A 144,179-nucleotide genomic window follows, 5' to 3' on the forward strand; every position below is an offset into this window, starting at 1 on the left:
CACTCACAAACCAATTTTATTATGGTCTGAAATGCAAAGGGAAATCTTGGCCTTGTGACAGTCAGCCAGGATTTTGCCAACAGATTGTTAGGCTATGGGTTCACTGGTTTTTCCTGCCACCAACTCTCTTATATCAAGATGCAGTGAAACTAAAGCTGAAGGGATACTGAGCCAGATTTTCATGTGGCATATGACCAGATGTGTATTTCATGGACTCTTTCAACTCCTTTTTGACAACTACTCTAACATCGAGACACCTTGCAAAGAAATTAACTGTGTGTGCTCATACAATCTGTTTACATGCTTCTTAGTTTCCCCCTCCTCAAAAGCCTGGTCAATCAGTATGGAGTATGGTCAAAAGCCTGACTTCAGCAAAGTGCCCTCTGTCAGGACAAATCACCAAATTAAGTCACATCACTAATAAGTCATAAGATTTTTAAAAATATTTAATTTAAAAGTAGTATTTTTTCTGAAGAACATCAGATGCCTTTAATTCTTTAATTCTTTTGTGATGCTACATTGAAGACTCCTACACAGTGTAGAAGTTTACTTCTAATACACGTAGAAGAAATTGTGTGAGATAGAAATATTTGCATACATACAGTTTTGCAGATATGGCCTGGTACTCACCTTTGGTAGGAACTTCTGTCACTCAATTCATTAGCTAAATTAACAAATGCATCAATAGTAGGCTTTGTGTATTATGTTGGTATTTTTTTCATTTTCTCTATTTTCTGTGCATATTCCTGAAGACTTTAAGTATGTCCAACACCTATTTAAATTAATAATGGGAGCTGGCATGGAGGCAAGAGAGAATTTATTTTTAAAATAAAGAACAGCGTCAAAGACCTGGTTTTTGGGGTTTTTTTGGGGGGGGTTTTTTGGGGTGGTTTGATTTGGTTTTTTTCACAACTTTCAAGTATATAGTAAAGTCACCTGGAAATCTTTTTCAGATTTTCATGTTTCATTATAGGAATACTAGTGATAGAAATAGATTTTCTCATTGATTTTCCCTTGTTCTATCCATTTACAAAATGCATGATAAAAATGCACTTATCTCATAAGACCAAGAAGATACCAACTTAAATTAATTCTAAGATATTTGAGTGAAAGGCACTTTGAAAGTAAAAGATAGTTTTGCATTAGAAACATATCACTTGAACTGCGTAACCAAACTAAAACAAATATGCCAGTCTATTTATCTGTCTTTAAATTTTGCCTTGTCTAAAGGCAAGGACTTGTCTTCTGAAAATTCATCTTTCATTAAAATGTTAGTAAGTTTCTCTTCTTGTAAGGGAAATAACGGAAGTCCACATTACCCCTAAAATTACATGTTAGTGTGAAAAACAATTTCCTCCAGCACCACCGAGTCTCATGGTGGTGACTGTACACGTACTAATGCACATTTCTAACTGTAGTCCTCCTAATGAGCCTGCTTCTTCTTCTGTTCAGCAATCAGCCTCCAGAGTGGCTTAAGCAATTCCTGAAAAAGCTCTTTGCCATGCAACCAGATAAAAGGAGTGAACCACATACAGATATTTCTCATTACAATGAAAAGCATTCCCATAAGGTCTTTGCTTATCTAATGGATGGGGTATGGAAGGAGAGGAAAAATAAAGGCAAAGTTATTCCTCAAATGTAGTGATGTGATTCACATGCTTCTTGGTAATTGTTACAATGGATAAATAATGCAACCCTTCAAATTGTTGACAATTTGGATGGCTGATTTTATCAGCCACCAGCTACAGGTTCTCTCATCACAATTCTCATCTATTTACTTTCTGAGTGATAATTTCTTTTTGATTTTATAGTCTGATGATTTTTAAACTACATTTTGTGTTTTCAGATTTAGTGGGGTTCTTTTCTCAACTCAGTTCAAGATGGGTGGCTTTAGAGGACTGGCACAGAGCAGCAGCTGGAAGGACCAAACTGGAAGCTAGCATGCTTCCTACTCAGGCATTCCCAAGTGACATAGGTACAACCTTCTGTAAGGGAATCACTGGCATTTTTCCCCCCTACATTTCCTTGAATACTACGTTTGCAGGAGTGGATGTTCACAACATAAGCAGTTGTGACATCACAGAACACAGAGAAATCAAATACCTTTGCTAGGAGGAGTGAGAGGAAAGGTGGCATATCCCTGACACCCATAAGGACATGAAGCGGGGTGAAGTTCTCACTGCATTTTAACTGGACTTGGTGTGAAAGGAGCGGAAACTAAATGATGTTGCATCTGTATCATTAAGCCGAGTGAGTATATTACAGAAACATCAGAAAATGCTATTGCATCATTAGCTATTGTCACAAAGATGCCACAATGCAATGGTTTTGTAGCTCTGTGTTGTTCTGTTCGATGACACAATGTGTTTCCTACCGCTAAAGGTTGAGTGTCTCTGTGTTTACAGTAGGAATTTACTAATAAAAAAAAATTTACAAATTTTATTCTGACCCTGCTTTCCAGATGGTACCTAAGTATGTCCAGGCCCCAAGGCAGAAGAAAAAATTTGAAACTGCTTACACAGGATCACAAAATGAAAGACAGAAAGAAATAAGACAGCTCCTGTCATTTCAGTTGGGAGACTCACATCCTTTTCTGCCACAGGTGTGCCTATAATTTAAGTGAGCAGTTCACCTGCACTGGAGATGATAAATCAAAGTCACATGAATTACCAAGAAATATATAAAGCAAATAGCCTAAGTCATCTCATCTTGGCAGAAAGCCAAGACCAAACATTTACAATTTACTAATATTCTCTTTCCAGAGTCCAGAATGAAGTCATAGTTCTACCCAGATCCAGACTGAACAACAAGGTTTATATATATATATATATTTATTTATTTATTTATTTATTATAATATTATTAATAAAATAAAACACTTGAGTACCTATGGAACCAGTAGATTCTCAGCAAGTTAGATCTAAAAAAAAGTCCATACACATGAACTGAAATAAAAAATGTTAGCCATTTTCTTAGAGGATATAATAAGAAAAACATAGCAAATGGATTATATTCTGATGATATGTGCATTGGCTGATTAAAATCTGAGGGCATTTGCCTAGCAGCTAATGAGAAACTAATTGTTCTTTGTTTATCATATGTTACATAAATAACATCGACCTAAAAACACAGATTGTGAGAGCACAAAATCTGTTGGAACAGTGAAGACAGATATGCAAATGGGAGATGCATTTTTTTAGAACAATTTTGGCTTTGATAATCAGGCATTGTAATGACTCAAGAGGTGAAACCTTATATCCATGCTTTGCTCAGGTTCAGCTACATGTAAACTGGTATGAAACCCAGAAGAGGTGAGCAAGAACAACCTCTGACAAGAAGAACAAAAAAGCTCTCAGTCAGAAATTTAGGTAATCCATAATGATAAACATGCTGCTATATTATTATTGTATTTATTCTCAAACAAATTTATCAATACATCAGTAGACAAACAAAAGAGAAATCTTTACCATCTATTATAATATTCTGCATTAATTACAGGGGTTTTTTTCATTCCCTATATTTTTGAGGGACAGAAATCTTGTTAGTGTAAAGGTTTCCTTTTTCAAAGTCGCAACCATACTGGTCTCCAAAAATTCCAGACAATACTGAGGAAATTCACTAGTTTTCCAACTGTTTTCAGTAACTTAAAACTGGGCAAACATAGAAGCAGGATAGAAAGGCACAGAAGAATCTAAGAACAAACTAAAGAAAAGTTACATTTGATTCAACACCCACTACAGGGTACAGAGAAGTCTCCTTGGACTTCACTATCTAACAGGGCACAACATCAATGAAGCAGAGTGCTTGTAAAAGCTGCAGAGAGATTAGGGACATTATGAAATAGGCAGAGGAGGACATGGATTTCAAAAATTTTCAAAAAGTACTTGGCCTTGCTAGTACTACAGGACTCTTGCTTAGATGGTCGTTTGGAGCAAACATATCCAGTATACACTTTCTAAGAAAAAATAAGGAGGATGGTATTGTTTAAAATAACTTCCTTTTTTTTAATGCTTTTATAATTTGTCCCATCATGAACTCTCCTCTTCTTTCCCACATCCCTATACAAACACTTAATACTGAACACAACAACTCTTGACCACCAAATGCTTAGGGACTCCGTGGAGGCCTTTGTTCCTCCTAACATTTAATGGCAAGATGTCATCCCCTGGCATTTTGCCTCAAGAGTTAGCCTTTGTGCAAGAGCAGACCATCATTTCCATGAGGGCTATAGATGAAATGAGCCTTCCCCCAAACACAAACCTCTACCTCTCTGTCCACAGGTATGGACTACTGTAGAGACCAGTGCAATGACTTATTTGGAAAACATTAAACTTGAGTCTCATCTCTCAGGTTCTCTGGAAAAACTGGGGTCCAAAACCTGAGTTCTGGTTGTCATGCAGCTTGTGCATTGTCTTTATGCATGAGAATAATTCTATTTTTAAGTACCCATTGTGTATATATAATGTTTAGAAATAAAATGTTTGGCTTTTTTTGTATGCTGCTCTCCAGCTCAGACATAGAGAAAAGCAAATAATGAAGGCAGACTGTAACTTCTTATTCTTCCATAGATTCAAGGATATCAGCAAGGTTAATAACAATGTATTTGTGGTGCCTATCATAGGTGGGGAAGCAACAGAGAGAAGATGAGCTAGGGTAAATAAGGGACTTTCAAGAATTTCAACTCCTTTTGATTTGATTTATCTAAACTCACGCCATGAAGCAAAGGAATTAAATGCATCCTTGTGCCAGGACAGGGATTGATGACTACAGAGAAGCTCAGATCTTCAGCTGGACGGTCCAGGAGCCTGAGGGGAAGCTGTTGAGCAAAGGAGGAGGAGGCAGTAGCATGAGTTCATGATGTGCAGGGAAGACAGATGAGAGGGCAATATTTTCCAGCCAAAGGTGCCTGCAGCCACGGGCTCCATGGCTCCATGTCATCCAAGCTAACACACTGGAACAGAGGAGTCATGCCAGTCTCTGGGAAGGAAAGGACAGTGTGTGGGAAGTGAGGGAGTCAGAGAAGGGTGTTTAGCAGACACGACAGTTTATGTGTGGATGTGCATGTTGACTGTCAATACTCCACAGTGGCAAAAGAAAGTGAGAAACCTCTCTTGCCAAACATGCTCAAGCAGCATCTTCCTGGAGACACATCTTGGACTCCACTCACTGAGCTCTTGCTGTTACACCTCCCCACCTGCAGCCATAGGGACTGGCGCAGGGAGCAGTTTCGGGCAAAGGCCAGGAGGGTGCCAGGAGGATGGCTCAGCTTGCCAAGGACAGGGGACGCGGCAGGACGGCGGCTGGCTGCACGCAGGGCGGGTGGGGTCTGCCAGGTGCGGGCTCCCGGCAGCATCATCTCCGGGGCTCGACCGCCGCCCCCACACCCCCCCCTCCACCCCTTACTCCGCATGCCAGACGTCTTTTTTTTTTTTTGAGGCGGGTATTTCCCACAGTCGGATGGGAGCGTGGGTCCCTCCCCTCTACCCACGCCTCTCCTCCCACCTCCCTTGCTGTTCTGCATGGTCTGGAGGGCGGGGGGGGGGGGGGGGGGGGGGGGGGGCGAGCATTTGGTCCGAGCTGCCTGGCTCGCCCTCCTTTTCTGCGCTGATTTCTAGGTGTACTGCGCAGCGCAGGCAGTTCCCCCCATCCCCTTTGTGACCCTGGCACAAATGTTTTGAAAACGCATAAATACGCGCGTGTGTTTGTGTGTCTGTATGTGTCTGTGGGGTTTTTCTTAAGCCCATGACAAAGCACTATGAGGTCAGAATGGTAAGTGTTTTGGTTTTGGTTTTTTTTGGCTTTTTTTTTTTTTTAATATTGCAATTTTTTCTGGAATCGGGGGTAAAAAAAAAATTAAAAAAAAAATTTAAAAAAAAGGAGGCAGCAGCAAGCACTGCCGGCGGGGACGGGCGGAGGAGAAAATCCTGGCACGTAACATGAGACCCGTGTCTAGCCGAGGTGCGGGCGCGGTGCCGGCGGGACAGGGCTGCGAGCCGCGGGCGGGCGGCGGCGGCGGGCGCGGGACCCCCGCGGCTGGGGCGGGGCGGGGCGGGGCGGTCGGGAGCCGCCTGCAGGCGACCTTGGCTCCGGCCCCCTGCCCTTCGCCGAACGATGCTGCCGGACGGGTGCCAGAAAACTGCACCCGTGCACGCCGAGACGGGGGTTTGCACGGCAGAGAACCCCACCTCCCTCCTGGGCAGCACTCACAAAAGAAGCCGGGCAGTGCAGTGTGAGGGCTGGTTTTTTATTTATTCATTCATTCATTTATTTATTTAATCTATCAAATTGATCTAATTTTCATAAGGGATGGGTGGTTAGAGCTGCTCGAGCCATCTAAAGAAATAGTAAGTTTCCTCGCTTCATGATTACCGTAGGTAACTTCGCTCATTGCGACATTTAGCAGTAGGAGAGAATTTACGTTGCCTGGTAAACAGTAATAGTTAACTTGCACCGACCTCATTCTGTGGATATCAGAATAATAGAAAATGGGAAGTAGCAGTAAGTATTACTTAACTTCACTATTACTTAAAGCAATACAGATAATTTTCAGCAGTTGTAAATCTAATCACTATTCTGATGACACTTTTAGGCTATTGACTGTTGAAAGGACCAGAATTTAACCTGTAGCCTACAGTCAGGTACAATAAAGAGGAAAAGAAAGGGGGAAAAAATGAAGTCTGCCCTGGCTGAGATGACTTCAAGCTATAAAATTCCTAGCTGTAGCTAGAGTCTGGATTGTCTTATCCTATGATCATTTTATATTTGTTAAACAAGGTTTTCCTTTTTTTTTTTTTTTTTAATGTTTTCTATCCCACGGCAGTAATGTTTACATTCATATTTTCCACAAATACAGCTAGATGAACATTCATGTATTGCAGGATTAGTTTCAGTGTCTTCTATTCAAAAATACTGTTATTCCTCTGAAAAAGTCAGTAATCTGTGAAATATATGAGTATATTCGATTTAATATTCATTAGGAACAGTAACTTCTGCACAGTTTTATCCTGCACTGCCTGCAGTTAACTGAACACTTCTAAAAGACTGCAGGTGGTAAACTGTACACATATTTCTGTAGCCAGAAACCTGTATTTCTTTTCTTCCTATCACAAAGGCTGTTTCTCCAAGGAAACTTGATCTCCCCCACATATATTAATATTTTCCTTTTATAGCAACAACGCAGAATTTAAGTGCTATAAGTATTTATAATTTTTATGTCTTCACTAATGTCTCACCTTTTATTTTCATCATATTTTAAGCACTAAGCAGTAGAAAAGTGGTGAGCATGGACAGGAAAAGATGTTGAATTTGCCAGGAAACTCAACTAACCAGAAGGGAACTCACTATTCTTGCACATACTCTCCATAAATGTCGTTAAGTTCATGGGTAGGGAGTAGATAGATTCACCTGTGCCCATGGTTAGTCTGGTTTTGTATCACCTCACACGGATGCGCTCAGACATGGCAGCAGCAGGCACCCTTTGGTGCCCTCTGCCCAGAGCCCACCCATTCTGCCGCTCTGTAGAGGCATAAGCAGAACCTTCATTTACTCTCACCTACATGTGGTTATGGAGATATTACAGGTTATCCATTAGTGACCCTGGATGTTAAAAGAAACATGAAAAAAAGGTCCCAAACCACCACCACCAAACAAAACAAACAAAAAATCATAACAAAAAATGCAAGAAATCTAAGAAAGCCGTAGATCAAATTTAACCAAAACTGCTGATAAAAGACTGGCAACCAAGAAAACTGGAAGACTTGTGGATGCAATATTTGACAGATTTGTCTTGCTTGACAGTGGCTAAGAATTTGTTTGTCTAAGTAGGTGATTGTAGAGGAAAAGCTTTATGTTCCTTGATTAGAAACACCTAAGGAAAAAAGTCTGCAAAAGTTTGCTTGTGCAAACACATTGCGTATGCTATTTCTGAAGAATATGTGGATGGGTGTTCAGATGAAAGTACCACTGAAAATTAGAGCAGTGACTGTGAGCAAAATGTACACTGAGACTTCCTCTGTGAAATGACAAGGGGTGGGGTAGGAAGCCCATGTACACACTTTAGAGCAAACAAGTAGGAAATGAGTTTAAATTCTTCTGATATCACACTTCCTAACTTCAAAGTCCATCCTTAGTGTGAAAAATGAGAGTTAAAATTGAAGGGCAACAGCAAAAATACCAGAACTACATCAAATAGGAAAGATTTTCTTGAAAATTTATGGTAAAGGTGATTTTCTGGAGCTTCCTGGTCACCCTCATCTGCTTTGTCACGACTTTCTAAATAGTTCTTTGGGATTATTTCCTTCCCAAACCACCTAAAATCTCTGAAAGTCCCTGTCAGTTGCTAGATGCCAAGTACCAAAACTGCACAGAAGACATTGGTATTTATTCTGTTAGAAGAAATAATTACAGCAACAGTTTCACATTTGAAACACTTAACAAAACAAGCTAGCAAGAACCTCCTGGTTTACTACCTTAATATAATTAGAAAATAAAAATAAGATCAGTTCAAATTCTCTTCTTTCTGCCAAAGTATTTGTATGACTTCATGAAGTCTTCATCTGTACTACTTTGAAAGTTTCTGTTTTGCAGATTATATATAATCAAATCATGAGTTCATATAGAACTACTTGCTAGTTCAATCACTAATTTTCAGTAATGACTCTCCTCCTCAGAAGAGAGTTTGAAATTTTGGGAATCAAAATTCTAAATGGTATTGCTTTGCCTATTTTTACATAAGAGATTGGAAGTAATGGAAAAATAAGATTGCAGTTATTGCAGGATTTCCATCTTCAAATAGTGCAGGCATCTATTAGTCAGAGGTGTGAAAATCATTTTAAGATTTAAGATCTTAGCTTCAGTCATGAAGTCAGTGCAGCACCATACATATTTTAAGCTTAGTTAATTGCGTGCTTAAGTCTACCACCTTCTAAGGTATCACATGCAGGGAAATATAAAAAATAAAAAAAATAAATCACATACCTTTGTTTAGGCGGTATCTGGGTCTTTTTGGACAAATATTACTGGAGCCAGTTAATTTTCCTAACCTAAATATTTGGTGATTCATGTAAGGAAAGCTGTTGACCCAAATCCTGAAAATAATTCTGCATGCCTGTAAAGAAAAAAAAACCAAAGCCACCCCAACTTTAGACATGCTCTTAGAGAAATGCATATATCTTTGATTCTCTCTAAAAGCACTGTAGGTATCATGAATGTGCTTCTGTTCTATATTTATTACAGGGTGTTGATGGATACACTTGCAGAGATACATGCCTCATATTTACTACCGAGACCTAAACATTTTTAGTTTTGCCTAGTCCTTGAAATTAAAACCTTTAAGCATCATGGAAGTGCAAAAAACATTGTAATATATACTTAAGAAAATCTGCTTTAAGTCACCAAGTCTTTTAAAGCCTCAATGCTTAAAACTCTTGCTTTTTTAGGTATTGGTGACATTACGATCAGTACTTCAAATTTCAAGCATTCAGAAACCTCTGGCAAGAGAAGAAAATGTACTGTGAAGGAAAATCTGTAATGAAATGAAACCATTTAGGTGGTGGAAAGTGGGGTTCATGAGAGCTCTGGTTTTTTTGGAAGTTCGCTTCACAATTTGTGTTACTTGCCCTGGGTGTTGTTTGGTGCCGTGGTGAGAAAAATGTTAGCCTAGTCTAGCTCAGCAGAAGTAGAGCTGCATGGATTAGAAATGGCAGGTATAACAATTAGGGTTAATGTGACCAGGGTGTTACTCTCCTGAGTAGTAGTAGTTTTTATGGCTAGACAAGTTGTTTCTGTGAAATGCAGAAGGTATTGGCCAGTCTGTTGGGAGTGTTGTGATGCTGTGCTTGTCTTGGGGCTATATAGAGAAGAATCCCTTCCCCTGTTCACCTGATGCTTGTGTTTAGTCTGAGAATTAAGGCTGACTTCTCTTCTAGAAATGAAATCCTCGCATTGAGCTACTGTATCTATGGCCAGAGAAGTGCAAAATTGCCATATTTCTGATATTGCTTATTTTTTAAAGTATGAGATCTAAATACTTAATGTCATTAGCAGTATCAAGAGGTATGGTCACATATGGCCTCAGCATAAGGACAGATCTACAAATATTACAATTTTAACACTTTTATTCCCCCAAGAGCACAATTTAATGTGTATAAAGTGTTTGCTGCTTCAGTGGCTACTTTTTCTACAATGTGTTGTAGCTGCTGAGGTCAACATGGTCTAAAGGAAAGCTGGTTATTCCCTCTAGGCATGATTTCACACTTTCTTGTTCCTGTAGCCCTACTGACCATTCAGACAATCTGCAGAAGTGATGATGTATAAACAGAGTGGCAGAAGTGGGCATTGAGACCCGGGGAGCACAGGATGTTATTTTTAGACAATATTTACCAGTGAATCAAGATTTTGGTTTTGAGCTGTATGAAGATCTTAATGCTTGTTAAGTTCACCTTGTCTTTCTAGTTATGAAGTGCTCATTAAAGCAGGCTGGGATACTATATCCAGATGATGTAAATTGTTTTAATATAAGTGTTGAAATATGACATTAAAATATTTTAATATTTTAATAAATATATTACAAATTTTGATTTCTTTAAAAGTGAGTGACCACTGGACTTCACATTAAACTGCATATGCTGTGATGAGTTTTTACATCCCATGGCACACTGTTTTTCAAAAGATGCAGCATATGAACCAGATGGCTTGGGAAGACTGTCAAAAAAACCTGCTGGGCCATTTCTGGTATTACCTTAAAGCAAAAGAGAGGATGAGTAAGTGTGCTGTAATTTTTGGCTTTAACACAGCGTTCAGGAAGCTGAGCTTCTGAAGGCATGCTTACTCAACCACAGTAACACATATAAAAACAGATACCTATTTGAGGGCAATAGAACAATAAAATTATTTGAAATTGTGGGGATGAAAGGAAGAATGGAAAATTGCAGTGGGAAAAGGGAGAAGGGCAGACATTTTTTTCGAGGTGCTTATTGCAGGACTGAGCAACGCAGAAAAACAAATTTAATCAGGACTTTCACAAGACACCTTTAAATGTTTTTGTGTACAATATAGTGGAAGCTAAGTCCTGCAACCTCGAATTTAATTTTTTTTTTTTTAATTACAATTTCAGAGGTCTCCTTGTGAAAATAACAGTTGTGCCTCCAAGACCTGCTTGGTTATGATTTCGAAATCTCTAAGCATATTGAATTTTCTAACCAAGGGCAAACAATGTATTTTGTACTAGAGGCATGAAAATCAGACCCTCCTGTATAAATCCGAGTCCACAAGACAGTGTCTTTTTAGGAGCTATTTCATGTACTGGTAATATTATAAATAGTAAGCAATCAAAATTCCTTATATTCTTGTCCACAATAAATTTTTAGAAGTAGTTGGGATTTGGGGTTTTTTTGGATTTTGATTTGGTTATGTTTTTTTTTTTTAATCTCATTCCTGCAGCTGCATACTGTTTTACTTAACCTTGACTGAGAAGAACTAGATCTAGCATTTCAAGTCAAAATTACTAAAAGTAATAAATATTCAGTAGTATTAGAAAAGCAATTCTGTCTTTGAGTTTACAGTTTACTGAAATTAAGATTTATTTCCAGAAGCTAATATTACTAGGTAACAGTTCAAAATGTGGACATTGTAGCATAAGGAGAATAATTTTCGTTACTGATTGCTGAATTTCTGTTAACTATAAAAATGACCATCTGAAATGATCATTGAAAGCTTCACAGAGTAATTTTTTGCAACTTATTTTTCTCATTGGTTGTTACTTTCTTTTAAGTATTATCATTACTCAGTTGTCTGATAAAGCTGAAATGTTTAAGTAGCTGTCTCAGCTATATTTTTATTTTTTGGCTCTGGAAAGTTATTGCACATGACTTTGCAATACAGTTATATCAGAGCTTTGGGAGATTAATACCACTAAAATGATGTTATAATGCTTAAGTTTATCTGTTATTTTGACAATCCACCTTTAGCCTATTTTTACTTAGTCTCTTTCTTGGCAATGGGTTTTCATTTTCATGTTTTAGGAAAATCCTATAAATGTTGTTATGTTACTACTTCAAAAAGGGAAAGAAAGGAAGAAACATGTGAAATACTCTTGTATTCATTTTGCTTGTGATTTTGAATAGCTTTCAAATTAGAATGATTTTCCCAGATTTTTATAGGCTTGCCCAATCCAGCTGTATATTTTATATGCTAATTTAAGTTCTATTTTTGTTCCCCTTGGGATTTTGAGTGATTGTAATTGTTGCTCTTCAAAAGCCAAACAGATGATGATTGCTGCTTCAGGAATATACCAAAAGAAACCAGCTTTCATTAAACCTGCTCATCCACTTCATAATTATCTCCATTTTTTCTCACTAAGAAGCAGAAAAATGGCAACTACAGTTCATTGAAGCCAGTTCAGTTATTTAAACATCACTTTACTGAGATAACACGAGGTGTTAAAGCAGAGAGGCTTTTCAAACACTAAGATGTAGCCCATACTCTAATAGGGCTGCCAACTGGAGGACCAGACCCTTCATGTCAGCTTGCAATATAGTGCTAGAGGCCACAGACAGCAGAAGTTGCTGTGATCTCTGCTGTGGCTGGGACAATTTCTGGAGGACAAAACATAGGTTTACAAGTGATTTTGCAAGGTATTTTCTGGTCTGTCTGCTCTGCAAGAAATGAGAAGTAAGAGTAAGCAGAAACATGGGAGAGGAAGAAAGGATGTTGGAACAGGCACTGACACAGACAGTAAAGAAGATAATAAATAGGCAAATGACACAAGCTTTGATCATAGGTTCCTTCTTCATGTTGGTCAGCCCTAGTGGCATTTGGAATGAGCTGGGCTAGACCAGAAGGTTTCTCTAGAATTTGTTTCAACAATAAATTTTAGTTTAATTCCAGTTTAAGAACATTCATGGAGAAGTTTTGCGGTGAAGATTAATGCTGCAGAGAAATGAGTCCCCATGAATTGCAGCTAGATGCTGCAATATCTGTCAGTTCATGAGCACTGGCATAAAGAGGGATGAAAAGACTCAGAGGTTTCTCAAGATCTAGAAATACGTAGAAAGTTCTTTAGTTCACATAATTGGTTAAAAACCTCACACATACATATTTTTGCAGGTATCTTTTGATGTTTTCCTTCTCTTACAAATGTAAGTAGTCTTGCGGGACTTTTTTCTACCTGCTCTCTGAAGTTTGATTCCTGCAGTTTACCGGAAGAAGTCTGACCATATGTGTTGCCATTTGTCCTCTGCTGCTTTCTTTATGCAGGCTATCAGGAGCACTGTCTCTATAAATCACAGTTTACCACTCAAGGGGGCCGATATAAAAACAGTTCCCTCATCAGTTTCTTCTTCAAAGACAGAGTGCAGCAGCTGTCTTAAAACATGGATCTTCCACCAAAGAAAGCAAGAATCTGGTCTCCCACAGGTCACATTAATGCAAAGGAGATGACCAGGAAAAAGGTAGGAATTCACAAAGGGATGAATTTGGATTTTTATTTCTTAAAATACCTATGTGAGAGCAGAGGTTAAACTCGGCCAACCATCAGAAAGTCCTTTCCATCAATTATGGAAGCAAAACTTCTGCCATGGCTTTCTAGCTTATCCAGAATATTACTGAGTTGTGGCTGTAGCAGTGTAAGCTGAGAGAAAAATTGCATGGCCTACAGACTTGAGGGGGGAAAAAAAAGGCCTTTCAAATAGAGCAGAGCTGAAACATCCACTGATTGCAGTTGTGTTGGTACAGCATGGGGAGTCACACAGTCCCTCTTTTAAACTCACAATGCCTTGTCAGCATCAGCAGCATAATCCACATCTCCTTGAGACCAAAAGGTGGAGGGTGCAATCCCAGAGCACAAGCAGCAGACTGCCAGGAACATGGCTTTCCGTTTCGATTCCCTAACAGCTATATTCAGTATGGCCAGTAGTTTTGGGACACTTTTGCCTCCAGCTAAAGCTTCCCATGTAATCTAGGAGCCGCAACAGCAAGGTCTGCTCTAGAATGATAACCATGCCCCTGTCACGTGCCGACCTGGATTGGGTTTTATAAACCATCATATTCAAACTATGGCTGAGCAATAGCAGAGCTGCATTTCCTTTTGAAAACTGCTTGCAAATGAAAACATTATTTGCTTCCTTCAAAGGTTTGATACTGCATCTACATTTGTCTGCATTTCCATCGTTTAGGGACAAGTTTTGTCCAAAGTGACCTGTGTTTTCCTCCGTTCCTCACGCTCTGTGGCAGGAAGACTCCAGAGGCTGCAGCAGTGCACTTCCTTACACAGCTGATCAGGAAAATGAAATGGTTTGCCAAAAGAGGAACAATGACACTGAGATCAGTGCTATCCATAAGGCAAATAAAGAATAGGTGACTGATCTTAAAAGCAGCTAATGTAAGAGTTTATCCAAGCTATCACCTATTTCTCATTCGTTATCAAGAAATGTTTCATCATGTCACCACTGCCTAAAAGTCAGAGCTCAGCCCAGAACAACAACACGGGTCAGGAAATCTTGAGCTGTGAATCCTGTCTCTATGTTTTAACTTTTTTTGCTTTGCTCTCCATCCTCTCTTGCTTAATATTAATTTATATTAAATCAAACTAAAAGTATATTTAGGACTTAGTTTTTCCATTGCTGGTAATTCAAATTTGTATTTGCAAAATGTCATGCACTTAGTGAGGAAAAGAGCAGGAGGCTGTAGATTGTAGAGAATGTTGTATTAGTTCTTTTTCTAATGGTTTATTAAACAAAACACTTCATGCAGATTCTAAATTTACTACCTTTGCTAAGGTAGCTTAATTGCATATCTACTTCCTGAACTATCCAAGATGTGTTTCTGCGCTAGTGAATTTGCAGTGTAACAGTGTGCATTCTGCCATATCACTCTCGGATCAAACACCAAACCCTTTGCAGACCTTTGCATTTTCCCAATGGCAAATGGTACTTCAGAGTCCTCTTTGCAAACTGGCCACACTACATTCTTCTAAGTAGCAAAGTGCTCTTAGACTCTGCAGGTGAAGAAGTATTCAGGCATCTTCTCTTAATACTTGCTTATGTTTCCTTCTTGTTACGTTATCATTCAGAGTAAGCATCTTGAGCCAAATTAACATGGAAGGTATTGAAAGTCTGTGCAAAATAAGCATTGAAAGAAAACTGTTTGAAAGTAGAATATTTCATAATTAATTCAAAAATACAATTTTGTATGTTAGGAGTACTTCGATAGAATGGAAAACAGCCGTAATTTGTATTTGGCTTTCTTTTGATCGGTTTTCAGGTTTTTGCTTTCTTAATGGTAGATACTTGATCTTATCCCCACACTGGTGTGATTTCCTTGTTCAATTTAGAACCAAAATTTACAGAATTACAAAACATTCTTACAGAACCAGTAAATGCTAATAAATTAGCTGTGATGTTATAAAGAAATTGTTGAAGATGATGCCTCAGTACTTAATGGCTATGAATATAAATTCACTGAATATGTTGAGAAGGAAGGTTTATTTTAAAATTATGGTATCTTTATTCGCAAGTCTTTTTTGCAGAGTTCTACGAATTGAAAAAAACCAAACCAACAGAAAATGAAAGTCTGCTATAAATAATAACAATGAAACCAAAGAAAGAAAGAAAGAAGAAAGGCTTAACTAAAAATTCTTGGCATAATAGGAGTTAAACAATGTAAGACTAGAAAGAATTCTTCTTTCCTCTGTAACCTAAAGGCAGCATAGTAAGAATAAAAGAGATGTTCCACGGTATATAATGTCAGAATAATTAATGAAAATATCCATTGCTACTCAAACAATTTAAAAACATCTTTATTACATTTTACATTAAGGCAGTTGGCTTATGATTACTAAAGCGCTTCCTAAAGCAACAATAATATTTATTTCTTATATGAAACTGCAAAATTAAGAAGGTGGTGCATTTGATGTACATTGCCACTCCATTTGAGAACAGCTCTTAACATACAGTACAAAAATTAAATCAGGCAAAGTGATACATGTATAAGATATACTTCTATTGTTAAGCAGTAAAAGTTCTTTGCTGTTAAATAGATGAGAATTGTTCTACACATTTGACTTCACATGCTATAAATATTTCCATTCATCTCAGTAAGATTACCATAACAAGGAGAGCAAACTATGTGTTGAAGTTTCCACAGCGTTACGGCTCTACATCACTACTCCTAAGTCGTACCCAAATGGAAATGAAAAAAGCCATTTTCCACAACGGCAGCAAAACTTAAAAGGTGAGAAAGAACACATTTTGTCCACTCATCTGGTCTGTAGAAACATTTTCTGGAGTTGTAACTTTGTTTCTAAAGAAAAATAAAAAAGCACAAAAATTCTGTAGTTAACTTTTCTTTCTGTCCAAAAGCATTTTGACTAATCAAGACAATACTGGGGTATGGCTGAATCAGCACTTTACAATCAGAGCTGGGAGAAGCAACATTTAAATGAAGACTAAACCCAGCTCTGTCATTTTAATAACCTTTTTTCTCTTTGTGTCAATCTTATCAAAAACGAGGAAAGACATAGTCTTGTGGATTGAAGAGAGATGTTAGAGGTGATGTCTCCAAACAGCAGATCCTGATCAATTATTCTTAATGTGCTGTGGAGATGCAAGAAGAGCATCCCTCCTGATGGAGTTCTAAGGGAAAATAAGTTCTAAGGGAGTTAAGTTCTAAGGGAAAATACTGGTTTTGGAGAGTGAAAAGGATCTGTTCTGAATTCATTTGGTACTTCCCCACCTCCTGTCCCAAGCTGAACTGGGGTAGTGGTTCTCTCTTTTTTAATTTTCTTTGTGTGTCCTTACATATCCAGAGTCTCTGTTTCTTCCTTTCTTGTGTATTAAAAAGGCAGTTTTTCCCAATTCAAATAACTGCAGCCTAAAATACTTTCTTCACCTCTCTTCTTTTCTTATTTTTTAATACCTCAGTTTTCTCTCAGTAGAGATGAAATTGCATGACCTCACACTACTGTTGCTTGTTTTCTACCCACACCTTCCAGGCACTGGGTGATGCAGCATTGCCACAACTTAGCACCAATTTATGGCAAACTAGGCAGTGATGCTGTAGAATAGGCTCTAATAAGAAACTTTTTTTTTTGCTGAAGTCTTTACTAGCCTTTTTGTCCCATGTTGCGGAAGTGGGCAGTACTTTAGTAAACCATCAAAGTATGCAATTAAATATTGGTTTTCTTAAGATATGTACACACTATGTATTTTAACATTTACTATATAGAAACTATGGAGATTCTACACAGGTACAAGCTGTAAATAGTTGATCCCTATATCTCAGTATTCCATGGAAAATGTAATTATTCCAAGCAGAAAAGACTGCAGAATGACTGACTGAACATCGCATTACACAGTATATTTGCATGGCCCACAATGCTAATTTGCGTAGTTACTGAAAAGAACTTATGTAGTTAAGTGGGCTTTTTGGACCTCAAACACCCAGTCAAACTAGAAAAAATACAAAAAAATATTACTCTATTTGAGCATGCTAAAGAAACAGGCAGGATCTCAATACATAAAAGAAAGACTGGGAGAACTAATAAGATCTATTTGCAGGCAAATGAATACCACATATCGACTGTCATAAAGTGAAAAGATGGCTGTATGTTTCACAATTAAGTTATTTTATTCTGGCTCTGAATGCTCATTGACAGTTACAGGGATGCTTTATAAGGATTAAGGAGGAACTGTAGCAAAAAATATTAAATAATTGGAGTGTAACTTGATATTTACCTTTTGTCATAATATAGCAGCTAGGAGCACTGATTATGTGGTAGGTAGAATAAATACATCTGGTATAAATCTTGTCAGTTTCAAGATTTGCCATGCAGGGGAAAAGAGGAAAAAGGCAGTGGATGGAAAGGCTAAGTAAGCCTTTTTACAGGATTTTTAATAATTGTGGCTTAATTGCATTATTGCATTTGTTGCTTACATCCTCTTTCATGCATATTAGAAATGTTGATCTCATATCTTTGGGAAGAGCAGTATGTTTCCAGAATCAAAAAGCAATATCCAGTCATCCTGTATTGCTAATTTTCCTTTTTCTCCCTGTCACCACATTAACAAAAGAAAACAAAAAAAACCAACAAAAAAAAGGAATGAAAAAAAAAAAAGCAAGAACAGAAAAAGGAAAACCAGAAAAAAATTAAGTTCCATGTGGTTAAAGGTAAGTTGAAGGAGGCAGGCAAGTCTTATGTTTGCAAAGCAAATTTGAGTAGCAAAAGAGATACTTTACAGCTTCTTCACCCATGACATGACTATTTTCAGTTTTATGTTAAATATCACATGATATAATCAGCTTTAAGTCTCACAATGTATCTTCCATTCCCTGTAAAGGATGAAGAAAATAACATGGACATGATTGGGAAAATATCGTGGAAATCACAGTATCATGAAAATACTGTTCAAAACCAGTTCCCATCATTAGGAACAATTTGTAAACTATGAAAATTTAATCCTGGTCCTTAATCCCACGTGTTTCAGTATTTTGCTATTTGAAGGTAAAAAAGCAGATTCTTCATTGTAGTTTCACATTCTACAGATTACAGGTGAGTCTTTAGCATGGTTGATCATGTCTGATAATGATGTCTAAAGTGTAGAAACTTTTGCATCTTGTGGAGGAGGAATTTGGTGGGCGTGTGCATTTGCGTGTCTGATGCAGGTTTTTTGTTGTCCACAGTTATCATTAGTAAGTTAATATTTCACCATCTTAAGTTCCCAAATGGGAATTATGAAAGGATGCATGATTTTTCAGAATTCAGATTGTCTGTAGCTAGCTTAATTCTGAATTTCCATGTCTCATGTGGACCAAATAGAAGCAAGCTGAAAATCAACAGCCAAATGCTGAAAGGCACTTTGAAGTTAGAGGTCTGGAAGATCAAAACCAAAACCAAACCAACAATCAGTCTTTGAATTCATCTGGAAAAAATGCTAGAATGCAAATAGCTTTGCTCATCAGACTTGTATTTGCTTGGTTTCAGTGCTTACTGACAAAAGCAGAGAACTTGTCTAGTACTTTGCAGGTTTTTTAGCCTATCAGGTACTATTTCTGTCTTGGTGTGGTTTTTTGGTTGTTGGGGGTTTTTTTTGGTTGGTTGGTTGGTTGGCTTTGTCTTGGTGTTTTATGCGATTTTTTTTCTCAGACATTCAACTGATTTTAAAAGACAGAAAGGGAAAAAAACATGTAGAACTGTAGTCATTTTGGTGGTGGGAAATTATATATGATTGATACAAAAATCTTAATCTCTGAGGGAAAATAAACTTTATATCTAACTTTGAAACTCAGCAACTTGCTTGAGTAATGTGATCCAGTACTTAACTACTCTTAAATAATGTTTTTTTCCAATTGCTGAACTAGATTTCATGTGTTGTGAATTAAGCCATGTTCTTTTTTTTTTTTTTATTTACACATGAATACTTGATAATAATCTGCCAGTAGTGATTGGCATCTAAAAGCGTGTGCCTGTATTTGTTGTTCAAGTTTCTGTTTCTAAACAGTTTCTCTCTTAAATTATATTCAAGTTTTCTAAAATATTCACTTTTAAACACCATTTTACGGGCTTTCTCCAGTTTTTCTTAAAATAAGGGAAGACTGGATGCAGTGTTCTATTTTCAGATCATCAGTGTCAAATAAGAAATGTATGCATGTATGTCTTTTTAAATCACACTCTTGTTTGTACACCTCAGAGTGAAATCTCTCTTTCTTGCCAAATACAATGACCAAATACAAAGAAGAACTTTCAGGAGAGTGAAAGTCCACAACATCATAAGAATCATTTCCTGTAATTTTATCACAAGCTTTGTTCCACTAAGTCATATGACAGTGCAGTATGTTACTATTAGTTTGAATAACCTTTTAGGTATTTGCAGCTACATGATCATTTATGATTTGGATTTGCTGATGACTCATCTCCAGCAGAATCAAAGTAGTACAGAGCTATGCATAGTACTTCTGATGCAAAAACTGAGTTGTATAAGCAGAAGAAACAAAAGCTCCAGCATTTAAAGACAAGAAAACTAGGTCAGCACCAGTGAAAGACCATTATGTCATCCACAAGTGAGTAATTTTGGCATAAAAAAGAATAAAAAGTAGTTATTTAGATACTTTTAAGCTTGATAGTTCAAAGAAAGATCTTGATGATGATGAAGCAAGTAAGATGAGGGAAGTGCTTTTTGGAAGTGAGATTTTTCATATCTAGTAATTGCAAGAAATAATTGGCAAATTCTAATTCTACGTGTTTTGAATATTAAGCCACTTTTTTATAAACAAATTGTAACGTAACATATAAAGGTAAAAGAAAAGTGTGAAGTACTATGTAAGGTTATGTGGCAAGCATGGAGTACACATGAAAAAAGAGGTAACTGCCTTTAACATAATGCTATGAAAAAAGCATTTTCACTATCCCATCTCAAGACTATGTAGACAGTTGTCCACTCCCCATATTTGAGCAGTCATAGCAGATGTGTGTTAAAAAAAAGATGAACTTTATTTGGAGAAGGAGGAAGATAAACTAGTTTCATACACCTTCTGAAATCCTGCCCTTATATGTTAGTGCAGAACTCAATGTATACCTCTACTGAATCATAATTTCCAGCTGGAGTCATATTATCTTAATTGAATAAAACAAAAAACTCAAGTTGATACTTCAAATTATGTGGAATGTATTTAAGTACTTGCTCTACAAAGTCAAAAAAATTCCGTCTCTTACCTATGTGGTCTGATTATCTGAAAATGATCTAATTACATACTATACAAACACTTTGGAATTTACAAGGACTTTTTCAGTAAAATAATGGTAGCAACAGGTACTATATTGCTTCGCTGTGCTGTCAGCAGGAAATATGCTGGCATACTAAAAAAGCTATCTTTGAGTAATACGTGCTTTCCACCTCAACAAATGAAAACAGACACAGGCTGAAGAAAAAAAATAAAATCCATCATGTAAGTCAATATTCCTGCAGCTTTAATACCATGAGAGGATATGCTCATTACAGTTACTTTATAACCATACATCTTTTTCTTGGAGAAACATATGGTTATGGTGGAAGTCCAGTCTAACTGAATTGACAGTATTTGGGATGATTCACTGGAGAACTTAAAAGGGACTTGTTATTTTTGGATAAAAAGCAGCATTAAAAATATTGATTGCATTCTTGCGTTTCATTGTCTCTTTTACACAAGGTTATTTCTCCTCACATCTACACAGTGTTTTGCTGGCAAGGGTATCAATCACTTCAGAGTGTGTTTACGTATTCCCCACAAGTTAGAAGGGGCAAGGGCAAATTGTTATAGTTGAGTGCTCTGGCTTCTGAATTTTATCAGAACGACCTGCCTACTTGTGAACTCTGAAATGCAGCTGAAAAACTTAAGTGTTTTTCTGATTCAGGGACAGCCACTTGGCAGCAATTCGTGTGTGCTAAAACTGCACAATAGACCTAAGTTGCTGAACAAGTTTGACCTTATCCACATCTGCCTTACGCTCTCTCACATCACACTCTGGTTTTGCTCTCTGCCACATCATTAGAAAAGCCCCGAGATCTCAGGGACAAGCAAAAAGGTGTATCTGGCAAAGTGCATTTGCCAAAGGTGCTTCCCTTCTCCCCTGATTCTGCCTTTCCTCTTGGCTCTGACAAAGCTTGCTGTCTTAAAATATGAAATAAATTACTCATCTTCTGGGTCCTTGTTACTTCTTTCTTGCTAGCTCCTGGTGTCAGGTATGTTTAAGTGACAGGCTAAGGCCAAATATATGTGGGTTAGATTATCACAGGATAGAACTAGTCTCGCCTCTCTGCCCTCCATTTAACAAGTCTGAGCAGTAAGTCTGTAGGTTTCTGTTCAGGTTCAAGTTTCTTTTGGCTTAAGTACCTTGTCTTCTGTTAAGAAATAGTTAATCTTGTCTTAATTTATTATTTGAAGAAGACGGAAAGATAGCCTTAGTGGCCAAAATTAGATAACTTAATGGCTTACAAGCCTATACAGTTACTCTGGCTCTTCAAGAAGCAATCGCAAGGAATTAAGTGCATGTGGCAAACCCTTCTTTAGAAAATAATGCTCTGTGACCTTAGGTTATATGCTCCAATTATATTCCTTTTAATTGCATTTTCTACAAAGCTTTCTTCAAAAAAACACAGATCAAAGGTAAGCTGAACTCAGTCTAAATACTAAATACTAAATACTAAATACTAAATACTAAAGTAAGTATTTCTGCTGGAAAAAGGTGGAGCTGTAGTATTTGAATCTGATGCCATTAATCAAACTAAAAACACAGTTTGAAACAGGATTTTTTTTCTCCTACGAAATATATTAATGCGTGTACCATGGCTCATACTTTTTCAGGTAAATAATTCCAAAGGTCATTACAGATCCTTTTCATAGCAGCAATCAATTTTTGTTTAGCTGTGCTCACAAACACATGCTTGTATTATCTGCAACAGAATTGAGCTTGTGTGCTTTAATGTGAGCTTGACTGTTGTTTATTAAAAATCACAGTGCAGTTCCTTCTCCTGCAGAGGAAATGGAGAATTGAAAATAAGCCACTGCAGTTTCAAAGTGAAAGTGTTTTGTCCTTTGTAAAGAGCTTGACAGCCAAATGGATGGTTTGTTCCAGGATTCAAAGATCTGTCACAACAGCAAAACAGACAAGGAACCTGTACCCCAGTTCAGGTACTGCTGGGACAGCGATTTGGAATGGGGATGTTAAGGCGTTTTTATTAAAGCAGCATCTAGTAAGAGAAACCTATTTCTCTTTCCTGAAAATATCCTAATGACAGTTTACTTCACTGGATTATCAGCAACATGCTGGCTGCTATGCCACCTGAATTTCAATTTCTTAATTTACAGCACAGATAGAATAGAGCTCTATCTCTGCTGCTCTCTATACTGGGCTGGTCTTATCAAGCGTGAAGTTTGGCGCATTGCAAAGCTATTCAAGTCATTATCTGTTGAGGACCTCTTGAGCCATCTCTATCTCTGCAGTGTGCTGATAAGACAGCTGTTTCTGTAGCTGCAGTGTCTCTCTGGGCCTCGGTCTTCTTTCCGTGCAAACTACAGCTTTGTTACTGTGCCCTGATGCTGTCACTTTCTCTGTTGTGCAATAATTTGATCCAAACACAAAAGAGGTTGATGGCAGCAACTGACTGGCAGGTGACACAGTCTTATATTACAATTAATGTGTGTTTCACACCACTGGAAATACAAATCCTCAATAAAAGTAGTTACTTCAGCTGTGATGCAGCAGCAATCTGTCTTTTCCTGGTTGCAGTAGGAAAAAAGCAAAGATATAATAGTTTATATAAATAGATGACTTCTTTCAGGTATTAAATTTTTCCAGATGAAGGTTCCACGGTCGTCTGTAGAAAATCTGAGCAGTTGTGGCTGTGGTTACCTTGTGTGGAGATATGTTTTTAGTCTCAATTGAAAAAAAAAGTGAAACACCCCCCTTTCCTTTCCCCACCCAAATGCTAACCTATTTTTGAAAATAGTTTTTATTAATATTCAGACATTGCTGTGTAATAGAATAGAAAATGATACAGTAGTCTCAGGTGAAGTGTTCATACTACTCTAGTTTTGTTCAATGTCTGTATCTTATGACAGAGAGAGGCTCAGAGAAGAAGTAAATAAAACAATCCCACACCCATACTGAAGGCCATGCAGGTATGTTTTGTCCCGGGAAGTGTGTGTCTCAAGACCTGTTCTGAAGCCCTCATACCTGTTACCGTTTGTTTGTGAAAGTAATGGGAACAAATGTAAGTTAGCACTGGGAAAAGAACACGTAGAGTCCCGGGGGTGCAGTAACACGCACGCACAACACACACACGCATCCCTATGACGGCATCCGAACGCCGCGAGTCAAGAACCTTCAAGACATTCCCCTTACCCGGGAGCGGCCCTTCCGCAGCCGCGGCGGGGCCGCGCCGCTGTCCGTGGTGCTGAGGCGGAGACCGCGCGGCTCGCTCCCGGGCCAGCCCCTCCCGTGGGCTGCAGGCGCTCTTCGCTTGCTTGATTTCTTAATTTTTTCCCTTTCACTACCAAAAAAAAAAAAAAAAAAAAAAAAAAAAAAAAATCCCCTCTGTGCTAATTTTCCTTCCAGCGCGTTGCAATTGCTGCTTTTGCTGCAATTGCTGCTTTTACAGGCATTCGCAGGTGATCACTCAGACCCGGCCAGAGGATGCAAGAGAGTTCAGCACGCCCGAACAACCAGTGCCCTTCCCTCCTGCTACAGCTTTCCATATCCAACGCTTATTTAATAACCCATACACGTTTTAGCTAAAGGCTATGTCCAGACAGCCAGCTACCGCTAATCACAAAGACTTATTTTCAGACTTACTACCTAAGCAAAGAACTTCACAGGAAAGCATCTTTTCCAGGGAGAACGGAGAATTTAGCTTTCCTTCTTCTGCCGTTGCTGGAATCAAGGGCCTCTGAATACACATCAGAGATGAGAAGGGCCGATGACAAGGCAATTTGCTAAAACAGCTATTTTCTACCTAATTTCACTTTAGCACTGTGTATTGACAAACATGATAGATGTGAGTACATTATTGGTAGAGATATTAAGCCTCGAAAGCAATGCATAAAGTTTGGATTTTGTCTCTAAAAGCTGGTCACTAATTATAGCTGGAAGATTGTTCCTTTTAGTTGGGGAGTGGTGGAGGGAAGATGGAATCAGGAGTCCTGAATATCAGACCTGGGAAGCTGCTGAGAGCAGAGTCCTTTAATTTCCTAAAAGTTCAGAAAGACATGCTTCTGGTTTCTAACAGCATACATTTTGGCATCCACTTTAAACAGAATTCCTTTACTTATAAAAACAGCTATGTACTTACACTGTTTTAAAATTGGGGGGGGGGGGGGGGAGAAGGGCCTGACATATTTGGGGATGTTGAGTGAATGCATCAAACTGCTTAACAAATCATCTAAATAACTTTTTTTGTTTTCTTCCTTTTTCCCTTTTCATACATTGATGATGTTCTTCTAAGGAACACTTTTTTGCTTAAACACATGAAGCAAGAAAGTAATGAGCAACTACATCTGGTAATTCTGAAGACAGCAACATAGTGCACAGTTTTTATAAATGCTTTCTACTTGGTAGAACAAATAATTTTTTTTTTTTCAGAGATATATAGATATATATTTATATGACTTGTTGATAAATGCTCCTATAGCATAAAGAACTTGAGCAGATTGATTTTGGTATCATTAGGAGACTTTCAGAAGCAGTTTTTCTCTATCAAAGGGTAAATTTTGCCATAATTAAACAAGTGTGAGCCTCAGACATAAGCTGAAAAACAGTGTAGACCTTTTTGAATACTTAGACTGCTAAGAGCACAATTTACACATGCATCCACAAACTGTGTGAATAGACATGACTTCATGTAGGACTTCTGTATAAACAGCTTTGAGAAAGTAGCCATCCCCCGCCCTCGTTCTTTACTCAGTCCTTAAAGCCAGTAGTTTGGTACTTGTTCCACCAGGGAGTTATTCACCTTTTCGGAATGCTGCTGATTTAAAACATTGATACATTGTTAATGACCAGATTGTGTGTTCTAGAAAAACATCAGATCCATTAAGCATAGAACTAATTATGTAAAATGTAAAATCAGTCCTTGTATAACTCTCAGTTGTTGTCACAGTGGTAGGATAGGGAGATCATACGTAGCAGATGATACACGATTCATTGTATTAATCATTTATAAACACGCAGGGACACTCTCATTGAAACACTATGTCTCTATTCGAAATCACATATCTCTATTTTTGTGCCTTGCTACTCGCAAATGCCAGAATATTCTAAATAAGCATTTGCTTTCTGCAGGGTGTAAGTGCTTTGCTATTGGAAATACATGACACACACTTGTGTGAGAAAAGACAGAAGAAAAGCCACATCTAGGAAGCACTTCTGATTCTGAAAAGAAGTGATCAAGTGCAGTGAAGGTCAAACAGTATACATAGTAAAAGGCGTGCTTCGGAATACCATGCAGAATTGTTTCTTCTGTACACCACTTTTTTTTTCCAAACATTTCTTTGCTCTGAAAGACAGGAATTGACTGCATCATGAATAAAACTTCGTTCCTTCCTTCCTTCCCTTCCTATCCCTCCATCTCAGAATGTTTGTTAGAAGTACCACTCATTAATATATCCACTTCCAGAAGGGCAAATAGCAAGAGCAGACCGTGCCCGGTAATAACAAACTTGGCACAGCTGCGGCCAGAACTGGGAGGAGCGGGGGTATAAAATAAAAAGGGAAAAAAAAAAAAAGTAGAAGAGGAAAACCAAAAACCCCAAACAAAACGGAACAGACGGTAATACAAAAAGAAAAAAAAAAGGCAGATTTCTCGGCAGCACTTCTGGCGAAGCAATGGTGGCACAGTGAGGCGGCCGCCCCGGGCGTGCCGTGATGCACCGCCCCGCTCCCACGTGGCTGGCCGAGCAGGCAGCAGCGGCCGCGCCCCCGCGCAGCTGCCCGCGCCACCGGAGCACCGCCCGCCCGCCCGGCACCTCGCGGGACGCGCTGGGAGCGGCGCTCAGCGGCCGCAATGCCGTGCCGGGGCCGTGCCGGGGCCGTGCCGGGGCCGTGCCGGGGCCGTGCCGCCGCCGCCCGCCCCCAGGCCCGCCCGCGCGCGCGGAGGCGGCCCCGCACGGCGCAACGCACGCTGAAGCGCGCCGCCATGGACCCTGCCGGAGTGGCGGCCCGCGCGGCCAATGGGCGGCCGCCGCCTCGCCGGGGGCGGGGCGAGTGGGCGGTGGCCGGGCCAATGTGGGCGCGCGGCGCCGCCAGCAGCGTGCGTTGCGCCGGGGTGCGGGGACGCTGCCGCGCGTGGCGCCGGGGTAGGCGTGGGGCGGCTGCTGCGCAGGGGGGGGCGGGCGCGGACGGACGGACGCGGGACGGGACGCGGCCGCCCCTGGACGGACACACGCCCCCCGCCGCGCCCCCGCGGCCGCGCCGCCGGGCGCGGCACGCAGACGCACGCACCCCGGCGCGGCGGCGGGCAGGAGCCGGGCGGCGGGGCTGCTATAAATCTTCGGAGCGGTCCGCCTCCCTGTGAGGCACGGCGCGGCACCGCACCGCACGGCGTCCTTCCCCCTCCCCACCCCCCCGCACACACCGCGATGCTGCAGTTGGCTCGGGTGGCGAGCCGCTAGGAAGTGACCAGCAGGGAGGAAGGGAGAGGGAGAGAGAGAGCGTCTTTAAAATCGCCCTTCCATCCCTCTTTTCTTTGTTCCTTCATTTCTCCCTCCCCTCTTTTTGTTCCACTGGGTTGTGAAAGGAGGATCGTCCTGTCACTCTTTCCCTTTTGAGTTCTCCCGTTTTCATTTTTTAATTTTCCATTTTTTTTTATTTTTCATTTTTCCCCCATAGTGTCGGACTGGTGGGGGTGGGGGAGGGAAAGGAATTTTTTGGTTTTGTTTTGGTTTGTTTTTTATTTGTTTCCTTTTAGAACTGTCAGCAATTTAGCTCTTGTCTGTTGTCTTGATCGATCTATCCGTCTGCCTCTTATTCCTTTTCGGGAGAGCTGCACCGTTACTTTTTTTTTTTTTTTTTTTTTTTTTTTTTTTTTTTTTTTTTTTTTTTTTTGGTAAGCCGAGGAGAGGAAGGTAAGTTATGGCTTGATTCTTTCCATTATTGTACGCGTGCGATAGGGTCCACGCGACCCATTCCAGAGGTGCATGCCTTGTATAATTACGCTGATCACCTGTGTTTGCTCCGTATTGACACGGTTCGTGCCGACGGCATTAAGTGAGGCAGTTCGTGGGTATGGCAGCGTGCCCGCGGAGCTGAGTTGCTGAAAGTGTTTGCAGCGTGGGGAGGGCAGCCGCTGAAACTGAGGGACCGCACCGCGCCCACGCAGGACGGCGTGCGCATTCTTACCTGGGCTGGCCCGGCTGCAAAGTTCCCAGCGCGACCGCGCCCGTCCAGCTCCGGATACGTCTCCTTGCGGGTAGTATCCGAGGGGGCGGACACGCACCACGCGGGTGAAGGGAGACTAGGTATCACTTTGAAGAGATAAAACCGCATTTCCAGATTAGCCGGGATTAGGCTCTCCGCGCCTAACTGCATTAGCCGCACGGCGTTTTGTGGCTTCCTGCGGGGCTGGGAGGCGGCTGCGTGCCACGGCGCACAAAGACGCGGTCGGCCGTATTGTCAGCGGGTGCGGAGGGCGGGCAGCGCGGTGAGGAGAGCCGCTGAGCTTTCCCGGAGAGAAGTCTATTACCGTAGAGCGGGGCGGGGGGGGGGGGAGGGGGGCGGACCCATGTCTTTTCGTGGGGATTAATAACCCGCCGCGGGAGGGGACGCATCCCTTTGTTCGGGGCGTCGGGGCACTGCGCGGCAGTGCATGGGCAGCGTGGGCGGGGCGGCCCCGATCTCTGTCCGTGGTCCTACCAGGGTGGCGGGGGACGCGGACAGCAGTCACCGGTGTACGCGGGCAAAGTTTGCGTCCGGCAGCTGCGGCAGGGATCCCGGCGGAGCTCCGGGCAAAGGGACGGACGGGGCGTCCCGTCCTGGGGCGCGTCTCCCGTCCTCTCGCCCTCCGTCCCCGCGGCGGTGGGAGGGTCTGGGCAGTAGGAGGAGGCGGCGATGGTAAACGCTGGTGCTGCAGCGTGTGCTACCGGCGAAGACCGGCCGCGAGCACTGCCATTGTTGTTTAATTTATGCTGCTGCTAGCACGTTACACCGTACCCACTATTTCGCGTACGAAAATAACTAATGTGCGATCTATATGAGCGAGGCAAATGAATAGTTGAACCTCAAGTCGTTTCCAAGGACCGGCGGTGAGACGGTGTATTTTGACTAGTCATTGGAGCGCTGAGAGGGTGGGGGACACACTAAACCATGCGCTCCCGAGGGGACGGGACCCCCTCCCCCCAGTGACACCGCTTTGGGCACTCTATGGAGCGCTACCCGCGCGCAACGAGGCGCCCGAAGGAGCGCAGTATCGGAGTGCAGCAGCCGAACATTGCGGGGAGTGAAGAGGGGTCCCCTCGCTGTCGGATGCCGCTGGGAAACGGGACGGCGCTGTCGGAGCGGCTAATGCGCGTCGCAGATCGCGGAGCGCTCGCTTCCGCTGCGCCCCTTCGGGCGGGCGGCTTTGGGGCTCGTCCGCCCCGCCGAGCTGTTTCCGGAGAGGAGGCAGCGTGGAGCCTCCGGGGCTTGATATTTTACAGGGCAAGACGCCCAGTCGCGGAGCCTTAGGGCGACGAGCAAACACTGTGGGTGCCCTTCCTCTGACCCCACCGGGGACGGGGAAGGCAAACTCCCGCCCCATCCTGCTCAGCAGACCCCGCTGCGTCGCTCTCCCTGCCGGCCGAAGGTGCTCGGCGGTAGTCGCGGAGTGGGGCGCGCCCGGCCTTGGCTCCGCCAAGTGCCCGCATTGCCCCGGGGGCGCGGCCCCGCGGGCGCGGGGCTTCTTGAGTGGCCGCTGGCAGCGTCACTCAGGCGGTGGCTACGGGGGCGGGCTGTGGGGGCCTTTATCTGCCCGTCACCGACCTACTTCCTTCTGTTGGCGGCTGGGCGACTGCAGGACGGTGGGGTGGCGGGAGCACCAAAGCCATAAGGTGAGGTGGCTGCGGGGCGCTGCGCCGCTCCTTCGGGCAGCGGACACCTTTCCCGCACCCGCTCCCAGCGTCGGGTGCCATCAGCGATAACCACGCTCGCGAAGCTCGCCGCTCCTGTAGGACAGCGAGCAGATGGACCGCGGGTCTTAGGCTGCTGAAAGAATGGCGGGTCCAGAGGCTGAGAACGGAGCCAGGGCTTATTGGGAGCCATGTGGTCTTGGCAGAGGCGCGCCGGGACGCCGGATTCGCCCCGGAGCAGGAGTGGAGGAGAACTGGACCCGAAGCGGGAGTGTAGCCCGCGCGGGGAGCACGGTGGGAAGGAGGGGCGGCTTGGGCGAGGGGCAGGCTGGGCTAGGGGCCGCCGGCGTATGGCCACGGAACCCCCCGAGATAGGGGTAGATCAGGGAGTGTGCGGAGGCCTTCCCCATCCCCTGCTGCTATAGGTGACCGGTGGCGTTCCGCCCGTACCGGCTTGTTGCGGTCTGGGTTCCAAACTCCAAGATAATGGTGGTGTTAGATCAAGAGGGGCTTCTTGACAGTCGCTGATAGTGGGTTTTTTTTCTGCGAACGGTTCATCCCCTTCTCTCTGATACTACATGGTTTTTGCTTTAACCTTTCAGCTTTTCTGACTGTTTCCTTTGCCCCGCTCCCCCGTTTTTAGTGTGGTACTAATCGGACGGTTAAACACCTGTCCTCCGAACAAAACACTGTTCAATAAACCCTTTGTCGAGTCAGCAGCATCCCTCTGAATGACTTTCACCCCACCTATATCTCTAGCGTGGCCCTACCATTCGAGTGTCGCTCCCATTCTCCCTGCAAGCTGCACCTTCCTTTCCCTCATGTTCGCGTCTCACTTTGCTCTAACCGGAGCCCTTATGTCGCCTTCCGAGCGCGCCCTCCGGCCCGGCGGAGCCGTGGGGCAGCGGGCGGGCGCGGCTGGAACGCGCGGGGGCTGTGGCTGGCAGGCGGGGAGGCCGCAGGGCTGCCCAGCGCACCTGTGCGGCTGCGGGGCGCGGAGGGAGCCGAGCCGCGCCCGCGGGTGGGGCCGGCGGGGCTGCGTGGCCGGCGACAGCGCTCCCTCCGATGGAGAAGGCGCGGCGGCCCCGCTGGAACCCCCGGTCCCGTCTGGTCCCGGCCTTCCGGCCCCCCACGCCTCGGGGCAGGCGGTGCGAGTGAGCTGTGCCGGCCGGGGAGGGGAGCGGAGGGTGGGGTATGGGGGTGAAAGGGTGCGTGACTCAAATGCTTTTATTTTATTTCGGGGGTTACGTCGCGCTGAGAAGCCAAGCGTCCGACCTGGGTCAGGCTGAGGGATCGTCGCCCCGTCATCACTGCTTTTTGCACGGAGCATTACCGGGGTTCGCTGTATTGCCTGCCTTTTCAGATTGCCCTGCCCAGGAAAAAAAGTACCCTTCTTGCCTTGAGTGCTTAGAGAGCGAGTTGATTTTGCTTCAACTGAGTAGTGCTGATGGTGAGAACTCTTGAAGCAGCCAGGCAGCTCGGTGACCCCCATTAACGCCCGTTTAAATACAGGTGTAACTTGTTAGAATGGGAAAACTGATGGTTATTAAAAAAAAAAAAAAATCCAGAAACTACCCAAAACGCGCAAGAAAATTTGTATTTATTAAACAGTCTTTGATTGTAGTTTATTTAACTGAAGTCTCTAAGACTAAAAGGTGTTGCCATATTTTTGAAGTTTTGAAGACAGCCTTGGTTGATAAGGTTTAGTAGCTACATAGGACTTCAGTGTCTTGCGTTCTTACAAGTGATACTGGATAAAGTGGTAACACCTGATGAATTGAGTATTTCAGGATGTGTGTATTTTCTTGAAAATTAATACGGTCCTGATTTTTTTGTGCTGAAAAACTCCATGCCATTTGACTTGGCTTTGATGGCCAATTTTAAATTAAACGGAGGGAGGCCAGAAGGTGTTCCAGTGAGTGGGGACATTTGGTTGAGGAAACACCACGGCATTAGTTAGAGCGTCAGTTTTCCTTTTTTAGTTTCATGAATTCTGAATCCTGAAATTGCATTCAGTTTTTTTCATGTCTTTTCTCTGACCCTTCAGAAATGCTGTATAAGGGTGATAGCTTTATAGCTTCATTTATAGCAATTATGCATAAATAATTTTGTTTGCAAATATAAAATTGGTGATTCTACATACTGTATGTAAAACAGAATAGTGCTTAGTTGGGAGAAACTTCGATATTTGAAGTTTTTGCCATGATACATTATTAAGGATTTATAACTACGGACACATACTAATGCCCTTGAAACTGCTAAGGAATTTTATCAGATGTATTAAAATCTGACCAAGCACATCTTTAATGCCCCTTTTAGATGTCTTCTGAATGTACCCACATGGATATTTCTGCTTCAGCAATAGATGTCTTTATTTTATGTGGTTTTATTTTGCTGAAGTGGTTGATCTTTTCCATATGCAGTGGAGATTTTTAATTGCTTTAGTCTTTGTGATGGATATGTCTTAAGTATATTTGCATAAATCTCTTCCTGTTTCTAGGTTAATCATCCTAGTATAATATTTTGCAAGTAAATTTATTATAACTTTACCATATTAATGTGAACATTGATTTTTATTATTTTTCCTGGATTCCTTTTAAATGCTGGTTTTTAAATGGGAGGGAAAGATGTACTTACTGCCTTTTCAAAAATTGTGAACTGGCGTGATTGAGCTAGGTGATCTAGGTAAAAAAAAAAAAAAGACAATATAAAAAAGCTTGCGGAGTATGTGCCAAGTTTCTAGATGACAATATTTAAACTACAGTGAAGGCCCAGGCTGAATTCTATTAAAGTCTTGTAATACTAAGCTAGAATTTTTGAGAGATAAAGCTAAGCTTCCTTTATTTGGAGACTAGGTAGGAAATAGATGACATATGATCTAGTGTTCTAAAAGCCCAAGGAATAGTTCAGCTTTCCTGTGCTTCTTAAAATAAGTCAATGCCTCTGCAGACGTAGACTTTGCAGTTAAAAATAGTGCAAGGATGCAAGCACAAGCTCCTTTCTAGTAACAGTGATGCAGAAATGCTGCTTTTGTAGATAAAACTTTGTCATAAGACATGATGGCTTTTGATTTTATTTGTGGCCAGTGATGTTCTTCATAGCAATAAAGCTGATAGTGAGCTAATGGGTAAACTCAATTTGTGATGAATATACATTTCAATATTGCTTTAATGCCATCTTCACTTCTGCCGAAATGCTTTCCTAGTAGATGCTAGTATCTGCAGAAGGCAGTGAGTGTTCCCAGCTGTTGCTAACATTTGAAAAGTGTGAGAGAATGTTGCCTTAGTACACAGACATTTCTTTTTCTGACAGCCCCCAAATCAATTGAAAAATCACAGCACTACGCAGCAGGATAGCTGATGGTGTTTTGGGTTTTGGCATCTGTAGTTCCATTTCCGAAGGCAGCTGCTATGTGTTTTTTTGATTTTGCCTATGTAAAATCTACCTAATTTGACGTACTCAGAAGGATTAGTTCTGGAGAAGCTGGCATAAGACAATTTGTAAGTTTTAGCTACCACAGCTGGTGGGTGAGATCAAGATGTTTTGTTGCCTAATCCATGTTGAAATTCTGAAAGTTACCCTGAGTCTCTGGTGGCTGAATAATGCAAGTAGGCTTCTTGATTCATTCCCACTGAAACTCAGAGAAACTGCCAATACTGAGCAAGCTGCTTTTGCTCAATAAGAATTGCTGTTTATTTGTAGGGTCTCCTTGCATCTAATACTTACAGAACAACTAAGTGCAGTGCTAAATTTGACAGAATCTGTGATAAGAGACCTAAGTGCTAGTTGTTGGTCTTTACTGTATTTGGAAGAGCACGTGTTTCACATAGACTTTCTGGTGTACAGCTCTGCAGTAAAGTACATCTTGGAAAGATGAGCTCATTGAAACACTTGGCTTTAGTAGTCAGTGTTTTTATATGGAGTGCAGGTTTTCTGCTTTAAAACCAAGCGAAAGAGAAATAGCTCACGGCAGAAATCTTAAGTATGCTTTCTCAGAAACTTATTTTAAAATGCCATGTTAAGTTTTTGAAGTAGCTCACAGTCTAAATCTGACTTGGCTGGCAAAATATGTGAAGTTTTAAGAGCAGTAATTACATAATGTGGAAAACTGTAATGGGAAGGTCTTACTTTCATACATGTGAAAATTGTGAATTGGCAGCAAGGTGGAGTTTTCCATATGGAGATTAAACTAGTGTCACACAGTTTTCTATTCCGTCTGAGCCACTGTTCCTCACAGTACTCCTGTACTTAAGCAATAGGGGTTTTAATTTGTTTTGGTAGTCATAGTAAGCCCAGATGTAACGAGGGATCAAAGTTGGGATGAGAGTTTGGTGTTTAAATGTGCTGGCAGTGAGCATTCCCTCCGAGGATCAGAATGAGAATAATCTTAGGCAGTCTTGGACTTCACGAAAAGCACTGGTGATACCGATTCTTCATTCCCTCACGCAGTTGTGATATTGCTGATGGCTCAAATAGTCCAGCTGCTGATCAGAAACTGCAGAGATTCTTAGACTAGATGAGGCTGTAAAATGTTGCAAGAATGACTAGTTTGATTTGCTGCATTTAGCAAAAAACCAGGTATATCCAGTATACCCACTGTAGCTGCCCAAATGATGCAGAAGCTAGAAAAATACTGAGGTGGTAGAGCACTTAGGATCGTGTTATGGACTTAAGACACTTTAGTTACTTCTTCAGCTGAGTGTGGAGTAGAGGTAGAAGGAAAGCATTATACTTTGGAAAGTAACTGAATTGCTGTAACATACTGTAAAGTGTGCATATGCAGTCTTGTGAATACTTACTACCTAAGTACTGGCAAAAGAGGGAACACTTTAACATTCAAATATGTTGTAAGACAGTCTACACAGAGGTAGGAAAGAGTACTCAGGGTGTCCTGGAGTATTCACTGTGATGTGTTGACCTTTTTGTAGGTCTGTGCTAGCTGCATTTGCTGTCAGACTCCTCAGGATGAGTTTGTTTAGCTAAGTCCTTACTTAGATTTAGCTGAATAAGCTTTATGTATTCTTATGGCATGAAACTGCCATTGCATGATTGCTGGAATACTGATGTTCTTCTGTGCTTTAAGTCTTGATGTCAGAAAGGAAGTTAGTAGGATTTGTTTTGCAGAATGGATGAACAGAATTTTTCTTGGAAATTCAAATAAGTATTTATAGGCAAATGCCTTAGTCACTTTTTGCAAGGGTAGAGAGAGGAGGTTGAGCCATGGAAAGGGAAAGGTAATATAAGTTAAGTTTCTCTACCAGTAGTGTGCCTGCTGATTGTATTTTCCATGTTACTACATGCTGTTATTACATACTTTGTCAGAAGTAGAACTAAGTGCTAAAAGGGGTGGCTGGAGTAATCTTTCCTGTATTTTCCTTTTTTCAGTTGTCTGTTGTTTATTATTGGTACTGATGAAAATTTATGCAGTATTACTTGGAGGGAGGTAGAGGAGGAGGCAGGTCAGAAGATAGTTTGGATACTCTGTGCCATTTCCACCAGGCTGAATTGGTATGACGAGGTAGAGATTTCAGTGGGTTTTGCAGATACTCAGACTAGTACCTACATGTCATGGGGCATAAACATTTGAAATGGGCTGCTTGGGCTGGCTTTGTGTCTTTCTAAATGAGTAGTAGGTACATTCCTAGCAGAAACATTCATGGCCCCTGAGTCTCTTAGGGAAAAATGTGCTTTTAAGTCCTGGGCTTAGATCTGTCTCTCCATATATTGGGATTTGGAAAGTCAGACTTGGCATGCAAGAGGTTGTTTCTGTGTAGTGTTGTAGAAAGCTTACTGTTAAAATACCTTAATGTAAATAAAATCGGCTAAAAATGTCATGGTAGTGTCTATTATTAATAATGTAGCTATAAAGTGCCTTCAAGAAATTGTTCACTGCTTTAGACTTGGTGTGGTGGGTATCAAAAATTACTGATTAAATATCTAAACACCAGAAAAAGGGCAAGGGTTTGTCTGCCTGCTATTCAAACTTGGCCTTGTAACCTCGCCACTTCTAGTTTTGTAACTGTTTGTGGCATGTGATTTTTGGTTTCAGTACCAAAGTGGATAGTTTCTTCAAATCTTACTCGTGATTAACTTACTTTCTGGATGCATTCTTGAAGTTATGGTCTTATCCCTTACATGCTGCAGGAACAGCTATGCCTGGACTTGAGCACCATCTTTGCAGAAAGGTGCTCTGAATAGCGAGATAGTTTCTGATAGCTCATGGAACCAGTGGGGCGCAAATGTACTTGTTTGCCTACAGAAGTTGGTAAGGCTCCTTGCAGCATTGCTTCAGGTGACCCTGTGAGAAGTGTGTGCAAGGTGGTGAGGAGGAGGAGAAGGTGGTCCCTTAGATCTCTGGTCTGGTAAGGAGTGTTTCTGACAAGGAAGATGGAAGATGGAAGAAGGAAGTATTGTGGCCATCTGTCTTGTCAGAGGAAAAGATTGTTAATGGGGTATTTGGATTTCTGAAGTTGCTTTGGGCATATGCATACATAGCCATTGCACTGAAATGGGCAGTATATTGCAGGAATGGTAGCATACACACCTTGTTTGTTTCCATTTTGTTTTTGTAGTGGAGTCTTTGTTTCAGTGCCATCCATTTTGTTTGTCCTCTTGGAATACTGGAAAATTAATTCTGTGACCTCTGTGTTTATTTATCCATTAGCATTAAATTTCGTGTGCATCCCAGTTTAAACGCAGAGCAAGATCTTGGGATTTATTTAAATTTTCTGTATCTGCTGTTCATCTCCAGTCTTGATCCAGCAAGCATAACTAGAGGTGAACATTTACTGGTTGCACAGCACAGTTGATTTAAGAAGGGCTTTTAAATATTTTAAATTTAAATCTTAAAATTCTAGTACCTGCTGTAATTGTAATTAAGTGTATTATTTTTACCTCTAGTAACACGTGTAGAAATCCCATCAGACATCCTGGCGTGGTTCATTTCTACCCAAATAAGCATTCAAAGCTGCTTTCTGCTTCCAAAAGAGGGACAACTAAAGTCATAACTCTAAAACACCATATGCTGCTTGTAACAGACTATGCATGTACTGCATGCATGCAGCAGAGAAGAAATTAGTGTATTAATGAGTTTGACTTTTTAATTTTTGTGCTTGTACCTTGAGCTACAAGCCCAAATTGAGGTCCTGACCTAAAACTGCTATTGCTAATCTGGCCAGAAGACCCATTCTGAAGGGAACTGGAAAACTGCTGACAAAGTGAACTGCATAAAGTGAAGAAGACTGTAGAAGCTGCTTTTGCATTGAGATAGCTAAACTGTGAAACTTGGCATAGCAATAGCACTTGCCTTGGATTACATCCATGGTTGAGATGTTGGTAGGCAGGATGAGAATTACAGCCTCATTAACCAACTGAGTAGCTGAATTTTTTCTGTAACAGTTGAGCAAACTGAAAGAAAATTAAATGGAGTAATGCTTGTCTTTTGCTAAAGGCTATTTTTATAAGAAGCGTGGTTCTTGTAGTGAAATTCCTCTGAACCAGTGCAGCTGAACGATATAAAACTAGCCGTTGTGGTGGAGACCAGTGATTTTTTTGTGGACATACCTCTGGTGATCAAGAATCTCTTCTCTGCTGATACTACAACTGGGCTGTAGGCTTTCTTTTTTTGAGTGGAAGGTTTCATGTGCAACTAAGATGGTTGAGATGGTGACTGTTTCTTTCCACATTGAGTGGTATAACACAGATGACCCATTCAAAGTTTTGAGCAGCCTAATCTAGTGGAAGATATCCCTGCTGATGGCACAGGTGTTGGAACTAGGTGATTTGAAGATTGGTCTGGGTTGGAATCAATCTGTGAATCCAGAAGGATTTTCTGTGCAAGTTTGGTAGCATTAGGAGAAGTGTAGAAGAGCTGTTGCAAAAGGAGTAGATACTGCAGACTTTTGCTGTGGCAAAAATACAACCTGTTTTTCTTTTGTGGGTACAGATTTTTTGATCTTTACAAATGCTGTGTGTTCTGTAACCAAGTGGAGTAAGGATTACTTGTTTTGAAACATTTTTAGGTGTTCTGAAATGAGAAATGTCAGTGTTCCTGAAGAAATACTAAGTCAAATTGCCTGTCTTTGGAGTTAATTGCACAGAATGATTGAATGCATCAGGTTTCCTGCTTGAAGCAATGCATGAGAACAGAAAATGAGTTGATAGTTTTTGTTGGAGCAGTTTTTTTTTTTTTTACTTAAATTAACTGTGTAGTATCAGATTTAGCTTACAGTTCTGCATATCAATCTTGAGTAATCTTTGTGTGTACTGAGAGAGTGTCCAAGATCAGGGACCTAATTTTTGTGGCTGCTGGTACTACTTGCTGAATTATTCAAATACTGAATTTGATAATATTGAAATTAATCACCATCTGATTGTACCTGTCCTCCTGTTTTATAATTTGGGCTGACTTGCCCTTTTAAAATTTGATTTATGTATCTTTTCATGACTTGCTTGACTGAGATGGCTGTGTTGTTTTTATCTCCATACATCTCAAAAAATTGGATGGTCAGGCTATTAAGAAGAGCTGTAGATATGTGGTTATTCATATGCTTAGTCCAAATTAGGATAACTGTGAGTAAACTGCTGTCAAATGCAGTACGTGTATGCAGGATTTCACATTGACCTGCCCCAAAAGGATATGAAATGGAGCACTCAGGAACAGCATGATACTGCCTGAGCAGCTTTGAACACTTGAATGTGAGTGGTAAATGTTTGCTATGTGTGATGTGTATGGACTGAAGAGCTAGTTAGTCCCCCTTAGAAAAATATGGGAATTGTACAACAGGATTAATAAATGGAAATAAGAGGCTCAGTTTTGTGAAAAATGAAAAGTTTTGTGGATGTACCACAGAGACGAAGATATCTTTCGTATCTGAATGAAATATGAATAGTTTGAGTGGTGCTTGTTACCCAAATTTATGAATTTGTAAAGCTAATCAGCCTCCTGAGATGTCTGTTTAAGGTATGCTTGACTCCATGTAACTTTTAATGCTGTTTGAAAACTCAGCAGGCTTGGCAGTGATGCCAGCAGGACTAGGGGCAGAAGGCCCTGAGCCCTGGTGGGCAGTGAGCTGAGCTGGGCCATAGAGACGGGAGATGAGGGAAAGCTTTTCCTTCCACAAGAACTGCTGGGCAGTGGGCCTGGTGTCCACAGACAGGGATGGTGCTGTCTCCCTCGTTGTAGGCTTTTCAGCCCATAAAGCCCTGAGCAGTCACACCACATGGCTGATCTTGCTGTGAGTGGGGGGTGAGACTGGAGATGACCTGAAATTCCTACTGACCCAAATGACACATCTGTCTGCCACTTTTGCCAGCAAAAGAAAATGCATTTACTGGACAGAGAGCTGAGGCATGGCAGAGTTTGAGTCTTACCAAAAAAAAAAAAAGAAACAAGCTCATCTGCGGTCGAACCAGAAACACTAGTACATTATGAAACTACTGGCTGTTCTTACGAGTGCGTTTCAAGGTGAAATAGTCATTTGCACATTTTTAACAGTTGTAATACTGCTTTGACGCTCTCCCAGTCCTTCAGTCTGTAGGTATTTGCGATAGTAATTGGACAAATAATATTGTTACATAGTATATGGGCTGCTGCCCTTATGAGTCTACTTTACTCTTAGTGCATATCATCAATCAGCACTTTCTCCACAAACTTTTTCATGAATGGTAGTAGACCCAAATGTTTACTTAGTTTTTAGGGGCTGTATGACACTGTTCTTTTGAGAGAAAGCAATTTAGTTGTCTTTTCCTCTGTGTAAGTTGGCTTATTAAAAGAATAAACAGTGATCTGTCTGAACTTGTTTTCCTGGTTGGGATCAGCCTAGAGGCACACATATTTCGATTTTAAGTAGTCTTAAGAGCCCTCTGGGAGCTAAAAGTATGTACCTTTGCATGAACCACTTGAGAGCAGTGGCTGTCAGAAGGCTTCTCTGAAAATCCTTAAGGGCAGTTCTGGGCCAAACGACAGTCCTTTAACAACTGGAATGAGTAGTGTGATGGTGTTAGTGATAGCCTCTCTGTATAAGAGGTGTGCTGTAACAAGCAAGCTACTGGCCAACAGTGGCTCAGTGTGTGTAAAGTAGATGTTTGGAGCTGCTGCTTGTATATCAGTTTAAAGGTGAAGTTTGCTGCCTTTTTTTTTGAGAATACTGGTTCAGATGGCAAAGGATGTTTTGGGTACGCCTCTAGGAGAACATGTCTGAGCTTTCACCTCGTTTAGGCTTTTCAGAGACAGGTTATATGATGTCCTGTGGATCAGGGTGTCTTGGTATGGGTAATACCTGTCTTTGCTTATTAGAACAGCTTTTGGTAGAGTAGGAGAAGAAATGCGGCTTAAAAGGAGATGAAAAATGGGAAGATGTGGCTAATGAGTCAGGAGATGGAAAATGGCTGTAAAGATCTAAGTAAGCCTTCTCATGCAGCAGTATCAATCTGATTTATTTTGTGGTGTATTAGACTTTAATATCCCTGTTTATCCACATGTAACTTCCGCTGCATTTCTAGCTTCCTGGTTTCTGGAAGCAGCTGTGGCATTTATATATTTAAATGATAACTTAAAGAGGGGAGGAGAAGGACTAGGTACGTATATGTACTTTTATGCAAGGGGGACTTCTGTATAGCAACTAAAAACTGTAATACCTTTGTCTAAGACTATTTTTGATGATAATGCTTTTGTCACGTACTTCTTTGTCCAGTTATGGGCTGGTAATGTGTGAAAGACTTGTGTCTTTGTCAATTAACAATGTGCAACCAACTGATCACAACTTGTTTGTATCAACAGTACCTTGCTTGCTGTCCATTTTTCTGTGTTATATTATACTGGGTGATCTCAGGAGGATTAGGGTGCAGAGATATGGTGAGGAACTCTGGACCAGAAAAAGAAGTGAGGGGAGGAGGGATTGCAGATAGTTAAGGTATTACTTCTGGCTCACAGATTTTAATAACAGCTTGCTGCCCTTGTTCTGTGTTTACTTCACTTTTCTTCAAAATTATTTAACTTGAAATATTATATGGACAATTCTCTTAGGTAGGAAGGAATAGAATATGTGTTTAAGCAGCTTATGCCAGTGTCTTCTGTGGGATAAATAGTAGTGGTCATGAAAACCAGGTAACTATCTGGAGGGTTATAGAGGATTGGAAAACATGACTGCACATGAGGTTGTTTTTCAGCTTCACCTTGATACTGATGTGTTCTTCCCTGCCTGCTGTCCTTGGAGTGAAGGCATGTGAGTGGCCTCTAAAGGCACTGAACAATAAGAATCATAGAATGATTTGGGTTGGAAGGGACCTTTAAAGGCCACATTGTCGAACTCCCCTACGAAGAGCAGGAGCATCTTCAGTTTGCTCTGAGTCCCATCTAATCTGACTTTGAATGTTTGCAGGAATGGGGTATCTGTCACCTCTCCAGGCAGCCTGTTAACAGTGTTCTATCCATCCCTAGATGTCAGTCACACCATACAGCTTGGTGTTGTCAATCCTGAACTGCACTTCTCATGGCTTCTACCTCACAACCATTTTTTTCCAAGTAGCAGTTGGTACTGTCTGTGCAGATTAAACCCATAATGGTTGTTGTCTTCTGTAGTCACGCTACATCTTAAAATGTATGTTAAGACGAACAAGAAATTTTTCTCCTTCAGTCAGAGGAATTAAGTGGATCTAAAACAGCTCATGTGGGACTGCTAGTAACTAGCCATTGTAGTGTTATCCCAGAGGATTGTAATCAGTGGGACAGGGTCCAGTTGGAGGCCTGTTCCTAGTGGTGTCTCCCAAGGTTCAGTACTGGGCCCAGTCTTGTTTAACTTATCCATCAGTGACTTGGATGAAGGGGCAGAGGCCTCCTCAGCAGTGTCACTGACAATGTAAAGCTGGGATGACTGGCCAATACCCCAGGGTACTGTGCAGCCCTTCAGAAGGACCTTGACAGGCTGGAGAGATGGGCAGGGAGGAACCTTCTGAAATTCAGCAAAGGCAGATGCAGGGTCCTGCACCTGGGGAGGAGCAAGCCCAGGCACCAGCACAGGCTGGGAATGACCTGCTGGAAAGCAGCTCAGTGGAGGAGCTGCGGGTGCTGGTGGACAACAAGCTCTCCATGAGCCAGCAGTGCCTTGGTGACCAAGGCCAATGACATCCTGGGGTGCCTTAGGAAGAGCATTGCCAGCAGGTTGAGGGAGGTGATCCTGCACCTCTACTCAGCCCTGGTAATGCTGCATTTGGAGTGCTGTGTCCAGTTCTGGGTACCTCAGCACAAGACAGACATGGAGCTCCTGGAGCTGGTCCAGCAGAGGGTGACAAAGATGATTGAGGGACTGGAGCATCCCTTTTATGAGGAAGGGCTGAGGGAGCTGCACCTGTTCAGCCTCAAGAAGAGCACTGGGAGGGGACCTCATCCATGTCTATGAGTACCTGCAGGGAGGGTGCCAAGAGATTGGAGCCAGGTGGTGGTGCCAAGCAATAGGACAAGAGGCAGTGGGCAGGCATTGATGCACAGCAAGTTCCCCCTGAATAAGAACTTCTTTACTGTGCAGGTGACTGCCCACTGGAACAGGCTGCCCAGGGAAGTTGTGGAGTTTCCCTCACAGATACTCTGAAGAACTGTCAAGATGCAATCCTGTTCAACAGTGCTCTAGGTTGAAGCTAGAGCAGGGAAGTTGGATGAGGTGATTCGCTGTGGTCCTTTCCAATCTCACCCACTCTGTGATTAACGTCACTTAATGTTTTGGCCTAAAAGAATTAGTGGGATAGTCTTGTTTTCTCTGCCTTTCTGATTCCCTGATTCTGATTTTCTCAGGAGAAGCTTATTGCTCAGGATTTAATCCTGAGAGTAATTTTGATGTGCTGGAGTGAGGTGGACCAAAGAGATGGTGGTGGGGCTAGCAAACATCCAGCTATGCAGATAAAGTGTGGGAGTGATGATATGAAGAAGCTTACTCTATCTATCCAAGCTGCTGAATCCAGCCATGAACAAGTACAAAAGAAACTTGAGAAGCTTCAATAGAGACTGATATTGTAGTGACGGATAAAATCTCCTGTTGTGCAGTACTCACATGAAACTCTTGCATGTCCTTAGTTAATGTGTATTATGTGACTAAGAGTTGAGATTATTCTGCCATAGAGGCTTCTCTCTTAATATTTAGGAGAGATCTTCAATCTCATCCTTTCCAAGTACCATCAGGAAGGAATTATATAAAAGGAATGCTCCATCACCCTCTTCTAGAGAAGCCCATATGAATTTTTAAACATCTTTTTAGTCCAGTGAGTTGTAATAGCTTTACAGCTTAGTTAAAAATAGCCTCTCCTCAAGGTCCGCTTCTGTAGCAAACCGGGATAATGCCATCAATGTATTAAAGAGAGTGGCACTTTAAATGCTCTTGATGGCAAGCAGCTGGCAATCTCTGTGGCTCTTTCTCTAAAAGCACACTTCATGACAGTTATCTGCAGTATACTTTCCTGGAACTGCTTTGCTGTTTTTTGATTAGGAAAAGCTTATGATTTACTGTACTGTATAGGTGTAGCCAGAGCACAGCCTTCTGCTGTCTAGTCAATCTTTTCCTGCCTTTTTAAAAAATTTTATTATGAAACATGGTTAAGCTAAGAGTATTTACCCTTGAATGTTGCAGTACTGCTGCTGTGTAACAGTAAAATATCATTGGAAATGATGCAAAAACACACAGACCTGTGTTTGTTTCCTTCCCTTCTTTCTCCATGTCACACATACTTGGGTACAAAATGAACTGTGTTAACATGGGTTGTAGGTGACCCTGGGATTTTGCATATTGCCCACTCTCATTTGTGAGAAGCAGGTAGCAGGTGTTCTCTGAAGTTGTTGAACTTACATGTCATACTGTCCAATTTGGAGATGGGAGTGGGACTTGTGAGGACTTCAGGTAGCTGTGTTTGCTGTGGGGCCTCCTACCGATGAAAAAGCTATTGATCCTGTAGTTGTATACTCCTCAGTTCAGTAGCAATAAGCTACTGTTGTTCATGTTAAGATACCAGTTGTCTTCATTTTTTCATATCTATCTTCTGCTGAATTAATGCAAGATAAATCAAGAAGTGGAATATGCAGCTGTGGTGGTGTTCTCTCATGGACCTGCTCTGCTGTGTGGAGCTCCCAGAAGCAGAGGTGGCCTCTTGTGAATAGTTGTGGCTGGTTCTGCTATGTGTTCTTTCTCTTCCTCCAACATTTGCCAAGCCACCAAGACGCTGGTAGGGCTATGAAAGCCAGAGCACTGGTTATGTTGCAGGACTTTTTCTATTCTGTTGTTAATGCCTCCTTGTGCGTAATGTGTGTGACATTGCAAAACCATATTCTATGTGAAAAACGAGTGCATTGAATTACCAGCAGAATTAAGCATAGTGTTTGATTCATTCAGCTTGAATTATTTGCTTCTTGGTATGGGTCTGTTAAATAGACATATCTGTGTTTTGGGGTAGGTATTTGCTGAAAGTCAGGTTGTAGGTATTAAGCTAGAAGTAATCAGAAGATGTCTGACTCGAGTGGTATTACTGGGCTGTTTTCCAGTATTTGTGCCCTTCAGCATTTTGCAGCAATGTTTTAAAATTTCTCATTGTGATGTCCATCAGTATGGAGGGTGGTGGATTGAAGCAATACCACAGTCAACGGGCAAATAAAGTCAGAGGGGCTTGGTAGCTGCAGCACTGGAGAGGTGGTTGTGACAGAAGAACACGGGTCTGCTTAGTCTAACAGGTGCTCCAAGCAAGAAAGGATTAAGCAGATGGGCATGGTGATGGTAGATTACTTCAGTATAATACAGCTGTAAAACAGTGCTTTCAGGAGATGTTGGTAGAAACTCTGATGAGGAATTACATAGGCAAGATCTGATGTGTGCAGGGGAAAAATCCTAGAAAGCCAGAACAGTGATGATGAACTTTCACAATGGATCATGCAACAGTTGCTGTTTGAGGCAATTTCCTTCTGCTTCAGTTCATTCCCATGTGTGCTTTTGCCCTTCTTTTTATAGCTTGCATACAGCTGTTCCTTAGCATTGAAGAATTCAGTTCTGAAGCCACTGTAAAGGCATGTCACATCTTGTCTGTCTCTGGTTGATAAAGAAGCTGTCACAAACAGCCTTGAGGATGTAGACTGCAGTAGAAATGTCAGAACAGAACTCAGGAGGTATACCAATTTGATATTCGAGGAGATGCATCTTTATTAAAAATTCTGAAGCTTAAAGCTTTATTTTCCAAACTCTTTTGCTAAGTCTGGTAATTCATTGTTTGCATCGACTTCCTAAGAAGATGAATGTGGTGTTGTCAGGACTCTTTTGAAAGAAATGTTGTCTTGATACAGATCTTGCATTTACTTACCTCTTTATGCTGGTAACAGTGGCAAATTGTAAGCTTGGGGGAAAAGTGGGACTTTTTAGGAAAAAAATGGGCTATTCTCCTGAGCATAAGTGTGATGCTTATTTAACAGAACACTGGTTTTGTCCATGATCTAGAATGTATTTTCTCTGATAAACTGGAGAATGGAACTGCATGTTAAGTGGAAAACTGTGCAAAGAGTTGTAATATAATGAGTTCTTAAAGAGCAGTATTGAGCTGATTTTTAGAAGTTGAATGCTGGTTTGCCAGGTAATTTTTCTGGAGTCCTGTGTTTATTAATTCTTTCTCTGTTTATGCTGGTTAATGGTATAACACAAGTATGTCATTTGTTTTACTGTTGGTGCTTTCTCTGAGGGTCATTTTAAAGGTTTCAATACATCCACAGGATGTATGGGTGATATGTCATCTTCTTATCTCAACGTTCATGTGGATTATATCTCGGTGCTAGTTGGAAGATTGACTGAAAATAAAAACCACTAAACCAAAAACATACTAAAAGCACCTTGGTCTGAGAAATAAGGTCTTGGGTGTTTCTTGAGGCTCTCTTCTGCTTTTGCTCATTGCCTTATCTTGCCTGTTAAACAGTGTTGCTGTTGATAAAATTGTGGAAGGTAAAAGTAGATGTGTAGGTGTACCATAATGTATTCTAGTAACTGCAAATGCTCTTGAATGTTAATGAAATATAATATAAGTGAACACTATTTGTCATTACAGGTGGAATAATAGGATGACATGGAAACCTCTCAGTAGACCTGTAGTTGCAGGAAAACAGAAGGACACAGATGTGATGTATTCTTGTGTTCGGTGCTGTTTTCATTGGTTGGAGTTGATGCTAGTGGTTAATAGCCCTCTACTGCATACTTTAGCTTTTTTAATATATTAAAAACTGTCGAACATACTTAAGTTATATTAATGACTGAAATTACTTAGCTTGGTAGGCACCTCAGGAAATACTCTAGTTCAATCCTTAGTTTAAAGCAGGGTCAACCTGGAGCAGGCTGCCCCAGTCAATGTCCAGTTGGGTTTTGGATGTCTCCTGCTCTGCCCAGAGAGTCTGTTTTCTCTGTGGGTGTTGTTCTGTGCTTGTCAGTGTTTGCTGTGGGAATAAGTCCTCGTATGTTTAAACATATGTTGTCCTGACACTGGATACCTCTCAAAAGAGTGTCTCAACCTTCTTTGCTCCCCTCCATCTGGTGTTTATACTGGTCTTACCAGTAAAGATCAAGGCTAAAGATAGATAAACTCAGCTTCTCCCATGTCTGTTGTCACCAGATTCTCTGCCCCATTCAGCAGAAGGCCCACATTTTTTGTAGTCTTTCTTCTGCCTTTCTTTTTCTAGACAGCTTTCTTAAGCTGACATAAGTCTCTAGCAATGCTGATAAGTTGTATTAACTTCAGGAGTTTTAAAGTACAGATTGTGTAACCAGCCAGCTTGCTAGCAGTTTAAAAAAAATGTACAGAATGATTTTTCCTCACTCTATGTTAAGATACAGGTGCTTGATTTTTAAAGAGTTTATGTGACTGGCTGGTTTTAGGTCTGTTTTTCACGCTCTTAACAGCAAGAGCTGTGAGTAAAGAGCTATGAAATAAATTCCTGTGATGTACTGAAAAGTTAACATGCTTTTCATCATCTAAGAGCAGTTAATATACTTGTGTTTAAAGATGCAACTTGGGCAGTAGTTTAAAATTGTGTTACACCATGAGTATTTACCCTTTTTTGTTTCTTCTGAAGGATGTTAGGCTATAGTTGGAGACTTAATGTGATATAGAGTGCATGGTTAGGTATTCTTTTTTAAATCAGTGTTTTACTTTCCATATTCTGAGTTGTGTGACAAGGATGCAATACTTACTAGAGATCTGGTTTTGGAAAAGCTTTGAATGTGCAGTACTATCTAAGTTCTTGTTTCAAGGACTTGCCTAAAAAAGTGTCCTGTAGGAGGTCTACATGAAGTTCTTTTTCACCTTGTCATAAAGCAAATAACCGTCAAATATGTCTAGAGTTTGATTTTAATCTCAAATCTTTAGTAGAAAAACCTTGCACTACCTAAACAGTTGTTTAGATAGAGGAAAAAAAATAACTTGTGTGTTTCAGAGGAGGAGTAAAGTGTGTTATTTGTCATCGGCAGCATCCTCTAATAAAATGGTGAAGACTGAAGACAATTGATGGCTAGGTAAATTTGTACTAGGCTTGTTGTCTTTGATACAATAGAAGCTATTGCTAATCTCAGGGTACACTTTAGCCACAGCTGTCTCCTCATCATTTTTGCGGCCTTTGACTGAAAATGTTTTGGGGGTAAGAGGTCTTCTATCTGCATAAGTTTGTTAGAGGAGTTCATTTCCACTGTGTTCAGGCTTTACTGCTAACATAATCCTCAGAGTTCTAACCTGCATGCAAGACTGTTTGAATTGTAGTGGAGCCTGAAATTATACTAGATGATTCTTATTTAGAAAGATGGCTGTTTCCTTTCGTAAGTTTTTGTTTTAGTTAAGAACTTGATGGCAGGAACCTTGATTTTTAATATTCCTTGAAAATTTTGTCTGCATGCTAGCATTTACCTTTTCTGCTTGTAGCATTTGCTCTTTTTACTTGTGTTTGACATTGAGGATGCTGCGTTATGGCTTTCTGTCTGTGAACGGATGTACCAGTAAAAATTACAGATAATACTAAAGGCACAAGTAATTTTCTTGCTACAGAAATAGCTAGGTATCTTTTCTGAGCCAGTGCTCTAGTATCACTCCTCTATTTTTGACAAACTCAAGCATTTTATCATCTTAAATTAAATGAATTCTAAATAAAGGATAAAAATACTACTGATGAGACTAGAAATAAACTTCCACAAGGCTTTGAGCTCAGCAACAAGGTTTTATAGTACTTGTCAAAGTCACCCCTGTTAAAATCATAGAATGGTTTTAGTTGGGAGGTACCTTAAAGATCATGTTGGTCTAAGCCCCCTGCTATGGGCGGGGACACTTTCCACTATACCAGGTTGCTAAGAGCTTCATCTAGGCTGGCCTTCAACACTTCCAGGGATGGGGCATTCACAACTCTGGGCAACCTGTTCCAGTGCCTCACCACCCTCACAGTAACTGTCTTCTTCCTAATACTATTCTAAACCTACTCCCTTTCAGTTTTAAGCCATTTCACCTTGTCTTGTCACTATTTGCCCTTGTTAAAAGTCCCTCTCCATCTTTCTGATAGGCTCCCTCTAGGTACTGGAAAGCTGCAATTAGGTCACCCCGAAGCCTTCTCTTCCAGACTGAGCAGTCCCAGTTCTCTTAGTCTGTCTTTGTAGGAGAGGTCCTTCATCTCTCTGACAAACCATGTGGCCGTCCTCTGGACTCACTCCAGCAGGTCCATGTCCTTCCTGTGCTGGGACCCCAGAGCTGGATGCAGTGTTCCAGATGGGGTCTCACCAGAGAAGAGCAGAGGGGCAGAATCCCCTCCCTCCCCTGCTGCCCACGCTGCTTTGGATGCAGCCCAGGACACATTTGGCTTTCTGGGCTGTGGGTGAGTGCTCATGGCTGGGTCATGTCCAGCCTCTCACCCACCAAGCACTCCCAAATCCTTCTTACAGGGCTGCTCTCCATCTGTTCATCCCCAGCGTGTGTTGATACCTGGGCTTGCTGTGACCCAGGCGCAGCACTTTGTACTTGTTCTTGTACCTTATACCTTGGTCTTGTTAAGCCTCATGAGATTCCCATTTTCCGATCTTGTCCAGGTCCCCCTGGATGGCATCCCACTCTATTTTGATAATTCTAGCTGTTGAGAAGTGAGTGAAAGAAAATGGTACAGCATACCAAAGACATGGTGGTTAAGAAGTATCTTTGTATCTCTGGGACGACTTCAAAGAAAATACCATAGATTCTGGGCTGTTACTGTGTGATAGTGTGCTGATTTTTGTCTGGGATAGAGTTAATTTTCTTCAGAGTGGCTGGTATGGGGCTGTGTTTTGGATTTATGCTGAACGTAGGGTTGATAATACCAAGATGAGATGTTTTTGTTATTGCCGAGCAGGGCTTACCCAGAGCCAAGGCCTTTTCTGTTCGTACTGCCACTCTGGTCAGGAGGTTGGAGGTGCCTGGGAGCCTGGGGGGAGACACCACCAGGACAGTTGACCCAAACTGACCAAAGGGATATTCCAGACCATATGACATTCTGCTCAGTACATACAGCTGGGTGAAGAATGTTTGCAGTTACAGCTTTTGTCTTCTCAAGTAACCATTATATGGGATGGTGCTCTGCTCTCCTGGAGATGGCTGGCTTAGCTTTTGCGACGCAGATGGGAACTCCTGTGCTTTAACAGGTTTTGATTGAAACAGGTTTTTTTTAAGTACAAAAACCAGTGAATGTCTGGTATCTATTTCTGTAGTAGAAGGTGGTGATGAAAAGGTAGGAGACAGGTTGAACCTGTGTTAGGATAGTTTTTCAGAGTATGGCTACTAGACTTACAGCTTCAGGAAAAACAGGTCCAGTGAGCACATCCAAGCTTTCATGACTTTCTCTGAAGTCTTAAGCTCAGAGGAGAACTGGCCATCTGTTTTAGGCTGTTTATAACTGTCAGTGCTTAAATAACTTCATTGTGTGCCAAAATTTTGAGTCCTGTGTACCAGTTGAGCTGAGCAGATGCAAAGAATAGAAAACAGAATCAAAAGCACTGTGGCAATCTGTACAAAAATGAAGTGTTATGAGCTAAAGAAAAGTTACTATTTTGCGCCTCATGCCCATTAACACTTCCGATAAGCTTGAATCATTCATTATGTGAGATTTCCTGGTTGTGAGACAGTGTTACCCCTGTATGACAGATTGTGCTGAGGAGGAAGGTAAGGGTTTAACTCAGTGAGGCAATGGATTGAAAGAAATTCAATATAAACAAACTTGAATGCCAGTGGAATACTTGATGTGTGAAACAGACTCTAAAAACTGATCTAATAAAGGGACTGGATAGGGTGGTATTTTGGGAAAAGTGATGTTGATGTAGCATGTTAACATAGCCTGGCATGGGGTTTTTTTGTGGGTTTTTTTTTTTTTTTGGTTAAGTTTCTTTTCAGACATGAGGCAGTAGGTTGCACAGTGTGCTGGGTATCTGGTGTGTCAAAACCTGGTGTTGAATGCATACAATTACTGTGAAGAAGCAGATAATATTAGAACAAATTATTTTCAAAGCTGGAATGAATATAGGTCTGGACTTGCTTATTTTTGAACTCCAGTTCTTTCTGTATGAAAGCAGCTGTTCTTAAAGGTGATTTTTTTTTTTCTTCACAGAAAATAAAAAGAGGAGCTTTTAAAGTCTCTTAACGTGATAATTTGTTTGCTTAGAATTGGATGAGATTGTTGGTATGATATATGAAAGATTAAAGGAAACCTACTTGAAGAAACAGCTTGTCTGTTGCAGCATTTCTTGTGCCAGAGGTTTATTGGAGCATTGTCAGGAAGCAAATGGTTTGCCATAGATTTGAGACATAAAACTGATGATGCTGGTAATTACCATTAACTTTTGCTGCCTGTAGATGGCTACTTTTTACTACTGTCAAATTTGAGATTTCTCATATTTGTGAAAACACTGTACAGTTGGACTTCTGAAACTTCAGGTGTAAAAAGAGTTGCCGTTTTGTTTACAGTTGCAGGTGGGATGTCAGGGATTACTGCTATGAAAAGACAAAGAGAACTGCAAGGCTGCTGAGTGTCTCACGTGAGAGTGCCCTGGTTAGGCAACCCATAGTTATGGGGGGAAGGGGGAGTTGTTTTCCTGTTTTGTATCTTTTGGAGCATGTGTACTGCTCATAACAAGTAAGGGTGTCCTTACCAAGCTCTGGCCCTTAGCACAGTGCCGTAGGCACAATGGAGATCTTGTGTGGCAGAGTGAAAGAAGGGCTTTTACAGCACTCAGGATGAGGAGAAATGAGGTTGTTGGATGAATGTGTTAGTAAAGCCAAACATAACATCTTGGGTGTCTTGGATGTTGCATTGCTAACAGCTGAAATCAGGTGTGTCTGTATTCTGCCCATCTTTCAGGGAACGGTCCCTTGCAAGTAGGTCATGAGGACTGCTGTTTAGTTATTCTGGAATTTGTCAAACCTCTGAAATGGGTGATAGTCTATCTATCCTGCCAAGGGGGGTGGTTCAGATGTTTTTCACCCATAATAGAAAGTTAGAAAATTACTTCTCACTTAAACCTAGCAACAGTCTCTTTGTGAGTTATTAACTCTTCAAGTTGAGCAAAATACTCTGATGGTGAAGTAGTTGGGGAGTGATAGTGGAGGGGTGAGTATGTAGCATTGCATTCTTAAAATGATGTAAATTTTAGTAGAGTGCTAAGGTAGCAGCCAGTGGTATCTTACTGAATCTCAGACAGTTAGTTTTGGAAGAGACCTCTGGAGATCATCCAGTCCCAACCCCCTGCCAAGGCAGGGTCACTAGAGCAGGTTACACAGGAACGCATGCAGATGGGTTTGGAATGTCTCCAGACAGGGGGACTCCACGACTTTCCTGAGCAGCTTGTTCCAATGCTCTGCCGCCCTCAGTGAAAAGAAGTTCTTCCTCATGTTGAGGTGGAACTTCCTGTGTTTTAATTTATGGCCATTGTTCCTCATTCTGTCTGTGGGTACCACTGAAAAGAGTCTGGCACCATCCTCTTGATGCCTGCCTTTGAGATATTTCTGTGCATTAATGAGGTCCCCTTTCAGTTGTCTCCTCTCCAGACTGAACAGGCCCAGCTCCTGCAGTCTCTCCTCATGAGAGAGATGCTCCAGACCCCAAGTCATCTTTGTGGCCTCTGCTGGACCTGTCCAGTAGCTCCTTGTCTGGGTTCTACTGAGGAAACCAGAATGGGACCCAGCACTCCAGATGTGGCTTCTGCTAGGGCTGAGCAGATGGGAAGGATCACCTCCCACCTTACATGGATAGGATTTCATACCCACTGACATACTTTCAGATATTCTTGCTCAAATTCTTGAGGTAGATTTCTGTGTTGAGTTTTTAGGAATGAAACAAAGAGGTGGTGGAGTATCCTCAGAAGCTGCCTGGGCATGGTCCTGCGCTGCTGGCTCTAGTTAGCCCTGTTTGAGCAGGGCGGTTGGACCCAGTGGTCTCCAGAGGTGACTTGCGACCCTGAATGATCATGTGAGTCTGTGGTTTACATGGTCAGGTACTGTAAGAATAGTGTATGTGATGCTTTATTGAGCTGAATTTCAACTTCAAAAAACTTTGGGAAACAGCACATGTAATTGCTGGGGCAGCAATGTAATTTGAAACATGGCAGGGTCTGGAAAATCAGGCTTGCAAGTGAAAAGTTTGTTGTCTGTGTTCTGTATGTAGATTCTTAAATCATCTCTAATAATTCAAATTCCTCTAGCAACAACAACAACAAAACCCAATAAAAACCCCACCCCACAAACTTTTTGAATTCTGCTTTTTTTGCAGGTGAGCATAATAAACAATAGGATTGAGTACTAATGTTCCTTACAAGGACATTAGTCTTTTTCTCATTTAGTGAGAATACAAAGTTGATGTGCTAAGTTTAGAAAGTCCTCCAAAACTAACTAGTTAGGGCTAGAGGAAAAGTATGGTGTGTAGTCAGGGTTTTCAGAGAAGATAAGTGGTCAAATCGAGGTGATTTGACTGACCACTCAGTAGCACTGACAATGCTGGGATGTCTACTGTATGTCTAGAAGGCGTTTCCTCAAAGCTGTTGAGACACATCCAATTACAGCAGTCTGTAAGGGTTGATAACTGATAGCTTTTTTGAAAAATGTAAATAAAGCTTTCAAATATGGAAGTCACGGTTGTGTGTAATAGAGGGCTCCCAGCATCTTTGAGCTCACCTGATGAAGATTTTGCTGATTTCTTCTTGTTACCTCTTAGGTTGTGTTGATGTGGTTTCACATTTTGTCAATTTTAGCTTGGGATATCCTCTGCTTGATGATTTCCATAAATATTTATAATAAAATGCTTAGTTGTTGAGGCTTCAGTTCCTTTACTTTTAAGCTTTCAGGAGCATCTGTTTTTTGCTAGAAAAACTTGAGTAATATTCTTTCTGGTTTGTAGTCTTGTGCAGCATCAGTGTTTGGGGGACAGAGCTTCACAGGCTGAAGGAGTTTGTTTCATGGAGGTGGTAGTAGAAGTGTTTTCCTCTGTAATGGACTCCCAAGATCCCATGATTATGTGCTGTTCAGTCATTGAATCACAGACACTTGGCTGAAAACCAGAAGGAACAAGCGGTCCCAGAAGCAGGTTGCTCCCTGAGGTGAACAGTATCTACTAGGTCAGTTTACACTGGTGCAGTTTATTCTGGATCAGGTAATCCAGTTGTGATAGGCTTGCAAAACAATTGATGCCACTTTTCTCCACTTGATTTTCAAGTGCACTCTCTCTGCCAGCTGAATTACTTCTTCCCCTTACTGCTTTATTAGTTCTCTTGAAAGATTCCTGATGCTTCTTTTCTGTGTGCTGTCTCAATACATGCAGAAATTCACCTTAGGAGTCATACCTCTTCTTAGTGCCTCAGAGAAGAGCCTTGCTAATAATGTTACTCTGTATAGCTAATCCACTTACTGTAGTGGATTCTGTAGAGAAATACAACGATCTGTATTTTGCATATGCAAAATAGAGTGTAAGAGACTGGTGTGACACTTGTGAGACTGTACTACTTACTGTTTTTTGAAATACTGGAAACAAGAATAGTTATTGTAGATTTTTTTTTTCTCCTCTGCCATTTTATATTAGTTTTTGACTTACTATTCAAAGACTGTTTCTCACCTGACACTTCTGTGGGTTTTGGGAACCTCTGGGAGGTGGTGTGGGGAGAAATCCTTGGTACCTGTGTTGTAAATCAGCTATGAGGAAGGGCTTCACTGAGCAGTTGTCTCTCTTTTGAAATTCTCGATGAATTAAGTGGTTTTGGTACTGTGTGAAAAGGTACTGTGTGAAAAATTAAAGGGGGAGAGAAATATAAGAGAAATTCTGGCAGAAACATTCTTTCTAATTTTAGCCTCTAGTACTTGAGCATACTAAGATGTTTCCAAAATCCCTGTTACCATCTCTTTGTCTGGAAGACTATTAAAAGGCGCTGCCGCTGTGTTATAGAACTTGGTGTGTGGTTAATTTATGCCTTTTCCTTAAGGTTTATCCACCTTCCTTCTGAAGGGTTTACTTAAGAATGTTGACTTAATTGTACGTTTTCTTTGATAAGTGAAGTAGAAAGCTCAACACTCTCTGTACTGTTGCACAAACAAAAAAAAAGTAATTTATTGTTTAACTTCCTGAAACAAAATGCTTTTTCTCTGTCATTGTTTCCCCAGTGGATTTGTGCATCTTTACATGTGTTCTATATACTTCTGTGAAACAGGAGCGCAGCTGTTGAGTAAATTGGTCAAGTTTATTGTTTTCAGTGTGTCACTTTTCTGTTACCAGAATTGGAAGGGAGACCTGTAATCTTACTGATTTTTTTTTTTTTTTTTCTTAGACAGGGCTTTTTGAAGTACCTGGTATGAATCCATCTTTGTCAAAGCTGAAAACATTGAGTAGCTTCTGACCCTTCTCCTGCACTGCATCTGTCACTTCCCTCTTTCCTTTTTCACATAAGAGGAAGAAGGTGAAGCAAATGCATTGAATTTAATCTTTAATACTTCAGTTTACTCACTATGCCTTTTGATTTATTCATTTTTCATACTGTTCTGTTTGAGACTGGAAAACTTGCACATGGAAAAGTACACATGAAACTTTGGAGAAGGATATGGATGAAGTTCCTGATGGAATCCTGGTGTTAAAATATGAACTTAAACATACCAATATATCAGACAATATTTTAGAGAACTAAACTTGAGTTTAGTAATCTGTCACTGAGACTTCCTGTGCACTGTACACATTTGCTCATTTTAAATAAAACTTTGACATAGTTCTATGTGGGAATCCCTAAATTATTTTTGTGTATGTAGACGTAATTCACAGGTCTGTTTTTAACTGATACTTAGCCAAGTTTCATCAAGACCTTTTTAGATCACCCATAGTCACTAGTTGTAAAGATGAGCTTGAAAATCTTGCTGGCAGCTCAGGGTGTTCTCCTGTCCTCCATGTGGCAGGTTGCAAACTCCGATGTCAAAGCTTGTGTATGAGTTATCGTTACAAGAACTCTGTAACTCTTGTTCAGTGTTTAAATGAGGTGAGTATGTCACGGATCAGTGAATGCAGATATTCTCTGCCAGCAGCCAACTGTTTGAACATGGCTGGTAGCATACCCTGCCTGATATCCTCTTGATAATACATGTAAGAGCTTACAAAGGTGGGGGGAGGTGGTGTTGTCTGTTGGTTTTGCATGCTTAGCCACAGTACAGAGATCATTTGGTAGCTGGTGCTGAGCACAGCCAACTGAACAATGCTGGAAACTTGGGGGTTGTTCAGCCACTGAGCTCTGTCACTTACTGCAGTAATAAGCTTTTCTTTGCGGTTTGTTAGATGCAGCTGCAGTGAGTTAGAACCAGGTTAAGTAAACTCAGCTGATCTGCTTTGAATGCTCTAGGTATGTTTGTCAAAAGTTACAGGCTTGCTTTCTTTTCAGGCCCTTACTGGAAAGAATGGGTAGTTACGGAAGCTAAACAAACTTTGAAGGGGACACGGTTTTTGCGTTTGACCTATGCTAGTTCTAAAAATTATCCCAAATTGCTTTTTTCTTTATGCAAGAGATAAAAATCAGCTGAGAAACTGGTAGTTTGTAGACAGACGTGATTTCTCTAACCTCTGATACTTAACAGTCTAAAAAGAGTTGCCATATGGGATGTCTTTATTGTGAGGACAGCCTCTGCTAGTTGAGAACCTTTCTGTGTTTAAGCACTTTCTGTGCCTAAACATTTTTAGCTATTTCTTATCTAAGTGAAGTTGTCATATGGCTTTAAATGAGAGCTGCTGTCATTGTCCAAAGATGTTGAAGAAAAGGGAGTTGTTTTCTCTGAATTTAATGGGGATGGTTACAGCAGCATTCTGTGCTGTTCTCTCTGCTAGGTGTTTTAGATCTCTGTTAAGAATGAGCTGAATAAATAAATTGATGTTACACCAGTGAAAAATGCAGCAAATTAAGACTAACCCCAGGCTGTATTTGTTTCAAGCCTTTCTGTTACAGTTGTTCAACCTTTTAACAACCTACTGAGATTTTGTAGGTTCAGTGGAGGTTATTGGGAGATGTGCCTGCCAAACCCTACTTCAGTAGTTCTTCATTCTCCTGTAGAGAGTTTAGACATAGCTGAGAGAAGTAACAGAATATTTGATACTTGCTTATGTTGAGTCCATTTTTCAGTAAGCTGTTGTATACAAATAGAATAATTCTCACAGAGCAGTTGTGTTTCCTTTCAAGATGTGCAGTAAAGAAAGCAAAAGCTAAACTTGTACATGCTTCTGTCCTCATGACTTTTTCAGCCTTTCCATGCACTGACTTCTTAGAAGTCTTTTCAACGCCAGAGCTTTGGTATGGTTAAATGAACTTTGGCAGTCACAAGATTTAAACTGGTGTTCTTTTAATATTTTTTCCTACAAATTCTTAGAATCATTAAGGTTGGAAAAGACCTCCAAGGTTATTGAGTCCAGTCTTTGACCAGGACATGACCATGTCACCTAAATTGTAGTACTCAGTGCCATGTCCAGTCACTTCTTGAGCACTTGCAGCAATCGTGAACTCTACCACCTCCCTGGGCAGCCCATTCCAATGTATAACAACCTTTTCAGTGAAGAAATTGCTCCCGATGTCCAACCTGAACCTTCTTCTGGCCCAGCTTGAGGCCATTTTCTCTTCTTGCTGGTTGCTTGGTAGAAGAGACTGACCCCCACCTGGCTATGGTCTCTTTCCAGGTAGTTGTAGAGAGTGGTAAGGTCGCCCCTGAGCCTCCTTTTCTCCAGACTAAACCAGAGCTCCTTCAGCCGCTCCTCATAGAACTTAGTCTCCAGACCCTTCACCAGTTCCTTTGCCCTTCTCTGGACTTGCTCCAGCATCTCCGTGTTCCTCGTGAAGTGAGGGGCCCAGAAGTGGACACAGTATTCAAGGATCTGTACCATGTCTGATACAGCCCAGCATGCCATTGGCCTTCATGGCTACCTGGGCACATGCTGGGTCATGTTCAGCTGAATGCCAACCAGCAGCCCCAGGTCCTTTTCTGCTGTGCCACTTTCCAGGCAGTCTTCCTCAGCCTGTGGCACTGTGTGGGGTTGTTGTGACCGAGGCAGGACCTGGCACCTGGCTTTGCTGCACCGCATGCCACTGGCCTTGGCCCGTGGATCCAGCCTGTCCATGTCCCTCTGCAAAGCATTACTGTCATCCAGCAGATCAACACTCCCACCCACGTGGTGTCGTTTGAGAACTTAACTGAGGGTGCACTTGGTCCACTCATCCAGATCATGAATAAAGATATTAACCAGGGCTGGGCCCAACACTGAGCTGTGGGGAACCCCAGTGGTGACTATTGTCAACTGGATGTGGCACCATTCACTACCACTCTCTGGGCCCAGCCATCCAGGCAGTTCTTAACCTAGTGCACCTGTCCAAGCTATATATATATATGTCCAAGCTGCAGCTTCTTCAGGAGAAATTGAAATAATTTACTGCAGATGCAGTTGCAGTTAGCCTTAGGCAACTAGTCCTGATGAGCTGTCTTCATAGAGTAAAAGAGCTATAGTTCACCAAAGTCTGAGCACTTGGACATCTTTCATCTGAGAAAGAGTTTTGCAGAACTGACTTGCAAGTAACATGTGACTGCATTTTGTACAGTATTTTTGCAGTGAGAAAAGCTTAAATTCCTTTTTTTTTTTTTTAATTGATGCTTCTAGGAACTTACTCTTCTAGTATTTTGCCCAAAATCAAAGTGAAGAATAAACTTTTGAAGGTTAAAAGTTGAACCTTGACTGAAAGGTGCATTTAATACAGAATGGTATAAAATGTCTGCAGAGTGAATTAAGGAGATAAAAATCCTCTTTGACTTGTTGGTTTAAAAATAACCTAACAATAATGTCTTCTTTAATATTGCATCTATGTAATGGGACAATGAAATACAGTTTTGATCTTTGAGGCAGAGATATGTGTGTTGTTAATACCAGAGCTGCTGGACTTAGAGGTGTGGGTCTTCGTTTAGAAAATTGGTGGAAAGTAGTTATCTGCAGTGTGAAGAAGGAAAAGTCCTGGCTTTATGGCTGTGAGACAATATAGCTCTTCACAGGAACTAACTCCTTTCAAAGTTTACTTATCCTGCCTACAACTTCATCTCCAGAAGTGGGTGATTCTTATGGCTATGTTTTTATGTTCTTAGTTATGCTGTTCTTTTAACTACCTACATCTAAATTGTGGGCAGAAAAACTTAAATTACGTCTGTCCAACTGAATAGTGTGAACTAAATACTTTGCTTCCTGATGTGCTGTGTTTTAGAGCTAGAATGTGCTGACATCCAATGACACAGACCATTTCAAACTCATCTGCATCTATTACAATTTGAATGATGTGTTCCGGGGTAATCTGGATGGCACTGTTTTGACAATGGCATCTAAGGAAGTTCAACTCCTACAAACAAAACCAAACTACATAAATAGTGTAACTTCTGTCTTTTTAACTGCTTTGTATTCCTGTGTATATTCAGTGGGAATATATGAGGTAGGACAGTGAGTGTCTGTATCTGATACCAGCAAGGTTTTTGATACTCACTGTAACACTCTGTTCAGATTCCTCCAAAGCACTGATGCCTTTTGACTTCTTGTCAGCATGTCTCCAGAGCTTACATTTGATGTTTGGGGGTTTTTTTCTCACTGTAGTAAAACACATTCTTGACTTTCCTTGTTAAGTATAGATATAAGTACCCTGTAGTTTAGGTGGTGCAATATAAACCACTGTCATCTTTTTTGCAAGCTAAAGTGCCAGGAGGGAAGACGTGTACGGTTTCTAAAACAGTCTTCATTAACTTACTGATTCCCTTGTTTCACAAAACATCCAGTTCTCTGCCCAAGCATAATGTTCAGCCCATTAAAGTGAACCTTCTTCTGTTTTAGAAGTCTGCTTCATTATGAAACAAAGGCTAAAATGTCCAAACCTGGGTTCTTCTCTCCATGTTAGACTATATGTTGCAGTATAAAATCCATCTAGTTTATTTTGAGGTATTCTTTTAAGACTTGATAAGTCAGCCTTTGGGTGCCATGACAAATAATGTGATTTGACAGGTCTCCTTCAAAGGATGCTACAGATAAATAAGACAACTTTCTCATCTCAAACTTGTGTGCTGGGTGAAAGCAGAAGCCCTTCTGTGGTGCCTCAGAGTTGGTGCATTTCTGTAGTGAAATGGTAGTAAAATTATCCAGATTAGCCCATATAGAAAGCAAGCATATTGTAAATAGCATCAGCATCGTATTTTTCACCTGTTGATGTTCTCAAAGTAATGTTTTGGTTTACTGTTGTGTATGTCCCTTTCCAAGCTCTTTCTTTCTACTGTAGTATGTATTACAGGGAGATTTTTGGGGCATAGGTGACCTCCTAGAACTTGAAATGCATTGATAAAGGGCAGAAAATTTTGAGTTAATTCAGAGCTGTGTGCTGTTGGTCTGACTTTGTTTATGCTGTCATGCTATCTTATAAGACTTCTTGTATCTCTTTTGCAAACAATTCTCTTGATTTTCCTTTGATATTGAAACTTGAGGATGTACACAGGGGAATAAATGAATTGGCAAAGATACAATTTCAGGTATTTGGGAGTCTGTTACAGTGGTGTACTTCTGTGGCTGTGTTTCTCTTGCTATTGAATTAGGCATAAGATTAGTTTTATGGTGAAGTGGGGTATTAGCTCAGTTTTTTGATGCAATGATAAATATCTAAGTGAAATTAGCTTTTCAAAACTAATTTGAAAGAAAATTGCCTAATCTAGAATTTGTTGTTACAAAATTTACTTTTTGGTAATATGTATATACAATGTTAAGAAACAGATAATAGAAATGTCAACTGCATAAATACATCAAGTTGTAGTTTTAATAGGTTTGTGTATAATACCTAGCATAGAATAATACATGAAAGAATAAAGCATGAGAGTCAAATTAAAATATATGGGTTAGCCCATGAAAGGAGCAAAGGTGTATTAAGGCAATTTAGTGATACATAGTTTAATGGTACTTGGTCTACTGGAGAAAACTAGGAGTGGGAGATAATCTAGCTGCAACTTTCTATGAAGAAAAGGTTAGAAGAAAGAGCTAGAGCATGTAGAAGCCAAGTGGCCCCATAAACTTCATATTTATGGACAGCATAATAGGAAAATATGATCAGCAGTATTAATGATGATGTATTAAATTATTGAGAGTTTTAATGAGGAGTTCTGACGTCTTGGCCTCTGTATTTCTCTGTTCTTGAATTCATGTTTGTGCGAGAATTCCCATCCCCAGAGGTGAGAAACCTTAAGACCTGGGCAAGATTTCTGTGGTGACTGAAAGCAAGAGCAAGATTATTTTAAACTAGAAAATCTTTAAATATTCATTGCTCTGCATTTTTAGTTGGATTATAGAAATAAAGATTTCTGCACGCAAGTCAGCACAGCATATGGATCTGTCATGTTATAGCTGTGTTGCATTATTCATTACTCATGGTATATCAGGATTAAGAAATAAAAGTTCTCTTCATCTGCTATAGGAAGCCTTTGTACTGCTTTCATGGAACCATGGTGACTTCCTACTCCAGGTGGCGCAGGAAGGGAAAAATCTTAGCTCCTGTTAAGCTTGTTTTTTTTTTTACTCAAAGATGTGATTATTGAGACCACTAAGAACACATCTTGGAGACTGAATAGTCAGTCTTTATCCGTAGCAGATTTTCAGAGCAAACTGGCCTTGGCCATGTTTTTTTTCATATTGGTTCACTATGAATTGTTAATAAGAATGGCTTGTTGATGTGTTCACTTTGTCTTGTTGATCTGAAATCTTTTTTTGAGAAGCGATAAAATAGAAGCCTTGTAACTGTAGGTGAAATGTCATCTGCTCTTGACTGAAGAGCGCAGAATATGCTGAATGGAAGTGTTTCAGTTTGAACAGTGTTTCCTTCTGTTCTTCCAAACTCTCATTCCCAGCTGTGGAAAAAAAAATGGCAGCTCAAGTCAGTTGTTGCCACAAGTCCCTGATTTTTGCCTTACATGCTACATTGAGGCCCTTCACCAAAGAGTGAAAGCAAGTATTCCATATTTGAATACTACTTAACATCTAAGATGTGATCCTAGGCCATTTTAGCAATTTTGGGTATCATGTCCAAGGCTGTTCAGGTAGCTTGTTTGTTGTCATATCTGCTGGAGTGCAGAATACTTGGCAAACCCCAGTACCTCTTATCCTATATTCTTAGTTGAGCTGTTGTCCTAGTGAAGATCTCCTCTTCCCCAGAGGGTTTCCTCAATGGAAAGATTAATGTTTCCTGTGCAAAAATGACTTGATTCAATGTGTGGTTAATAGTGCATGTTCCAGTTTGGTTTGAGTACCTTTTTGTGTTGCACATAAGCTTTGCTTGTCATGAGTTTTGGACCTGAAAGAAGGATGCTGTGACATGTCAGTCTCTCAGGCCACTGATGGTCTGGGCTAATGGAGACGTCTGAGTGTGTAGGCATTGTGTTGCTGTCCAGCCTGATACCACTTTGAAAGTACTTGTAAAGAAGGGTATAGAGGAAGGGAGAGGCGTGGAGATGACTGGTTTCTGACTTTCAGCTGCTTGCATTTTTTCCCCTCTTTGTCTGGTGTTGAGGATGTCATTTTTTGAGCTAACTAACAATATACATGAGGGTTTAAGGGGTACAGATACTAAGTCATGCAACTTTTCCCTTGTCTAAACTACATCTGAGCTAAAAGTTCCCTGTTAGAGAACAAAAACTCCCCTGAAGGGAGGACATTGAGGGGATTCATCCTGCGGTTTGAAGGGTAGGGCTGTGATGGAGATACCAAGATCATGCCCTGTGGATCTGCTGAGGTGCACCTCTGATGGATTGTCTGTGAATGCTAGTGCGTTTTGGGCCTAACTATCTCTCTGGTTTCCTTGAGCTTTGAGCAAGGAGTGCTGCCATGAAAAGCAAGCACAAGAGAACTGTTCCTCTAACTTTGTCTTCCTTATCCTGGAAGATGAATCCTGTCATCCATTGTTGGGCCCTCTGTTGCAGGGAAGAAAGTTGAGTGCATGAGGGACAAAACCATGTAGGTGTGTTGTCCTTCAGGAAGAGAGTAAATGGAGTAGTGTGTGGCCTTGAAGTTGACACGCTTTCCTGATTAGGAGGAGCCTGTTTTTCTAACTTGTGTTTTTTGATTTGTATATCTCTTCAGTCAGACTAACTTGGTTTGCTTCCTCTCTCTTGGTAAAACATCAGCTTTTGAAATTGTCAGTGGCAAAGAAGGATGTAATTGCAGTATGAAAGGGGGAAAAGTTTTACATGGCCCAACTGGAATACTGAGGTAAATGCTGAAAAATTGAAGTAGGCATCCTAGCGAGTTCAAGTGGATGTTGACTTTGAAACCCTTCAACCTATCAAATTTCTATATTTGAAGAGTCATCAAGTTGTCTCCTTTCACCTCATTGAATCTTCTGTTTTGTTGTGTTAGTAGGCTCCAGAGTACTGCAGATGTATAAGGCTGAAATGAAATGTCTGCAATAAAATGCAGTTACCTCTTGAAGAATATATATTCATTTTGACAGAGCCGTATTGCCTTGGAGAGCACTTTGCTAGAAGGTTGTGAGAGCTAACACAGGAGACTAGGACAGCAAATAAGAGCAATAAACAGTTGCCAAGATTTTGTGACTGGTAGAGTGCAGTTGAAAAATCTTTCCTGTTAAAAATCAGTCTTATTTAAAGTATTGGTTAAGTCTGGAGTTGTTCACAGCTTATTTATTGAGATCTGAATAGTTTGTGTGATCCAGTCACAGTTTTGGTGAAACTCCTTCTGAACATCAGTATTGGCTATGTTCAAACAGCCTCAACTTGACATTTAGTTAAAATTACAAATATAACCAAAGTAATCATTTTCCCTTAGCTGGCTTTGAACTTTTTTTATATGAAGGAGGGCAATGAAAAGAAAGAGTGTAATTTTGTGCTGAGTTTTGGAGGTTTTTTCTAGTATATGAGCTAATTAGTAATGCATGTTGATGCTATCTTGCTCAGGGAATTAGTTATGTTGGTAGAAGTGGTTGTGTGTCTAAATTGACCTGAATTATTAGGAACGTAAAAATGGTTACACTTTTGGAGTCTCACTTGAACTGATACCTTAATGGAATGGAGGTGCTTGTTTTCTTTACAGAAGACTGTTAGAGTTGATCTTTCTAATGTGGTTTCTAGGAAAACTTAAGTTACCTTGTGTGTTTTCCTCTTTTGACCCTACCTGATAGGATAATCAGTAATTTCAGTCAGAAGTAGTCCTGTATTTTCTCTAGATTAGTCCATTGTCAAGCAATGTCCTTGCCTTGCTGTACATGCATTATTTTTTCAGAACTGCTTACAAGTATTTGTTGGCTTCATTCCTAACACATAGTTGCTTTAGTAGGGCATTGTTTAGAGTATCCTAATACTCTTCAGTATCTTGTAGGAATGTCAAGAGTTTCCAAAAGCACTTCATACTGAGTGAAGACTTTTTTTGTTTTAATATATGTATACATTTTTAGTGTTCCTGCAGATATTTACATTGAGTAAATAATTTGCACTTTCTTCCTGCTTTTAGTGTCACCAGCACAATTAAGCTCTTTTATGCCTCTATTAATAGCTGTTTATTGTTCAAGTGTCTGCAGTTGTTCAGTTTTCTTCTCACTGCTTACCTGGAATAGGACAGTCTGCTTTGGCTGCCTCTTCATTCCTGCTGATATCTTCTGCAGATTAACTTCTGCAGCAGCAATCACAAGGGTGAATTACAATCCTTTTGCCTAAATTTCATATAATTTTTTTTTTCATAATCATCTTCATTTTCTTCACTTACTTCAACTCATCATGACTTTGAGGCCAAGATACAGAAATGTTAAGTGGTATTACTTCTTTAGTGATTCATTGAAAAGGCAGTGTGAAAAGGTTCCCCTTCTAAGCTACCACTTCTGAGAGGCTAGAAGTTGCTTTTTATTGTTGCAAAGGACTCAACCTGTCTTATCTTAATTGCTTTTGTTTACATTAGTAACTATTTAAGTTACTTGCAAATTTGATACCACCTCATTATCAGAAAAATTCTAAGTTTTCTGTGCAGTTTTTGTCTTTCATCTATCTTATCAAAGTTCTTCCATATAACTTAGCATAGATCAAGAGATACTGTTCTGGTTCATTCTTCTGAGCTGCATGAGTTCTCATCAGGCAATATCCTTATGTAGTTTGTGCTGCAGATTTTTAAATAGTGCAGTGGAGGGAACAGCAAATGAATGTATATGCAGGTGGGGAGGGCTGCTAATGGAGAAATGGCGATTTATGCTAATGAAGAAAACGTGAAAATAGAGACGAAGAAATAAGCATTGTTTACCCTGTTTGTGCAGACTCACCAAGCACAAGATGTGCTGTTAATGTGTGGACCTCAGAGTAACCATCAAGCTTTCCTTGACAACTATTCTTCTTGTAGGGAAACTGAAAAAGCGAGTAGTGTTCTGTTCTGACAGTCAAGGTTGTTAACTGAAGACATGCCCTCTGGCCTGTGTGTGCCTTTACCCATACAGGGCTTTGGGATGTTCTAGCAACCTATGTAATAGCTTTTGCATACGCTGGATTGAACAGTCTCTGACTATAAAACCTATGTTATCTCTTACTGTACAACTTTTTTGGGCGTGCATGAATTAGTACTGTTCTTTCATGCATGCTTGTAGGATACCTGACCATTTGTAAAAAAGGAGTTCTTCAAATTAACACTCTAGTAAAGATAAAAATCACTAAGGGGAAGCATGAAGAGTTGCAGCTATTCAAAGTATTAATAAATCTGCACTTAAAATTTTAATACCCCAAATTTTTTTTTTTTTGGTGAGTTCTATTTTTTTAAAGCAAAATTTAGCATCTGTATTGTGCCAGATCTTACCTTTCTCTGACCCCTCAAATAATGATGATGGCTTGGTGTTTTTTTTTTTTTTTGGTGTTTTTTTTTTTTTTTTTTTTTTTTGCGTAACATGTTTAGCAACAGTTCTCACAGACAAGAAACAACTTAGCCTTGTTAAAATGCATTAACTACTGTTGTAAGTCAAAGTAGATGGAATAAATCCTTTGGAAAGAGAACAACTTCATTACAAGCAGAGACCAAAGTTCTGGTTTAGACCTTTCTGTCTGGAAGAAATAAAGAATACTGTACGCAGCCAGAGGTGTTTTTTGTTCTGGAGTTTGGTATTATGAAAACAAAATCTATAGTATTTGCTTGTGCAAATGGTGATGTGTTGTAATTGATGCATGCTTCCATTGCACTGGGAAACAGGATGCAAGGGCAAACACTAAATTCTAAAGCATGCTCTGAAGGTTTCCTGGTATGTAAGCCTTTAGGAGAATCTTCAGGAGCATGTTTAGCATCTCTTAGGACTTCATCAAGAGCACTGTATGAGCTGTGACCCTTGAGGCTGGAGGCATCTCGTGGTCTAGCTTGGGTTGCCCCTGAACAGTGGTAACATATTGAAAGAGGCAGATGTGTTTAGTATCTGCTGGCCTAAATTCAGAGTGTAATCACCTTTTTGTAATAATACCACTTAGAAGTATGTAGTGTAATCGGGGCAGGCATCTCTGCAGTGATTTTTTGATGTGTTGTCTATAAGTAGAATTAAATTTTGACTATAAAACCTATGTGAAATGATTTCTTGCCCAGCAATGACCAGGATGAACAAGTATGAATTGAAACAGGTGGTAGAAAGACTTTGGCCAGAAGTCATGCACTAAACGTTTCTCCCTAGCATGTGTATGCATGTGAGGAGGTAAAGGTGGTTGAAGGCTTATCTGTTTTGTCACCTCCTTGGTTCTGTCTCAACACTTCCAGGATCCAGCGTCAGCCTGCATTTTCAGCTGAGCATGAATAGTTGAGTATGTTATGCCCAAAGTACCTGTGTTGCAGAGAAAGTTAGTAAGCCACTGTGACTATTGTTTAGCCAGTCTTCATCTTCCTTGCTCCACTATATTTTCTAAAGCTCTCATATAAAAATCTGCTGTTATAATTGGAACTGTTCTATGGCAACCAGAACTAATTACATACCATATGGCTTTTGAACTTCCGATGTCTTTTCTCTTGAAAAACAAAAAAAGCCTATTTGCTTCTCTGCTAGGCAAACCTTACTCATGACTTGCTTGAACTGCAGCTAATAAGAAACTGGCATTCCGTTAATGCCATAAACAGTGTTTGAGTGTTTGGGTTTAAAATCTTACCTGTGCTTGGTGAACTAGAAGTAAGTTTATTGAAAGACAGATTGCTGCCATGTACTGTATGTTAAAGAGAACCACTCAGTTTGCTGAACTGAACAACTGTGTCTTTAGTTCTGCTTCTTTTCAGCATTATAGAGGAAGCAGATTTACTTGGTCAACTTGACTTTATTGTTCTCCTCTTAATCTGAATGTATTTTAAGACAAACTTTTCCTTAGTAGGTATAGAACCCTGTTTCTTGAACATAATGGTTTTATAGGTTTTGAATGCAGTAACTGCTAAGCTGTTTTAATAACCTGAAGTGTAATATTGTCTCTGAGGCTAATAGTCAAAAACTGAATTAGCTTTTTTTAATGGTACTGGAGATTATTCAGTAGTTCAGTATTTTAAAGCCTTTTTGGGGGAAGGGGGAAGAAAAGTCACAGTTCAAATTCTGTGTTAATGTGCTGTTTTAGTACAGTGTTAAGGCTGAAAATTCATTTCAGAAAGCTTTTGTTTTTTTTCTAGAATGTAATTAGCTATAGTTAATATTGTTTTTAGGTCAGGTAGAAGTGTAAATAAAATGGTAAGAACTCCAGTTTTCCAAATTAGACATAAGAGAGCAGTCTGTATGTCTTTGAATGTAATAAAAATGGTAGAAGAATAGTTAGAGCAAAATACCTTTTTGAGACATAATGGTTTTTTTAGTCAGAGAACTGACTTGCACGCTGATTGCAAGTGCTGTATAGAATGCTTCAGTGCAGATAAATGTGTTATGCAAGCTGAAAGTACCTCAAATGACAGGTGCTCTTGGCTTTCTTTGAGAAGTGCGGCAGTGTTTGAGAGAACAGTGGAGTCTCTAGTGAGTAAACTGAAGTACTGTACAAACAAGTAAGCTGTCCTATTGAAGTTTTCTATCTGCAGCCTGTGGTTCACAGGAAACAAATAATCTGTGGAGTCATGCTGCTTTGCTGAGAACCATGGAGATCCAAATACATTATCTTGCATACGTCACTACAGTCTTTGTAGGACAGCGTTTTGGACACTGTTTTAAAGCAATCTTCTTAATAAGGCTTGTCTCAACTTAAAAGAAGTCAGTTGGGACTTCCAGATTTTATTCATGGTAGTAAGCAGTTTATCAACATACTTGCCTATGAACCAATGGAGAGCTTGAGAAGTTGTTACTGTTGGTTTTGGGTTGAGACCACAGCGAATGGCATGCAGACTTGAAGTTGATACCAAAGCCTCACTATTTTGCATGAAAAGGTGATTGAAGGTTTTTATTAACCTAAGTTAAAAATAAAGACCAGACATGAAGTCTGCTAACCATATGGACTTTGGTAGCAAACTGACATGAAAAGTAATTTGCACCATTTTAAACCAGAAATAAGCTTTGAAGTACGTCTTTATAAACCCTGGATGCCGCAGCCTTCTGAAACCTAAGTCTTTTTTTATCAAGTTTAGACTTACCTCATCTGCTAACCATGGGCAAGAAGGATCTCTTTACTAACAGCAATCTTAAGCTGTGACAGTGGTCAGGAGTCTTTCTATTTGTTCCTATTGTGGTTCTATTTCACATCTGGACTACCTGTAGTCATCTGCAAATGGCCTATTAGCTTTTGTGGTATCCTTCTAGCACTGTTCAATGTAAATCCAACTGGATTTTCAGTGATGTTTTAGTTAAAGAGCAATCTTCTTGGTTACCAAAATACTCTTATGAAAAACACTTGCATGTTTTGTTCCAGTTATTCCACTTGATAAATCCTTGACTCCACTGCCACTGGTGATACGTGCAGTGGTACTTTTAAACATGTATTGCAAGGAAACTTAGTGAATACCATCTGCACAAGATTTTAATTTACTTAATTTTTAAAACATAGGATTTTTAAGAACGGACTGGATTCTAACAAAGTCATTTGTCATCTTTGTGTATTTTTTTTTTTCCTGTGGGCTGGGAAAGACATGTAAGGGGAGCTATCTTTCAGTAGTGCATGATCATCTTATATGCTGATGGAAAATCAACTCACTGTATTTCCTTTCTTTCCTCTTCAGTCTTGAAGATTTAAAAATCTGTTTTGTGGTATAGTTTCTTTTAGGCTGATGTGGTTCTGGAGGTAGTTCCCAGGGTAGATGCAGGGGTAACTAGACTGCATTATCTTTTAAATCTTCTTAAAAATAAGCATCTTATTTCACGTAAGAGGAATAATTTTACATCTGAATTTGTAAAGATTAGATTGGAATTGCCTCAAATCCAATTAAGCCACACTGCATGGACATGCTGGGAATATAAATGCAATTACTGTAAATTTGTACAAACTGATTTGTTGCATTATCTTGCTAATCTAACATACGGTACTTTTTGTGTCCATATTGCAGACGGCAACTCCAAACTAACATGGCAGTCAGACTGTGTGATGTGGCTTCTCTGCTTAGAAGTGGTTCGTGGGCAGCAGAGCCTTGGACTGGGGTCTGTGGGACTTTTCTTAAATTCTGTAGGCTACTTTTTTACATGTTAATAGTGCTGAGGCCATACCAAAGTCTTATAACCTTCCATTTGGAATGCTAACTCGCTTATATGTTTCATTATAGGCTGTAGGTGGTGTTCCTATTCTGTGAGAGCCTAGAGTACACGGGCATACCAAGACAACTTTTTCTGTAATACGGTGATCTCCTGTAGAAATTACACTGCAGAGGCTTGCCTTTCTTCTAATGTCAATTAGATTTTAGTACTAATTGAAAATACATGGTGGATAATTGAAGAGTAGTATTGTACTAAAATGGTTTTGGTATGGTCTGAATACTAACTTGCAGTAACTTTTAAAACCTGTATACTTGTGTTTTTATGATTACTATTTTAAAAGTATATTTGCCAGTCTATTCTAAGAATTTTTTAAAAACTGTAAATTTATCTCGAACTATTTTTCTGAGTGAAAAATATTTAGTGCTTTGTCTTTTATGAACAGTTCTCTTAAGCCTATTAGTGGGGTATGCATTATTTGTAAAACATTAGTATCACTTTATTCAGAGCAGATGGTTCTATAGCTGAGAGATGCTGAAATTTTCAGCACACACAGGCTACTGCAGCTGTTCACTTGAATGTTGGCTTAGGATCTCATTCTTGCCACCTGAACATGAAAATAAATGTGCAATTAAGAGAGAATTGTTTGTTGTCCTTGCTAAATCCTGCTAATTTTGATCAATGAACACTTCAAATTTGAGAATAAAAGACGAAAAGGGGAAAAACGCAATCCTGCAGAGCCTCAGAGCACAGCATTGGTGACTACCTTTAACAGATATGCTAACGTTTTGAAAAGTAATTTATCTTAATTGGGATAATCTACTTTATCATCTTTGCAGTGGACTTGTTTCGTCAGTGCCAGGAGCAGGTTACCCCTTGGAGTTTGTCACAAGGGAAGAAAATGTTGTTCCAGTTGTAGCTCTTCAGAAAAACTAGATCACGCTTTTCTAATGAGTGTTCTTAATAGATGTATCCCTTTTTTGCGTTGTGCTGAAGTAACCTCTTGAAAAATACTTCTGTATGCAGAACACAGAAATGTGTTCCCAGGAATGTCTAAGTTGTACTTCTAATAAGAAACTCAACTTACCCCCTCTCGTGTTACTAGGAAGTTCAGTTATGCAGTCCCTGAACAGAGTTGACCTTATCAGCTGTTTGGATATGCACTGATTCCATACGGTGCTTTAAACAGGACTGTTAGGACAGACCCTTCAGAGGTCCTGATGCTGCTCTGTGATTTTACAAGAGGCTTTTTCTTGAACTCCTCTTAGCAGTTTAATTATGAGGTTGAATTTCAGTGATTGATGGATTTCTATAGTGAACTTCTTGTGTTGAAATATGTATTTCTGGAGAATTAACTTACACAGTTTTCTCTTGCATGTTGTCCTGGATAGTTGGTCTCAAACAGGGTAGGCTGCCCAAATCTTAGATATTAGAATGCCATTAAAAATCCATTGTATTTACCAGCTGCTGCCATTCAGTCACTGACTGAGATGGCAGAGAGCCTTTTGTATATATGGCAGCTTGTGGACAAGTACTTGTTTACAAGTCCTTCAAATTATTTCTGTTGCATCTTGCAATCATACAGTCAGTTACTTTGGGGTGAGACACAGTAGAATCAGAATGGTTTGAGCTGAAAGTACATAACTAACTCTAATGCACTTGCCATGAACAGGGACACCCCCCACTAGATCAGGTTGCTCAAAGCTCCATCCAACCTGATCTTGAATATTTCAAGGGATGGGGCATCCATAGCCTCTCTGGGTAAGTGCCTTCCCACCCTCACGGTAAAGAATTTCTTCCTAATATGTAATGTAAAGCTACTCTCTTTCAGTTTGAAGACATTCCCCTTTGTCCTGTCACTACATGCTCTTCAAAAATGTCTCTTTCCATCTTTCTTGTTAGCTCCCTTCAGGTACTAAAAGGCCGCAATTAGGCCACCCCAAAGTCTTCTCTTTTCCAGGCTGAATAAACCTGATTCTCTCAGCATTTTGCCGCAGGAGACACGCTCCATGCCTCTAATCCATGCCCTCCTCTGGACTCCCTCCAGCAGGTCCATGTCCTTCCTGTGCTGGGACCCCACAGCTGGATGCAGTGTTCCAGGTGGGGTCTCACCAGAGCAGAGCAGAGGGGCAGAATCCCCTCCCTCCCCTGCTGCCCACGCTGCCTTGGATGCAGCCCAGGGCCTGTTTGGCTTTCTGGGCTGTGGGTGCTCATGGCTGGGTCATGTCCAGCCTCTCACCCACCAGCATCCCCAAATTCTTCTCAAAGGGCTGCTCTCCATCTGTTCATCCCCAGCCTATGCTGATACTGGGAATGTCCTGACCCAGGTGCAGTACCTTGTTCTTGGTCTTGTTAAACCTCATGAGATTCCCATGGGTACACTTTTTGAGCTTGTCCAGGTCCCTCTGGATGGCATCCTGAGCTTCAGGAGTGTCAACAGCACCACGCAGCTTGGGGTCATCTGCAGACTTGTGGAGGGTACACTCAATGCATTTGTCTGTGTTATCAGTGAAGACACTGAATAGTACTGGTTCCAGTATGGACCCCTGAGGGACTCCACTTGTCACTGATGTCCATTGAGTCTCTGAGCTATTGACCACCACCTCTAGATGCTACTGTCCAATCACTTTCTTATCCATCTATTAATCTACCCATAAATATTCCCCATTTTAGAGATTAAGATGTAGAGGAATGTGTCAAAGGCTTTACAGAAGGCCAGATAAATGACATCTGTAGCCCTTCCCTTGTCCACTGATGGAGTCACTTCATCACAGAAAGGCCACTTGGTTGGTCAAGCAGAACTTGCCCTTGGTGCAGCCATGCTGGCTGTCTCAAATAGCTTCCCTGTTCTCCATCTGCCTTAGCACAGGTTCTAGGAGGATCTCTTCTGTGATCTTCTAGACACAGAGTAGTTCTGGAGTGATCTAAAAGTAAATCAAGTTCAAGATTCAAATTTAATTGTTCTCAGAGTTCAGGGAAGGGAAGAAATATGAAAGAGGAATTGTCAGTTTTGTCAATTGAAAGCATTTAGAAACCTGATTCCTGTGGTGACAGAAGTTTGGCATGGATGTTGTCAAGGAAGAGTGTATTTTCCATCACAGCACATTCATATATTCTCAAGTTTCTCTTTAAAGTACTAATCTTGACTTCTGCTATTTCTCATGAGATATACTCTTTGGATACAGTTAATGCCCACCTCTTTTTGAAAATAATCAAATGCTATTACCTTAAAAGCTGCGTTTCATGTTATTTCAGGAACCAGTTGTAAGTTTATAGAAATGATTACTCTTGCGACAGTGCAGTTTTCTTTGGTAATTTCTATAAGAGAAAGGCTGTGATTCCCTTAAATGAAGGGAATGGCAGAGGATGGAAACTAAGCTTTGAGTGCTAATTTTATTTTGTGAGCTTGTAAAAGATACAGTTTATTTGACTGCAAGCTTTTAAAGTATTTTCTTGACTAACAGTTTAACATCCTTCTGTATTGGTGTTTGTTTGGGTTTTTTTCATGCATGTAAGGGCAGTATATGGCCTTGGCAGTACCATTTCTGCCTAGTGACAGGTCTTTTAGGTTCTTGATTGGATTCTCCTACTAGATGCTGAAATATGAATTTTGATGGTTCTTGTTTTCTATATTTTTCATCAGGTAATTGCTGCCATGGAAACACAACTGTCTAATGGACCAACTTGTAATAACACAGCCCATGGTTCAGCCACCATAAACAATTGCTCATCACCAGTTGATTCTGGGAACACAGAAGACAGCAAGACCAATTTAATAGTCAACTACCTTCCACAGAACATGACACAAGAGGAACTGAAGAGTCTGTTTGGCAGCATTGGGGAGATAGAATCCTGCAAGCTGGTCAGGGACAAAATAACAGGTATGTTTGTTTTGGAGTTTTCTGTATCTTTTCATTTTTCTAAGCAGTGAACTCTCAGATGGTGTTCTGCAATTCTCTTAAGTAATGGAATAAAGGCAGAGGGAACCAATGCTGATGCTGCTACTCAGAAGGAACTTAGATTAATAATTTTTTGGATTATATACCCCAAAATTAAGCATCTGTATTGGCATTTCATTTAGATTAATTTGAGTGCTATAAATGCTAACAGGACATTTAAACCTGTGCTTTGCAGTACTAGGAAAGAAGATTTCACATGTGGAAAAGCAGATATAAGGTTTCCTTGAACTTTAATTCAACCTCGTTTAAGTTGACTTCAGCTCTTGTTGATGCAAAGCTGCTTCTTTTCAGGGATGCAGGTAATGAAGCTTGTACCTTGGAAAAAGGGCAGATTACCTTACTTCATAGGTAAAGCTGCTTTTGCATTGCAGCACTTGAACAGTTTCTTTAGGATGCCCACTTGAATCAATTTGTGCTCTTTGGCTTCCTTCTTATTAAACAGTCTCTGGCTGACTTCTGTTGGCATAATGTTGTTGGGTTCCCCTATGCCTCTGAATAACCAGCAGATTACTTACTCTTAGGATGTTAGGTAGTGGGATGGGGAAATCTGTGAAGTACCCTGCTTTTAGCATGTTAGTCTGGGATACTGAAATCACTGGTTTTAGTTGTTCTGGCCTGACTAAACCTCAGAGTAATCTTTGCTCTTCAGTGTGAAGAATACTGAATGTTCTTGGGGATGCCAAAGAAACCAGACTGGGCTGATGCCACAACTTGCTGTCTTCAGGTGAAATCTTGTTGATGGAGAAAACAAGCCTGTTTTCTCTGTAGGTGATGAATTCAATGCTTTGAAACAAAATGTCCCTTCCTTAGGTGTTTCCTGACCTCTTGTTCTGGGACTGGAAAGATGTAACTGGTACTTCATCAGTTAATGGGATGGCTATTCAAAGACAGTTCGTCTCTGTCTGGCATATCCCACATATATAGCATTCCTTGTCAAAATTGCTTAGGAATTACTTCAGAAGCTACTGCAGGCCCACAGAAGTGACCCTCAAGATCTTAATGATCAATGTCCAAAGTGTCCACATCCTTACACAATGGGTCTGATGTTCTGTTTGCCAGAAGCCACCATTGCTGCTACATAGTTTCAAAAGACTCCTTACCTGGAAATGGAGCTAGTCTTAATTGTAGACCTCTTGTTTCAAGGTGCACTGTTTTCTATATAGCATGAATTGATGTCTTAGAAGGATCCTGAATTTAAATTACATTCTCAGTAGCTGAGAACTCCAGAGTTGAAACTAATGGAGATAGTTTTTCTGCTTACCAGAGAGCAGCTCCTCAGCTTTGAGGCATACTTTCAGCTGTTAGCAAAAATGCTGCATCAGTCTTATTCCAAAAGGTTTTAGTATTTTAAGGGAGATTGAGAAATATGGTGCCTGACCTTGTAACTGCATTGGGAGCATATTTCTGATTTAAGTAGCCTGAAGCAAGATAACAGATGCTGAGGAGAAAGCTCTTTAGTTCCAGTCCTGTTCTTACTCATTTTCAGGTTTTCTTCAGAGAGTTCTTGAAAAGAAAATTTTTCTTCTAAATCCAGAACAGGGATTGTTACCAGGCTCTATGAAGGAAGAGATTTGGCACGAATGTCAGAGTTTTATAGGTTTAATTCCTCTGTTAAAATGTAATTCTTTTTGTCCTTCTTAAATGAATTGTCATGAGCGCTAGTTACTTGTTGAGTACATTTAAATGATAAATTTAGGATAGCACAGAGGTTGAAATACACTCCTGTACTTACACTATCACCGAGGTCTGTAATGGCTTGTGTCTCCACCGCTCTGTGCCTGCTAGTTTGGAAACAGAGTGGAGTTTGGTGGCAGCACATGAGAGCCAGTCCAGTCTTGTCTTTGGCTTAGAGTGGTACCATCCTGTAAGCTTGATTTCAATGAGTGTGTTTCGCTTCATGGCCACTATCACTGGTGGGTAAGGCCAACAATAGGGAGGAAGTAACCATAGCCCACAGATCTCTGGGGCAGAGATCAGCTTGTGTACCCCAAAGGGCATCCACTGGGACCCTGTGTGAGGTGTGATCTCTGCAGCTGTGCCCAGTAGAAACCACAGTCCTGTCCTGAGAGTCAGAGTTAGAGCCGTGATTACTGGATTGCCAGTGCCATGTGTTATCTTGAGGCCAGCCACTGTTACCTTGACCCAAATATTCATGAGCATTCAGTGGATTTGAACCAAGTTATCTCCCACCCTATTACTTAGTACTCACTCTGTGATCACATCCGCAACAATGAAGTGCACATGCATTATCATAGAATCACAGAATGGTTTGAGTTGGATGGAACCTTAACATGCATCTGATTCCAATGTCCTTGCCATGGGCAGGGACACCTCCCACTTACAAGTGAACTGCCCCATTTCCTTGAAGCTGTCAGCATACTCTAGGATTGAGAGGAGTTGAACTTGAAGGCTTTCCTGCTCTGGAGAACCTGTTGAAGGGGAAGGAGGCACCCTGGAGCTCACTTACTGATTTTTTGTGAACAGTTTGAAGTCCAAATCCTGATTATTTTATTGATTTTTAGCTAGGGGTTTACTTGTGAATAAGGTAAGAGAGAAAGCTCATCTGTGAAGGTTTCTGATGGTCATCTCCAAGCATGTACTTAATGAGCACAACTTTCTGTTGGGGCAACATTAGTAGCTGAAGTGAATTCTGCTTTCTCTATTAGTGGAAAACCATTGCAAGTGTTATCAGTAAGAATTAAGATAGCTGATTGGTGTTTTGTTGTTTTACTGAAGGTAATTAAATTAAATGTTGATGGTATTGAAGATTTTAAAGGGTGCTGAAGAAGAGTCTCTCTTCATGTGAGAATCCCACTGACAACAGCATCTGATAAGTGGGTCATGAACGTCACTTTTATCTTCACTTACTAACCAGAGAATCTGTCAGGAATGAGTCATTGTGCCTAGATATTTTAGAGTCTGTGTTAACTCTTACATGCTTTTCACTAATGCAGATGTATGTCAATACAAATTACAAAACTGCTGCTTAAGTTAATTGTGGTTGTACAATGGGTAGGAGACCCTGGTCTCGGCAAAGCAACATAACTGAATACCAGTCAGCCACTCTAGATAGCTGTTTAATTTACCTTAAGTGCTGCTACATGTTTAAGGCAGCAGAGATAACATTTATCATATAATGATAACGTTTTATGTAATCTAATGTTAGGCATGTATAATTTCAAAAAATAACCTAAAAATACTCTTAAATGTTAGGGCAGGGGGTAAAATGGGATGAAACTTAATTATTGGAACTGCCCCTGGTCAGGCACTTGAAAGCACATGCTTTCTTCTTGCACAAGATAGATGGATTTAGCAGCTTTTGAAAAAATAGAAGACAGTAGTAGCTACCACTTAAAATATGAGAGATACCATAGTATGGTAAACATTTTCTGGACCTACTTTTCTGAAACTTGAATATAGGTAAAAATGTGACTGTAGTCTCCTTAAAAAAACCCCAACAAAGTACATTCTTTTACCTCCCACTGTTTTTAGTACAAATTCAGCTGTACGTGTGGAAGATTAATGCCTAATTTTCACATCATGGAATAATCTCCCTGTTTTCAGAAGTGCTTGTGGCATTGTTAGCTAAACTGAAACTCGTGGAATATAGAATCCTTAATTTCAGAAAGCAGCTAACTGGGATGTCTTAAACTTGTCTTCAAAGCTCTGGTATATGCTCATAAAATTCACAATTCATTTGCTTTAAAAGAGAACCTGCCTGTGAGTAGGTCTGGTTTTCTTGTCTCCTTAACTGTGTTTGAACTACTAATAATGCTTATATGTGGATTTCATTTGCAGTTTAGGATGTCTGTCTAGAAAGTGAGACAGGATGTGCTTAGGGACCTAGCCTGGGACTGTATTTCACATTCATAGAGTTGTGTATGAGCTGTGAAGCTGTGGTAATACTGTTACCTTTAGTACAAGGAGACAGCTGCTCTGCACCTGAAAACTTCATTATTTCCTGCTGCCTTCTACCATCTCTGCTTGAAGATAAAGTCTACTTTAGGACATTCCTGCTGATCACTGTTACATGGCATGTTTTTCAGACTTGATCCAGCTGCCTTACTGTGGAGCTTACATGTTGGTTGAAAGCCTGATCCTCTTACACACCTTTTTCAAAAAAATCTGTGTTCCTGTTTGGCTTGTGGCCGGTAACTGTCCATCACATTGTGGTGGCATTTCTTTACGGTGAACATTATAGGCTCACGGGGTAAAATTCAAGTCTTATGTGACCCCTTAAAAATTTCATAGACTTTTTCAGTCTAGAGTACAATCCAGAGTGCTGTAGTCTAGTGTACAGTACATTGTGATGGACACTCATGTAGAGGAAGGGTCACATTTCTATCTCTTACACCTATTTCTGTAAGACTAAAGCTAACAGGATATCTTGTTTGATTTGTAAATTTAATCTTGTCCTCTTGAAGATAATAGTTTCGCAGATACTTTGAAGTACTCTCTCATTCCTGTGTTTCACAAAGTGAAGTTGTAAAATGCAGCACACAATTCAGATGTCTAGAACTGTCATTGTAGAAAAACTGCCTGAAAGTTGAACACTTCCATAAAATTGTTGAAGCAGCTATGTCAGTATGTTTGCAACTAAAGCTTGTACAGAGAATTTTAGTTCTCATGCATGTTCTCTGTTTTCATTGAAGTACCATGGTAATAAATGCAAAGGATTCTGAGTTGGTCAGAGAAATAGAAAAAAAAAATATCTAGAGTTGTGCGTGGTGTCATCAGATGGTGTGTGTGTTGTTCACAGTGGTAACACTGGTCACAATTCAGTGTGGGCCGTGTATATGCTTATAGTCAGTGCAGTGTTAGGAGGGAGTCTGGTCTATCAGATCCTTGGTTATGGAGCACTCAGTCTTCTCTGGTGCAGAGTCAGAGGAAACACTTGTCACAATGCTGATTTATAGTCTGCCAAAGCAGCTGAGGCTGTGACTTGGAGAAGGATTTTCTCTTCTGAGGGGTAAGTGCCCTGTTTCAACAGAGCACAGCTGAAATGCTGATTTCTTAGAGATGGCTTTTATGCTTGCTGTGACTTGTTCAGCAATCTTCTGGTAATCAAGGGAAACCTATTTATGTCCTCAGTGGAAGCAATACAAAGTGTGTTATCTGACTGGCTGCTTGAATCTAGAACATGTGACACTTGTTAACCTCTGTAGTGTTCTCTCTTTCTATCATAACATTGTGAATGTTAGTGTCTGGCAAGGGCAGAGCCGTTGGAAACCTTATGCCTTGTCAGTGCTACTGCACATCTAAAACTCCTGACTTTGAAAGTGATCTCAGTTGAGGCTGGACTGCCAGTTTCTTTCAAGTCTCTTGTCACTGTTGCTCTGAGCAGTGTTAGCTTTCTCTTCAACTCTAATAAATCTTTCACTTCCCTTAATGGAATTTTTAATTTTAGGACATCTAAACCTTACAGGAAGATGGGGAAAAAAATATGATCATGCCTTAATCTGAGGCTCTTAATCTGGGGCTTCTTGCTTCCTTGAAGATAAGGTAGGGGGCCAGGTAGGTGGGTCATTTTCCTTTTTATGTCCCAGAGGAAGACAGTGTGGCATATTGGTGGAGTGGCTTAGTGTTCAAAGTTACTTTATTTACAGTGTAGAAAGTTTTAAGTATTCCCATGACAAAAAAAAAAAAAAGAAAAATTTGACCATAGTAGGGCAATGAGTAGCTGGAATTCCAGGTATTTGCTCATATAGTACAAGTGCCTGATACAGAGAGGACCACATGAATGAACAGAGTACAACAACTTTGTCATGTTTCAGGAGCGGTTTCCTACTTTTGTGAAACTCCCCAGCTCTTTTTCCTTCTCAGTCTTTACTCCCAATGTGTTTGATGTTTGCAGTCCTATATCACTCTAATGTATCAGATGTTTTTGTAGGGTTCTGTGCACTTGGCTGGGAGGGTAGAGTAATTTGGCAGCTAAAGGAAGCTGCCTGTGCTTTTATGGTATGCTGAGTTTGTGATATGCAGGGTTACTTGCTAGGTGCTGCTAAGTGGTGTGCTGAGACGAGTGAGTTCATCAGCCTTACAATTTCTGATTAGGGCAGGGATGTGGACAAAAGGTGCTGCCTGGAAAACTGTGCCTTGCCAGCAGAATGCGTTATGCAAAACCTGACTAAAGTGTGAAATCACGAGTAGAAACCAAATGGGATTGAAGGCAAATTTCTATTTATATTAATTTGTATATATTTATGTGTGGTGACTGACTGCTCTCTGGAGCACCTTGCTCAAGACCTTGAAGGACAGTTCTTTTGGGGACAGGGAGGGTTGATCTTAAAATCATCTTTTTAATTTTCAAGTTCATGTTTTAAAATGCAGTCTCTGGTGTGGCCTGGGGACTTGGTGAGTTGTAGCACAAAGTTAATGAAGTGATTTTGAACTTTGTGTGCCTGTTGGAGAAAAGTGCAGCAGCAGAGTACTGGCTTACTTAGCTAGCTTGGGTGCTTGAAGAACCATCCTGTTTGGACTGCAAGGGTAATCCTGAAAGAGTTAAGTTTCAAAGAAGCCTTATGTGTGGATCCAGAGCACAACTAAACATCTTAAATCCATTAAGGGGTTGGAATTAAATGGTCTTTAAGATCCCTTCCAACCCAGACCACTCTGTGGTTTATACTTCTGATTGCTATTTAATATTACTAAAAAGGATTTAGCAGCATTTACTGTGCCTTTTCAGAGTAAACTGCGTAATTTATTGAACTTTGCATGTCTCCTGGAAATGAGTGATGTAAACAGGTGAGGATGAAGGAAATTGTTTCCCCTTGTATTACTCTAGATAGCACTTAATTGTCTTTGTACTTCCATATGATTTTCATTGTTATGCAGGCACAACACTGTTTTGACTTTTCAGAAGTTCATAGGCTTTGTTTTTACAAGTAAAAAAGGTAGAAAAGACTTGTTGGACTAAACCTGCCAGGGATTCATTCACTCTTCACACTTCCAACTTTGTGGAAACAAGCTATTTTTAAAATGATTATTCATCCATATATTAGCCTGAATTAATGAGTTGATCTCAATATACAGCATAAGCAAGGCCTTGATGTTTTAAACATTTAACTCTTTTTATATGACTAAATAAGATTAGGGACCTTTCTGAATGTAGTGAATTAAAACATCACTGGATCACTCTGCTTTTCAGCAAACACTCTGCTTTTTGTTGGAGATTAATGCAATATACATTATCTTGCACTTCTCTGCAGATTACTGTTCACTTCTGTCAGTGACTGCCATAACTTAAAAGAAGCCTGTGGAAGCATTGGGGTTTGCGAACTGGCATTGGTCCTGTAGCGATGTGGACTATTTTCTGTGCTTTTAGCTAAGGTAGTGGTGTTTGCTTCTACATTGGGAGTCCCAGGCTGCCAAGTTGGTGTATCTCACCACTGTTTGCTCTTTCATATATGTATGTAGGTATATGTTGCTGTTACAACTTAGTGATCCTAGGCCAGCTGCTTGAATAAGTGTGGATTTTAGTGGGAGCTAGTGTGCGAGAGAGACCTTTTGTAACTTGAAGTTCTTACAGTGTAACTGCCCCTCAGGGTAACTGTGCTGTGAGATTAGAGCAAAATATTTATAACAAAGGTATGTTTCAGTAGTGTCTGCCTCAGTTTGGGTAGTGATGTAACTGACCTGCACACCCTGAAGCTTTCACTCCAAGGATGTTGTGTGGATTATAAGGACCTGGATGTCCCTAGAGAAAGTAGATCCTTTATCTCAGCCTCCACAAGCTGAGTAACAAGACTTCAAACTGCAGATGCCTCTAACAGGTTAATGGCTGGTCCGTTATGTATTGAAGCAGCTAGTATATTGTGTTATAGAAGCAAGACCTTAAAAAGATGTGCAAGGAACTTTCTAGCTGCATGTGTTTATTTTCTGTAAAATATATATATATCTACATTTTATTCTTCTATCACGGTACTTCATCTGGCAGCTCTTACTGTGAAAATTTGCCAGACTGTCATTGTGGTTTTCTGTGTACAACTCCAGAAAAGGGCTTATTATACTACTCTATGGAATTTTATCTTCTTGGAGTACATCAAGTCAGAGTGCAAGTAGATAGAAAGCTGTAGAATGCTAGAGAATAAAAGTATGCAAGCCTGTGGTTTTAGTGACCTTATACTTTAATCCACAGTAAAGAGCAAATAACTGAGAGGGCTCAGATCCTGCATTTCATTTTAGGATTCCTTTAATTTTTTTTTTGTAAATCTACTAATTCCTGCAGTTATCAAGGACACAGCCACATTATCTTCAGGATTTCTACACTATTGACCAGCTGTTGAAATTACTTTGGTTTTCCCTTTGCTTATTTGAAGCATTTAGTACCATTTACTAAAACAGAAGAGGATTTTTAATCTGAATTCTTTCCTGTCTTCTGAGTTTCTGGATCTATTGAAGATAAGAGTGGCTGGTTTTTTTGTAGTCTTTCTGGTAGCTGTGACTTTGTGCATGTTAAGCCAAAGCTCTTTCTGAAATGCACTTGGAGCCTAATAATGCTGCATAATGGTTATGAAGTCTTGCATCTAGAGTAGGATGCATTGATTATTTCACTTCCCCACTCCTCCCCACCACCTTCTAAACTAAAAAAGCCAGGCTTACTTACGGAAGAATTTTGCTGTGTTCATGTAAGAATTAATTGTTTGTGGAGACATACTTCAGTTTCAAATAATGAAAACATCAGCTTTTCTCAGCATAATTTTTTCCTATGTGCATTTACCAACTGCAAGAGAAATGGCTTTCTCCCAGCTACTCAGTATTGCAGATTAGTAGTTGTTCTTATTTGTTAATTACAGCTGTTAAAACTGAAAAAAGGATGTTCCCCTTGGACATACTTTCAAGCACATATTTTTTGAGTTGACAGCTAAGACTTATGCTGGGGAAAGAAATTACGTTTTGAAGACAATTTATCATTATTTTACATTTTTTTATTCATCAGTAAAGACCAGAAAAAAAACCCAGACAAACCATCTGATTTAAAGCAACATTGGAAGTTAACCTATGAAAAAAGTTCTCTGGAGCAGGGAAATATTTTTCAAACTTAGGATCATGGTACATTTCCAGATATCTTTCAAAACTCTAAGAATAAGTAGCAGATAAAACCTGGACAAAAAACAAATCAAAACAACCATTACAAAGTAGTATGTGTTTCTGGGAAGTTTGGGGTATGAATTTATGTTCAGGTGTATCCTGGTTTTGGCTGGGAATAAGAGTTCCTTTATTCTCAGCAGCAGGTACAGTGCTGTGTTTTGGAATCAGTATGAAAATAATGTTGATAACACACTGATGGTTTGGCTGTTGCTGAGCAGTGCTTACCCTGAGTCAAGGACTGTCCAGTGTTTCATGCTCTGCCAGCGAGCAGGTGTGGGAGCATAGCCAGGTCAGAGGACTTGAACCTGGGATAGAGGGTAGGATTTGCTATGAGCCAGCAGATGGTGAGCAGTTTTATTGTCTATCACTTGTTTTTCTTGGGGCTTCTCTCCTTTTTTATTTCCTTTTATTAGTAGTATTATTACATTTTACTTTGTTTTAATTGCTAAGCTGGTCTTCACTGGCAAGATTTTAATTCTCCTCCTCTTTTAAACCAGGATGTGAGGGGGAGTGTTTTTAGTTGTGGCTGTGTTCTTAGCTGCCAGCTGGATTTAAACCACAACAGTGTCATTCCAGTTTTTTGCTTGGGTGAGCACATTACCGCGGGTTTTGAAACACCGCAGCAGTAGAAAAAAGTGCTCTACATCCACTTGCTCGTTCAAGGTGACTAGGTGGGTACAATAAGGCAGAATATTTAAAACTGCTAGCTGTATTCCTGACAAGGAACAAATTGACTGCAAAAGAAAAAACTGAGGTGCCTAGAACCTGTTACTACTAATAACAGTAAAAATTAATGAGTAAAGCTAGCTTTCAAAAAGTAAGTTGGTTTGGCAAATTGTACGGTGTTCTTTCACTTTGGAGTGGTAAGGAGCTTCTCCTTGTAATATGACAAGCTAGTTTGTAAGAAAGCCTGGGTGTCTAGTGCAGTTTTCATTATTTCAAGTAATTTGTGGCTGTCGCTTGTTATGTTTGAACACAAGGCAGTAAAGGGCAAGATTCTCAGTGTTCCTCCTCCTCTAGTGTCCATAAGCGTTTGCTGTTTCTTTTGCTTGTGCAACAGCATGTACCTTTCCATGCAGTCCCTGCTTTAAACCATGGTTTCTGGGGTTCAGATTTCCTATTTGGACATGGTGTATCTCTGTTAGTAGCTTTCAGTTGATGTCTCTTCTGGCTTGCTTAACATCTTTTATCGGGTTCATATAATGCTTAGCATTCATGATACCCCCTACCACTGGCTTTCTCCACTTGCTGCAGGGAAGAACCAGAGCTGCACCATCGTTTTTGTATCCAGCAACAACAAGCTTCTATTGAGGAAGCAGCTCATGAGCAGCGGATGATGCTGTTCCTAACACGTGAAGAACCATAAGCTGTAAGGCAGGAGGATGTCACCAAATTAATAAAGAGTTGAACCTGGCTAAGATTAGACATAATCTACTTAATGTATGGCAGGATATACTGTCAGATACTTTGGTCAGTGTTTGATCCTTTTCATTCATTCTTCAAATTTCATTATTCCAGATTTAGAGTGATAACTAAGAAATGGTTTGTGAGAAAGGCATTGAAGCATCAAACATTGAAATCTAGAAGTGATCACAGTTACAGGTGTTTTCTTGCAAGCTGCCCAGCCTTGTCTGCTCAGTGATGTGTGAGTTGTGTGTTCAGTTAATAGAATCCATCTACTGGAACTATAAGCAAACTGCAGTTAAATTGGGCATGGCTCAATGACTTATGCAGGTTCCCTCATTTTGCTAAGCTGCTTTTAAAATGCAGTTCAAGCCTTAACACAAACTAAAAAGTAGTTTGAATCTTGGAGAGTAATTTATGTTAAGAGTAAATGGAAAGGAGGTAACACTGATGGTATTCTCTACTTATTCATTTAGTCCTTCTTATTAAACCACAGCCAGATACAGTTCTACACTTAACTATTTGAGTTGTATGTCTCAGAGTGTGCTCCTAGCCTTATTTGCTGTCAAGATAATACTGTGGCAGTCTCCGTGGCATTAATCACAGATGACAGTAGTGACTTACAAAGATGCAGTAACTTTTTTGTAAAAGAGCTGGTACCAGCTGAATTATATCTTAACTTGGCTCACAAGTCCTTTGTGGGGTTGTCACTCTGCAGGATCACTAGCATATTGTAGCGCATTCCAATGTCTTAAATTGCAAATTCACACAGACAAAAGGGTTGAATGTTTCTTACTCCTATATCTGAAACTTTGTTAAACTTCTTATGTTTCTGAAGTTGGGCTGGAGTCTAGAAGTACTGTTATCTTTTCTGTGGCCATACTGGCTTGCTTTCTGGACGACACAGACTACTGCTTGCAGCTTGTAAGTTGATCTTAACATAATCCTGTGGGTTTTCTGTAGCGCCACTTCTGCTTTTGTGTACTGGTCATGGAACACGTCTTCCCTCTAAAATTTTTGGAGACTTGCAAAAAATTGTATGAGTCCATGAGATGAATTCTATTGAGAGCTTTATGTATGGTCTTCTTATGTTGTAATGGATGTTTCTTATAAGAGCGTTCTTCCACCGGTGTGTACATCTTCTGGAATGATGAAGGGCAGAGTAAAACCTAATGTCAGTTTGCTGTGAACTTGACTTGGTCCTGATTACAAAAATATGAAGCTGACTGGTTCTTACAGTGGCTTAACGGATCTTTGCCAATTAACTTGATACATAGAGACAGACATTTACGGCTTTAAACAAAGTTTAGTTTATTGAAAACAGTGTTTGTAAAACGAACACGTGACTGGAAGTAGAAAATACATTACTATTCACTAAAAAATGGACTATTCTCTTTCAGTCAAGGTCTGGATGAGACATTTTGAAGGAACTAGCACTGAAGGCAGCATATGAAGTTAAGTTATAAAAAGAAATAAGGTCCTCAATCTTCTGGAATTCTTAGGAGTTCTGTTTCTGTAGACTTGTAGACAATGACTTAAAGTTCCTAGACTTTATTAACCTCACTGTAATATTGATGCAAATAGTGTGTCCCATTTGAGTGGTTTTTTTCAAGGTAGGTTTTTTTACCATTTCTTCTGTAATACTGGTTATATTCCTATAACTTAGTCTTTCGCAAAAAGATCTTTTTTGCAGAAGATGAAATAGCCTATATGTCTGAAATGATATGGTGAATTCAGTGTCTACTTTAGAAAAATCCCATTTTTTAAATGTATGCTTATCAATCATTTTTGGTTGTCCTCTGTAAATGCCTGAATGTGTTATTTGCTGTTTGGACTTCTAATTTGCCAGAGTATGATTAGTCTGTGCTTAGCTTTTGTATTAGACCATGAAACTAGTTTTATACCTTAGTGGTGTGTATTAATTTTAAGATCTATTATTAGTCAGGTGTAAATGTTACAGGGTTTTTTGTTTTGTTTTTTCTTTTTGTTTGACATGTCTGTAAGGAGGGTCATTTATGACAGTTTTGGGTTTTTTCTTCCAAGATTTAGCATTGATAGGATTCAATTAGTGGGGCTGCTTTTCTTTCATTACTTTTACCTGTTAATGAGAACTTTGACACAACAGCTCTTCTTGCTCCTTAAAATGAACCAGTACATTTCATAGAACTCATTCACTCTTCCTTGATTAGTACATTCTGAAAAGGTTTTGAGGGCTCGACTGATTGTAGACTTCGTCTTGACTCTGTTTGTTGTGTTACCTCCTTTCCATTTGCTCTTTGATACTGTTAATTATCTATTTTGTTCGACCTTCAGACATTGCAGGAATGTTTAAGAATTACAGACAAGATGCAGGATTATCTGGGTACTCTACTAATGTAATTAACAATTGCTTCCAAAAGTTAGCTTGCTCAGCCCTTGCACTGGATATTCCATAGCTCTGATGGGAAACAGCAGCCAAGGACTCCCTCGTGTGGTGGGTGTCCCAGGCTTTCAAAAGCGTTGTGCTGCATTGTCAAAAGGCTGCTCTTGTTCATGTGAGTAGAAAGTGTGTGTTGAAAGTGGTTGACTGCGGGAAGAAATGCAGCAGTGGAAACTTGTCTAGTACTGAAGTTGCTGTCCTTTCAGCACCTGCTAGTCATCTGGTAATAATACCGTTGTATACTAGTGGAGCAGGTTGAGGGGGAAAAAAAAGATACCAGCTGTGTGCTCAAGTGAAGAAGTAGTTTTACAGTACTGGCTCTAGATTCTGTCAGGAAGGGCAAGCTTCTCAGTCATGCATGTAGGAAAATTATCTTTAGCAGCAGCTATGTAGAGAGGGAAATATGGAAATACAGGCTTAGTAGATAGCTGGACAGCAGGAGACATCAGGACCAGGCTTTATATAGGCCAGAAATTTCTAGGGTCAAACCTGTGCAAATTTCTGCCCAGAAAACATTCAGAGAAGACCTAGTAGAATACAAAGATGCTTTAGTCAGTCATGAAATAAAACCACAATATTAATCAGCTGCTGTCTAATCATGGTGTTAGGCAGAAAGCAATATCCATTCTTCTCAGGAGCTATAAAATGTTGCAGGACTACTGAAAAGGCAGCATTTAAGTTCACTGTGCATTTGTGAGGGACTTGACCTCTCTTGAAACAGCTTATTTAACTACTGTCAGGTTAAAAGTCATATTCATCTACCTTTCAAGGCTTTTAATGTATAGTTATTGAACACTTCCATGCAAAATGATAGTTCGATAGCTGAACTCTTAGAAACATAAAATAATTTGTATTGTAAGGGAACTTAAAAGATCATCTAGTTCTAACCCTCCTTCCTCAGACAGGGATACTTTTCCCTAGAACAGGTTATTCAAAGCCCCATCAAGACTGGCCTTGAACTTCTCTAGGGATGGGGCATCCACAAATTCTCTGGGCAACCTGTTCCAGTATCTAATCACACTCAGAGTAAAGAATTTCTTCCTTATACCTGATCTAAACCTGCCCTTTTCCAGTTTAAAGCCATTCCCCCTTTTCCTATCACTATGTGCCCTTGTAAAATGTCACTTTCAGCTCTTTTTTAGGCTCCTTTTAGGTACTGGAAGGTGCTATGCGGTCTCCTGGGAGCCTTCTCTTCTCCAGGCAGAACAAAACCAGTTTTTTTAGGCAGTCCTCAGAGGAGAGGTGCTGCAGAATCTCACCCCTCACCCTGCTGGCAAGACTGCTTTGGATGCAGCCCAGGACATGTTTGGCTCTCTGGGCTGTGGGTGCTCATGGCTGGGTCATGTGCAGCCTCTCATCCACCAGCACCCCCAAATCCTTCTCGCAGGCCTGTATGTACTCCATTCTTGGCCCACCCTGTGTTTGTCCTTGGGATTGCCCCGACCCAGGTGCAGGACCTTGCACTTGGCCTTGTTGAACTCCATGAGTTCTCACAGATGCATGCACCTTTCAAGCTGTCCAGATCCCTCTGGATGGCATCCCTTCCCTCAATCGTACTGATGATACCACGCAGCTCAGTGTTGTCAGCAAACTTGCTGAGGGTGTCCTTGATCCCACTGTCCATGTTGGTGACAGAGTGTAACAGTGCCAGTCCCAATACTGACCCCATAGGAACACTACTTGCCACTTGTACTTGGTGTCCATTTGGACGTTGAGCCGTTGAATACAACTCTGAGTGTGAACATCCAGCCAAATTCCTTAGCCACCATCGAATCCATGTTTCTCCAGCTTACAGACAAGAACATTGTGTGGGAGAGTATCAAATGCTTTGTTCAACTCCAGGTAGATGGCATCAGTCACTCTTCCCTCATCCACTATCACTTCAACCCTATTGTAGAAGGCCACCAAATTTGTCTGGTACAATTTGCCCTTAGTGAAACTATGGTGGCTGTCGTCACCTCTCTGCTTTCCATGTGCCTTTCCATAATTTCCAGGAGGATCTGCTTCGTGATCTCACACACAAAGGTGAGACTGACAAGCCTATAGTTCCCCTACTTTTTTTATCTTTATTTTGCTTTTTGAAAATGGAGGTTATGTTTCCACTTTTCCAGTCAGTGGGAACTTCCATCAGACTGCCGCAGCTTCTCAAGTATGATGGATAGTGGTTTGGCCATTTCCTCTGCTGGTTCCCTTAGGAACCCATGGATGTATCTCACCAGGGCCTATGGACTTGTGCACACCTTCAGGTCCCTTAGATGATTTCAAACCTGATGCTTTTGTACTGTAGGTGGTTCTTCATTGTCCCAGTCCCTGTCTTCGCCTTCTACGACTTGGGCAGTGTGGCTGGAGCACTTGCTGGTGAAGACTGTGGGGAAAAAAAGTTGTTCAGTACCCCTCAGACTTTTCTATATCCCTGGAAACCAGGTCATCTTTCTGTGGCAGGGAGGGCCCACATTTTCCCTAACCTTTTCTTTCACCAAGGTACCTATGTAGATGCTTTTCTTGTTCGCCTTGACATTCCTGGCCAGATGTAATTCTTTAGCTTTCTGAGAGGCCTCCATCCTGCTTTAAGGAATGTTGCTGCTACTTTTAAAAGCAAAACATTAAAAATGGATAAGTGCCACCTCTATCACATCTACTTTACATGACCTCCTTTCTCTGCGGATAGCATCTATTTGTTCTGAATATTGGATAGCACAGGATTTTCTTCAGGCTTTTATAGCTGAATGAATTATTTATTTATAGTTTATAGGAAACACGAAACAGCTTGCGTAGCGTGCAACTAGTTTATTTGTGGTTCTTCTCTGATAAGTACTGTGAATTAGCCTGTGTATTTTTAAAGCTAAAAAAAAATGGCATCTTTCAAGGCACAATAGTAAATGCAGGAGCATTGTGACCATAGCTATGACTTCCTACTTACTTATTTCTTTTTCGACTTGAAACTTCTTTGATCTTCAGGTGATGAGTGCCTATGGAGTCGGTCTGCTTTCCTTTCCTAAATACTGAATCAGTGTGTTCATTACTTGTTTTTTAATGGTAAATTATTTCATTTATGCTTTTCTACTGTACACTTGGATCTCCAATCAGACTCTTGTGCAGTTTTTTCAAAGACTGATTAGAATTAAATTGTTTGCAATTACTTTTTGCCCTTCCCCTCTCAAAATCCATTCCATATATTGACTGTAGTGCCAAAAAGCAACTTGGCACTATCTAATAAATTACTGTTTAATTTGGATCATCATACGTGAGCAATCAAGTCATATTTATGAAGCTTAAAAATGTGAAATAAAAATTGAACAGTTTCCCCTATTAAACTAAGTAGCATAGTGCTTTCTGCAACTGTAGGCCATAGAGGCTGAACATCTGTCAGTCACTAATAGTGGATATAGCATGTCTAGGTTCAAAGAGATGCCTAACTGAAAAGACTTTTTGCTGCTTGTGGTTGAATTTGACTTTGTGACTAGTGTCAGTTACATGAAACACAAAATGTAATTAATAATTGTGAACTTCCAATGCAAACTTGCAAATCATAGCTTTTATTCTAACTCCATTGCTGTTTTACAGGCTTGTGAGATGCACTACTTCTACTATGTGGCTTTTGGTTTTTCAGATTTTTTTCAAGAAAAATTCAAGTCAAACTGCTTTTCCCCCTGTCTATTTCCTCATTCCTTCCAGATAATTTCATCAATTTTACTTTTCCTACTTCAGGTGACTTTTTCTTTTACCAATCATTTAACTAACTGTTGGGGTTTTTCTGCACCGTGTTCTATAATAATCATAGTGTCTAAAGCATAAAATCTAGAAGGAGATTTACAGAAACAACTTTAAACAGGTTTGAGAAGTAGCCACAAGAACTATCCAGGAGATGAGGCTCAGCTTGTAGTTAAATAAGAAATTCTTGACACTCCTTTATTTAGGACAAGCTAAATTTAATACTACTTGTAGATCTGAGTTTTGAGATAGAGAGCTGAAGACACGGTGTCTTGTCTGTGTTGAGGCAGAGTAGGCCTCAATTTTGAAGAACCTCAAAAAGCAAAACTGGATATTCAACTGGATAAACACATAATATCAGACAGAGCACCAGGACAGCTAACCTGGAGAGGTGTAAGAGTTTTTTCAGACAATGTCATTAAGCACAAATTGGAAACACAAAGCTGAGGCAAGAGCGGACTGGAGCTGACCCTGTCTTAAAGTAGTAGGAGACTAAGCAGCTTTTGATACACAGTTAAATCTGGAGATTTTTTAACTTGTGGATAGCTCTAGATTTACTTTCTTTCTTCCATCACCTTTTTGTGTACTCAAACACATAATCTATTTTTAAGTATGGTACTAAGGGACAAATGTGTGTTCTGCAGGACATTGCTCTCTTGGCAAGTGGCGTTTGTTGTAGAAGAGGCAAAGATGGAAGAGTCCAGTTCTGTCATTGTTTAGGTCAGTCCCTCTGGCAATACAAACTAGTCATTACATTTATTAAATAATGAAGTTCATCTTGGATAGCCTAAGTGGTGGCTGATTTGGTTTAAGTCTAGCTTCTCCTTGTTTTGTCTTGAAAGCAAATGTTCAGACAATGAAGAATGAGGAAAAGCTTCACAAAAGGAGAACTGGTTTGAGTTATCCTAGCCAGTTGCCTCTAATTTTATTTGAGTAAAATTTGTGCACAGTGGGTGTGGTGGTCTCCGTGTCTGAAATCCACAGTAGGGTGAGACTTCTCTCTGGCTTGTATAGCCATAGTGATACTTGAATTTTAGACTGAAGTTGTTTTTTACATGGAACTTAGAAACTCAGTTCTTCCTTGTAACCTGCTTGGTACTTTCCCACCACCTGTCAGACATAGCTTGGAATAGTTGACATACTGATGGCGTGTTTGAAGTAGCTGCTTCTACTGCATTTTATTACATGCCTGTCTGAATTTTCTGGAACTCGGCCATCTGTGTATGAGCTGACAAACCTCTTAACAAGCGGTTAATATAAGCAGGAAGATTTAAGAGTGGTTCCTCAAACATCCGATTTCAGAAATCAGGTTCAATTTACAATTATTTGCATTGCTTGTTCAAAGTCAACATTTATCTTTCTTGCGTGCTGTGAAGAAGGTGATTTTTGACTCTCAGTTATTGATAATGTGTAATTAAACCACTAATCTTCAAGCATAATTTTAATGTCTAAGAAGTTCTGCGTTTTCTTAATCTTTCTAAATAAATAAGGACTTTAGAGAACGCTTTTGAATTTTAGATGATAACCTAAATAAAACAGAAGTAAATAGAATCTCATTCATACATTCACTAAGGGTGAAAAGGACTTCTGGAGATATCTAGTCATTCCTGTTTCTCAAGCAGATTCTTCTTCAGCAGGTTGCTCAGGACCAGTCAGACTCTTGAGTATCTCTAGGAATGGAAACATCACAACCCCTCTGGTTGCCTGTTTCAGTGTTCCACCACTCTCATGGTGAAGGCTTTTTTTTAATTGTAAAATCATAGAATAAAATTGCACAAATTATTTCAGACTTGTCCTGAGTAAATTACCGGGCCTTTTGGTGCACCTTCCTAGGCTAGTGTCCTAATATTTATCAAGTTTAACTAATAGAGTGTCTCCAGAAGAATGGTCATGAATTGAATCCTTTATAACAGCTGGGTAAGCTCTTTGTCTGGAGCAGTCTGGGTGTTTTTAGTATGAAAAGTGGATCACATCAACAGAGAAGCATAGGAGAAGTAATTTATTTACATAATTTCTTTTTCTCTTCAATCTGGAAAGAGTGAGTATTTTATTGGGAACATCCTGTATGAAATAGCTTTCTTGTTGAGACTTTTAACATCTTTAAAGGTTGTCATTTAAAAGGGTTCCTCAGGAGATTAATAACAAACACCTGGAATCAGCGTTTCTGTATTGGGAGATAACACTGAAATCAGTCATGCACAAAGAGAGCCTCCTCTTTTTTGGAGATATTGTTGGGAAGAGTTTCTCCAGACAGTGGGAGTGATGGAGGTGACAGGTATAGAAATTGCTCTACTGTAATCAAACTAATAAGGAAAAAGGCTTCTAGGATTAGAAACTTAGCAATATCTAGGTAGAGCTGTAAATGAGTACAGAAATGCTTTTGGATGTTTCCCTATGGTTTGTTACAGAAATGTGACAAACTGCTGAGGTTGAAGGCATGAAGAACATGGAGTCTAACCTCTGCTCAGGGCAGGGTTCTCTAGGGCAGGTGCTCAGTCTTCTATCCCATTGGGGTTTGGATTCTCTGTTAATGCATGTATTAATTATATATAATTAACCTGCTCATGGCTCCATCTAGGCAATTTGTGTTTGCCTGTGGTATTTTGAGGAGGAGATGGGAGAGAGTGGAAGTAGCTTTGGGGGGGTGGGGTGGTAGTGGTGTCCTCTCACCTTTGATGCCATAGGAGGCATAATTGGTGCAAAATTATAAATGCCGGGGTGATGGGCTTGTAAGTAAACCCTCTCGTCATTAACTAAGTGCAAAAATTCCTGTTGTTTTTTTGTATTACATGCCGTTAAATGCATACTGTGTACATACCATACAAGAACTTGATACAGCTTGAGTTCTGTTATATCTTTTTTGGGCAATAAATGAATTTGCCATTTGTGCTTTATGTAATGTTGTTTATCCTTTTATATTCTTGTGTATCCAAGCTAATCATTCTAACTAGCATTTTGTGAATTAGATATGTCAGATGCTTCCCTATGGCCTGTTGACAATTTTTTTTCCTTGTTTTGGTGTCTTAAAAAAAACCCAAAAAACCCCAAACAAACAAAAAACACAAAACAAAAAAAAAGAAACAAAAAACCAGAATATGGGAATGTTTCTGGAAAGATTTATACTAATAAAGGATGTCAGATGTATTCTTGCTAAGTGTATCCTTTCACTGCATTAAAATTTTACACCTATTTGCTTTCTTATGCACTAAAAGTACTTCTAAAGTAGTATGCTAGTTAGGGATAATATACTGTAGGTTTTGAAGTTGTCAAAAGATGACTACTGCTAAAATCAAGTGTTTAATAAGTGCTAAGGCAGAATTAATAGTTAGAAGGGGGGTGTTGTTCAGAGATAAGAACTAATTAAAAATGCTTTATGTTAATCTGTCATCTGAATTTCCAACACTAAATAAACCTGAAAATAATACTGCATCTTCAGCTGATATTTAGCTCTTGATCAGATACTTGTACCTGTTGTTTTAAATATTGGAATAAAATGAGCCTTTAAACTCCTTGTTACTAAGAAGGCTGTATGTAGTGCAGGAATAACATTTGTAAATTTTTTTGGTTTCTAATTAGGTTCAAATTCTGAAATTGAGTGAGTTTCAAATGCACTTCGTTTTCCAGCACTAGTCCCGAATTTTGTCACTATACTATTTATGTTCAATAAAAAAGTTTAAGAGTGGATTCCTGATGTCACTTAAAACTTGATGCTTCTGCACATCCTCTAGTGTCTAAAAGATCATAATATACTTCTGAACCTATTTTGCTGATCAGTTTTTAGGTCTTGCATTAAACTGAATGTAGCAATTTCTGTGTTAAACACAAGAACAGATGAAGCTACCTGAAATCTACTACTGCTAGTGGAAAAATTGGATGTTGTGACCTTTTGCAATTTTTGTTGTTTGGAGTGGGTACTGTTCTTCAGTATAAGCAATGTTTGCTCAGTGTGTGTCTGTAGGTTTTAAATAGTTAGCTATCCATTGTGTGGCACTGCAGTACTAATGATGACTTTATTTGTCTTTTTAATCAGGACAGAGCTTGGGTTACGGCTTTGTGAACTACGCTGATCCCAAGGATGCCGAAAAAGCTATCAATACCCTGAATGGATTGAGACTTCAAACTAAGACTATAAAAGTATGTAGTGTTAAAATAATTCAAGGAACTGAACTGTTTTGACTTCCTGATTTGTTTTACCTTTACAAGTGTAACAAGCATTCTGCTAATAACTAGGATTTCATGTATCAAATGGTCTTTTGTAGTCTGTTTAGATTTAGAGTTAGATTAAGTATAGAGAGTGTAGAAAACTTCATTTTCTTAACCCACTTAACACTTTAGATGTACTTGTTTTAACTGAGAATTGTTTAATGCTTTAGTTGAAGAAATGCAGTATTGCATGTTTGAATACCATGTGCTTCCTCATTTTCTCAAAAATGATGTAACTTCCTTATTAGTACTTCAGGTTTTATGTTGCTAGTTGTCTTGTAGGCCTAAAGGCAGTATAGGTTCCAACCAGCCCGTTCTTCCTTATTAACAACAGGGTTTGCTAGCTGATCACTTGGATGGCAGCTGCCTTCCAACTAGGAGCATGTTTGAGCCATGAAATAAAGTTCACCTCTGAAAAGGTTTGTACTTAAAAAGCAGTGCAGAACCACTGAAAGACAACTGAGACAAAAATAAGGTGTCAGTAATTTTGGCCAAAGTGCCTTACCTGTTCTGGATTCATAAAATTTAATAAAGTGGATTACGCTGTTTGAAACTTAAATACTGCTTTGTAACAAATGGTGACTCATGGCACACAAGTACAATGGATGAAAGACATGGACAGATAGCTTTGCTGCTGGAAGCTCTCTCTGTGTTTCTGGCAGACTTCTTGTTCAGTCTCTCTCATTTTCTACTTTGGGGGAAAACTGAGTAAAGTAATTTTGTGCTCCAGGACTTTTGATGCTGTCTTTTGGGTGGTGGTGAGAAAGGGAATCAGTTTGTGTTCCAGTAGTATTGTTTTGCATGTAATGCCTTGGATTGAGCCAACATGACTCGTATGGTCCAGGGTGGTAATCTGGAAGCTCTGTTAACTACATAGTCAAAAAAAAGGAGGTGGTTATAGAAAATCAAGCCAGGTCTCCCAAATCAAAATGTTCCCTTCTGGGGGATTGTGGTAACTTACTTCATGGTCCCCGTGTTTGAATTTTTAATCCTCTTTCACCTTGCTAAGTGGTTAATAAAAAAAGGTGAAAATTGAATAGACAGATATGAGTGATAACGTGATGCTTTTTCTTTCCTGCCTTTCCAGGACCAAAAAGTGGAATCGTAGGTTATATACCAATGACCCTTGCAGTGAGACTAAACCTTATGTCTTTGTTTTCAGGTATTTGTACATTAGATATCTTTAGCTGAAGCAAAGCTGAAACTCTGGAGTTGTCACAAGCCAAAACGATAGCCTCTGTGCAAAAGTAAAGATACTTTTCTCTAATTAAACAGAGATTATCTTTAAATGCTGATTGTTAATGTTACAAGTAAAATTCTGACTCCAGCTACCCACATGCAGGCCTGTTGAACTTCAGCAGCACCTTTCCATGTTAGTGTGCATGACTTGAGTGGAAAAACTGCTTTACTCTCTTCGTCTTTATTTACTCTTCTTCCTTCTTGGACACTGGGTTTCAGGCCAAGTTTTTGTGACTGGATTTTCCAAGATCACAGAATCACAGGATCTTAGGGGTTGGAATGGACCTTAAATGGACCATCTAGTCCCAGCCAACCACATTTATCTGTGAAGCAGTAGAAATGGCCAACCTACTGTGAAGCACTTTGTAGTTTACATATTCTTCACATCAGCCAGGAGGCAATGGTGAGCAGAGGTTAAGTTGATGTCTGAGGTATTTTCTGCCTTTGGAGGCAACATCTTGGGTGGAGGAAGTCACTTATGAGGTCTCAGTCCCAGGACCTTAGCAGAGGATACTTCCTGTTTATAGACCAGTGTTCCTGTTTGTCCAGAGTTAAGTCAACTACAAAAAAACCAAAAAGACCCCAAGCGAACAACAAAAGAAAAACAAACAAAAAACCAACCAAACAAAAAAACTCAAACAACCAAAAAAAAAAAAAACCCAACAACAAAAACCCAACTTGTTTGACAAACTCAGAATCTAATTCTTAACTTTCAGCTAAAAAATGAGTGTAACTGAAATTTTTATATATACCTTCAAATGAAAAATTACTGAATAGGAGTGTTAGTGTATATTTAGGCTTCAAAAGAAAAAAATTAGGTATTTGTTCTCTCTGTACATTTTTTAGGATTTCTGTAGGAATGCTTAGTACTTTACCAGATTGATGGTTCAAGTTGGCTTCCCATTAGTGTATAAAACTGGAAGGAACTTTGTTGATTCCATCACAGCATGATGTATCCTCACATTGTGACTTAACTGAGTGTGATCCTACTCAGAGGGAACTGACTGTCCTGACCCTGATGTGTGATGCTCTGGATCGGGGATGTGACAGATACCTCTGATCCACAGCTTCTATGCTAGCCTGCTCTTCATTGGATATATTTTTCTGATCCCTAAGGGCATGCCATTTACTGTTTTCTTGAAGTGGAGTACATTGAAAAATGTGGATTTGCAAAATGCTAGCTTAAGGGTTTGGTTTGGGTTTTTTTTTATACTGATAACAATATAAAATTCTATTACCTCTTACCTTTTAAAAAAAGATCCTGTGGAATGCTGTATGGAATCCTTTACTGAATTCTTTGCAAAGTATCTTAACCAACTTTCAGGTGTATATCTCCAAATCAAGTCATAGCAGTCTTGTCTAACCTGGTGTCAATTGTATTGTCTTCTGATTTAACTGAAGAGTGAAACATTAGGGTGGGTGTATACACTGATGTTGAAGCCACTTATGGGTGTGTTAGATATGTGAGCCCTGCTCGGCTGGATGATATGCCTCCATTCTTACATAGTGCCCTCTGTGGCATAATTTATTGTTTATTTGCAATGCATACAGGCTTATGTGTACTGCAGGTAGCCTGTGAGGTTTGGGCTTCATTGAATTATGCAACTTTAGTTGAAATATATAACTTTAGTGTGAAAACAAGTTGCATCTTATAAAAGCTAAAATATTTTATGTGGCTTTTCTTTTGGAAGGTAATGCTGCTGACAAGCTCCTTATCTCTGTTCTATTTAAGAGACAGTAAAAATGTTGATTTTTGTTCCTGGAGTGATTTTTCTGCTTACCTGCTTATTTTTCCATGACTTTTCTTTTTATTTGGTTTGTCCTGGAAAGATCAGTTCTTCCCAAATGTGGAAAACTCAGAGGAACAAACAGGTTATGAGGGTCACTGATTTACACATAGGGATAATAAAATTGAGTGCATGTTTTTTTTGTCTTGGCTTTTGCCTGGGAGAGGAGAAATGCTCCATGGCTTCCCCTCCTCTTTATTAGGGGGTTTTTATGAGAAAACTGCCAAAAAAGAAAAGAAAAAAAAATCCAAGTAATTTATTTTGAGATTATCTGAATAAGAGTATCTCTCAGTGTGGACTAAAAAAAAGCTGCTTAAAAGTCAGATTTAATAAAATTTTCCTTCTCTAAAGTTCTTTGGGTTATTGGAATGTTTACATGGGTAATTATTACCTGTCAGGGGAATAGAAATTTAAGAAATATTTTATCTGAAGACTTAAATCTGTAGGTTTTCTTCCCACTCCTGTATAACTTTGCATGTAATAAAAATAAAAACAGGCTTAATGTGTAACATTCTTCCAACTTCCTGCTGGAATGAAGTTTGAAAAATTCTTTGGCTACAAGTACAAGATGTCCTAGTTTGCCATCATCACCTGGTTGACTGCTCTGCTGTAAAAAGTTGTGTCATGAGATGAGCTAGATAAGACTTCAGTAGAAGAGTGAATACTAAGCAGTCAGCTTTGCAAATGCCCAAAAAAGTGCAGTACAGCAAGGGAAGACTTGAAGTGAGGGGTGTGCTTCAAGCTCACTAGTGTTCTTTGAGTCATTGTTGTTAAAACTTGGCATTATGCAATGCAATTTCACTTGGTGCCTTGAATCACTACTTAGATTTACAACATTCATTGTAAAGGAATTATCCTGTAACTTAACTGTTCAGTAGCTGCACCCTTAAGAAATTTTACCAATTATAGTAATCTTGAAAATGCTTTGGACACTTAATGGAAAATAGCAAAATACTAAAAAAAAAAAAGGCACATGCTGGTTTGATTTCTGAGTTTAGTGCAGCAGGTAAAAAAGATTTATATTGTTCCTGTCTTCACCACTGATGTTTGTAGAGAAAAATTTTGGTAGTGTCCCTTCTTTGTAGTAATTTTTTGATTAGGTAATATCCCTGGGTAGCAATGAGTTGTGTAAAAAGCCTATTAAAATACCAGAGGTGAGCTGTGAAGGTGAGAGAAACCCTCCTTACCTTCTTATTTTTTTTTAATTGATTCCTGCCCACCCCTCCACTAATATTAAAGAACATTGATCTAGTAAGGAGTATAAGGGAATCCTGTGTGGAGGTTTAATTTAAAGCTAGTGAGTTTTACTGATGTTGTCAATCAGCAGAGGATGAGAGAGGATCTCTCAGCAGAGCCAGAGCATTTAGTGGTCTTGACAGGGTAATTAATTACCTCAGGACTGTATTCTTAAGGTCAAATTGAACTGCTCTACAGACGGAAGAACAATTTTTCTTGGAAGAAAAGGTAAAGGTGTTTTTTTTCCTTAAATTTCTACAGGACTTACGTAAATTATAATTTTGCAGTCTTTTAGCTATATTAACAGTTAAAGTTCTGACAGCATTTTCATTCTAATACTACACATTCACACGTCTTTTCACCCCCAGGTAAAATTTGTTCTCTTCACTGAAATTCAGATCTCCTCAGACTTTGAATGTTACTTAACCAGCTTAAGCTGGCTGCTTGTCTTACATGTAGCTGAATAATACTGAGAGTAGGATTCAGTTCTTAATGCATATTGCTGTCACTTCCTGTAGACCACATTATGACCACATGGTTGTTTGTTCATTCACACATAGTGTCAGGCCAAACCATGAAATGTGCTATTCTCACCTTCAGCAATCACAGCTTGCTTTCTGTTTGAGCCCAAAGTGCCATATTGCTGCTCATTAGAGTGTCTTTCAAGAGTCCATCCCTGTTTCTCTGAGGGAGAGAATCCTTGGACCAGTGCAGCTCACCCTGAGGTTGCTGAGCAGGTTTGCAGCCAGAAAACTTCAGTGATTCAGTAAGGTCCTTCCTGAGCTGCATAGGGGTTTCCTGACACAGAGGAGATGTTAGAAGGGGCCAGACATACTGCGTAGAGTTGGTGGAGGTCTGCAGCCATTGCTCGAAAGCCAAGTCTTATGCAATTAAAAACAAACAAACAAAGCCAACAAAACAGAGAAAAAAACGCTTGTTACTACTGATACTGAAGCTGCATTTTTGTACCCTGCCCTCCCCATGCTATGCAAAGTCCTCTAAAAACTTTGTGGCTTTCTGCATGGATTCAAAATGCTGTAAATGCTAGGCATGGAGATCTGTCCATTGTTTTGAGGGGTTTTGTTTGTTTGTTTGGGTTTTTTAAATTATTTTATTTTGTTTTAAATCCAATATCTGTTTTCTTTATAAGACGGTCTTTATTATTGTAAATATGGTTGTGCTTGCTTTTGAAATTATGGCAGTCTTCAGGCAAATAGACCTCTGTTAAGCTAGCAGCTTTCAAGTTTTTTGTCATATGTTGACTCTTTTGTCTTTAATCCATTAAGTAATAGTTTTTTTCAGAAAGGTTGTAAGATATTCCAGTGAACTGTAAGTTGCAATGGATGTGTTTTGTGCATTTCTAGATACGCCTGTGGAATACTGCAAGAGATAGCCAAGTGTTGTGCTTGCCAGAGACTCTCTCAGTAGTAGCAGCTCCTTAGGTACAACCTGAGGATAATTATCCTCCTTCAGGAGGATAATTGACGTCTTGCATTTTAAGACTTTATTCCTGTTTGTATTATTCATGTGGAGGGCTTAATATTACACTGTGTACTCTTGTCCTCCTTGAAAGGTAACTGCTTTTATTTTATTCCTAGTGCGTCTGAAATTCCTGTGCCCTCATTGTTTGGATATGAGTGGCGATCAGAATCATAAATGTGAAGTATGAGGGAAGGTCTTTTGAGACTGTAAGAATGTGAAAATTATGAAATAGAAAATGTTTGCAGACTTGTTCTCCTTTCTTTTCATATATTTTATTTGTACTTAAATTCTAAGTTAAGTATTTCTTATTTTTAGCAAGACAGTGATAGTTATTGGCTGCACGTTTTAAAGTGTTCTTCTGTATTGGTCCTTATTCTGTGATCGTAGTGCATAATTAGCATCTCGTGTCTTATGTCAGTGAACTTGATTATTGTTTTTCTTTTATCAGAAGCTTATGACCCTGATTTAAAACGGTCACAGTATCTTGAGGTCTTCTGGAAAAACCTCTGCTTCCGTTTCTCTCAGTAGCAGGCTTTCCAGCTGGTTTCTGTTCTTAGCACGTGCATGCATTTGTTTCTGTTCACCAAGTGGCATTTTGGGTGTCAGTTGCTTTAGAACAAGTCTTCTGAAAGCCTTTTGCTGGTGTTCCTCTGTGCTGTGAACAGAAACATTTTATGAGGTCTTCCTATCTGAGCAGTGTGCTGTCCTTAATTGGTTATATCCGGAGGAAGACTTTTGGTCCTCGTCCTCTCAGATATAGAAGACTGGTCTTAAGTCTAAATTTGTCATGTTGGTCCACTCATTCCCTCAGCTGAGTGGCAACAGATGTAGATCCCATGACCCTGGGACTGAGGCCTGGGACTCTGGCATGGGTTGTAGCTGTCAGAGCTGGAACACTTTGAGATGTGGGCTAAAAAAGAGAAACCTCTTCTGATAATAATGCTGAAAGGCTGTTGCTTCAGTGTCTTATTTTTTTCAATGCATTCCCTATTGCACAGCAGGCTGTAAAAGCAGGAACCTTTATGGGATATGGTTGTTTTTACCAGCTTAATCTAAACTTGTAAGTGAAGCTCTGTTGAGCTTTTTTAGTTCCACAGGGTTGCCTTTAGTGAGGGAAGTCTGGAATTCCAATTTGCTCTGTCCACAGAAACGTGCTACTGCAGGCCTCCACCATGAACTCAGCACAGCATATACACGTTCAACAAGGTAGTCTTGTGTACTGGGAAAAGTGGCCTTGAAGCTTTGTTTGGAGTGGAACAATGTTTATTTGAGGGGAGACAGGAAGTAAACTTGATGAATATACAGCAATGTACTCTCCTGTTTCAGGAAAAAAGCTGTCACTGGCCAGTGACAAGCTGAGACATCATCTCTGAGGTGTGATGCAGCATCTTCTTGCTAGAAATCAAATTAAGAAGAGTTCTTGAGTCGTGGTATCTCATACAAATTTAAGTGCAAATGAAGATCACATGCCTGGCACAATGGCCTCTGAGAACATTGCTGTGAGAAAAAGCAATATCTCCTTGTTTCTATTGTGCTTGCCAAGGAGGCATACATGTTCCTAAAGTATTCCTTTTCTCAGTATAAATCTGTCTTCTTTGTAAGTAGGTTTAACCCATTTTCATCTGCACATACTGGATGGTAGTTTTTTGTTGGAGTTTCTTTTTCCACAGAAACATGCATTTTAAAATAACTGGACACTACTCTGAAGGGCAAGTAGTGTTTTAAGCAGAAAGATTGCATTTGAAGCTCGTGAATGTAAATATTTAGTGAAATACTGATTTTAGCATTTAAAGATTTCAGATTTAAAGACCTGGGTGAATACATTAAGTAGAGGTGTTTAGGAATAAATTATATTAAATTCTCAAGTTTTTTGAGGGAATGCTAATACTTTGTCCTCTATTAATAGTAAGATAAAACAGCTCAAAGTACAGTACCTGAGGTATCCGTATGTAGTAGCAGATAGTAAGAAACTGCAACACTCACTTGTAGGGGACTGTATCTCTTCATTATTTTTGGTAACTTCTTTGTTTAACCTGCTAACTTGCACAGTTTTCACTTGAAAATTGTAAATCTGTTCATCTTGATGTTAGGAAATCAAATATTAAAGCAATGAAAATACTTGGATTTGGTGGTGTAATGTTTGCATTTCTAGAAACAAGTGTCTTTCCTAGTAACTGCAGTGTAAAATTTCAGTAAAACTGTTTTTAAATTGGTATCTCCAGGGTAGTGCTGTTCAGTGTTGTACAGTGTGTATCATCATTCAGTATTTAAAACTGCAGGCTTTCAGGCAGTTTATTGGCTTGCCTTGTAGTTCGGTGGTTTTGACATTGCATAACTGTCATGTTCACCTGTTGAATTAGCTGTGGAATTAAAATAAAATCTTGGTACGGCTGTTAATTCAGTCCATATAAAAACTGTTTAAACAGTCTAAATCTAGAACTATCAGCAAGTAATTTCTGAGTGAGCAGACTGACAGGATATAGGTAGGGAGATGAGTCTGGAGAGTCTCTGCTTTAAATGAGTATCACTAGTGAAATAACTGGACTTTGACATCAAAAATGAGGAGGGATATGTCCCATGTATATCACATAATCTAGGCAAGGTTCTTTTGCATGGAAATTAGTTATACCAGTAATATTTTGTGGTGTCCTTGTTTTTCTCTAGTGGTACTGACTTGCAGGAGTCACAGATTACTAGTAATGTTTTTCCAAGGAAAACCCAACTTAAATTACATTGGGTTTCTGAAGTTACGTGTTTCTTTCAGATTTCTTGCCTGGCCAGTAGTTCTGGTGTTTAGCAAGATGGTTAAATACAGTGTTCAGATGTTGGTGATGAACCACTGGTTTTGGTTTAATACGCATTATTCCTATTACTAATGTGCCCAAATTCAATGTGTCAGGAGTAGTCACTGGGATGCTTTCCATGTAGGGTAATCAGTGATCAGCATAATGTTCTTAGACATGAAAAATAGCTTGTAAACATGCTTCAAGAACTTGAAGGTAATGACACTGAAACTGGATATGTAAGAGTAGTGTATACTGCTTAGAATATTGCTTTCATTTATTTGCACTCTCGAAATTGCATTCTGTGTAGGCCTTGCCTCCTATGTCAAACTATTTGAAATGTCTTTTACCAGCCAGTGCATGGGCAATACTGGATCAGCTGTCACCATGAAAGAACTCATACTCACTTACCAGAGGAAAGTGAGAGAGTTTTGCAGAAACTGCTTTGTATCTTGACAGATGCCAGTTCTGTATCACAAGGTAAACTTGCAGTAAGTTAGCAAGTATTTTTTGTAGATTTCTTCTCTTTTGATAGACTCTGAGTTTATATTCTTAATATGTGGCAGCATGTGTCCAGCAGTGTGAATTCCCCTTTGAAAGACAGTGTCTCTATTTTGAATTCCTCTTGGAATGACTAGGAAGAAAATGATGGTGTTGCTGGTTTCATACAAAAAGCTGACTGGGAATCCCCTGTCCTGTCCTCTCTTACATCCCGTCTTTGTGTGAAGTCCATGTCTAAAAATTTCCTGAAGATTTGTTGTGTGTTGCTGGAGAATCACAGAATGTCTGAGGTTGAAGGCATCTCTGAGAGCATGTACACCCATAAGCAGGTTGCTTAGGCCTGTGTCCACATGGATTTTGAATGCCTTCAGAGTTAGGCTCCACAATCTGAGCTACTTCTTCCAATGCTTGATCACCCTTTATTTACCATGAAAATGTGTTTCCTTGTAGAATGAAATCTATAAAAAATACCCAAATGAATTTTTTTGCGTTTCAGTTTGTGCCCATTGACTCTTGTTTTGTCACTTGATATTGCAAAGAACTGTGTGGATCCATTTTCTTTGTTTCCTTCATCAGATTTTTATGGCTAAGATGTTATCTCCAGACTGAGCAATGCCAACTCTCAGCCTTCCCTTGCATCAGAGGTGCTCCAGTCCCATAATCACTTCTGCGACCATTTACTGGATTCACTCAGGTTGGAAATACCTTACTGCAGTGGAGAGCCCAGAGCTGGAGATAAGACACTTGCAGAGGACTAACAGTGCTGCCTAGATAGGAAGAATCACCGCCCTTCACCTGTTGGTGAAGCTACTAATTCAGCCTAGGTGACTGTCAGCTAGGGTACATTCTCTTGGCTTATCATCAACTTTATGTCTATCAGGACTCCAGAGTTCTCTGACAAGCTGCTTTCCTGCCAGTCAGCTCCCAGCATGTTCTGGTACATGAGATTTTTCTCTCCAGTGGGAGGATTCTGATTTTCTTGTTGTTGAACGTCTTTGAGTTTCCTGCTTGCCTGATTGTCCAGTCTACTGAAGTTCCTCAGGATGGCAGCACAACCCTCCAGCCTGTCAGCCACTCCTCAAAGCTTTACATCATCACTTGAGGCATTGCATTGCCCCATCGTCTAGTGCAGATGTTGGATCCAGTGTCGATGGAGGCCAGGGACTAGCTTCCAACTGAACGTCATGCCACTGACTGTGACCCATTGATCCTGGTAGTTCAGCCAGTTTTCAGTCTTATCACTTTCCCCCTTAACTAGTATGTGTTTAAGCACACAGAAGTATAAAAATATTATTCACGCGTGCTGGCTCGGCGAGAAGCCCAGAGGCGTAGCCATGCAGCTTCTGATTTACAGCAGCACACACAAAAGGATCAGAGGGGAGATGCTCCTCACCCCAGGGAGCCGTCCCTTGAGCAGAGCGTGAGAGCACACAGGCAGAAGAGAAGAAGCAGAGAGAGGGGACTCTCCATACAAGTTCCACACAGAAGGTTTATTTCAGGTGAAATGATGGGGGGGGAAGACGAAGAGCCAAAGATCTGAGGGTGTCCAGGGATTTTATAGTGGGGATAGGAAAGGTGGGGATGAGGGATACAGCCAATGGGATACTTGACAGGACACAGGGTTGAGTGCAAGGGAACCAATGGAAATAACACAAAGGAGGGAATTAGGGAAGGAACCAATGGAGTGTCGAGTACAACAGAACTTTCTAGAATTAATATGTATTAACTTAGGGGAAATGAATATTAACAAACTTATACATAAAACAGGGAGGGGAAAACATGAACCTATCACATAAAAATATGTAAAATGTGGAACCGGAGGGTTTTGGGCTCTCACCCTAACCAAGGAGTGAGGCATAATGCTTCGGTGCCTGACCACCACAGCTTGGCGTCTGTTGGATCTTCAGGGGTCAGGGTGGCTGCAGCCACTTGCACTGCTACACAGAAGTGTATACTTGATGTGCATCTGGTGAGGATAATGCAGGAGAGCATCAGGTCTGAACAGATGATTTAAATAACATCCAGTGTTCTTCTCTTGTTCACCAGTGCAATCATGTCATTCTAGAAGGATCTAGTTAAGATGGTCAGACATGGTTTTGTCTTTATAAATCCATGCTGACTGCATTCAGTCACCTCTGTCATTCATGTGACTGAAGGAGACTTCCATGGTTAGTTCCTCAGTCACCTTTCCAGGGACTGAGTTGTCTGACTGACCTGTATCTATCCAGAGGGCAAGAGAGTTTCTTGCCACTAAGGTGGATGGTACTTGCTTCTTTCCACTACTCAGAAACAAGCCCTGTTCCCTACGACCTTTCAAAGTGTATTGGGTCTGGCTGAGCTGGAGCTCCTTTCCCTGTAATAGCCCCCACAGCACTGCTGGACTTTACAGTGATAGTTGGAAAGGTGTTGATAGCACACCAGTGTTTTGGCTATTGCTCAGCAGCACCGGCACAGCATCAGTGCTGTCTCTCCAACATTCCTGCCTCCATCAAGGGGCTGGGGGTGGGCAAGGTCCAGGGAAGGGTCACAACCAGGCCAGCTGACCCAAACTGACCAAAGCAATATTCCATGGCATATGATGTCAGCTCAGATACAAAAGCTGAGGGAGGGAAGGAGAAGGAGCAGGGGCATTGGTCATTTTACCGTGTTTGCCTTCCAGAGCAGCCGCTCCACCCGCTGAAGCCCTGCTTCCCGGGAAGTGGCTGAGCATCACTCACCAATGGGAAGCAGAGATTAATTTTTTTTTCTCCATTTTCTTATGTGCATGCAAACTTTTGCTTTTTTTAATTGCTTTAGTAAACTGCCTTATCTCAGCTTAGAATCTTATATTTCTCTTCCCTGTCCTGCTGGCAAAGGGACTGATTGAACAGCTTGGTGGGCACCTAGTGCCCAGCCAGGGTCAATCCACTACACAAAGACAACCAAGAGTTGCCTTTCAGCAGCATGTGTCAGCTTCCTCAGCACTTGTGGGCACAGCCTTTCAGGCCCCATGGACTTCTCTCCGTGCAGTTTAAGTATTCCTCACTATAATCCTCCACCACTGAGGATATGTGCTCCTTGTTTCAGGCTTTTGTACTGCTCTTGGGCCCGGGATCCCTGGAGGTCAGTTCTGCTGGTAAAGACTGAGGCAAGAAAGTACTTTAATGTCCTGTCTTTTTTTCTGTGTTCCCAGTCAGCAGTTTTCCTGTCCTGTTCAGCAGTGAATTTGTTTTTCCTTCGTCTTCCTTTTGCTGACAGATCATTTTGTTGCCTTTCAGGTCTCTCACCAGTTTCAAATCCATCTGGGTTTTACTTTCTCTAACCTCATCTATGTGTGATTGGAAACTATTTCTATTCTTGTTTTCACATCCTTTACACGTTGGGTTTATGTTGGAGTTAATTCCTTGTTCATCCAGGCAGGTCCCCAGACACCTTCGCTTGATAGATTTGGGTCGGAGGTGATCCTTCATTTGCTGGAGGTGGCAAGCAGGGACGTCAACATGGTTTCCAGACCTAGAAGCTGTTCTAGCAGCTTGGTTTGTAGGAACTGTGGTATCCATGCCTGTGCTGCTGGGCTGCTGTAATCATCAGGGAAGTCAGGGCAATGTGTGGGTAAGAAAGGAGAATTTTCATTTCATTCTCATCACTGTTGAATTTGAGCCGCAGATCAGCAGACCTTGTTGAGTTACTTACTTGCTTCCAGCCTACTTCAGTGCCAGTGACAGCAGGAGGCGGGGTCAAAAGCTTTGGATATTAAGCATTACCTCACAGGTCACTCATTTTAGTTAAAAAGTTTTTCTTTGCGTTTTAGGTGTCTTTTCATACAGATCACAACTCTGTTATTTCTGCTTATGTTGTACTTCCTCTATTTTATTCCATCTAATGTGTTGAATTAGAACGATTTTGACAGTTATGAGCAAGCTACTCATTGTAAAGTCCAGTTACTGTGTTGGATTGCTTAGAAAGTGGAGCTATTTGATCTATCATCATCTATAGAACTACTTCTAGAGCAAAGTCTACATAGTTAGGAGACTGGGAAAACAGTAGCACCACAAGGTATAGCTTATGGGTCTTGGCAGGCCTGTGGTGTCTTCTATTTTTACAGACATTTTTGTTTTGTTTGAAAAGATCTTGTGAGGCTTACACTCTGCAGCCTCTGTTCTGAGTCCTTGCAAGCATGCGTGCTTAGAAAGCATCCTCACAACAGGTATTTGAGTTCAACACAGGTAATGTAAAGTCCAGAGTACCTCCTTAATCTTCAGCTAACGGCGGGGGGTTTGGTTTTTCAGTTATGAAACATTGTTTGGCCAGCAGTTGCATAGATTTCTTGTTAAATTTAAAGATAAGCCACTGGTTTTCATCCTTCCATCGCTGATGGTCACTCCAGGAATTGGACATTTTCTCCAGAGGACCAGAACAAATGCGTATGGAAAGAAAAGCTTCTGTCTGACAGCTTAAAAAAGGATTGGATAGGACACTACTCAATGTATCTCAATTCCAGATGGAATTAAAAACTGTGAAACAGTTTAATGTGTTCAGTTATGAGTGGACTTAGTTGCTGTACCCACCTACCATGTAGATTCGCGGGTTGAGAGGGTGTGGAAGAGGTGGAAGGGCTTCTTTGGAAAACAAACATTAAAGTAGCTATTCAGAACTGCTTGGGTTTGGTAATTCATCATTGTACTGGGACTAGTCCTATTCCCCAGGCATAGGAAATATGTCTCCATTCCTTGGCCTTGCGTCTCCTTAAAGCCATCCTGGCAAGCGAGGCATGGAAGTTTATTTCTTAAGGAACCAAATGGGCAAGTTGAGCAAGTTTGTTCATTCCTTAGCCATTGGTTTTTTCTGCCTGGTTAGAAAAGGGTAGCTGTCATTGTCTTCGTTGCTTCTTTGGCTGAATGCAGGCAAACTTTACTCTCTGTTTTCCTGTAACTTTGAACATAGGGCTTTAGCTCTTTTGTGGTTCTCATGTGGAAAGAACAAGGCAGTGTGTCTTACCAGGTTCCACGTTGGATAGCTACAAGTTTTTGAGGTCATTCCTCTTCAGCCAGCACAAAGGTACCTTGCACAAAGCCTCTGAGTGGAACTTGAAGGGTCACAGCAGTGTTCAGGGTACTGCTTGTTTAATCTCCAGCATGGTCTCTTCTGTTTTGCTTCTGCAGCAGTCTTAGGAGTCTGCTGATCTGCATGGAAATGAGACAGGAAGGATTTGAAAAGAAACATCAAAGAATGAGGCAAAAGACAGAATGACAGAATCAAGTTCCAGTTGCCCAGTATTGGCTAACAGTGCATGGAAGTGGAGGGAGGGAAAGGAGATAAATCTGACTATTTCTTGACGATCCTTTTTACTTTTGCATAGGTAAAAAGCCTAGATAAAGTATTTTGTCCTATTTGAGAAGCACAGATATTCTGTCCTAAGCATTCTTGTGGTAAAACCACTTGTACAAACTTCAGTAGGAAGTAGTGAATGTGCTGTTTTGTAGCATGTGTCTAAAGGTCAAAGAATCTACTTGATAATCTTAAAATATTTCTGACTGACACTTCGAGGCAGCAGGTAAAAAACTTCTGTCCAAAAGGATCTGAGAAGCTCACTGTTAAATGGCATTTAACACCTCCGTTGCAGAAATTAACAAGCGGCTGAACAGGCAAAATACAGGTTGGATTCCAACTTAAGCCATTTGTTCTTAGGCCTGTGAAAGTGATGTAGCAGAGTTTATCTTGACCTCATCAATGATTGTGATTATGTGTCATCTGGTAGCAAGCTCAACAGGTACAAAAGACACAGCACTTGAAAAAAACTTGGAAACCTCTAAGTGCCTCAGACTGTCTTTCTGTGCCTTTGGCCTACATATCATACTAAAATCTTAATTTCTTGTATGTTTTAGTGCGTTTTAATGAGAACTCACGGAACATGGGACATTCGTGGAACTTCTTAAATTTGTCACTTTAATCTTACAATCAGCTAACTGAGAACACTTTCTCCACCAAGGCTTGCTGAAATGTGTTGCTGGCTTTTTCTCATTTATTTGGAAGTGGTTTTTATATATGAGTTCATGTAGTCAGCTTCTGCTATGTGGTCTAAGTTGCATTCCTTCTGTGTTTTCAGAAGCCAGCTCCCAAAAAAAAACCCCCAAAAACCAAAAAAAAAAAAAAAACAAACAAAAAAACCACTGAACTGGTTTTGCAAAGTAACTGTTCTGTCTGCTCTTAGAGATATTTTAATGTCTCTGAACAAATAACACTGTTGTATTTCAGCTGGGTTTAAAGTCTTTATTTTCTGGGATTTTCTTTTTTTTTTTCCTAAGGTTTCTTATGCACGACCAAGTTCAGCTTCTATCAGAGATGCAAACTTGTATGTTAGTGGACTTCCAAAAACAATGACCCAGAAAGAACTGGAACAGCTCTTTTCCCAATACGGACGCATTATTACTTCTCGTATTCTGGTTGACCAAGTTACTGGTAAGTAGGCAATTTTGCATGGCCTCTCATTTTTGGACTCACAGTTTTAAGAAATACTTCATCTTTCAGTACAATAGTCTTACCTCTATAATGTATAAAAGGTGTATGTAGGCCAGAAAATGCATTTTTCTCCTGGAACTGTTCATAAATATGCATGGAAAAAAATAGACTGTGTAGTGTACTGAGCCAGCTTGAGTCATTTCCACCCTGGAGGTGCAGGTTTGAAGCTTGTTTGATGACTTGTAATAAATTTACGGCTGCCATAATCTTCCTTTCCAAGCTGCTGCGTGAAAATAGTCCCTCAGTGCCTTACAAAATGCTATTAAACTTTTTTTTCTCAAAATAAAATTTTATGCACAGCTGACTCTCTGAGGCTAGGATTACAGAAGCCCCATTGGCAATTGCTGTTAAGACTGTTTTCAAGGCTAACTCGTTAAATTTGGGTGCACACATGAACTTTGAGTTCCTCAGGAGCAGATAAGTTTGGTGATTACCTGTGCCTTAAAGTACTAAGATGTACCAGGTTATTTGCATTATTACAATATGTGTCTCAATCATGTGGTTGTCAGTGACAAGTTTGTGGTTACTCTTCAGACTCAGACAGTAATACCTGTGTTTTTTTGCTGTCTCAAATGGCTGATCTTGAGGAGCTTTATAATTTTCTGCATCACCTGCTGTGAGGTCTCTGCCAGAAATAAGCAATTGAATAAAAAGCCAAGTACATGACAGGAGTATTGAGTGTACAAAGCAACATACAAAGAAGCAGGGCTCTCCAAGTTCTCCCCCTTCGGCACACTAAGGGGTGGGACGGAGGAAAGTAATTTACTCACATAATTATTCCCTGAATAAGCTAGGTTTGATTTATTTTTTATTTTGTACTTGTACCTTTTCAAAGTCACATATCCTCTTGGGTAACAAACAGCTTTCAACTGTAGAAGGTCATGAAGTTTTTAAATTGTCTTACTTTGAAAAGTTTCTACCAGCCCACGTTGGAGTCTTGGCTGACCTTTAGAGGAATTTGTATGTACTCCTTTGAGTTCCACTAAGTTAAAAGAAATCTCAATATTGACACCTAATACTTACAGAGTGTTTTAATAGTGTGAATTTTTGAGAGCATAGAGAGGCCTGGAAAGGAAAGCTAAAGGCCAAATACCGACTTAGGTATCTGTAGAGGTAGCAGATTTGTGGGACAGATTCCTGGTCTTTGTTCAATAAATAGCTGTTCACAGTAGGTTCCTGTATATCCATACGTAGAAATAGATGGAATTTAACAAATGGACCAGTAAGTAAATATAATTGAACGTCTAACACGCATGGTAATTCTATTCATGTTCATAAATCCTGCTATTTGCAGCGTATTTTTCTGGCATATAGACTGTTATTAAGGCGTAAGCTTTCTTGATTCCTTCTTCTTGGTAATTTGGAAGAAGTAGGCTCACAATGGTATAAATAATAAGGTTGTGACACGAACTGACAGATAAAAAATGCAAAGTTGAAGCTGGTGACATTTGCCGCTTTAAAGCTTTCTTAGGCCTCTTCATTGTCATTTCAATGGTTTAAATCATCATTGTTTATGAACAGAATACATTTCTTGTTATTAATGTCTTTCTCAGTTGAGGACAGGTGTCTAACTTATCTGGTTATTAATGAACCAAAATGTAAAGGGGCTCTAAATGGCACTAGAAATACTACAAAGAAAACATTGATCCAAGTAATGTTGGCTGTTAGTAACTTTAATGTTAATTGGTTCAAGTATCCACAGCTCAATGTGTTTATTCTAAGACACTTTGGATTTTTGATGTGTGATGTTTTAAGACCTTGCATAAACACTTTCGGATTCCCTTGCATGTTGCCTTTGACTTTTCTATGCCAAGAAAAGTTTCCTTCAAAAGTAATGCCTAGTGATGTATGGTGATATACTGAAACCACATATTTTACTTAGAGGTAGCCACTGACTGCTTAAACATGACCATAATTCTCATTATTGCAATATAGTATGTGCACATCATCATCCTCTCAGCATATTTCCTCCAAAGAGAGTTTCAGGGGATACTGCAGGAGAACAAAAGGTGGTTTTTTTGCTGCTAGAGAGCAGAGAGCTAAGCTACTTACAGAATTTTTGTGAATTTAGGTACTGCAGAGTAGCGTGAGCTGACCAGAGGTTACAATGCAGCTGGGTTGGGTTCATTTCCATCCAACAAAATAGCTTTGTTTCCAAATTCCTCTTTGACTCACTATATTTAAGTTTTTTCCATTGTTTCCCCTCAACCCTCCACACTTTTTACACAAATGTGTCTTACATCAATTAAATTAAAAATTAAAGTCAAAATTACAGTAGAAAATTCTTACTCTACACAAAAGCTCAGTTCTATTAAGCTCAAAATTACCATGTGTTCGCAACAATTGGCCATCAACAGTGACTGGTCACACAAATAAAAAGTTGGCATCTAATATTGTGGAATCTGTGAATTCATTACTGTATGCTTTTTTCACCGTGTGCAGGGGTGTCAAGGGGCGTGGGGTTTATCCGGTTTGACAAGCGAATTGAAGCAGAAGAAGCTATCAAGGGCTTGAATGGCCAGAAACCTCCAGGTGCCACAGAGCCCATCACTGTAAAGTTTGCTAACAATCCAAGCCAAAAAACCAATCAGGCCATTCTTTCCCAGCTGTACCATTCTCCAAACAGAAGGTATCCCACACCTCTAGCTCAGCAGGCTCAACGTTTTAGGTAAGTCAAATAAATGTGCACAACTGTGCTGAAACTCGCATGTCCCCACAGCCCCTGTTTGTTTGCCTCCACTCCTGTGTTTTCCTGCTTGTCTGACTTCTCTGTGGGAAGGAAACACATGAATGTTGAACTTCAGCTATGCTCCCACAGTACAACTAAAACCAAAATGCATGCCATCCTATTGATAGTATTTCAGTGTCTAATAAGCATACTTAGCTAAACCCAGGTGGCATCTTTCTTCTACTCAGTCACTAATTTTTTTTTTTTCAAAGATTACTTTTCATTTCCTATGTTATTCTTGATTAATGTGCAAGTCAATGAAGTTAATATTGACCTAGGAGATCTAGTGGTTTTTTCTTAGCCATAAGCATGTCACAGCCAGCTTCCTCATGCCTACCCCTACATTTTTCCTCCCCATTCTGGCTTTCAGTTTTTCCCTAGTTAGTTGTTTATGTCCTTCATGCCATACTTTGTCTTTTCTTGTTACGACCTTTAATAATGAAGATTGTTCACGTATTTTCCGCCTGTGCTTTTTGGGGATTTATGTTCCCATCATGCTGAAACTATAGGCATACAGTTCTTGTGCTATTCAGTGTATTGAAAAGAACAGATGGTGAGAACAAAGTGAAACAAACACTGTATTATCTACAACCATGAGTACCTTGGATTTTTTTCAGTGATTTTGATAATTTCTTCCCTCCCTCTGCCCCTAAACAATGTGACTGGAATGTGTTAAACAGTAATACACTCAAAGAGTATTACTGTTGTATTTTTCAAGAAACAAAACCAGTTGATAGCTTGCTTCAAAGAGAATATACCAAATTTCAAAAGCTCTCCATTGGCTAGGCTTGCTTATAAGCCAAATATTCAAGAGTTCAGGGACTTCACTTCAGAATTTCTGAATTTTTCTTTTCTTCAGCTTTTTGGCCTTACGTGCTGCAGGTGTCTTACAGGTGTGAGGAGTAGGTGTTCTGCCATAAGAGAGGGGATAACCAATTTTATTGATTTTTTTTGTGGATCTTCTTACCCTTTTTTAGGTAATAAAAAGGCTACCTTACAAGAGTGTTCTGAATAAAAATAGGCTTGCCATTATTCCATAGAGGCAGAAATTGCAGGATAGACTCAAGTGCATTGTATGAAATAAGATCATGGGTGAGCTGTTGAACAGCCTGTGTGTTACAATATACATATTCTGGCAAGTCTTGGCCTCCAGACTCCTTGAGTTGTTCTGACTGCCCATGTTCCGAGATACTCCTCTGTGTTCAGGTTCACTCAGGTGCTGGCTGGGGATAGCATTGGTATTTCACTGATACTCCAGGTAGATTTGTCAAGATTCATAAAAATCCTCCCAGCTCTCAGAGTTTCTTTTGGGGGGGTTTGGGTTTTTTTGAGAGGTTCTTTTTTTTAGGTAATTTCAGTAGACTAACCCTGTCCTGCAACTTTAGGCTTTGTACCTTAAATTTTGACTGGTGGAAATTTATTTTTCTTTAAATGGAATTGTATTTTTATGAAGGTCCATTTCCATTTCACTGGGAAGTTGTTGGTTTTTTTCTGAGATACTAAGTGTAAAGTAATGCTTAAAAGCACCTTAAATGATTCTATCATTTGCCCCACATACAAGTGTAATGATAACAAAAAGCATTGAATTATACCAACTCTGTAAATAGGAGAGAGAGTAAAATCTCTCTAAATTTATTGATGTGGAAGGAAGAAAAAAGTTTAACTGACTGGTCAAAAGGTAAACTGAGGTTGCAGACGATTGGATTTTTTTGGGGGGGGTTTTTTTGTCAAGGACTTCAGGCTAGTGTTTCATCAATAAAAGACAGTCTTACCAAATTTTAAATCTTTACACTGTAAGGGAAATCATCTTGTCTTTTAGGTTTTTTTGCTTTGCACTGTTTCATCATTCCAGGTGTGGTGCTGACTACATAGTTGAGATGGCACCAATGCTTTAGATCTTTCATGTGTTACACATGCAAGAAATCTTGGGTGTTGACATTTCAGACAGGATTACCTGATTCAGTTGCCCTGCCTCTGTTAATAGTTGTCAGAGGCCTGAAAACAGCTTAAACTTTACTAGTAAAAGCAACAGGATCAATATAATGCTTCCTTTCTTTCTTATTAAGAGAAAACTTGAGCTGGACTTTAAAAAGCAGCTCTGTATAATTGTTTCTCAGTTTCTATAAGATGCATAACTTAAAGCATCTTTAAAAATTTTCCAGTGAAAGTCCCTGAGAATTTTTCCAGAGTATTTTTAAACCTTCAGGATAACTGATGAAAAATCATGCAAGTGACACCATTACTATATTAAGTCCTCATCTGATTATATCTTTAACAAGGACCTGTAAGTGGTGGTGTTTCACTCTTCACCTTGCTCTCCCCCCCAGATGTCAATGACAGCAGGCCTCAGTCATCCACACTAAGTCTACCAACAGTAGTCAAGCATTTTTTAATTTCCTTTTTTCTGATCTTTTAGGGGTTCAGTAGTTTCTTGTCAGTGTATTCCACAAACCCAGCTCGCAGCAGAATCAATGCTCTGTAGGAAACTAAATTAAGTGTATGTTTTTTACCTAAGCTCATATTTTGATGACTCTTGAAGAGGATCTGTAATAAGACTTCCTCTTGCTGTATTTGTGGTTTGCCAGGAAGAAACAAGAGCTTCTTCAGGGTAAACATTTTATGAAAAGCAGTTTAAGGGACTCCAGGAATAAGAGTAATAGGAGCTGTATGCATTGTGTATTTTGGGTATTGGCTTGGTAATTTGAAAGGGTTTAGTGTTGTGGTGCCATTCTGTAGTTGGGGGAGGTGAGGGAAGAAGCACATGGAGAAATCTTAAAAATAATATATATATGTGTGTGTGTGTGTGTATTCTAGAAACACTTCATCCTGGAAAATCATAGCATCATAGAATATCCTGGTTTGGAAGGCACCCACAAGGATCATCGAGTCCAGCTGCTGGCCCTGCACAGGCCCATCCCCAAGAGTCACACCATGTGCCTGAGAGCATTGTTCAAACAATTCCTGAACCCTGGCAGGCTTGGTGACATGACTGCTTCCCTAGGAAGTGTCCAGCCACCCTCTGAGTGAAGAACTTTTCCCTAATATCCAACCTAAACCTCCCCTGACACAACTTCAGGGCATTCCCTTGGGTTCTGTCACTGCTCACCACAGAGAAGAGATCAGTGCCTGCCCTCCTCTTCCCCTCATGAGGAAACTGTGGAGTGTGATGAGGCCAGCCACCCCTCAGACTCGCCAGGCTGAACAAGCCAGGTGACCTCAACTTCTCCTTGTACAGCTTCCCCTCCAGACCCTTCACTATTTTCCTGGCCCTCCTTTGGACACTCTCTAACAGCTCAATGGCTTTTCTGTGTCGTGGCACCCAGACCTGCCCCCAGCACTCGAGGTGAGGCTGCCCCAGTGCAGAGCAGAGCGGGACAATCCCCTCCCTTGCCCGGCTGGTGATGCTGTGCCTGATGCACCCCAGGACACGGGTGGCCCTCCTGACTGCCAGGGCAGTGCTGACTCACGTTCAACTTTCTGTTGACCACAACCCCCAGGTCCCTTCCCATGCTTTTCAGTGTCTCATTTTCCAGTGTGTCTGTACATCCTGGCATGCCCCATCCCAGGTGCAGAATCTGACACTTGCCCTTTTTAAATGTCATGTGGTTGGCAATTTCCCAACCCTCTAATTTGTCAAGGTCTCTCTGCCTTAAGGGGAGTCAACAGTTCCTCCCAGGTTAATGTCATCAGCAGACTTACTAAGTATGCGTTCTTCGAGTCCTGCATCCAAGTCATTTATGAAGATGCTAAAGAGCACTGAGCCTAAAATGAAGCTATGTGGAATCCCAGTAGTGACCAGTTACTCGCCAGGTATCTCTGTAACCCTTTGTGCCCAACCCATGAGCCAGTTGCTCACCCATCACATGATGCGTTTATCCAGCCGTGTGCTGCACATTTTGTCCAGAATGATCCTGGGGGAGGCAGTATGAAAAGCTATACTGAAATCCAAAAATCTGACTTCCGTTGGTCAGCTGGGTAGGTTATCCTGTCATAAAAAGAAATTAAGTTTGACAAGCAGGACTTTCCTTCATGAAGCCATGCTGGCTGTGATTGTGTTCTTCAACACTTCCCAGATTAATCTCCATAATTTTACCAGGCAGTGAAGTGAGACTGACAGGCCTGTATTTTCCAGGGTCATCCTTCTTACCCTTCTTGAAAGTTGGGATAGTGTTAGCCAGCTTCCAGTCAACTCCGTATTCCCAAGACCATTAAAAAGTCATTGAGAGAGTCCTCACAAAAGCATTGGCCAGTTTTCTGAGTGTTCTTGGATGAATCCCATCAAGTCTGATAGATTTGTAGGAATTCAGCTGGAGCAGGAGATCCCGCACAAGTTTAGGGTTGTTCACCATTTTCACAGCCGTGGTCCTCCAGCTCAGGACCCTGGGACCCTCTTAGCCCATCATTAGTATTAAAGATGGAGGCAAAGAAAGCATTAAACTTCTCTGTCCTTTTTGTGTCCATGTTTGTGGGGTGACCGTCCTCATTCTATACCTGGCCTATGTTATTTTTGGACTGCTCTTTGACATTGACATATTTAAAAACATCTTTTTGTTGTCCCCCGTGTTTTTGGCAAGCTTCAACTCTTGTTGAGCTTTGGCCACACTAATTTTGTCCCTCTAGTGGCAAGCAGCATCTCTGTGTTCTTTCCATGTCCTCCTGACTTTGCCTCCACTGTTCTTACACTTACTTATTTTGCCTTAGTCCTACTCAGCCAAACCAGCCTTCTGCCTCACAACATTTTGGAACTGCCAGAAGGAGTAGGAATATGAAAAATCTTTTTTTGGAGTTCATGTTACCACAGTTGCTATTGGTCGAAAATACTGCATCTGTCTTGACAGTCATGCCAGCAAACATGTAAGAAGCCTCAATAAAAGTCTCTGTCTCAACCAAGTTAGTAATGTGGAAAACTTCACCGATGTGGTCACTGACTGTAACTTTATGGTAACAATATGTGATTTAGGCTAAACTTGAGGCAGTGGTGCACTTTATGAATTGAACTTCTTATGGTTGTGATTACTACACAGCGTATTTAGTATTCACTGTCAGGTGCAACAAGGTGCCACTGCTCTTTCAGTGGTGATTCTTCAACGTTGCATGAGGTTCCATACAGTGTAATGGATGTGACAGTAATATGCTAAGTTTCCTTATTCTTAAAGGGTGGAAAAGTCTGAAGACTGAACATGTTGCTAAATGTTTTGCAGGTTGGACAATCTGCTCAACATAGCTTATGGAGTAAAGAGGTAATAAAGGATTAGTTGGTTCATAACAACCAAATTAGTTTGAAGTAATTTGCAAACTCTTACTTTTCAGTAAGACTTATGTTGAATTTTTGCATGTTGAGACTTCAGCTGAAATTGTTCATTTTGATGCATTTTGCATGAAATAGACAAACCTTTTGTAGCAGTTCCATGGAATTCCTGTTTCAAGTGACTTGCTAATCCTCACTGGTTTTATAGCATGCTTTCCTTTTGATTTTCTATGTTACATCATTTCAGACATACCTAGTACTGTTCTCCCTACTCGTGTATAATTTTTTGCATAGTATTTGCGCAGTTAGGGGGCAAAAAATATTTTTGATCTTATCTTTCTAGTCTGAGCAACATGTTCATTCTGTGAAAAGCTCTGTATCATTCTCTTCTTTTATTTTGACATTTCTTTGCTGGGGTTCCATGTGAACAGCTATATTATGATTCTGTTTTGCTTTCCCTCATTCTTTAGTAGGTTTCCTCCAATGACCATTGATGGAATGACCAGTTTGGCCGGAATTAATATCCCTGGACATGCAGGAACTGGGTGGTGCATTTTTGTGTACAACTTGGCCCCTGATGCTGATGAGAGTATCCTCTGGCAAATGTTTGGACCCTTCGGAGCAGTAACCAATGTGAAGGTCATCCGTGACTTTAACACCAACAAGTGCAAAGGTTTTGGATTTGTGACTATGACAAACTACGATGAGGCAGCTATGGCAATAGCCAGCCTGAATGGATACCGCCTTGGTGACAGAGTATTGCAGGTCTCCTTCAAAACAAACAAAACGCACAAAGCCTAACAAGTTATTCTCAGTGCATTAATACATGAAAACTCTACAACAAAGGCAATTTACAAGAAGCTCTACGCATTAGTAAATGCCTTTGTTGTATGCCAGTGTGGAAATGGGGATAAAATGACTACTTAGCATCCTAAGAATATGTGAGATTTTTTTATTGCTAATATTTGAATTAGAACTTCTTAACTATCTTTTGTGTTTGAGTATTGACAAGAGTTACAGGGTTTTTACCTGTCACAATGCGTATTCTATTGCCTTCTTTGAAGAAGGTGGACCTTTTAAAATGTTTCAGCTAAGGGAAGAAGTTTTTTTCTTTATACATGGCTGCCTTTAACCTATGAGTAAATACCAAGGCTTTGTGTAATACTATAATTTTTCTTTCGTCATTTTTTGATTTGCTTTGTCTTTAATTTACATTGTAATGCATTATTGTTTTGTTTCGTTGTTCAAGAAAAGTATTCGAAGTTTACATTTTATTTATAAAGTTATAAGCAGTATTTATTTTATCGTCTTCATTTGGGTTGGGGAATGGGAACACATTATAGAAGCTTATTGTAAGAATACTGGAGAACTTTTCGTAAAGCAGTACCTTGCCAAAGAGATAAGAGCCTCTTTGATGTGGGTTTACAAAAGCATCTATTTTTATAAAAAAAAATAAAAAATTTGGAGAAACTTTTTACTGGTCCTGGAACAAATATTTTGACTTGAATACTTTGAGAAATCTCTTCGTATGACACCTAGTGAGCTTTTAAAACTTACCAGGAAATTTGCAATTGTTGGGAAAAAATTTAGAAAGATTTATGATGTAGAACTACTTTTGAGACCTTTGTATTAAGAAGTAAAGTCAATGGGATGCACTGTTGGTTTCATTTTTTGTAATCATCAGTGGAGTCATTGATCATCCTGGTTATTAAGTGATAGGTGGCTCACTTTAATTTGTGATTTTGAAACAAATGAAAATTTAAAAAAAGAATATAAGAGCAAGCAGAAAACTTACAATACTGAGAGATGGGGGAAAAAAAAAATCTGTTCTTCCTAAAGAATTCCCTTCAGATAGAGCTCATGGTGTTTAGTGATGTACTTGCTATTGTTTGAAGAATTGTTTTGTCTTAAGAAAAGACATTGAGCATGGTTTGCGCAGTAGCAAATCAGCAGAAGTGACCTGAGTTGGATAGGTTAGGAGGTATTTTGAAAGTTACGTTCAAGGCTAACACCTGAGCTTTGTGTAATGTAAATAAGACCTTAAGTTATGAACCTTTCAGCTAATTTTGATTATAGTTTTTTTTTTTAAGTTACATGCCAAGTGATGTTCAATTTTGAATGTTTTTGTATAAGTTTTTTCTTTGTAAATGGCATTAACATTGTTACTTGAGGTCTGCTTCCTTTTTTTTTTTCTTTTCCTTTTTATTTTTGTCCTGAGGACTTGAATTTACAGTGCATCAGATCTGTTGCTATTTTTGTCTGTAGATAGTCTAGCTTCAGCTGTTTATGGTGATGCAACATTTTTGTTTATAAATATGTTTGTGGTAAAAAAAAAACAAGTATAAACATATGTTTTGAGCAAATTTCCTTACATTTTTCATATGAAAACCATAAATACCTGTATGCTATTGAAGTTTAACTTTGTATGATGCTTAAGTCACTATTTGGGGAAATAGAAAAGGTCTTTACCATGTATTGAAGAAATTTAAGGAAAACAAATACAGAATATTTTCTGATTAGCATCTAGCTTATAATTAAATTTTTAAAAAAAAAGCTGAGGGTTTGATGCCTTCACCAGGATGCACTGACAACTATGTAGTTACGTCCTGCTTTTTGTATAAACTGAGATGCTCATACGCTTCCCCTTAGAAAAAGCAATGTTCTATGCATAACATAGTTGTACACTATATTTGCAGTTGGTTTTGGTTCTTATTCTTTTAAATTGTAGTTACAAAATTTTCAGTATAGTACAGTACATATACTGTGAAGCGCGTGCTAAAGTGAATAAGCAAGTTTTCATGCTGACCCACTCAATGCTATTCAAAAATCAATTGGCTTCCTGAGTACTTCTTCATTCTTAGATGCATTTAGATTGTTAAAGCTAATCCTCTGCATTAAAAGTTGTATATAGTATAGAAATCACAAACTTTCCAATGTGGGAGAAATAGTAGCTACATGCTTCTTTCCTATACTACTGTAGCAACTAACGGCATTGATGAGAAGGCATGTAAATTGGGCTTCACTTTACAGTGTTTATCAGAGCACTTAGTAAAATATAAGGCTGGTATTTATTTGAAGTTGTATAGTATGACTTAATTCACATTTGTTGGAATAGAGAATATATTCTGTTGGACATTTAAGAGGTTGTACATGTTTTCTTTTGTGTTTGGATTCTTTGTACTTTTTCATGTTCAGTACATCAATAAACAAAGTTGAAGGGAAAACAGTGTCCTGAGCTGGTCTTTTACCATATTTTCCACTGCTTTAATGAGTAAGTAATCTGAGTGAAAGGTTTCTGCAAAGCTCTTGAGTAATTTAGGTTAGGATCTCAGTTACCAACAAGGAAGTAAGACAGTGGAGCTGTGTACCAGTTCTGATATATTAGAATTAGTGTAGAATCTTTTCACTTCAGATTTACATTAACCACTCAATACTTAGCCTGATATAATAAATGAGAGTCATTAAACACATTCAGTAAAAATTAATTTGCTGTGTGTCTAGCAGGCTGCTGTCCAGTGTAACTACGTGAATGCCTAAGTGTGTTTTCCAAGAGATAAAGTAGAAAGATTAAGAAGTACCAGGGACTCCAAGGAGGAGATACACCAGTTGCACTGTGCTCTGGCCTTCCAGAGACAGGGGCAGAGATGAGAAAGAAACCCAGATCAAGAGCATCATGTAACCTCCCCCTGCCAGGCTGAAGGCGGTAGGTCAGAAGGAAGGGGTGAATGGACGCAAGTCCTTGCTCGGCACAACAGGCAGAAGCTCTCCTTGTTCACCTCACTCTCCCAGGTGCCTATGTACAATAAGTATGAGGCTCTGGATGTGGTAGGAGAATCAGTGGATGATTAGGACGAAAGTCCTTCTCCAACAGAGGAGAAGTCTGCCTCCCTGTGGCGTGGGTTATGGACGTCACCAGGAAACTTCCTAGCCTGGTTCACACTACTGCTGCCTGTTGCTGGTCCTCCACATGCATAGTGATGAAGCCACAACACGTAGTCCAAAGGCTGGTGTAAAGAGATTTCAAGGTCCTGGGATGGTTGGTGAAGTATTCAGGGGCACAGGTTATTTTTCCCTCTGCTTTTGTAGGTGCAGGTAGTGACACTGAAAAAAGCAGATGGACATGGTCTTAATACCTGACTCTGGGGCTAGTGCCACACTGCCAGAATTTTGGTAGCTTTCATATGATGGGTTGACCTACATGGTACTGGGAGTGGTGAATTCAGATGGGATTTGCCTCTCTAAAAGGGGAAAGGGGGTCTTTGGTCAAGGATCTAATGGGGCTTATTGATAGGGCATTAGACTATATATGATGGGGGAGGGGGATATCATCAGGTCTAATGGTGATAATGTGTGAATGACATGCTTTCCCAGTCAGCAAGAGGTGCCCAGAGCCTGGAGCGGTAAGCAGGTCAGCAGGAGAGCACCTGAATTACAACATCAAGGAATTCCAGTTACTCCAGCCAGAAAGCTTCATTAGGGGTCCAACTCAATGCCTCTCTGCTAACGCACACACAACAGGGAGAATAAACAGGAGGAATTAGAGATATGTGCAGGCCTGCAGGGCTACAATCATTGGCATCATGGAAACATGGGTTGACTCCTGTGGCTCAAGTGGAAGGGTATGGGCTCTTTAGGAAAGTCAGGCAAAGGAGAGGTGAAGAGGCAGGATTGCCCCCTGTGTCAATGACCAGCTGGAGTTCATGGAGCTTCACCTGGATGAGGAACTGACTGAGATGGGTCAGGATTCGAGGCTGGCAAGGACAGGGGACTTTATAGTGGGGGGTGTGCTATAGTCTGCTACAGACTGTCTGACCAGGAAGACCAAGCAGCTGAGGCCCTTTACAGAAAGACAGGAGTGACTGCCTTCACAAACCCTGGTTTTCATGGGGTACTTCAACCACACAAGTGTGTGTTGAAAGGACAATGCAGAGAGTAATAAACTTCCTGCATTAGGAGCTTCCTGGAATTCTTTGATGATAACTTCCCTCTACAAGTTGGCTAGATGAGCCAAGGAGGAAAGGTGCTGTGGTGGATCTTGTTCACCCAACAAGGAGGGGCTGGTGGGGAGTGTGAAGCTCAGGGAAAGCCTGGGATACAGTTGTCCATGAAGTAGAGGAGCTTGAGGTCCATATTGCAGCAAGGGGGTTGCACTGCAAGCTCACTACTCAGGAGAGCAGACTTTGGCGTCTTCTTGGTAGAGTACCAGGGGACAGAGCCCTTGGGGGAAGGAGGCCTCAGGAGAGCTGGATGATGTTCAAGGTTTGCCTCCTTACAAGGGAAATTAGGCAAGAATGCAGGGGGCCTGCACATATGAACAAGATGCTCCTGGACAAACTTAAAACACAGGTAGCTTACAGAGGGTGAAAGCAAGGAAAGATAGCCTGGGATGAATACAGAGTTGTGTTTAAATCAGCTGCCATCACTGTTCCATCATTGTTAGCTCAGCCAAATGCAGTTTCCCCAGCTCTAGAAATTTGCCCTGCCCACCTCGATCCCCTGCTCTGCCTCAGGTGGTGCCCACCCCAGGGCTGTTTCTCTTGGCAAGTGATGGTTACCATCTTCAGGTTCTAACCCGAACCTTTCTGTGATTTTATGAAGTACGGGAAGAGAGGAGGATTTACTCTTTATCCTGATGTCCATTTGCTGTTTAATTATTGCATTAATTTCTAGGTTCCGTTAATTGGATATAGTTTTCTGGGGTTTTTGTTTCCCTTCCCAGTACTTGAAGTAAGTCTTTAAAAGCTAGTCAACTCAACTGTCTTCTGCCCTTTTGAGGTACATACACATCTGTAGCGGGTTCAGTTTGAAACCAGGCAGAAACACCAATTAAGTGTAGTGGTTTGGTTCAAAATATCCATTACTTTCTTATTTTCCTTCTGTGAGATATGAATTAGGAGAAAAGCAAAGCAGGCACAAAACTTAAAAGAATATAAAGAGGTTTATTAACAGACCTGAAAGGAAAAAAAGTCAGACTAAACCTTCAGAACACTTCGCTTCCCCCCACCTTTCTCCCTCATCCCACTGACAACATAAAAAAAAAAAAAAAAAAACCCTTGAGATTTTCAGTCAGTTTACCACCTCTATAATACTCTTTTTTTTCAGTTCACTTAGGGAGAGGAGTCTCTCTTGCTCATGCTATAGAGACATCTCCACAAGAAACAGTTCTCTCATGGCTTCAATGTCACAGCCAGACAGCCGCCCGGGATGGTTCTCTGCTGGCATGTGAGAGTCCCTTCCCTCGACTTAGAGCTTTCTCCACAACTGCTTTCGAGGGTCCAACCTTGAGCTAGTGGGGTACCATTTTAAGGTTGAGCTGTTCAGAAGCAAAGGTTCTCTTCAGCTATCTCTGGGAGCATCTTCATCTCTAGGAACAGAGGTCTTCTCCTTCCCTGGGATCCTCACTTTCATCTCTCTCTGTTCATGCTTCTCATCAAATTACAGCTACTTCAACATTTGCTTATTCCAGCACAGGTACTTTTGCTCACAATTGCAATTTGAACACTCCACCCCCCATGCTTTCATAAAATTACAACGGGTACTCTGATGTATCATAGTCCATCACCACCATAGCTTTACAACAGAATTTCAGCTCCTAGGCTTGAAGCATCTCCTCTTTCTCCTCTCTTGGGGTTTCAGCTCTTCCTTCTTCACTGACTTTGGTGTCTTTATGGTGTTTTCTTCACGTGCCCTCACCTTCCTTTTCTTTTGACTTGAGAGAGGATTGATGTCTGCAGGCTTCATCTGTTCTGGAGGAAATTTACAGCACTAAAAGGGTTCATCTCACCCAGGCCCCACAGCTGGAATTCGCCTCTCGCTGTTGGCCACGTGATCTTTGCTGGGCGGCGGCCTCAGATGAATTTCGGCCGCACTGGAGGCGGGGGGAGCCGGGCCGCGCTGCGTGCACGGAGCAGGGCTGCAGGTGGTGCAGGGCCGCCCGGCTCCAGGATGGCTGTCTCCTGGCCGGCCTGGGCTGAGCAGGGCCCGGCTGGGCCGCGTGGGCCCCCCAGTTACCTGTCCAAAAGCCAGAAGCAAGAGAGAGCTTTCCCGGGGTTTGTTTGTTCTTAAATGTGGATCACAGAGGTGTGTCAAGCTTCTTAAGTGCCTTAAAAAGTTACCAATATTCAAACTGGCCAGTTGATAGGTTCTGTCAGGTCACAGAGGAAGCTGTAAGCACCTCTTTGCAAGAGAATCACTTCCATGGCTGATGGAGCCTCCTTTAACTATGCTAAACCATGACAACATCTTAATTCATTTGCTTCACTCAGTTGAATGAGAGTGAACTGCCACCAGTGAGAATACAATTCCAAAAGTGGCTTGTGCAGTATAGCTTTTAAGTGTTTTCTTTCACCTCTTTTTCGTCTCTCCTGTCAGATTTTTGATACAAAACCACGTCACATGTGTTGTTGAGCATCACTCTACAGTGTGGTGGAGTTGAGATTATCTGGATGGTAGGGTCTGTGAACAACACACACAGATAATAGCACCTCAAGATGGCAGTCATAGCCAGTGTTGATAAACTGACTACTTACAGAAATATTGTGTGCCGATGGGTTTTTATATCGTTATGTGCTTTGGTGGCTGGAGTAATGAGAGGATGCAAGGCACTGTACTTGGCAGCAAATGAGGAGCTATATGTGGAGTTCATATTCCATTAGGGACATGTGCGTTCAGCTTTCACAGAAGGATAGCTTTTAGTTCTCAATTTAGACCAATTTGAGTACAGTAAAACTAGCCATAGTTGAACTATTTTGCTATATGAAAATGAGGACAAAATATGTTTGTGTAAATGTCTTCAGTTTGAAATCAAAACTTTTTTAGCTGCAGAGAAGGCAGCAGTCAAGGAGCAACACTAAAAATTAGCAGTTATAAATACAGTTGCGCAGAGGAAATGTCAGTGCTGAAAAATACGAATTTGATTATACATAGCTGACCATTTTATACAAAGAAAGTACTTCCCTTACTACAGTAACATTTTATGGTAAAACTAAAGGAGAAATTGTGAAGCTGCCTCATGCAATTTGGTGGAGGACTAGTTCCCTTTGTATGTAAATAGTAAGAGTTCCAGGAACATCTCTCAATACCTGTGAGGGAACTGGAGTTTTAGCTGGGGCACTTGTGCAAGGGCTTCGTTACTGCAAAAAATGCTTGAGGTTTGTGTGGCTGCTTCTGCAAAAGATACATGCAACAAGATCAGTCATGACAGGTGACCTTCCCACCTGCATCTAGGAAAGCCTTCCTTTGGCAAGAGTGTTTTCCCAGCATGAAAGAAAAAGATGCATTTTTAAAGTGGCTGCAGTCCACTGGGGTTGTATGTAGTGAGCATTCTTTGTTTCTCTAACATCCAGAGGTCGTCAAGTGCTAAGAAATCTGGGATACTCTTATCAGTACTGCTGAGAAGGCCTGAGTGATGTTAAAAACCCTTTGTATTGTCACTGCAAACACCCTACATGAAGGTGACTAAATGTATAGGAGTGGTGACTTCAGTTAAACCTTAAAAAGCAGCAACTAGTTAGGACTTACTGTCAAAAGAATTCTAGATGTATTTTATGACTAGAGAGAGTATCTCTGGTTTTTTATCTCTGTCAGTTTAAGAAATGAACGCAATTTGAGAGATGCTCCATCATGGATAAAATGTTAGCCTGGGATTGTGCTATTTCAACCACATCCACATAGTTGATCCAGCTGTGCTTGCACACATGCTTTGACATTGGGCTTTCTTTGCCCTGTTGTGGCATTCAGACCTCAGCATTTCAGTGTGTACATCTCATAATCAAATGCAGCTTTTTCACACCGACAATTTTGTGATTAAACTTAAGTGTAGAGGCATGTTCTGCAAAACTACTGCCATGATGGCTGATGGTTTAAGCCAGCAGATGTGCTAGCACATCAGTGATCATCTGGGCCAAACAACTTAGAGCTGGGGGAGAGATTGGGTCTTTTGGTAGGATGAGGTAGCACACTGATAATCTTGGAAAGGCTGCTGTTGGGGTGAAGAGCAGTTCTAATCTGAAAAGCTGGAATTGTTGTCCATGTTTTCAATAACTATGGCAGAAATTGAGGAAGCAATGTAAGCTTTCAGGTATTTTCAGAACAATATGGGCAACTTCAGTAGATTAAGAGGTTTTCTAACTTCATGCAATGAAGTCTGATGGATTACTGTCTTGTCTTGTAATTATTCTCTCCTTTTCAATCAGCTTTCTTCTCTGAGACATAAATGGGAACAAGGAAAACATTATCTTTTTCAATATTTATAAGGTCACTCTAAAAACCAAATATAACTGCAGAGAGTTAGTAAAACTTGATTTCTTATTTTATGTACTAGATCATCTGATTCCTGTACTTAACTGAGTTTAGATCAATATGACATTTTTAGTGACCTTGTAATACTGTAAGTGAAGTCATTACAAGTGCTGGCGGAGTATTGATTACAAACACTGCATACTTTACAAAAACATAAGAGCTGAACTTTCTTTTGAAGCAAATCTTACTGAATTAGTCAGTTATATGCAGTAGGGCACTTCATTAGTTCAGCACTGGTATTTCTGTTGCTTTGAGTGCAAGGATGTTCTTCGTTTCAAGTGTTTACTTGAATGTTAACAGCTTCTACAGCTGTTAAAAGCTTCTTCTATTAAAAGCCCTGATAAAACAGAGCTATTTTCCAGCATTTATGAAAGACAATATTCTCTAATAAAAATTAAATATCCTTGAAAGATGATCCACCACTTCTTGATATCTACCCGTCTCAAAAGTTTGGTATTAATTTTTAGAACTGCAAGGTGCTCTGTAGCAACCTGTAATATCAAGAGGAAGGTGAAGATAGGTCAAACTGAAAAGCTTATTTCCTACTACTGTCAGTGTTTTGTGCCGTCATTCAAAATACAAGCTGAAGAGTGACAAATTTATTTTTTCTGTCCTTGATTAGTATTGGCATTATATCTGAGGGATCCAAAACAGTTCAGTTGTAACGTTCACTTCAAGCTGTTTACCACTTTCCTGTTCAGTAGTTCATGTTTTCTGAGGAGTTAAGACTCCAGAGACTTTCTGGTTGAATTCCTCTTTTCTTGAAGTGTTGTGTTGCATATTCATTGTGAATAGATACAGTATCCAGTTTTATTACCACTAACTCAGATGTTATAAATCTGAATTTTGAATGTAAATGCAATACTTGCAGTAAACTATGTCTGTTTGTGATGGGTGGTTTTGTTGGTTTTTTTTTTCTAATAGGAAAAATATTTCATAAAGTGAATTTAGGCTTCCTCAGATTCCTGTTTGTTGTGCTTGCACTAGACAGTCACACATGACTGTCCCCCATCCCACTGCTCCAGTCTGTTGTTAACCAGTCCTGGTGCATTGTACATCTAAGCCATGCAAATAGATTTGTGCATGTAACAATGGAAAATGGACATAGGCATCTATGTGTTTTACAGACTTCAGGGGAGACCAGAAAGGTAAAATTAGTGTTCAGTTAGTTCCATTAGATTGCCTGTCCAGGAGTTAATGTAAACTGATCCACAGCTGATTAGCAACTTACTTTCAAGTGTGCTCGTTCCAGAATGACACTGGTTACTTTCCATATTGAAAACAGGGTCTTCTACATTCTAAATAGCTTAGTAAGATTTGCCACAAACCTGAAATTGATACCTTGGGATCTTATGTGGCCTCAGAACAACACGGGAAAGAGATGAGGGAATCCCAAAAGGGTCAAGGCAGGAGCAAAAGAAAAAGATGTCAAAGTTGTTGAAAATTCAGGTATTGTCTGAAGCTTATGCAAACTTCTCTTTTTGAAAACTACCCTCTTTGGTCTTTGGGCTTGTTATGACTTACTAAAGGAAAACAGGTATTTAATTTCCTGCTACCAAGATAGCTTTTCCAGAAAAGCAGAAACAAAGCTAAAAAAGATATGGAACCATAACACAAAGGCAGCAGAAGCTTGAAAAAGATCTTTCAAATTGTGATACCAAATTTCAGCAGATCTGTTAGCTGATAATGTGCATCTTTGAAACTTGCACAAAGCATGGAAAGCAGAAAAAGAATTTAAAAATTTAGAAATGAAATTCAAATAAAATCAAATTTTAATAAAATAAATTAGAAGTGAAGTCTGGTTGGCTGAATTGCCACAGTGAATACAGTGAAGTTTGTAAATTTCTGGAGAACTTTTTGGTAAGTCTTTGAGAATACTTTGAGAGCCTCTGCTCTAAGCTTCTATTCTAGATAAAATTCTGTAGCATTACCTAGAAAAGGAAATGAATATTACAAGAAATCCATGATCAAATTTCTTCCCCCATGATGGGATTTGAAGTAATTATTAAAAGTATAAAAATAACTTACTTTATACTCAGTTCCACACAGATATTTTACCTTAACAGTGGCTCTAGATGAGGACTTCTATAGTACAATGAAGGAAGTTGTCCATACCAGGGACTTGAAGAGAAACTCACTTTTCTTGGAATATGAAAAAAACCTTTGAAAATTTCTGAAGGTGCTGCTGCAAAGCCTTTCTTTCACCTCTTGTCTCAAAACTACCAGATACTTTCTTCCATTGATGAAGATCAATTTCATGAATATGCCAGCTGGGAATGTTTGTGTTTTACTTCAGTGTGCTAAAGCTGCGATCATCTTATAGCATGGTCTAGTTCTTAATCTTGTGCTTTTATAAACTTTGAACTGTAAACAAGCCTTATGAGGTCTAATTCAGGGCATATCTGGTGTATGATTTCAGGGAGTCTTGTCACGGCATTATGTGACTGTGTTTGTGGCTACTTGACATCATTTTCTCTGTAGATGGTTCCTAAACATGAAGGGTCCTTCAGTAGCATGGCAGCATTGTGACAGATGTCCTCAAATTTTGATTTTTGGCTTTTTTTAAAAAACCTGCTTACAAACCAACCCTATTATCTGATGAGTCTACCTTCTGTCAAGTATTCCTTCAGCAGAAGAGACTTTGAAGAGCTAAAGGGTAAACTTGCAAAATTGAAATTATTTGTCAGAATCTAGAATTCCAGAAAGAAGTGTCAGGCTCTGGGAGAGACACGTTCCTAACATAATAGGGCTTCACTTGGTCACTAAGACAGGTGGGAAAGAGCTGATACTTTGGGTTCAGAAAGTTGCTTTGAACTTCTCTAGTGTTTCTCCAAGAATTCATATACAATGCAGTGGAAGTCACCAAAGTGACAGTAAAAAATCAGGTTAGGTGAGCAGCTGTGTACTTGAATATGGGAGCCTATTTAACCAGAAGAGATGCACTTCAGCTTCCTAGACAGCTCAGCCTGGCTGTGGAGGAGGAGAAACAGAGTCTGTTGGAGGCATTTAATGTGAATCTTCTTCCATCAGACAAGCTGATATGCTCTTCTTGACCTAAATGGACCTCCTTACACACCAGAGATTTGAGAATGTAGCTACATTTTTATTCATGTTGGTACTGGTCTTGGATATTCACAAACCTTACAGATTCCAAACTGTTCTTTCTAAATCTAGACAGCTGATCACCAGTTGGGCTCTATCAACCCTCTTAAGAATCATTGTTTCCTAGGAAATCAAGCAAAGTGAATTTGGAGGAGAATTTTTTTTGTTTCATCTCTCAACTCCCTATGTATTGTCACTCTTAGCTCTGGTCTGATATTTTGTGCATAATGCTTTATGCAAAGAGCATTGCCTCATGTTGAGGTATATTAATATCCATATATCAGTTTGGCCAGTGTAATGTTTTCAGACTCTGAAAGAAGAGGGGAGCAGAAGGATATGAAAGTGTCGTTTCACTTTAAACACTGGTGTGTTTTTTCCCTCCTTTTGGCTACTAGCAGGAACTTGCAAGATAAGCATATTTCACCAGGGCTTACGTGTGGATTGTAATGCAGCATTCAGCTCAAATATGTCTGTTTTGTTAATTTCTTTCTGTCCTAAAATTACAGTAGTGCCCCCTTGTATCTATTACTGATGCAATCAGAAGACCATAATTTCAAGTTATGAAGAAATCATGTGCTCCAGTACTACTGCGGCTTCTGTAGATAGGCAGAATAAAAATAGAACTCACCAAAAGATAGGGAAGAATTAATAGGGGTAAGATTTAGGAATGAGAGTTACCTTGATGTGGAACAGCTTTTTCTATTGCTAAAAGGTTTATGGATGCGGTTGACAAGATTCATCTGTTCAAGGTGCCAGTAGGGAGAAGACCCAAAGAAAGAAGATCCAACCACCTCATTGACTGAGGAGGGTGGAAGGACACTTAAGCAATTGAAAGCTCATCTGGATTCCCTGCCAGAGAGGCCTTTACAGGTAAGAAGAGATTGCACTTTTCACAACTTCGGTGTAATCTCTTTCATTCTGTGCATTTAAGCAAAATCATGTCACTGCTGCAGTGTTAAAAGGAGGATTTGGAAGGAGTTTAGCACCAAAAACCCAAGTGGTCATAGAGTCATAGGATCATTAAGATTGGAAAAGACCTCCAAGATCATCAAGTCCAACCTTTGACCGAGCAATGCCATGTCAAACTAGACTGTGGCACTAAGTGCCATGCCCAGCTGTTTCTTGAACAATTCCAGAGATGTGACTTCACCATCTCCCTGGGAAAACCATTCCAGTGCTTGACAACCTTTTCAGTGTGGAAGTTCTTGCTGATATCCAACCTGAATATTGCCTGATGCATCTTGAGGCTGTTTCTTCTTCTCCTGTCACTGGTTGCCTGGGAGAAGAGACTGACCCCCACCTGGCTACAACCCTGAGCCTCCTTTTCTCCACGCTGAAAAAATCCAGTTCCTTCAGCCACTTCACATAAAACTTGTTCTCCAGACCCTTCCCCAGCTCCTTCGCCCTGCTCTGGACATGCTCCAGCACCTCAATGTCCTTCCTGTACTGAGGGGTCCAGAACTGGATGCAGGACTTGAGCTGTCAAGTCCAGCGTGTCAGTCACCTGGTCCTGCTGGCTACACTGTTGCTGGTACAGGCCAGGATACTATTGGCCTTCTTAGCCTCCTGGGCACATGCTGGCTCATGTTCAGCTGCTGTTCACCAGCACTCCCATGTCCTTTTCTGCTGGGAAGATTTCCAGCACACTCTTCCCCAGCCCATAGCACTGCATAGGGTTATTGTGGATGAAGCGCAGGACCCAGCACTTCACCTTATTGAACCTCAAACTGTTGGCCATTATTGTCGGCCCAGATCTCTCTGCAGTGCCTTCCTACCATGCAGCAGATCAACATTCCTGCCCAAGTTACTGTAATCCTCAAACTGGCTGCAGGTACACTCAATTCCTCTGTCCAGATCATTGATAAAGATGTTAAACAGGACTGGCCCAACACTGATCCCTGGGGAACACCTCTAGTGACTGGCCACCAGCTAGATGCAGCACCATTCACCTCCACTCTCTCTGGGCCCAGCCATCCAGCCAGTTCTTTACCCAGTGAAGAGTGCACCTGTCCAAGCCATGGAGAATGCCATGGGAAACCGTATCAAAGGTTTTACTGAAGTCCAGGTAGACAACATCCACAGCCTTTCCCTCATCCACCAAGCAAGTCACCTGGTCTCACCATAGGAGATCAGGTTGGTCAAATAGGACCTGCCTTTCCTAAATCCATGCTGGCTAGGCCTGATCCCTTGGTTGTTCTGCTTGTGCCACATGATGACTCTCAAGACAATTTTTTCCATAATCTTTCCAGTCACCAAGGTCAGGCTGACAGGCCCTGTATCCTCCTTTCAGCCCTTCGGGCATCACACTGGTCAACCTCCAGTCCTGGAAATGGTTAGCCAAAACTGAGCCAAAACCTCTTCCTCCAGATCCCTCAGTACCCTCAGTATGGTAAATGCCATCCAGTCCCACAGAAGTGTGTGTCTAAGTTAGGTCACTAACTACTTCCTCCTGGATTGCAGGGGGTCTAGTCTGCTCTCCATCCCTGTCTGCCAACTCTAGTTCTGGTTGCCCTGAGGATAACTGTTCTTATTGTTAAAGTCTGAGGCAAAAAAAGGCATTAAGTACCTCATTATTCTCATATTATCCTTTGTGACAATGTTCCACCATGTGTCCAATAATGGATGGAGATTTTTAGTCCTTCTTTAGTTGTTAACATATTTATAAAAACACTTTTTATTATCTTTCACAGCAGTGTCCAGATTGAGTTCTGCCTGAGCTTCTGCCTTTCTAATTTTCTCTCTACATGACTTAACAATATCTTTGTACTCTTCCTGAGCTGCCTGTCCCTTCTTCCAAAGTTCATAAACTCTCTTTTTCACCTTGAGTTCCAGTGAAAGCTCCTTGTTCAGCCAGACTGTTCTTGTTCAGTGCCGGCTTGTCTTTTGGCACACAGGGATGGCCCACACCTGCACATTCAAGATTTCCTTCTTAGAGCATGTCCATTCTTCCTGGACCCCTCTGTTTTTAAGGACTGTTTCCCAAGGAAGTGTCTGAACCATTGTCCTGAACAAGTCAAAGTCCACCTCTGGAAGTCCAGGGTAGAGGTTTTGTTGGCCCCCATTCCTTACTTCACCAAGAATTGAAAACTCTATCATTTTATGGTCAGTGTGCCCAAGACATCCTCTGGCTGCCACATCTCCCACCAGCCCTTCTCTTTTCATAAACAGCAGCTCTAGTGAGTCACTGTTCCTTGTAGGCTCACCTCCAGCTGTGTCAGGAGGTTATGTTACACACACTCCAGGAATCTGCTAGACTGCCTCCTCTCCACTGTGTTGAGTTTCCAGCAGATGTCCTTACCCTCAGGCACCCAACCTGTGGGGGGTGTCCTGAGCTCTGTACAGCTGAAACCCTCCCTAATGTGCAGAGTCACCCCACCACCCCTCCTTTTCATAATATCTTATCCAGACCCTAGGAGGGCAGCAGCCTTCCCTGTGGGATGGGTCCAGTCAGCATACAGTGCCCTCAGTTCCCTTGGGAACTACAATTATGCTTACTCTCTGAATACCTGTAGTTGGGATTTGCTCAGTGACTGACTTGCTCTGGGCAACCCCCCAGACAGACCTTCATCTCCACTATCATTTGCCTGACCCTGGAGTTGTGGAGCCTCATGTCTATTCCATAAGGGCACCTGGGAAGGCCAGGGAGGCAGAGAAGGCAGTCTTCTGCCACCCCAAGGAGGGATCTATTTCAATTCCCCCCATCTTTTAGGCCCCCTCCTTTTGCTGGATGGCAAGAGGGTTGGGGCTGCTTTGACTCTTGCCTAGCCTCCTTCTGCTGCATTTCCCTCAGGGATTAAAGGGTGTGGATCCACCGGTCTCTTTCACACAATCCCTGATAGTCTTCAGCCTCTCCACTTCCTCTTCAATCTCTGATATTGATACTCTTGCAAGGTAATCTTACAGAGGCAGAGATCCCTCCTGAGGCAGGGAAGTCCATCATGTTGTATGTGTGAACAGCACTCACATTCCCATGAAAGCATGGTGTTTTCATGCCACTCTTCCCCCATAGTGTATTTCTGGCATATGTGCTCTTGTAAAAAGCTGAGTGAATTTTTAACAGGAATAGGTTCCAAGCATTCAAATTCAGCTATAGCAGATCCCTAAAAGCACACATCAGGAAATCATAAACTGTTGTACAGTGCTAAAGATACAGGAGTAGCTACATGGGAAGGGTGAAACCGGGCACTTGGTCTTCTCATGTGAGAGCTAGGATTTCTGCTGGGTATCTCCTGTGTCAGGACTGGCAGGCTTAAGGAACCATTCACCTCTTGTCCCCGTCTTTCCTCAGAGACAAAGTGAAGGCAAGACAAAATCCAGGTCCAGAGGTAGCGTGGGACCATAGGTATCTCTGGCTGATAATGTAGAGTTTGCTTGATCTCTTCAGCAAAAGGACTCACTGTATATCCAGGGTCAAGCTAGTGTTGGAGGATATTGGAAGCCCTGGTATAGCTTATCTCTAGCTGCAGATGAGGCTGCTAGAGATAGGGGCTGCTGCACTTGTGATAGCTGGGACATACCTTGGAAGTAAGGCAGGCCTAGCCTTAAGTGTTTATGGACAACTATGTCTGTCAGACATCTGTTAAAGGTTTTTTTGGGAAACAGATGTTTAAACAGATGGCAAATGTTAATACGACTTACTGGGATAGTCTTTATGTTTGGTTGGTTTTTTAGAGGCCTTTGTCCTGTGAAATTTCAGAAATCCACTGTAAAAAATAGTAAAATTGTGTGATACTCATGATTTCAAAAGAGAAAAATGGCACCGAGGTAGAATTTGTATTATTTTTCTGGAACTGAAATAATTATAATAATAGTCATTTTTTACTGTTTCTTAACCTTTCTTTCTGTAGTTATTTATATATTCTCTGCTTCAAACTCAGTTTGTAAATATATTAAAATTTTTGAAAGCTGCTGTTTAATTTTTTTTCCTAAAAGTAGGACACTTAAATGCTTAAAAGGTGCTAGAAATTGTATCTGAAACATTAAGGTTAAATTTACGATTAATGAAGCTACTAACCTCTGTGGTTGTCTAATCTCTTGATGTTTAACATTTTTCTCAGAGGTTAATGGAACACAGAAAACATTGTGAAACCAAGAAGCTGATTTCTGGAAAAATAATGTGTATAAAAAGATCACAAATGTTGAACTAGTCTTTAAAGGCCTGTATCTATGAAAATGCTTTCTCTCCCAAGCCTCTGGATCAAGGGGAGATACATTTGTTTAGCATTAGGTATTTGGTAATACTAATAATTCATTTCCCTTCCATAGGAATGGTTATCAATTGTTCGGTTTGATGGTGGTAAGAAGATTTCCTATTTCCTGTCAGTCAAGGGGAAAAAAATTTTTTGACCCTGTCTACTTCAGGAAAATAAACTGTTTAAAAACAAAGCACCATTTATTTTAATCTTTATTATGTAAATTCCACTACTTATAGTTTCTTTATTGCGCTGTGGAGAGGAAAGTCAGGCTTCACACTGATTTCCACTGTAGCATGAGAAGGTGAATCTATATACAGTTTTCTTGGGATTGCAAGATCAAAGGCAAAATGAGTCTTCCCCTTCTGTAATGTAAAAACAGTATTTTGTGCATACCAAGAGGTGTTATAAGATGAGCTGGGTAATCAGCTGACACAATCAGTTAAGAGTCTGATGCTAAATTCTGTAGTCTGGGAACACTGAAGCAAATATGCTGTGTTAAACCAACAGGAAGGAGAAGAAAAGAGACAGAGGTTAAGAAAATGAAATCTTTTTCAAGTATATGCAATTCCATAACAATTTGTTCTTTTAGAGATTCACTAAATAATGGGCCTATTGCAAGAAGCAGGCAAATTTTTAAAAGCAGCTAGAGGCCTACACATTACTAGAAATCATTCATGAAAATAAATGTTTTTTGGGAAACTTTGTTCTCAGAAAGCCATGTGTCTCCTTTTCCTGACCAAGACCAAGGAGACCTCTTGGCTTCAAAGTGTGGCACTGATCAACCATGAGAGTTCAGCCAATGCCGTATCACTGAACCCAGTGCCATCCCATGGATGTGGTCACACACACAAGCAAAGGCTCCAGTTTATGACGCCCTCATATATGTGCAGAACAGGAATGAGGTCCTGAAATGTTGACCCTTGTAATCACTCCTCTCCAGCAGAAGAACAGATTTCCCCTGTCCTTCATGTGCATTAATCATGTGAGGATATTATTATAACCATTCTTTATAGTATGCTTGCCATACCATGACTGTGGCTAGGTCCATCACATGTTATCCTTGATCATCTCAAAGCACTGTGCTGTGAGGCACTGGAACAGGTTGTCCAGAGAGGCTGTGGGTTCCCATCCCTGGGGGTGTTCAAGGCAAGGCTGGATGGGCCTCTGAGTAACCTGGTCTAGTGGAAGGGTCCCTGCCCATGGCAGGGCGTCAGAACTAGATGATCTTTAAAGGTGCTTCCAACCCAAACCATTCTATGATTAAGTGATGAGTATTTGGTTCAATTTGAGCTCAAGCAGTAGTATAGTAAGTACACAACAGCCTTCCCTCTAAATTGGAGAGAAATAGATTTGATGAGTGGACTGCTTGATGGATAAGGAAGTGGTTGGGTGATTGCATCCAGAGGATAGTTGTCAATGTCTCAGAGTCCTGATGGATATCATAGTTATATGCTACTCTTCACAGCTTGCGCTGTTGAAACAGGGAGCATCTTTGATAGTGTCTTCAGATTGCTGTATCTGTTTGAGGTGCTGCTAATTTGAAATGCCTAATCAATGACTGCTAAAGAGCAGGTGAGTGCTGAAGAATCACTAGAGCAGCTACATTCATCTGGGATGAAGCACACCACGATGTTATGGAAAATATTCTCAGAAGCTCACTGAAGAGCAATTCCTAAGAAATTATGATCACACTTCAATAGGGAACAAGATAATATAAACTTCAACCATCCTTATGGAATGCTGTAAAATATTTCCATGAAGAACATACAAGAGTAAATATTCTTAGATAAGCTAAAGTCTCTGAAACAGGAAAAATAAAAAGCTCTTTTCTATAATGAACTTTGACTGAAAAAGTAAGTGCAGAAGATTTCCTTAAATCATTTCTAGACCATGCTACCCTTTTACTGATCTGTAAAAACAGGTAGAGGAACAGCAACTTGGAGAAGGAATTTTACCTTTGAGAAAACTTGAACCAAGATTCAGAGCATACGGCAGCTGCCTAAAAATGCATTAATGTTTCGCTGGCAGAGAGCCTTCTTCCTGTAGTGATTGTTTATCCTTTTTGTTGCTGGTAGTAATTGGCTAGAGCACAGTCACTTGCAGCTGTTAGACACACTGAGTTCCAGCAGAGATCATCAAGGCTTTGTATGCATTAAGGTTCTGTTTGGAAACCACTATGTCTCCAGAGTAGTTTACTTCAGAGAATACTTTTCTGTCGTGTTTCTGTTGTCTGGTATCATGTTGCGACCTTCCCAAAAGCGTCTCCAAGGAAGCCTCTCGGTGCAGCCGGCACATTGCACACACACACCAGATAGCCAGCTAAAACAGTCCGACGATGAATGAGCAGGAAGAGTTTTCACATAGGGTTTTACAGGAAAGCTTTAATGCATCCGCACTCACGCAAGGTTTCAGAGAAGTCCCTGGGGCAGAGCAGTGGGGGGTCCAGGGTAAGAGAACTAATCAAGAAACTGGGGGGAGGTATCAGGTAACAAGGGTTGTGGTGGCCAACCGAGCCAGCCAGGGGAGCAGAACTGGGGTACACTAACATAACAGAACAAAGAATTCTGGGGGAAGATTTTCAGTCACCATAAGCTGGAGAGGGACCTAGGACTTATCCCACCATAGGACTCCTTTCATTCCTGGTCCAGCAGGCCCACCAGCCTCCATACTTTTGGAAATTGGTTGTTCTACTAAGAGAAATGAGATAAACTTACGCTTTTAATTTTTAGTTGAGCAGATGGGGTCTTACTGTGCAATCTACTATGTGTGTGTGAAAAAAAAAACCCAAAACCAAATTGACCTGTGTGAATTTCCTAGGTTTTATCATCTGAGCATCTGGAGAATGCATATTTTTGACCAAAAAAAATCCCCAAAAAACAACTAAATGCCCACACTGCCAGGTGAACAGCTTTTTCACAACATCTCCTTTTTCCCTTGTGTGCACAGAAAGGTATTTGAGTACAAAACTGTATTCTGGAGTGATAGATGTCGCTATTTCTCACCTGAAATGAAACAAACATAAGCATCAGTTGATAGGCTTTTTCCTCTCTGCAGAGTTGGAGAAAAGAGCTGATAGAAATCCATAGCTGAATTCTAGTGTCCTGACCTCTGGTTTTAGTCTGTATTCAGAAAACACACAAACTTTCTTACTGTTCATGGAGCTATGCTTTGCAGGTAACTGCAACAAGATACCATGTAGGAAGCTGAGTTTCCCTTGGAGGTTATTCATTCAAGTGACACGCAAGTTCTACCTTGAAGTTCAGTAGGTTACTTCATATTGAATTCTCTCTAAGGAAATACCACGTGTGAATCTATGATGACTTCTTTAGCTATTCAGGTTTAGTTTAGCTGCAAAAGTGACAGAACACCAAAGTCAAGAAGTCTTCATGCTTTTCACGTATTTGAAAAGAACTGGTGGCATTGCACCTGTGATTTTTTTTATTACTTTTGGTTTTACACCTGTCTGGGAAAGGAAACTCAGGCCTTCAGGCTGGCACTAGTGGGGTTCTGCAGGGCTCCATTATAAGCACAGTTGTCTTCAACTTCTTCGTAAACGGCCTGAACAGAGGCGATACTAAGTAGGTTTACTGCTTACACTAGATTGGGAGGAGCTGTCAACTCCCCAGAAGACAGGGAGACCATGAGGCCCTGCAGAGAAATCTCCACTAATAAGAGGGCTGAGCAACCACCAAGCCTATGAAATTTAAAAAGGGCAAGTGTCAGATTCTGTACCTGGGATGGGGTAGCCCAGGATGTACAGACAGACTGGAGAATGAGAGGCTGGAGAGACTCCCTCACTGCAGAGAGGGACCTGTGGGTCCTGGTCAATGACAAGGTGAATATGAGTGAGCAGTGCCCTGGCAGCCAGGAGGGCCACCCGTGTCCTGGGGGGCATCAGGCCCAGCATCACCAGCCGGGCAAGGGAGGGGATTGTCCCGCTCTGCTCTGCACCGGGGCAGCCTCACCTCGAGTGCTGGGGGCAGGTCTGGGTGCCACGACACAGAAAAGCCACTGAGCTGTTAGAGAGTGTCCAAAGGAGGGCACGAGGATGGTGAAGGGCCTTGAGGGGAAGCCGTGTGAGGAGTGGCTGAGGTCACTTGGTCTGTTCAGCCTGGAGAAGAGGAGACTGAGGGGAGACCTCACTGCAGTTACAGCTTCCTTGTGAGGGGAAGAGGAGGGGCAGGCACTGATCTCTGTGTTGCATTTCTTTCCTTTAATAAGTACTGTAACATACTGTAGCTTTCCTAGCCTGACATCTGCTCAAAGTACTTAAAATTCTAAAATACTTGTCTTGATGGAGAATTTGTGTTAAATCTTCTCAGTATGTAAGTTCTTTAAAGCATAATATTTTAAATTTTGTAAGAGATGTTTTTTCCCAGTTAAGATCTCTTTTGCATTTCTGTTGACATAATACTTCAAATAATTTCAAAAATAAAAGACAGAAAATGTATCTGGAATGATCTTAGAGAAAATATCTCTTGTTGTTTGAAACTGAAGAATATTGAGAAAATACAGATGACTTCACAAAATTAATAATTTCTGATATCCTGGATCCAAATTAATAATAATTTGTATGAAAACGGGAGGCTAGTGTGTGACTTTCTTTTGGCTTTTTAAAGGTGTCTTGCTTACAAAACCATGTCTGTGCTCAGTTGTTACATGCACAGTAATGTGTTTTAATTCAGCCTTTCTTTTTGCCTTGAAATTGTCACAGCTGTAATAGCTAAATGTTTAAAAATTTAGAAGATGTAGTTTCAATAAACTCTGGAAATATTTATTTATACTTTAAAAAGGGCTGCAGTCTCAGCAAGAAGGTTTGTCTTCATTAAAGAAGCATTTGGAATATGATGCATAAAAAGCAGAAGCTATCTGCTCACCCAGTCTATAATTGCTTATGCATATCTGCTTGCTATACCTAACAAATATATCTACAGAGAGTAGAATGTAAATGAAAGTATGGATTATCCTTGAAACTGGTTTTAGCATTTGTGAATATGTTGTGTTATCTGTAAAACACAAAGCAAATTTTATTGTGCTGGAAAATAGAGCATTTCATATAGGTTCCAATTTTTGGAAGGAGTTACTTTTTCTCACCAAGATGAAGAAAGCAATGTCACTTGTTCGAAGTCTGTACAAGCATTTCACAATACACAAGAAAGAGGCACTACAGCTAATTACTTCAAAGGTAATTGCATTTCAATTTTTCCTGCTTTTTCTTTCAAGATACATACTGATCCAACAAACTGATGATCAGTAACATTGAAAAGGATCCTGGTTCTAGAGCTTGTATTCTTCTTCTGATCACAGCAGCTTACATTCCAAATCACTTAACCAGAGTGTGTATAGGAATTAATGAGCACAGGAGACTAAACGCCCAAAAGTCGTCTCCTGATGAGTCATGGGTATTGCCTCCATTTTCTATTTCATGTACAGTTAGTTATTCAGGACATTTCTTCTATGACTACACTCACTAGTATCTAGCAAGTAAACAATTGACTTGTTTAAGATTGAAGAAAATCTACTTTTGAACACCAAAATCCAAGAAGTTTCTTCATCTTTTTGTTCAATGAGCATACTTTGGACAAGACACTGGTCCAAACTACAGAGTTGTTTTGGTAGTAATTTTTTCTCCTCGCAAGTGAACTATACTTAAAGGTGTTGATCTTGTATTCCATTAGGGTTTTCCAGGAACTGTCCCTGAACTTCTAGGATGCCTGTTCCCCTATGTCACTCAAGCAAAATGCTGTATAGAGGAGGATTGTGGATGCCTTGTGAACGTTTCAATGAGTAATTAAAAATCACCTTGTCTCAATAATTTATGTCCAAGTGCTTGGGGTTTTTCTGTGATTTCTCTTATTTTCTTCTCTCTGGAGGGTTAATTTATCAGAACTTACATCTCATGTAATCTTCTGTCCTAAGATTAGAGCAAAACCTACAATTAGATGTCAAGATGCTCGATCACCATGTGTAGCATTGCATTCTCTGCTCCCTACCTGCACAGTAGCCCTGAGGTGAGGGCGGGTAACAGTTTCAAAAGAACTGCACCACATTCAGATCCATAAGAAAGTTGATGTCCTTCATTATTTTCTGCTATATAGAATCCTGTCTCTTAGAGTACAGCTTGACACCTAATGATAATGTGTTGTGACTGATCCCTATTTCAAGTGTGAAGTGTGAGTACCTGCCGCAAGTAGGCAAGCGAATCTGCGTTGGTTTTGGAGACAAGAAGTGATACTGCAGCGAGACAGAAAGGTGTGACTGCAATTTGCACCTCTACTTCATTTGCCCAAAGGGTCTGTATTTTCTTTATGGGTGTTTTAGAAAAATGACAAGAGGACACCAGCCAAATGCACTGTTAACAGATGTAGCAGTGGCACTCAGGGTCAGACAGAGAGTCTATAATTCATACATAAAGCTTTCTTCTTAAACATATGCATTGCAGGGGGCCCACAACCAGCTGAAAATATTTGCTGATTGCCAGCCAGAGGATGAGTTGCTTCACTTGTTGTAGCACCTTTAAATCAGAGGTGCTGTGTTGTGGAGGGAAGGGTTCCATTTATCTTTGCCAGTTTTCTTCCAGACATCCTGATTGCCAAGCAGTGCACGTCTAATACCAATAGGGAGATGCCACCAACCCTTGCTGAACAGCAGGTCTAATTTTGCTGTTAAGTCTCTCTCATTAATACATTGGTCAGCTTTTGTTAGACTGACATTATAGCCTCTGCCTCTGTGAGGGCCTATGTTTAATAGAGAGATTAAACAAAGCAGCATTATTCATCACTGCGACTTTTACTCCCATGAAGGCAGTCATGATTTGAACAAGGGAAAACAGCTGTGGCTGTGTTGACGAACAGATCTGTGGCCTGGGTTTGCTTTATTCATCTGTGGTGGAGCAGATGCGGAGGGGGTTATTCAGGGCAGCCTTTAGTGAGAGGCATTATTAGGGTGCCTAACACAAGTACTTTGGCACTTAGATATTTAAAGATCCATGACTGTATGGATATTGTCTCAGACTTGCCAGCTGAACACAAATTGGGGTAATTCCTCTGTTTTTTATGACCATGCAGGTGATTGATTGGTCAGGGAGGCTGGGGGGAAGCAGCTCCCATATGACCTCACCCATATGGGTGTCGCTGGTCAGGCTGTGAGCTGGAGCAGAGCAGTCCTGCTTCATCAGTGGCTTAGTTTGAGGAAGGAGGTTTCTCGTTTGTTTCTTAAAAGGAATCTCCAACCTTGTACATTTTTCAATGTTACCCTTGTAGGAATGACAATTTTTCAAGCTGGTGCTGTATAGTGAGAGAAGTTGTAATGGAAGGACATAGTCTGATAAAGTAATGATCTCTGTTTAACAAGTATCCTAGAGGCTGTAGCTACTTACTTCTCTAGCAGCCTGTGTGCTGACTGTCATGCGTGTAAGCTGTACATAGTGCTGGTTTTCACATGCTTGTCCAGCTATGCAAAGTACGTAAATGATTCAGTGTCACTCCTGGAGCAGGGAGAAAAAAAATCCCTGTTTCATAATACAGCCAGTATGTCACACACATGCTACTGTAGAAATGATGCTAACCAAAATATCTTTGCTGATGTCTGGGCAGGTGTGCATGTGACATGTAATGCTGTGGAATGTTTGGGCATTGCTGTATTAAAGATAAGTAACCAACTGACACCTGAAAATTTGGAGCAGCTCTTGCACTTCTCAGATCACAAGCATACAATACTCTTAAGGAAAAACTGTATTTCTTTTTCAATGTGTCTAGGCTGATGGTGAATCCTGTGGAAGTTAATCTTTGCATGATCATTGGAAGATAATTTTTGTAATTGTACTGAATACATCTTTAAGTCTATAACACCAAAGAATTTTCTTGACAACATGAAACAACTGAATAATTTATTGTGCAAAACTTTAACAGTAAGTAGTGAGAAATGTTCTTCCTACGGGATCATACCTGATCACTGCAATGCAGGAGTATGGTATTTTCTACCAATATAGCTTTATTCTGCTGTCTTGAAATGGCAGTGCTTCCTTTGCATGCTGCTGTCTAAGATACTTACATTCAGAGCACCTACTTGTCACATATTTAGTTAACCTGCATGGTTGAGAGTGGAGAAGTAGGAAAAGGAATACTTACACCTTAAAAAGTTATGTGTAAGCAAGACCAATAAATCATATCTGAAGCATTCCCTTAAACTGAGCTCTTTAAGAAGAGGTTTTTCTTTACAAAAGTGAGGTTGAAGGGAATGCTATGTACCTATGTATTCTGTTGTAGGTTCTCCAAATACTTTTATTACAAGGAATAACTTGGAATGTGTGTACAAACTTCCTGCATTTTCCATGGTTGTCTGTGCAGATTAGATTATTTAGGCCAATGTCCAAAAACTTAGATTTATTGAAATATGTTTTCAAACCTTAAACATTGTTTTATTTCAATATTTGAAGAAGATATACTTAAAATAATGTCGAAGCAAAGCTTACTTTTATTTAAGAGATTATTTTGGGCATTTTAGAAAAAGAGCAAGTCTGGCACCCTTGTCTTAAAATTAAAAAATCATTCCATAACAGAGCAATTTAGATGCATTTAAAGCAATTCAGCTTAAAAATACGATATTTGTCTAGAAGCAAATCAGTTTTGCACTTACTGCTTAAAGAAAAAAGACTTTTTGATGATGCAGTGGGTTCACCTTGGCTGGACACGGGGTGCTTACCAAAGCTGCTCTATCCCTCCCCTCCTCAGCTGAGCAGGGAAGAGAAAATATAACAAAAGGCTCATAGGTGGAGACAAGGACAGGAAGAGATCACTCACCCATTACTATCACAGACTCAGCTTGGGGAAATGAATTTACTGCTAGTGACAAATAAATTCAAATCTTAAAAACGCCTTGCCCCCACCCCTTGATTCCTTCTTTTCAGGCTTAACTTTATTCCCTACTTTTTACCTTCTTCCCCCAAGAGCACAAGAGGATGGGGAATGGGGGCTGCAATCAGTTCACCACATGTTGTCTCAGCTGTTCCTTCCTCTAAAAGGGGAGGACTACTCACTCTTTCCCTGCTCCATTGTGGGGCCCCTTCCACAGGAGAGAGAACTCCACTGCAGAAAGTTGTGAGTCCTTCCCAAGGGCTGCAGTTCTTCATGAGCTGTTGCAGTGGGGGTCCCCCTTATGGGGTGCAGTCCTTCAGGAATGTACTGCTCTAGCACATGACCCCCATGGGGTCACAAGTCCTGCCAGGAGCTGGCTCTAGAACAGGCTTTCCACAGAGCCACAGATTCCTTTGGGCCTGCTCCAGTCTGGGATCCTCCACATGCTGCAGGTGGATATCTCCTCTGCCATGGACTTCCATGGGCTACAGGGCCATAGCTGCCTCACCATGGTATACAGCAGAGGCTGGAGCAGAATCTCTACTCCAGCACATGGAACATCTTCTCCTCCATTTTCAGTGACCTTGGTGTTTGCAGAGTTGTTCCTCTCATATATTCTCATACATCACCTCTCCATCTGCAATTGTTTCTATTCAATAACCTTTTTTTCATCTTAACTATGTTACCCCAGATGTGCTAGCACCGTCACTGATAGGTTCAGACCTG

At 40.5% G+C, this 144,179-nt stretch overlaps 1 protein-coding gene across 9 annotated transcripts; it reads left to right on the forward strand.

Moving 5' to 3' along the window:
• Nucleotides 1-26,746: 26,746 nt before the first annotated feature.
• On the forward strand, nucleotides 26,747-120,225 carry ELAVL2 (ELAV like RNA binding protein 2). 9 transcript variants are annotated; one of them, XM_032096306.1, is made up of 8 exons: nucleotides 26,757-26,819; nucleotides 68,572-68,662; nucleotides 72,357-72,594; nucleotides 93,327-93,430; nucleotides 108,812-108,965; nucleotides 111,468-111,693; nucleotides 116,955-116,993; nucleotides 117,472-120,225. In XM_032096306.1, exons 2-8 carry the CDS (start codon nucleotides 68,591-68,593, stop codon nucleotides 117,800-117,802), a joined length of 1,164 nt encoding a protein of 387 aa, XP_031952197.1. In that variant the 5' UTR covers nucleotides 26,757-26,819; nucleotides 68,572-68,590; the 3' UTR covers nucleotides 117,803-120,225. The 9 variants fall into 9 exon arrangements, with proteins under 9 accessions (XP_031952202.1, XP_031952197.1, XP_031952201.1 ...); XM_032096308.1 differs by lacking the exon at nucleotides 26,757-26,819 and adding an exon at nucleotides 29,529-29,546; XM_032096303.1 differs by lacking the exon at nucleotides 26,757-26,819 and adding an exon at nucleotides 30,777-30,901 and having other exon boundaries at nucleotides 117,475-120,225.
• The last annotated feature ends 23,954 nt before the right edge of the window (nucleotides 120,226-144,179 follow it).

Source organism: Corvus moneduloides, chromosome Z (assembly GCF_009650955.1).
Source record: "Corvus moneduloides isolate bCorMon1 chromosome Z, bCorMon1.pri, whole genome shotgun sequence".
NCBI lineage: Eukaryota > Metazoa > Chordata > Aves > Passeriformes > Corvidae > Corvus > Corvus moneduloides.

What these genes read in the sequence shown, in the direction of transcription:
- ELAVL2 (XM_032096302.1), top strand. Translation starts at nt 30,786, where the DNA reads ATGCTTTTATTTTATTTCGGGGGTTACGTCGCGCTGAGAAGCCAAGCG. An exon ending in TTCAAACTAAGACTATAAAA is followed by an intron (nt 93,431 to 108,811) that starts GTATGTAGTGTT and finishes TTTTTTCCTAAG; the next exon opens with GTTTCTTATGCACGACCAAG. An exon ending in CAGCAGGCTCAACGTTTTAG is followed by an intron (nt 111,694 to 116,954) that starts GTAAGTCAAATA and finishes AATGTTTTGCAG; the next exon opens with GTTGGACAATCTGCTCAACA.